The sequence below is a fragment of the Sturnira hondurensis genome, unplaced genomic scaffold (assembly GCF_014824575.4).
Source record: "Sturnira hondurensis isolate 20B ecotype Veracruz unplaced genomic scaffold, ASM1482457v3 Scaffold0006505, whole genome shotgun sequence".
Classification (NCBI taxonomy): Eukaryota; Metazoa; Chordata; class Mammalia; order Chiroptera; family Phyllostomidae; genus Sturnira; species Sturnira hondurensis.
The window spans coordinates 2,315,431-2,459,609 of NW_028079136.1; the positions used below are offsets into that span (position 1 = coordinate 2,315,431).

The 144,179-nt window shown below is 46.8% G+C and overlaps 2 protein-coding genes across 3 annotated transcripts; both read right to left on the reverse strand.

Moving 5' to 3' along the window:
• Nucleotides 1-2,380: 2,380 nt before the first annotated feature.
• INSC (INSC spindle orientation adaptor protein) lies at nucleotides 2,381-117,796 on the reverse strand. Of its 2 annotated transcripts, none has more exons than XM_037050167.1 (13): nucleotides 117,665-117,796; nucleotides 89,078-89,178; nucleotides 64,293-64,638; nucleotides 63,272-63,324; nucleotides 62,014-62,137; nucleotides 48,715-48,828; nucleotides 42,006-42,131; nucleotides 26,843-27,014; nucleotides 22,432-22,610; nucleotides 13,479-13,545; nucleotides 9,260-9,415; nucleotides 8,214-8,290; nucleotides 2,381-2,946 (listed from the first exon to the last, which is right to left on the reverse strand). In XM_037050167.1, exons 2-13 carry the CDS (start codon nucleotides 89,131-89,133, stop codon nucleotides 2,818-2,820), a joined length of 1,599 nt encoding a protein of 532 aa, XP_036906062.1. In that variant the 5' UTR covers nucleotides 89,134-89,178; nucleotides 117,665-117,796; the 3' UTR covers nucleotides 2,381-2,817. The 2 variants fall into 2 exon arrangements, with proteins under 2 accessions (XP_036906062.1, XP_036906063.1); XM_037050168.1 differs by lacking the exon at nucleotides 117,665-117,796 and adding an exon at nucleotides 117,293-117,374.
• Nucleotides 117,797-137,642: 19,846 nt separating this feature from the next.
• On the reverse strand, nucleotides 137,643-142,377 carry CALCB (calcitonin related polypeptide beta). Its single transcript, XM_037050169.1, has 5 exons — nucleotides 142,308-142,377; nucleotides 141,174-141,268; nucleotides 140,779-140,925; nucleotides 138,677-138,858; nucleotides 137,643-138,084 (listed from the first exon to the last, which is right to left on the reverse strand). Exons 2-4 carry the CDS (start codon nucleotides 141,257-141,259, stop codon nucleotides 138,699-138,701), a joined length of 393 nt encoding a protein of 130 aa, XP_036906064.1. The 5' UTR covers nucleotides 141,260-141,268; nucleotides 142,308-142,377; the 3' UTR covers nucleotides 137,643-138,084; nucleotides 138,677-138,698.
• Nucleotides 142,378-144,179: the final 1,802 nt, after the last annotated feature.

Consider the following 144,179-nt stretch of genomic DNA (forward strand, 5'->3'; position numbering starts at 1 on the left):
TACCCTCATCCCAGCCCACCCCCCATCTCTTCCCACCTCCCTCACATTTCAACCCCACCCTTGTTATCATCCATGTGTCCTTTATACTTGTTCCTACAAACCGTTCACCCTTTTCCCCTGAAATTCCCTCTCCTCTCCCCTCTGGTCACTGTCAGCATGTACAGGTTTTTGTGTGAACTTAAGTTTTCAACTCCTCCAGGTAAACACCAAGGAGCATAACTGCTGAATCATATGGTAAGAGTGTCTTTAGTTTCTTAACAAACTGCTAAACTGTCTTCCAAAGTGGTGGGTACCATTTGCATTCCCACCAGCACCGCACAAGAGTTCCTGCTGTTCCTTATCTTCACCAGCATTTGGTGTTGTCAGTGTTCTACGTTTTGGCTATTTTAATGTGTGTAGTACCTTGTTGCTTTACTATGTATTTCTCTGACAGCATATGATATGGAACATCTTTTCATATGCTTATTTACCAGCTGAGTATCTTCTTTGTTGAGGGGTCTGTTAAAGTTTTTGTTTTCTTTAATAGGATTGTTTTCTTACTGAATTTTAACAGCTCTTCGTATATTTTTGAGAACAGGTCTTTACTAAATGTATCTTTTGCAAATATTTTCCCCAGTCTATGGTTTGTCTTCTCATTCTTTTGGCATTGTCTTTTGCATACCAAAAGCTTTTAATCTTCATGAAGTCCGGCTCACCCATTATTTCTGTCAAGGGTCATGACTTAAAGAGTCATCACTATACCCAAGTCATGCATGTTTTCTACTGTGTTATCTTCCAGTAGTTTTATAATTTTGCATTTTACATTTTGGGCTGTGGTCCATGTTGAGTTAATTTTTGGAAAGGGCATAAGGTCTCTGTTTAGGTTTGTTTCTGTTTTTGTTTTTCACATGAATCCCCTGTTTTTCTAGCACCATTTGTTGAAGAGATAATCTCTGTTCCATTGTATTTTCTTGGCTCCTTTATCAAAGATCAGTAAACTATAGTTATAGGGGTCTATTTCTGGGCTCTCTATTCTGTTCCATTAATCTATTTTTCTATTCTGTAATGAGTACCACACTGTCTGGATTTTACTGTAGCTTTGTGGAGAATCCTGAAGTCAGGTAGTGTCAGCCTTCCCACTTTGTTCTTCTCCTTCAACATTGTCTTAATTATTTGGAGTATTTTGCCTCTCCATATACACTTTATAATCAGTTTGCTGACATCCCCAAAATAATGTTCTGGGGTTTCAATTGGGATTGCATTGAGTCTACAGCTCAAAATGGGAAGGACTGACATCTTGACAATATTGAGTCTTCCCACCCACGAACATGGAATAACTCTCCATTTACTCACTTCTTTGATTTAATTCATCAGAGTTTTGTAGTTTTCCTCAAATAGATTTTGTACATTTTTGTTAGATTTCCACATACGCATTTCATTTGGGGGCTGCTAATTAAACAATATTGTGTTTAATTTCAAATTCCACTTTATTGTTGGTGTGTAAAAAAATGATTGACTTCTATATATTAACCTTATATCCTGGAACCTTGCTATAGTTGCTTCTCAGTTCCAGGAGTTTTGCTGTTGATTCTTTCAGGTTTTCTACATAAACAATCATGTCATATAAGAACATGAATGGTTTTGTCTTCCTTCTTAATGTGTATACATTTTATTTCCTTTTCTTGCTTCTATTGCATTAGCTAGAATCTCAGTGTGATATGGGAAAGGAGTGATACAAAGAGACACTCTTGCTTCATACCTGATCTCTCAGGAAAGCTTCAAGAAGAAAGCTTCAAGTATGATGTTAGCTGTAGGCTTTATAGCTATTTCTTATCAAAATGAGATAAGAAATGGCTATATTTCTTATATGGAAATTACCACATCTTCCTAGTTTTCTAAGAGTTTTCTTTTTTACCGTGAATGAGTATTATATTTTGTCAAGTGTTTTTTCCGTATCTATTAATAGGACCATGTGATTTTTCTTCTTTAGCCTCTCACTGAATGTAGAATTGAGAAGGAATGCTCACAGTAGTCCCTTGAAAGCTCCAGCACACCATCACTTTCAAGTGCACTTTGGAAGAGGTGCTAGTCACTGAAGCCTCATCTGAGAAAGCTGTTTGCCATGAGGTTCCACAAAAGTGGAGAAGCCCAGGGAAACTGAGTTCTGGAACTTGGAAAATATTTTTGATTTCTCACTAACCTAGTTATGTACCTATGAAAACAACACAACTCTCCATGCAGTTTTAGCTAGCAGATGGAAATTTTTGCGGCATGAAACCTTGGGAAGCAAGAAATTAGTCCAAGACAAAATTTAGTCCAAATTAGTCTAAGACATAATGTAATCCAAGACAAATTTGGTATGAGTTCATTTATTAAAGAATAAAAGTTTCTTTCTAATATATTCTGTCCAACTATCAATTTCATTTAAAATCTTTTAGAAAGAGCAAATCCAACTTTGAAAAAACTGCTGGGCAGTTATAATACTCTGGTTCCCAAGTTGTGTTTTTTTTAAATGAGGCAAGATTACATAGTGGGAGTAGAGAAAGCAAGCTGAAGTGAAATCACTTATGACCATCTGTCATATTAGCCATTATGCATTTCAACATCTGCAACTGAAAAGTCACAGAAGTCAAAAAATAAAACAAAAAACAGTCCCAAGGAAGACAGATTGCCTGATGATGTTGCTAGAATATTTAGCCCTATGTCCATCTCATGTAAAAAATAAATTAAGTATAAATAAGGAGCTAAAGTGGCTGGTGTTTACTCAGGTGCGTTCACAGGTGTGTACTCAGAGTGGGCATGCGAATGGGGCCAAGTGCCCTTCTTCTCCCACACCTGCTACACGAAACTCTCCTCCATGTTGCTGCAGAGTAAGAAAGAGTCCACAAGCCTGGGCTGGACTAGTTGCTGGAAGTCGGAGTCCTGGAGGCCTTCAGGGCAGACCCCAGCTAATCTTCGCAGAGCAGCCTGGGGAGAGAACAGAAGAGATGGCACAGATCAGACTGGGCCCTCCTCAGGTGCATGTATTTCCTTCAACTACTCAAAGAGATGCATTTCAGGAAGCGGCTTATTTACCAGGCAATTTGAGCTGATCCTCACCTTGACACCTTAGTCATCCAGTCCTTTTGGTCACCTGACCATCATAGCAATCTCATCACTTGTTCCATTTGTACCTTGGTCACCATGGTGGATGTCATCTGAAAGTCTTCGTGATCTTAATAATGGTATTGCCATCTTGGCTTTTCAGTCATCCTAGGGAACCTAGTTGTTTTCAAGATCTGTCATTTTAAGTATCTGGTCAACTTAGTGAAATATTTGTTCATCCTAGAGACCAGAACTGCCAGAAGCATCAGTAGAATTATGTTCCCAGTTCCAAGAGAAACCTTAGAGAAACCTTAGAATGAAAAGGACTATTCATTTATTCATAAATTCAGCAAGGTTCTGAGAAGAGCGTTATGAAATAAGAAGAAAGGAAGATCATAAAGTTGAAGGAGGTGGAGATTCTGCCATCGAGATGGAGATGAACAGGGAGGAGAGCTGCAGGCAGAATGAAACCACTGCCCATGTCTGCACATACTGAGAGTTTTACTCTTTCCTGAGTATGCTATTGTATTTCACACCCATGGGACTTGCTCAGCTCTTCTCCATGACATGAAGCCCCTCCCCACTCCTTTCTAGCCAGCAGTTGCATTTATCCTGCAAGGCTTGTCCCATTGTTACATCTTCTAAGAAGCCTTCCCTGATTCCTTGGAGCAGAGACTGTTCCTCCCACCTCTGTGCACCCACAGCCCCTGCACTGACCTTGACCTTCTCAGACTCGACTGCAGTTGTCTTTGAAGTGTTTATCTCCCACACTAGGCTCTGAGCTCTACAAGGGTAGGGACTCTGGTTTGTCTGATTTTTTTTTTTTTGTCTCTACAGTAGGTTGAACAAGCCAGCACAGAGTTCAATAAATGTTTGCTGAAAAAAAGGTCAAATAAAATGCTTTAAAGTCGAGTCCACTGCTAGGGCTACCTAAAACTGCAAATGTGAACTATGTATCTATATAGACCTCTTCACCAATGAGCTGAGGCAGTGCATATTAAATGCTCAATAAATACTAATTCCTTTCCTCCTCTGGAACCTTTACACATCAGGAAACAAGGTGGGAGCTTAAGGATTTCCTTCCCCTGGGACACATGGGGGCAACATCTGAAATGGCAGAAGAAGCAAATAAGGAGAAATGCCAACACAATATTTCATTTAATACTTACAGGATCCTGCAAGGTAAGTATCATGATTTCCAATTAGAAATAAGGACACTAAGATTCAGAAAGTGAAAGTGGCCTTTCCAAGGTCACCCAATAGTTCAGCTCCAAGGTCCTCATACCACCACACACAGCAGGATGCTGCAAGCCCAGAATATTAGTTTATACTAATAAGGCAGGAATAGGACCCATTACCTAGACATGAGAAGTAACCTGTTCCTGAGAAATAGCCAAGATGGTGAAACAGAAGGTGCCTTTAGTTGGTCATTGGACTCACAGGCTCTGTCATGTCTAGTGGGTCAAGAAGGGACATGTGTCTCTGTGTTCAGGGCCAGGGTCTGAGACACTAGTGGCAAGAAGCAGACTCCAGGAGATTGTCTCATGTTAGTCTGCCCTGTTTCTCCAGGGGTATGATTTTCCCAAGAGCTAAAGAGGCTGACTCCATGTCACTTTCTGATTGCTCTTGATCCAGCTGGGAGAAATAACCCTGTGACCCTTGAGTTGTCACAGTAAAAACAAGCCAGGGATCTTCAGCAGATGAGGGTGTGAGGCTAGCACTGCATTTTATATCAACAGGGGTAAAATAAAGCAAGGGGGAGGGAGGAAGAAAGACAAAGAAATAGAAGGAAATAGACCCATAAAGAGAGAAAATAAGATAGAAGAAAGTAGCAAAAAGACAGAGAAAAGGAGAACAAAAAAATGGAACCAAAAAAGGAAATACAAAAACTGAGAGACGGAGATGAACTGCTGGAAAAAATGAGACCAAGCATGAAAGGGAGATGGAAAGAGGGAAAGGTGATGACAAAGAAAAAGAGATCACACCCCAGGGCAGGAGAATCATCGGAGAGCGGTGGGAGGAGGGGAGGAGTCAGGAAGAGGAGGAGAGAGAGGGCTGGTGCTGATAAAAAGAGAGAAAGGGGAAGGTGGGAGAGAAACCCCTAAGAGAGCAGAGAACCTCTACGAAACACAAGACAGAGAACTAGAAACAGACCTGAAAAAACACAAAGGCAGTAGACACCCAGGGTCCCCAGAAAGTCTGCAGGACATGAACCCAAACCACCTCAGAGCACCCTCTTCTCAGCACCCAGGGGCTCAAAGACCCTAACCCTCCCGAATCCTTTCTCTTGGCTGCTGCTTCCCTCAGAGGGTTAGCAGCCAGTCATCCCAGGATCTCATTCCTGGACAGTCTGAAAACACCTAAGTACTTAACAAGCCTGGCAGCCCCCTGACAGCTGCTTCAGTGAGGAAAAATCAATCCTGTTTGCAGGAGGCACTCTGAGCTACCACTTCCCCAGACATGGGAGAAGAGGATTAAAGTGTCCTCCATCTGTCTGAAAGGAGCCTTTGAAACTGAGGAGGGGCAGGAGAGGTAGCCTCCAAGTCCATCCACCAGGCCCGGCTCCCAGTGGCCCCCATCCCACCAGCCAGGGGGCAGCAAATATGGAGACCCTTCCACCAGCCGAACCACAAACACCCACCAACATGGGGGGAGACAGTCTATCAGTCCATCAGCCAAGCCAGAAATAGGCACCAAACCCAAGGAGAAACAAAGAGCTGGAAAAGAATAACAACCTTAAGAAAGGTGAAATTCAAAAAGGGTGAAATTCAAATCCTCCCACGAGCCAAGGTAACAAGACCAGGGCCGTAAGACACAGGGGAGAAAGCATGGCCGGAAACAAGATGGTTCGGTCAAACGTCATGACCTGCAGCACCAGGTAGGCCCTGCGTTTAAACTCAAGAGCCTCACTTTATGACACCTGGACCACCAGAGAACGCTACCTGCCTCCTAATGAGGAAAACGAAATCCAAGCAGGCGGGCCCAGGTGCGTACAGGTGCTCCCTGCCTCCGAGCATGGAGAACTCCCAGGAAGCTTCACGGAGAAGAGGGATTCTGATCTCAGTCTTGAAGGGGCTGCTGGCAGAGCTGCAGAAAACGTAGCTGCTGGGAACAAGGGCCAAGGGTGGCTCACCGCACTCTGCCCGAGCCAGAGGACGAGGCCTGGAGGCAATGGGAGGCCTTCAGATGCCAAGGTGTGTCAGAGCCCAACTGTGAAGGGCTGGACCACAGGGACAGTAGCCGTAGGTAACAGGGACCATGGAAGTGTCATGGTTGTGAACTGTCAAGAGGAAAATGAGCGCAGCACCCAGGTAGTGGGTGCATTAGGGAGGGAGGGGCTCTCTTTAGTGTGCAGCAACTTGTCCACAGGGAGGAATTTAATCCCTTTTCCCCTGGAAAGCCCTTTCAGAGATTGAAGACAGTGGCCACACCTTTCTGGGTGCTCTTCTTTGAACTAATAATGAAAATGAAAAACAAATTGTGACAAGCCCATATATCGGAATGGAGCTTAGTTTCCCAGCATTTTCTCAGGACTTAGTCAGGGCCCAGCAGTTGCCAGCTGCCCGAGTTGTCGAGGTAATGGTAGTTGGGGCCAACTATTATGAGTTTGCAGGGTATTACTCTCTCTCCATTTGACTCACTAGGCCAGACAAAATTAAGAAGCTCTGCGAACTTGGATTTAAAAATTATGCTTTTACATTCATTAACCTTCAGCTGAAACTTAGCCTTTCCATCAGTTGTGAATGTAGCAACAAACCATGAGGCCTCAGCAGTCCCCGTGGCTTGTTAACCAGCAGAAATCCCAGAACCTTTTGTAGCTCATGACAGTTGCAGACTGCGTCAAACGTTACTGGCGCTCATCACTAGTCAGGTTACGACGCTCATTAGACCCTCTTATTAATTAAAATGTGTATATATTGACATATCACCTGTTTAAATACTCTATACTTACTTTAATATAACTGGTTTCTTTGTTAATTCTCCATATTTTATTGTATGCCTTTAAAACATTATTCTGAGAAGGTGTCCGTAAGTTTTGCCAGATCACCAAAAGCATAAAGAAGGTTAAGGTTGCTCTGCATGTACCAGAATAAAAGCCCCATGAGAGCAGAGATGTTTGTCTTATTTTTTTCACAGCTCTATCCCCATAGCCTAGAAGAGTGCATGATACATTGACTTACTCAGTAAATATTTACTGAATAAAATGTGTAACATGCAGTGACCTACTCAATATCACATAGTTCATTAACGGCAAAACCGAGACAGGTTTGTCTGACTACAATGCCCTGCTGTTTCCACCACACAATACCCATCAGGAGCTCCCAGAAATGATGGGAACTTTGTAACAACAAGATGGGTAAGAAGAGGGCTTTACTGTGATGCAGCTTGAAGGACCTCTAAACCCATCACTTCCATCACTTCTCCCTTGCACTTGTTGAGGACCAATCAAGGCCCTGGATGTTAACCAGCCTACATATCCAATGGCTTCCCTGCTCCTCCACATTCCCAACTGGAAGCTGCTCTATTCTGAGATTCATTAGAGCGCAGCAAGGAGGAGTATAGGGACACGGCATGCATCCTCCATCAGGTGCTACTGGATGGATTAATCCGTGACCCAGACATCAAAGATAAGCTGGGTGGGGACCTCCCAGGATGCACTTGGTTGGTTCAGGGTGAAGATTCTGGGGACTGGTTGAATAATACTCTCTGTCCTGTCCTATTGCTCCGGTCCTATTCGGCAAAGGAGAGAAGGAAGCCATGAAGCTTTCCTCCAAGGAGCAAGGGAGGCTTGCTCACTATGTCCAGTGTGGACAGAAAGGAGACATTCAGACCCTAGCTCCCACATGCAACAAGCCCCAGAATGCCACTAACACCATCCAGCATTCCACCAGCCGGCCACTCTGGTCTTGATTGCTGTCAGGATTCCCTAGAACCTCAAAGGTTTGTGGTGCCCCTGTTCCCCATCTTTCACATTTATGACTTCACATCGTTTTCTTCACAATTTTTTGAATTATATGAACCAGTATTACTCTTACCACTTTAAAGAGAAAAGTTGAAGCCCAGAGAAGTTCCAGGGCTTCCCCAAACCAACCAAGGCATAGCCAGTGCTCCTGACCATGGAGAAAGCTGGGGGAAGACTGAGAACTCACCAGGCAGGCCACAAGCACAGCATCACTGCTGTTCCTCTCGGAGGGTGATCGGCAGAGCTCAATGAGGCGGGACATACCTGCGTGAAACATGCAGAGAATCTCAAGCCCAGCGTGGGGACCAGCCTGGCCAGGCCTGACCCAGGGGTACTCCACTCTCTCTCACTCAGCTCTCTGTGTGGGATTTGTGGAAGCAAGTGGCTCCCAGGACCCCTAACAGCCCTCCAGTCGACTGGGGAAAGAAAGTGAACCCAGCTAGAGGAGCTTGTGGTAGAAACCTGCTACCTCAGGTGTGAACAGACCCGTGCCAGGGCCAGGATCCTGGAGCAGCGCCCTTTCTCAGCCTTCACAGCAGAGTAACTCCTCAAACCACAGCTGGAGACTCACCTCCTTGCTAAAATATATTTTTACCCACCCAGATAAATGTGGGCTACTGGACCTGATTTGAGCATTGCTCTGTGATACTCAAATGCAAGTGTTTCTTTTCATACCTGCCACTCTATTAGGTCCCTGTGTATGGGACAATGTTATGGTCAATATTATATGCCTAGCCCTTGGAACAGAGCCTCGCACAGAGTGGGTATCTGAAAACATTTATTGGGTAAATAAGAGACTAACTGAATGAGTGATTTAATAAGTGAATTAATAAATGAGTTAATGATGAATAAATAAGTGTTCTAATGAATAAGCAAAAGGATAAACTAATGAGTGAATGAACAAATGAATAAATGAATAAGTAAATAAGTGAATGAATGAGGAAGTGAATAAGCAAATGAAAGAATAAGGTCCTATGTGACAGGAATTCTGCAGGTGAGTCACTGTTGTGGCCAACTAAGACCTCTCTAGGCCTTTCCTCTCTCTTGCTCTAGCCCCAGAGTACAAACTGGACCAGGGACTGTATCCTGGGCCTCCACCCCAGCATTTCCCAGCGCCCAGAGGGTGGGGCTCACCCCAGCCAGTCCTTGCTCTAACTCCTCTCTTGCTATCCCAAAAGCAAGGCTGTTCCCACCTCCAAGCCCCTGCCCACTTCCACAACCAGCACCACTCACAGCTCAGCCGCACGGCCTCACGTGCCACCTCTGGGTCTCGGCTGAGACGGGCCAGGGTCACCGCAGCCTTCTGCTGGACTCGCTCACAGGCTGCCACCTCAGCGGGGGTCCCAGATCTTGGCTTCTCAGACAACATGCCCATGATAAGCTGGACCCCTGGGCAAGAGGCAGTGAATAGTTGGCACCCACTCCAGTGAGGAGCCTTCCCCTTGGGGCCAGCTGGACGGATAGCTGCAAGGCTTGAGCACAGGCTGGCAGAATGAGTGAGTGGTCGCACACAGGAAGGAATTTAGACAAGGCCACCCCTTCTCCTTCTGCCTTGGGCATGTCTCTGACTGCATGTACTAAGTCAGCGTACTTGGAAAGGACCTCTGGAGGGCATCTCGTTTTACTTTTTTAATGCTATTGCTGACCGTTTTTACCACATGCTTGGCACTGTGCTAAATGCCCAGCAAGTCAATGATCCCCTAAAACCTTCCAATAGCCTCATGAACTGGTTACTAGTATAATTCACTTTGAGGTCCGGAGAGAAGTGAAGTATCTTTTCCAGAGTCATGCAGTTAGCAGTTGGGGAGCTGGTGTCAGAACTCAGATAATATGGCTCTTCTCCATCACCTCGTCACTTCTGATGCCGGCTGCATCTTAAGTCAGGTCCAGCGGTGATGGGCCCCCTGGTGGGAGGTAACCCAAACCAAGACTGACTGAGCAATAGATCAAAATATTTTAGAAGTGATTTAAACACTAGAGGAAGCTAGAGCAATTGGATTGAAAGAGTTAGGCCTGAATTTGGTTGGCTGAGAAGCCTTCCCATCCTCCCCTGAAACCAGATGTGTCTTCTGATTGTCCTACAAACCCACACCCACATGCACTGCCACCTCGTGCCTTTGCCCACCTAATTCTTTCTGCAGACAATGTCGTTTTCCCTGCCTCTCTAGCAGTTCCCATCTGCAGGTAGTGGTAAAATTCCATCTTCTGTGGGAGGCACTGCACTAGCCCTCGCTCCCCTTTCCTGTACCCAGTGGCACTTGCAACTTTGGAACTTAAAGCAGACATGGCCCACAGATGTATTTTGCTTTGTTCTGTTGCTTCACACGGTGTCTAAAATATTTATTACTTTTTTGGTAATATGAAAATTGGGAGATCTCTACCCTCTAAAATATTACTGCCTCATCTGACATCCTGGGCCCACAGTGCTTCATGACAACAATTGGTTGGAGCTTATTATAAGCTCCGTCTTTTCAATGAGACTGATCCAGTCCCTGCTGAGCCCATATCACCCATTTATATTACCTATCTGGGTGCTGTGTACACCAAAGTTTGAAGCCTTTAACTTAGACCACAGGGCTGGAACGGTCCTTTGAGCTCTATAGTCCAACCCCTTTCTCTACCCCATTTCACGGACAAGCACGAGGTCTGGGGAGGTGAAGCGATTTCCCAAATTCACACAGGAGTCAGGTTCAGTCCAGTGCCTTGGCCATGTGCATCTCCAAATCTTATTTGAACCACATACAGTTTTTAACTCTCCTGGATCCCCATGCACAGGGACTGTGAGTTACTTAGTTATAAACCTTAGGACTACTCAGTCCTGGGAAGGGGCCATTTCTCTCTCTGGGGGAGCTTTGTAAGTTTCTTCCCCCTATGGGTACAAGGGACTCTGAAGGTCCTGTCTTTCTTAGCACCAGTTATCTTTGCCACCACGTACTCTAACCTTGGGAAAGGTGCTTCTCTCTGAAACTGTCTCCATGGTCACTGATTAGAACATAACCTTCAGGTGCCTGTGCCCACATGTCCCTAAGACAAGTTCATGGTTATTAATGTCCTGTGATATGAATATTATAGCCTATGAGGACATGAACTGGGGCACCAAGTTAACAACTTTGGGAAGTTCCACAAGCTTAAGAAATTTTACTAGCGCTTTCTGGTTGAGGTTTCCATAAAGAACCCATTTTCCCATGCTCAGCTTAGCACCTGGAATAGTTTCTCACATAACCGTCAGGTAAGCTTCACGGGGCAAGGATTTTTGCCCATTTCCTGTGTGTGTATGTCCAAAGTATCCAGGTACTGGTTAGCTCAAATATTTGTGGAATGACTATCAAATAAATGAATGTGAATGCATTCATGTGAAAAGTCTTACAGGTATATAAAAACAAAGTTGTCTCTAAACATACACTTTTTAAGCGTAGAAAATGGCAAAATGCTATGAAATTGGGGCTGCCTGGGACAATCCAGAATGTGTTTCCTAAGTTCTGGCCAGGCTCAGTGGCAGAAACATTGCCTGGGAGTTGTGGGGAGTTGCAGCTTCGGAGACCAGCCCCCAGCATCATGGTACCCCCCAAAGCAGTCTCTCCAGCTCAGTCCCCAGCCCCACAGGGAGAAGCAAAACTAGCTGAAAGGGGGATATTGAGGCCAATGGATTGGCAGCCAAGAGCTTGGGCTGCCCTGGCCTGCCTCCCAGTATAAGGATGACCAGCGACCACAGTCTCCAACTTCCTGGGGCCCAGTTCATCCAGCTCCCCACCACCACCAACATACAGGATTTGCGGCAGGACAAGAGACTAAGTCACCAGAGTGCAGGGCAAGGTACATCGGACTCTTATGCATGCCAGTAAGAGGACTGCCTTCCAAAGCCCAGGCCATACAGCGGGACTGGCCCTGGCCGGCCCAGGAGGTCTGCTATCCACATCATCATCCCACAGACCAGCCCCCTTTTGTAAATAGCCTTCACCAAACTCTTCAGCTGAACCATGTGAGACAGCCACTGTTTCCTGAAAGAGCAGATACAGGTAGCACAGTGCTCATTCTGGGCCACATCCACTTCTGACAGGCTTTCTATTCATCCTCACATCATTCCTGAGAGGTCGGTATCAGTATTATTCCCATTTTGCAGATGGAAACACAGAGGTCCTACAGCTAAGTAAAAAGCAGAGCCAGTCAGTTTGTTTCCAGTTTTCATGGTGTCAGCTGCTATGCCATCCTCCCTCACCTGCACTATTTTATCATAGATGTCACACTTTTGTCACATTATCACATTTGTCTAGTTGGCCTCTCCTTCTAGACTCTGATATTCTCTGTGTTCATTTGTTTAGCACAATGTTAGGCACAAACTAGGTCTCAATAATTATTGACTGAATGAGTCCATTCATACCACTGTATAAACCACAAACCCATCCTCTACAGGTGCTAGACATTCCAATCCCAAACCCACAGGCCTCTGGTGACCCACTCTTGCCGAGCACTTGAACTTAAGCTCCAAGTGCTGAAGGAACAGGCCACAAATGACACCCCTCAGGCTCCCAGCATCAGCGGCTCAGGAAAGTTTTTCATTATTAGCTCATCACACAGAATTAACACAAAATGGTGTCTTTCAATTAGCAATAGAGCAATGGGGGGTGAGGAATGCGTATGTTAGTTAAAACAGCAGGGCCACCCGGAAAGGGGGGTTAACAAGAGCAGAGGCAACTGGCCCTGGCTCCCAGCCCCCTTGTCCTCATTAGTGTCTGGTTTCCAACCGGTTGCTAATTGCTCCCTTATTTCCCTGTCACAGGAAGCCCTCACCACTCTGCTCCCAGCTGCAAGGAGGCTGGCCTGCCCTCCAGCACAGGCTGCTTAGATCAGTTTCAGGCCAAGGAAACCTGGCTCGATTCCCGTGGACCTCAGTGACACCCCCAGCACAAGGTGGGAGTGGGGGAGAAAGTGCAAAAGAGGTGCTCTCAGGTGAGGGGTCAAGGGATCCAGCCGGCCCCGACCTGCTCCCGCCCTCCTTGGCCTCTTCAGCTTTCCACTGAGGCCAAGTCCAAGAAGATAGGAGTGATTTGAAACTGGGATGCATCCTCCTGTAGGAGTAGATTTTTACTTTTTGGATCATGAAATCTCTGTCTTCCCTCACCACCTTAGTGAAAAGAGCAACGGCCGCCCTCCCACCCTGGGTCTGCCTTCCCCTCTGCCCTGCCTTGCCTTCCACGTGGCACTGCCACCCTCGGGCCTTCTCTGTCTCCCGCTCGCTGTCCCCCACTAGAAGTGGGGCTCCTTGAGGGGAGGCGGACATTTACACACCGGTCCAGCTGCACACATAAGCACCCCCACACACACTCATGTGACTGTGCAGATCTGCACGTACAAATCTGTGTGCCTCCACCTAGGCCTTCCCGCAAGCACAAAGGTGCGCGGTTCGGGATAGGCACACAACCCACACAACCTGCCCTCTGCTCAAAATACGTACCATTCTCCTGGATGATGTCAGAGGCACACTGCTCTAGGACCGACATGTTCGCCAAGATGGTCACAATCTGGAAAAGACAATTGAGAAGCTAAGAAAATGGGCACATCTGAGCCAAAAGGTGCCCTCCACGGACAGGTGAGCCGGGGATGACAATGCTTTCCTGTAGCCTGTGATTCCTCGCTGGGCACCTGGCCCACCCTTCCAGGGTATTTTCTTTTACCCTCTGCACTCCTGCCACCCAGATGTGCTTCTCCAGGGACTTGAGGCCCATTTATCAGCACGTGGCCCTGGGATGGAACCCAGGACACCCCTGGAGAGAACAAGGTCCCCTGAGAAGACGAGCAACACTTTCTGCAGAGTCCTTCTGGTCCCAGGTCCTGACATGCAGATGGAACTGGCAGGTTCCTGGCTAGCCTCTGCCTGGATGGGGTTCCCTCCATCCTAACTTTTTGCCCTGATACTGAACCCCACCTACTTTCAACCTGAAATTAATGGAGATGAAGGTCAAGTTAGAGAACATGAGTGGGCTAGAAGGGCCTCCAATACACCAAGTATCACATATTATATAGAATCTATATAATATGACCTATATAGAGAAAGGTCATGCTCAGCTGCACTTTACAAGTCTGTGGCCTGCAAGCCTTACCTGTTGGTCATCGCTGAGGGACTCCACCTATCCTAGAGGGATGTTGACACCAAGTGGACAGTGAGCCATGGTTGGGACCTCATGGGCTGGGCAGCCAACAGCTCACCCATCCCCGCCCCCTGGCCTAGTCAAGGTTGCAGAGAGAGCTTACAGCACAAAACTGGATTAAGAAATGGACCATCAAGGGACCCATGGCAGACCCCCAAACTGTACAGGGTGCCAATTTACCCCTGGGAAATGTGGAAAACCTGCCACCTGTTACCTCAGACACCACCCACAACACTGCTCCTGACATAAACAGCAAAATGAAAACCCACGGAAACAGACAGCGCTCCCACATGACAAGTACAATAAGCAGTAAAATAAAACAACATTTTTCATTGGTGCAGGCCTATCCCTGGTGAAAGTTTCTCCAGTATAACTGAGGCCAGGTCCCACCTCTGAGGAGGCAGCTGGCAGTCTCCTGAGGACAGTTTGGGCAGCTTAAATTCTGAAACTGGCTTATTACTGGATAGCAATGTGACATTCACCAAGAAAGGGTGTTAACTGGATTTTAATTGGTTCAATATTGGCATATTACTCTGGATAACAAATAGGTTACTGGGTAAGAGACCTATTACGTAAAAGAGACCTATTACATAATAGGTCTCTTTTCAAAAGAAAGAAAAATTTGCCACATTAATAGAATATCTACCTCCCCATTCCCACTAAACAGATGTTGACAAGGGGGACGCATCCCAACTGCCGAGGCATCCGTGTGCGGCAGCCCCTTCCAGCTCAGACCTGGGCAGAGGCCTGGCTGGGTGAGCATGACCGGGGAGGGCTGCCAGGGGAGAGACGGGAGACTCCCCCAGACGCCTGACCCCACAGGCAAGTCTGCCCTACCAAAGGTGTGAGGAAGGGAGCCACGAGCTCCTGTTTGCATTTCAGAAAGATAGTGGGGCGAAAGGAGGGTTGACTCTCAAAAGCCCCACCCTGTTAAGATTATGAGTGTTTGTGGGCTGAGTGGAAGGAGTTAGAGGAAAAACATGAGTTGAAGATGTAGTTGAAAATGAAAGTTCCCCAAGAGGCACAGAGCACCCAGTCTGGGGAAGGAGACCCGAGGCCAAGTCCATGACGGATCACAGTCGATCTGGCTTTCTCTGAGCTGTCCGCAGGGGCAGGGCACACGACCTCCACTCCCACCACCCAGCAGCTACTACACTCCAACCATCACCAGCCTGGCCTCTCTGAATAGACATGCTTGCTTGGTGCTTGACATACTGATCCAAAAGGGAAGGGAGTGAGGCAGGAAAGGAGGAAATGAGGGAGGAAGGGAGGGGGAGAGGGAGGAAGGATGAAATTTAAAAAAGAAAAAGAAACCTTTGTCTGCAGCATCAAGTTCATTACATGGCAATTATTAGCTGTGTCACAGACACAGGTAGGCCTTTGTGTCAGACTAATTTAGACCCTGTTAATGAAAATTGCTTCCTCTTTACAGAACCCGTACCCCATGTGGTTTTCTGAGGTACAGATGAAGTACTCAATTAAGCACAATTTGAATAAATGCCAATTAGGCCCTTGCCTCGAGGCCCCTATTTTGAAACATCCTTACGTGCTCCGTGCACCATGATGTAGCGGGGAAGGGAGATCAAAGTTTCTTCTCACAGTCAAGCCCGGGGCTGGGACCTCAGGGACAGCAGGCTCATCTCAGACACCAGAGAGCAGTGCTGTCAGGGAGAGAGTGCAGGAGCCAGGAAGGCAGTTCTCCCCTGGCCCAGGCTGATTCGATCCTGTCTGATGGTTTTCAATTAAGTCCGATTCCTCCTGAGAGAAAAGGCACTGTTCCTTCGGCAGTTATTTGATGAACAGAGAGGACACCAGCCTCTGGAGCAGCCTAGGGGAGAGGCAAGGGAGCGTACTGGCTAAGCGCATGGGTCAGCCTAGCTCCAAACCTTGGCTCTATCCTTCGTTTTCCATGTGATCTTGGCCACGCTACTTCACCTTTTGTGCCTTGGTTAACGATGATGTATCAGATTTCTATTCCCACTTCAACAAATTACCACAAACTGAGTGGCTTAAAAGAACACAATTTTATCTTGCAGTTCTGGAGGTCAGAAGGGCTGAGTGGGTCTAACAGAGGGAAGATCAAGGGGTTGACGGAGCTGCATTCCTCAAGAGACTCTAGAGCCCACGTCCTTGCCTTTTCTAGCCTCCAGAGGCTGTTTGTGTTCCCTGGCATGTGACAGCACATCACTCTGACCTCTGCTCCCTGCATCACACCTGGGTCTCTCACTCCAGTCCTCTGGCCTCCTCCTTAGAAGAACACTGGCGGTTACACTGGGCCCACATGGACAGTCCAGGATAATATCGAGCTCCTTCACCTGATCTCATCTGCAAAATCCCTTTGGCCACGTAAGGTCGCTCATTCACAGGTGTGGGGATTAGGATGTGGACATCCTTGGGGTGGGGGTACATTATTTGGCCTAACACAGGGCATCAAAATGACATCACTGATAAGACCATTATGAGAATTAAAGTAGTTAATGTGTTGTCAAGCACCTAGAACACGTGTTAAATAAAATGAGTATCATTTGCCTGAAGGAAACAACCTGCAAGCACCCAGACCCTGAGAGACTGCGTCCAGGAGCACCAACCCGGTATCGACACATGTCCCACTGTTGTGAGATCACTGCCGAAGGGAGGCAAGCTCCCAGACCTTCCCAGCAGAGAACCCAACAAATGTTGTGCTTACTACCTTCTGTTATATCTTGAAATCATTTTCCCTTTCACCTCCCAAACTGACCTCCCACTAACTGACCACCTTAGGAAAATGGAGGTGAAGAACAAATTGAACCATAACAGCAAGGGAGCCCCCACGTCACTGGTTCAAAAAAGAAACAGCCCTGTGTGGGAAGAAGTTTGGCAAAGCTTTTTGATATTAGCATGCGCATGGAGGAAAAGATTTACTCTGTGCTGGCTCAGGGCAGGTGCCTCAGGAACAGCAGTCCGCAGCCCACCCCAAAGGTGTGGACCAGGCTTGTCTCACATCCTTACCGATGTCTGCCTGTGATCACACACCCACTCTGTCCCTGTCCCTGTGTGCTCCGTGTAAACTAACACTGAAGACAATGCCACATGAATAACAAGCGAGGATTACCCGGGACGCCCAAGTAGAGGCAGGTGCTCTATCTAATAGAACTTACAACACAGGATCGCTGACATGTATTTAATGAAAAATTATTATTGCTTTAATGCTGTCAGTAATTAGGACAAAAAGGCCAACAGTTCGTATGACTGTAATTAGAATTACTCGTTAATTGCTAGATGGAATATTTAGATTTCTGTTATCACTGTGTTTACTCTCTAAAAGCTGTATCAACTGTGCCAACTACAGCCCTGAGAGCAGCCAGCAAAATCCCTTCCAGCCTCCAGGGAAAGCCCACTGTTCCTCCCTGCCCTGCCTTCTCCCCTCCACACCACTTCCTCTACCAAGGAGCAGAAGGAACCAAGACAAGGATATTGTTCTGAAGGACAAAGGGGTCTGAGAGTAGAAGGGTGTGGTCTCTTTGAGGACACTGCGTCCACGCTTTCTAAGCAGCTTACTATCTTTACCACCCCCTCAATAACACACACACACAACCGGCATACAGGCACACACAGACTGAAACAACACACGCCACATTGCCTTGTACCACACTACACCCACCACCACACAGAGTACACTCCCTGGCCCTACCTTCCTGGCCCAAAGCTGGCATTCCCCATCTCAGACCCATCCCAGCTCCTGGTTCCGTCACACACCCCTGCCCTGCCCGTGTCTGAGCATCCACTTTGGTGCTAACCACTTGATGAGCATGATGCCATCCGATCATTATAATGACACCAAGAGAGAGAGAATATTATTACCCCCATTACCCAGATGAGGAAAGTGTGACTTAGAGAGATCAAGTGATTTGTCTAAGGTCACACAGCTAGGAAATGGCAGGGCCAGGATTGGAACTCGGGTCTGTCTCAACCCAAAGCCTGTGCTGTTTCTACTATGTCATACGTGTCTATGGTAGGACTTGGTAAACCACAGAAGTATTTTTTGATGTGAGTCAAAATTATAATCTCTAGTAACTGGAACTTCTGATAAAAAGGACTCCTGGTAATAGTTTTCACAGTGAGGTCTCAGAAATGCTACAAAATCTGGACATTCTAAAATGTCAAGCAGACAACACGTTTTGGTGGGAAGTATATACCAGCACCCCTACCTCTACCACAGCAATGAATTCCGAAGGCCACAGAAGGTCATGCCCGGGGAAGTCTGTGTTTTGGGCTAGATGGGATAGCAAGGTCTCTTTCACCCTCAGTTGTCACTGCGTGGCAGGTAGTGGGAGGGGAGGGGTGAGCCAGCGTGAGACAGCCCCTTCCCCACTGCCCACATCACACCTGTGGCTGGGTTCCCCAGGCAGCGGGACCCCCAGAGAATACCTCCTGTGGATTAAAATTTGGTTTGCTAGCAGGGAGTACTTCTGCAAGAGGAAGAATGCAGACACAGGGCTGCCCTAACCCCTGTCCACACCCCCAAGGAGGGGTACAGGATAGGCATGGCCATTAAGGCTTCTGCTGGACAAATTAAGTGGACTCAGCTTGCTGAGATGATGGAAAGGTTCTCATCTAGATGTCCAAATGGAGATGGACCAAGTATAGATCCAAGACCAAGAGGCTCCACACAACGTTGGCGTCATTAGCAGATGCATTACCGGAAACTTCACGGGCATTTAATCTCCTAAGTGTTTCAGGGGGCGGTGAGCACTTCAGAGTCTAATTCATCTTCTTTGTCTTCATTACAGAGAGCTCTCTGATCACCTTAATCCTTCCTCTGCCTCAGGAAAGAGCCATTTGTTTCTTTAATGGGAACACTCTCACTAGCTAAGTGGTTGCTCTGAGTCAGGGCAGAAGGTGAGCCATCCTAAGGATGGTGGGAGTTGTGACTGGCTCAAACTTAAAGGGTGGGGTGAAAAGGAAAGAAGAGGGATGAGAAAGGTGAGACTGGGGGGGGGGGGGCGGGGGGGCGAGGTGGTTAGGGAGTGGGGCAGAAAAACTCCTGAGTCCAGAGTCAGAGAGTTGCCCTCTACATAGAACTTTACCACATTCTCTCTCCCCCCTGAACCCCCTCCTTCCTAGGAATCAATGAGGTTTCAAGAGGGGCCAGTCATTCGTCATGATAAAACAAGGGCCTCTGCACATAGGGCATAGGGGATGTCTAGGCTGAAAGAGATCACCTCCCTTTTACAGATAAGCAAACTCTACTCCAGAGGTCCCCCACTCAGGGCAGCGTGCCACACATCCAAAGGCCAATAAGAGTAATAACATTGACATGAGCTTCCATTTATTTAATAGTTTCTTTGTGCCAGGAGTTGTACCATGAGGTTCTATTCATTCATCTATTTAATTCTCACTTCAACTTTGTGAAGTACATTTTATTCAGCCACATACACAAATGAGAAAAGTAAGGATTAGAATGAAATGTCTAAAGTTATATGATTATCACAGCAGAGGATCCTTGAACCCAGGTTCATCTGACTCCAAAATTCCTGTTCTTTTTGATGTACTGCTGGATCCTGTATGAAATGACCAGAGTTGGCCACAGAGAGGCATGTGAAGGTGAAGAGACCTCATAATGCGTTAGGAAGATGAGAGGTCCGGCAACTGGAGGTATCTTGCTGAAGAAGAGGGGAGAAGGAGCAAGGCACACCACACAGGGTGGGCCTCTAGCCACATTCCCCGCAGCCAAAGGCAGTGACTGCAGTGCACATTGGGCAGGTCCCCCTCAGAAACCGAGCAGGCCATTGGCCATCCCTCTGTACCTGTCTGTACTCCCCGTGTACCTTGTTTGTGTGGGGAGCTTGTTCACCTCTAAGAAGTGAAAGACTCGACCAGAAGGGAAGTCAGAAATCCTACTGTGGTTGGCTTGGGAGGGCAAGTTAAGGATGTTGAATAATTCATTCTTCATGCTCTTTCTGGGGGCATTAAGTTTTTAAAAACAATATTTATCATGTATTAAGGACTAAGTAGGAGCTAGGCATTGTGTCAGGTTCTTTACAAAGATTATCTCACTCACCCTCACTATAACCCTGTGAGGTGGACATTCATGTCCCAATTAACAGAAGAGAACACCAACACCCAGGAGGCTGTGACCTGCCCAAATCACCAATGAATAAATGACGAAGATCAATACTCAGTCTCTCTGACGACACAGCTACATGACCTCCACTTCATTTTCAAAGAGGACAGGAGATGACAGTCAAAGACCATCTAAGTCAGCCAAAGTCAGGCCAGGATTGAAATGCTGGCTAGCAACTTGCCAACCCTATGATTTGGGGGGCATCCTTTTGAGCCTCAAGACCATTATCTGTCAAATGGAGCAAATATTACCAGCTTCATAGAATGATTAGAAACCCCAGAGGCAAATGCTTATATACTGGAAAATTTGCCCTGAATGTGAGTTTCTATGGACAGTGATTTGTTGGTAACTGCTCTGCCTGGCTTCAGGAGTTGTAACTGCCCCCCATGGATAAGGCTGAGTGAGTGAGACCTGAGTGAGTGACCTCCGGAATGCAAGCCACTAAGGAGACAAAGCTTATCTCCCTGGCAGCAGCGCTGCTTCTGCTTTATCCCCTGCCCCCAACGCTTGGTCGGTTAGTCAGTGATGGGTAAGACCCCCTCAGAGGAGGGGCAATCTAACCCAGACATGATCACTTGGGAGGCTCTCAAGGAAGGACTCAGAGGGCTGCAACAAAGAGGGAGTGATGGACCCTCGCCCCCCGGCTATTCTGACATGGCCTGAGTCCCCATTTCCGTCTGGGAGAAGCGCTTCCTGGCTCTAATCCACTTAAGCCTAAAAACCTATGACCGGGAAGACGGTACAGCTCTTTGCTAGCTAGAGCGGGATCCAGGTTGATCGGGCATAAGAAAGAATTCACAAAGTCCTGTGAAGCCTGCTTTGCTAAGAGTGCTTTCATTCATATGATAAGGGTCTGAGCAGGAAATGAGTATGTCTCCCAAAGTTTCTGCAACCCCCTTACCTAACAGACACTGACTCAGACTAAGTCCTCAGATTTCTTTGAAATGTTATCTACTGTTTGATCCTTGCCACCTGTATCCCTGTGCATTACCACCCAAAAGTGCCGGTTCTTGGTCCTTCTCCTCTGAGAGATTGACCACCTCTCCTTCCCAAGCAGATCATGTCTTGGTAGCTTCACCGCCATCCATGGTGAACAGGGGGACTTGCTGGCAAAGCTGCCCCCACAGTGATTCTAAGGGTAAGAAAGAACGAATGAAGTGCAACCCACTTCTTCGTAACAGAGGCCTTAAGAAATCCCAGGGAAGTATAAACACGAACTATGCTCTGGGGAGGGGGAGAGAGAGAACTGACATGAAATAACTGAGAATGAATAAATATCATTAGAAAAGTCAACACTGTGTTGTGAGGTGTGGCCTGCAGAGACCCAGAGCCATCAGGGAGGGCTTTGCAAGGCTTGCTGGGTAGGAGCTGGAATGTGAAGATACGGCAGGTTTACTAGGTAATGAGGCTAACCAAACAGGCAGGGATTGGAGACTCAGAGGCAGACAAGGATGAGCTGGGTTGGGGGTTAGGGATCATCTAACTAACTTAGAGCTCAGGCACCTGGTAGAATTAACAGAGACCTGAAACCCACCTGATCCACCACCCCACCCTAGGGTAGGGAAATGAGAGGCTGAGTATGTCTGAGATGGAACAGGGCAGAATACCAGAACTGCAGAACTCAAAGCCCCTTAAAATCCCCTCACTCAATGTTTTCAGATACATTAACAGTAACATCCTTTTTTCCCAACAAAACTTTATATTTGGAGCTCAGATATACAAAAACATTAAGACAGATGCAGAGGCTATGAGGCCCAGAATCAAGGATCTACCCCAAGCCTCTGTTTTCATGGACACAGAGAAGAGACAAAACTAGCTGCAGGTCACAGTGTCAGACAGGCACTGACAAGAGTGGGACACAGACTTTTGGCATAGGTCCAGGGACCTTCCCATGATGTCCCTGCCTCCTAGAATGGACAGGTGTGAATGGAGATACAGAAAGGTCTGCAGTGGTTGGGATGGAGGGGAGGTGAATGGGCTCAAGAAGATGCTCCACGGGCAAGGAGGCACGCCGCAACATTTTCTACAGAATGAGACTAGCAGGACTGACTGAGGGCAGCAGGCCATGCTGCCCACCCCAGGACCTAAGCCCTGACCTCCTGACTTCTGTCCTCCTGGTGACAGGCCCTGTGCCTGGTCTCTCCCGAGCTTCTCACCTGGTCCCGGGTATAAGGCGTGTCCACTCTCTGCTTGTCACTGCAGGCTTCCAGCAGGACGCGGATGGCGTTCAGTTGCAAGAGCATCTCGCAGGCCATCGTGTCAAAGAAGGTGATGTTGGCAAGGGCCGCAGAGGCCAGCAGGAAGACTTCCCCAGACGACGCCTCTTGGCACAGTTCTGGTGGGCAAAGAGGCAAGAAAGAGCTTCCACTGAAAAGTGCTTTCACATTGGTTTTCTCATTGGTTCCCACCATAGCTCTGGGAGAAAATCTGGGCAAGAGTTATAACACCCACTTCCCAAATGAGGAGAGTGGTTATTCAAGAGGGAAATGTATCTGTCTGCATAAGCAGTAGAGCTGGGACTTGAATCCCAGTGCATGACTCCTATTCACTTCTCTATGCAACAAGTATCTCCTGAGTGAACACAATGTACCAGGCACTGCTGGTGTCCTGGGATGATATGGTGGGCAAAACAGATCAGGTCTTTGTCCCTGCAGAGCCCACATCCTAGTAGTAGACAGGGAAAAAATTGAGCATTTAAAAAATTAACATAAATGGTTACAAATTATAATAAATATAAGGGAGAAAATAAACAAATGTTAAAAGAGAGAATAATTAGAAGCCCAATGGGGTACATAAGGAAAGTCTCCTTGGGAATGTGACAGCTGAGTCCTTAACAGAAAAATGGGGCAATCAGGAGAATATTTGGGTGAAGAGTATGTTCCAGGTCAAAGGAACAGCATGTACAAAGGCCCTGAGGCGGGAGAGAGCTCCTGGCCCATTTACATCCCCACTAACATACACTAAACTGTTGCTGCATTTGCCTGGAGAAAAGGGCTAAAGTTAAAACATAAAGGTTCTGCCTCTCAAGCTGCCATCAGCAAAGCTTCAGTATCTCCTTTTGGTCCCAGAATAAGCCCTATACCAAGACTCTGAAGAGGTTTTTGCTCTCAGACCCTAGTGGTCACAACCCAGACTTAAGCAGATTTCCCTACTAAGACATCTGTAATAGTACTGGTAGCTATGATGGATCTCTAAGGCAGGGAGGACCACCCCCAATCCCTGCATCCCTCCACCACCTAATACATTCGCCCATGGGCTCCACTTGACCTAGAATGGATTCTTGCCTTAGGAGAAGGCATAGAAGGTCTCTGTCCATGGTGCTGCCTGCCCATCTTAATGGATCTGACTTCTGACTCTCAGCTCCAATTAGACTATCTATCAAGGTTCTTCCTGGGTCCCAGCCCTCTGCTACTGATAACACCTCTATGAAAATACAGGAAGAAAAGCCACACCTCAGGAAAATGATCCCAGAGGAGAAATGAAGTTTCCAAGACATACTGAACTATGTTTTATCCTGATCTTTAGTTCTTGCTTCCAAAGAGTCTGTACTTCTAGGTTCTGACATTGAAACCGGCACTTTTGGGCACCTTCCAGTGCTCGGTCCCTACCTACAAAGGGACACAAAATAATGTTAGTTGAGGCCCCGCAGTGTGCCTTGCACTTTGCCATTAAATTCTCAGCACCCTTACAGTAGAAAATGGTTGTCTCCCTTTACGGAGGTAGAAGCTGAGACTCGGAGAGGCCAGGAGCCGCAGCAGCTACAATTTACCCTGAGTGTTCACTCTGTGCAAGGCACTGCTGTACAGTGTTTTCCCTCATTAGGTCATTCCATCCTCACAGCCACCAATTTCTACCATGGTTTTTTACATGAAGGAACTGAGGATCCAAGTGTTAAGTGATTTCCCAACATTTTGGACTTGAGGATTGTTGGCAATTGCTGAAACCTAGAATCAAATCTAGGACTGCCTAGCTCCAAAGTCCCCACTCTTCCTGTCCTCCAGGATGCCTCCTGTCTCCAGGCCTAAGATGTATTCCCAGTGATGCTCCTGCAGATCCAGGGTTCAGTTCCACCAGCAGGGCACTGTCTGCCTCTGGGCATCCCCGCTCCCACCACCCAGGGGTGACCACTAAACAACTCAGAATCCATCTCAGCATCCATGCTAAAGACAATGGACGAGCCAAGGAATGGAGAACTCTGTTGACCCCCCTTTTCTGATGATTGCCCTGTCCTCTCATTATTAGGGGAGGGAAAACCAACCCCTTCCAGGCCACCTCCCCACATCCAGAGGTCAGGGTGAGACCATAGGACTCAGTCGCCTACTATGCTTCAGGATCTCTCCTGGGTCTGAACACCCACCCTCATTCTTATGCAGTCACCATTGCTGCCGACACAGCAATTAACACAACCATCTAAGTGCCTTTTAATTTGGGTGCACATTGATCTGGTACACATTTACAGTCTGAGTCACCTGGGATGTGTTAGGAAGATTAAATTGAGGAGTCCAGTGACTCATTTATAAATGTTTCCAGGGAATGGCAAGAAGTTGGAGGGCTATTTCCCACCAAAGAACAGAGCCCTGGCGCCCTGCCCAGCAGATAGCTCCCATCTGCTGACTCTCGGGGCAGATGCCACAATATATCTTCCTCGGAGTGAAGTAAATAGGGAGTCTCCTCTTCTCTCGGGAGAGATCCAGTCCAGGCAAAGAAGTAGGAATGGCTATAGTGAAAGTTCATTTGGACTTTATTTATATGTTACGATGTTTAAATGGTTTTTTAAATCATTTACAAATTAGGAGATTCTCGACAAAGTTTAGGATTTTTGTCTTATCTTTAAAAATAAGCCTTTTGAGTCCTGGCTGGTATGGCTCAGTGGATTGAGTGTGGGCTGAGAATCAAAGGGTCGCCAGTTCAATTCCCAGTCAGGGCACATGCCTGGGTTGCGGGCCAGGTCCCCAGTGAGGGCCATGTGAGAGGCAACCACACACTAATGTTTCTTTCCCTCTCTTTCTCCCTCCCTTCCTCTTTCTCTAAAAATAAATAAATAAAACCTTAAAAAAAGAAGCCTTCCCCCCATGGCAAAAGTCAGCTGGAGTTTATTGGTGACTGTCCCCCTTTAGTCCCTGCAGATGCCTTTCCGCTCCATAAAGGACTCAAATTTGCTTATTGCCTCCGTCCATCCAGACTTCTCAACTCATTTATGTTCCCTGCCTGGCTCTGGTGACTGACTGAATGTGACATTCCCAGCAGAGGTAAGCCCTAACACTGTTCTGTGGCCTTGAGAAAGCCCCGTGACCTCTCAGGACCTTGGTTTCTTCTCCTATAAAGTGTACATTAAAGTTTATGATCTCTTGAGTTCCCTCCAGCTGAGACTTTTAATAACTGGCTTCTGCATTTTCTTGACTTTGAATAAATGTGCATGTTGGCAAACTGATTTTTCCCCATGGGGCCTGTGGGTGCCACTGCCCCAGGGACTAGAATCAGCCGTAAAGAGCCTGCTTTGTGCAAAATAATTGTACATTCTCCAAATTCTAGAACTAGAGGACCCCTTGAGAGAAATGGGTTCCAAACCCTTGTTTTATACATTAGGAAAATTGTAAAGTGAGCTTTACAATGGGACGTGGCAGGGAGTTGGCCGCATCTCACCCAGTGCCTGCACAGGGCTGCTGGGCCGTAGCTCTTTGCAGAATGGGTGAATGAAAGGGCGAAAGTCCAAACCCAAGTGTTCTGACTCCAAGGCCCGTGTTCTGTGTTGCCCCTAGATTCGTGCTGTTCCAGATATTCCCCACCCTGGCGCTAACCTGACATTTTGTGACAAAATTAATTGGCATTCAGTTTCAATAAGATATGCATGAAGGGACAGTGAGAGAGGAGGATAGAAGCAGAAACACAGATCACCCCCACCACTTACAAAGCTAAGAATGTGAGGGTGTGGTTTGCAAAACAAATTTCCTGAGGATTGTGACCCAGATGAGTTCTAGTTTCTGCAGTTTTGCAAAGAAAGATGGAGGAAGAGGATGTTCTTGATATTGGGCTGTGATTCTCCTGCCAGGAGGACATGTGTCTGAACAGAGAAACCCAGAAGAGTGAATGCTTTCCAGGCCCCAGGACTTGAGGCCATGATGGAGTGGCAGGTAGCATTGGGGCTGAACTGGTGCTCTCCGAGAAGCTGTCAACCCCAGTCATTGCCTTCACGTCCGTGGGGCACAACAGACTGAGATTGCAGGAACAAGATCATCAGAGCCTTTCTGACCAAGTACCTGAAATTTAAACCTCAAAATTTGAGGTCCCCTCTTCTCTGGGGTTTGCCCTGGTCTCTCATTGTAAAGGCCAATTCATCCCAATCTGACCTCAATAAAGGAGCTTCCAGAAGGGTGCGTGCATCTTAACGGAAGACTTGACACCAGAGCTATTCCAAGCCTGTCTTTGACGCTTCGATGGGGCTTCAGCTGCCGCAGTCACCTGTGCCACAGACGTGTGCAGCATGGCGAGATCTTCCTGGGCCTTCCTGAAGACAACTGTGGGAAGGCTCCCTCCCTCAGCGGTTCCCACCCACCCAGCATGACTCACTGACGAGAGCTGTCACGATCTCCTCCATGCTCTCCAGGAAGCTGCTGAGGTGCTGGGTGAAAGGCAGGTGTGGGGAAGTGACCTGGGCAACCACAGCTGCAGCCTCAGCCCGAGTGGCCTCTGAGTGGCTGTCGTCGGTCAGGATGTCAGCCAAGCACAGAACGCCGTCTACCTGCAGGGGGAGAGAGAGGGCACAGCCTAGGTATCCTGGGAAAACACCACTGCCCGTGATGGTCATGAGATGGAGAATCAAAGACCCCTCATGGCCCAGCCCTGGATCCCCAGAGACTCTGGAGGCCTATCCTTTGGCTCCAGCAGAGATCAGCGAGCTCCCATGGGCTTCTTAGAGAGCAGGCATCAAGCCCAGCCTCCCAGGGGTAGGCCCTGGTCATCTCTCATAGAAGAAACAGTCACTTAGCACTCTCCCGTCCCAGAGCTCCATCCTGGCCCCTCTTGCGTGCATGGTATGATATGGCATTGCTTAGTTTTTCCGATGCTGTTCTTCTCACACACCCACAGGGTGTTGCAGGGTTGAGAAGATGAAGCAGGTAATGGCAGATCCAGAAAGCATGCTTGACAAATGTTGGCTCTCTCCTCCCTCCCTTGGGTTAGCAGCAGGCTGAGGTCAGCATCTTTCCTCTCAACGTCTCTCCTTCCCCACCTTCCTGCACCACCCTCCTCCCCAGAAAGAGGGCTGCTTCCCTGGAGGGCTATCTCTCTGCCAGCCAGAGAGGAGCAGACTTGGGCACAGTGGGGCAGGAGCGCCAGATAAAGACTTCGCTGCCCAGTTCTGCCCCACTCAGACTGGCTCTTGGCCTAATAATAGCTTCTGCTTATTGAGTGCTTAATGTGTGCCAGCTACCACTCTAAGTGCATAAGGTAGTGCCCTACCTGATCCTTGAAGTAACCCTTTCAGGCCAGTGTCAGTATCATCCCTGGATTACCAGTGAAGAAACGGAGACACAGAAAGGTTCACTGACATGTCCCAAATCACAGACTCTAAAACTAGTCAGCTTGAGATTCTAACCCAAGTGTCCCAGCCTCAAAGCCCGTGGCTGTGAACAGGACATTCGACTCGCCTCAGAGAAGTGTCTCCTGAGCTCAGGCCCTCCGCCTCCACCAAGTGTCGGTGAATGAGACCTTTGGGAGAAAGGGGGGCCGTAACTAGTCAAGGTTAGCTCAGCAGTGCTACTGCAGCCCCGGGACACCAGCCTGCCTCAGGTGCCTGCAGCCAGGAACCAAGGGGTCCTTCCCTGCAAGAAGTCGGGGAGTAGGGAGGAGGCGCTTTGGGGAAATGCTCCCCACACCTGCCTCAGGCCTGAGGCTCGACACCCTGACTTCCTGTCAATCAGCTCCTGCCGTCTCCAGAGGCCTGCGTTGTTTGACTAATTTCCACCACTGAGTTCTGAGCCTCCCTTAAATGGCTCTTGGGAACTGTAAGGTCCATTAGCTCTGAAAGCCTTTGGCAATCCCAGACTCAAAAGAGACAAATGTGGAAACAAGAGCCCAGGGAACTGTCCTCAGTGAAACTCACCTGGATGTGCTTAATGAAAGAGGACAAACAGCAGTCAGGCCACCCCTGGCGGGACCGGTTCCTGCCAGCTGTCTGACTGACAGGCCCTCGGAGAAGGGCCTCGCTCAGGCCTGGAAGTCGGAAACAGCCCTATCACTGCCAACAAAAGAAACCTCTTAGGCCTGTCTGGCCTTCATCCCTTTCCTCCTTCCAGCACCATCCGAGGCTGTAGCCAGACAGGCAGGATCTCCCACAGGGGAACGCATCAATCATCCAGTCTCCCTAATCTCAGCTTGGACGCTGATGGAGTTACATCCCCAACCCAGTTGGGAACGCTGGTCAAACCCAAACTGAGTCCCCAACCCATGCTTGGGGACAAGCTGATGGGAAAACACCAGAGAGGCCAAAGAGTTGATGGTGCCCATGGGTATGGTGCTGCCCAAGGCCTGGACACCAGGCCAGCTCCCCAGCCCAGAATGCTGCTGGGCAGACCCACCAAGCACAATTTCCCGGAGCACATACTGTGTGCTAGGCCTTGTGCTGGAGTGGAGGGGCAGGGGACAGTGGGGCAATAGCCACTGTGTGACATGACTCCCAGTGAGGGAGAGGAAGCCTCCTGCAAGCCACCCTGACTTAACACCCACAGCCCAGAAGAAGGAGGTGGCCCTCCTTGTAATTCACACCCAAGCACATCTGCTGTCATGGCAGCATTTATCACACAGACTGGCCCTGTTTCTCCAGCGGGGGATCCTGTGGACCAGGTGTGCACTGGGGTTTCTCCAAAGCACATTCCTGGGCCCCACTCAGACCTATTCAACTGGACTCTGAGGAGACCTGGAATCTGCCTTTTAACAAGGTCTGCAGTGAACTTTACGCACCTGCAGTTTGGAGAGGCCCAACCGTGATGTGATTCTCTGCTCTCTTGTCTGCCTGTCTGCCTGTCTGTCTGTCCCGTTCCCCAGGAAGCTCTGCAAGCCTGGGGACCACAGCTTGCTCACTTGTGGCTGCTCCAGGCCAGGCAAATGGCAGGCTTTTCATAAACAGGGAATAGATTCAAGAGAGTAAAACTTGACAGAGGCCTCGAGGACACCTTAGCTGAGCAAAGGCAGAGGAAGAGCGATGCAGATGGAGGGCGTGTCGTGAGCAAAGGCCACAACAGCAAAGGGCAGCTGTGGAAAAATGGCCAGCCTGGAAACGTGGGTTCCACAGGTCCGTGACCCCAGGAGAGTGCCCCCAACTCCAACCTGCAATCTCTCTTCTGCCCTTAGCTTTCCCAGAGAAGAGGATCCGGTGTCCTGTCTGCACACCCGCCTACTGTCTCACATTCCCGCTAACTTGTTTTGGATGCTTCACATCACCGTTGGTAATTTATTAATTATGAACTTTGTCATCCTTTCAAAATGGAGCATATAGATATTGCAAATTCATAAGGCCTCAAAAGAAATGCAATGCACATCTGTACTGTATGTATGTGTGGACACCTAATGTCTGGAGAATCTAATCTTAGGAATAAAATAGCAGCAGAGAACCCCTTGAACACCATTTTTGATCTCCTGCCTCTGCCTTTCTCTGCCAGGGGGCCACTCCCCTGAATTATGTGCTTGTTACTTCCTTGTTTTCTATAGAGATGGTCTGAATGTGTATACTGTTCAGTTTTACAAGGTTTTGCATTTGACATAAAGGGGATTGTATTATATACAGAAATGTGCTAGAGTTCCCCAGTCAGCATGATGTTTGGGAAACTCCTTCCTGCTGATGCCTGGGGCTGAGGTCACCGCCGTGTAGTGTCTCATTGTATAAATCAATTGCAATTGAAAAGAGAATTCATCGGTGCATTCTCCTGTCAGTGGCCATTTGAGTCATTTCCCCATTTTGCTATAATGCACAGTGCTGCCAAAAATGTTCTAAATGTCTTCTGGGGCACACCTGCCAGTTTCTCTGGCAGCCTCAGTCTAGGAGGGGGACTACCATCCCGTCGAACCTGCACACCTGTAACTTTGCTGGCATTGCCAAACCGCTTTGCAGAACAGCTACAGCAGTCTACAGCCCCACCAGCCAGGTATTAACTCGTTTAACTCCATATTCTTGCCAGCATTTGGTCGTGTCAGATTTTAAACGTTTGCCATTTGGCTGGGTGTATAAAATTGTTATTCTAATATGCATGTCTCCATTTACTACGATGATGCTGGAAGTTTTTTTCATATGTTTTTGTTTTGCTTTGGTTTGGGTTACGGTTTCTAGCACGTGGATTTCCTCTTCTATGAAGTGCTTCTTCGTGCATTTTTCTACTTGGTGAATCGTCATGTGGGTCTATCTCCCAGGCCTTTGGCGCCAATGTTATCAACCTGACACTTAGCCTGCTGCCACCAGCTGCCACCAACTCTATCTCAGCAGCTCCAATTGGTTAGCTCTAAGGGGCCCCGCAGCACTGGGTTCTGGGCTCCCTTAACCAATTCCTGTAGCTTCAGCACATGCTAGACAGTTGCACCTACCTGGGTATGATTCCTGCCCCTGTATCTTGCTAGCTAGACAATTTTCTACCTACTTTGAGCCTTTATCTACAAAATGGGGATAAAAATACCAACCTTAGAGGACATTGGAGGGTGACTGAGATAACGCATGCACAATGCCTGCCACAAGGTGGAGCCATCATCCCACCTCACTCCCATCTGGTTGCGGCAGTCAGGGCTCTAGACCAGGGGCCCTGATCCTACCTCTTTCCTGCAGGTTCCTCTGGGACTGAGACCCTGCTGAGAGCTTCAGCTCTTAGGTTGGGGCCCCCAAATTTTCCCACCTTTGGCGACAGCCTTGGATCGTGCAGCCCAGAACTGGAACTTTTAAAAGCAGAGTATGTCCTGTTTTAATTCCTGACCAGGACCAAGAAGATGAATAACGACAATCCCTCAGAAGGGAGAGAGAGAAAGTCTCATCCCTGAGTCTCTTTATAGTTCAACAAACATTAGTGGAGCACATACCTTGTGAGAGGCGCTGTCCTCAGCCCTGATACAGAGATGAGTCAGGAAGAAGTAAGAGATAAAAAACAAAGACAGACATGAAAAACAGAGAGAGAAAGAGAGACGCATCACATGCTTAAAAGAAGTTGGGAGTTTATCGGGTGTAGAGCCCAGCCTCACAGTCTAACTTGGCCCACCTCCACCTGCAAAGAACTCTCTCCATCTCAGACTTCTTGCCTTCCTGGGACTCCCTGATACCCGATTTTGGGGGCTCAGCTCCTCCCTAGCTAACTACTAATTTCCATTTTGCATCCATCTAAGGTACCTATGCCAGGGTTTGTCACCTGCCCACTTTGCCCCATCTCAGTCCACGATGCCCAAACCCTAGCAGCCTAAAGTGACTCCTCGTGATGACCCTCCCCCTCATGCTGGCCCCCCACACACACACCCGGCCCTCTATCCCTGACTTTCTTCCATTTCAGACCTGCTGCTGGATCTTTCTAACTCCAAAACCAATTTGCCTGGATAGTCCACAGGCTCCTCAAACCTCGTGCACTTACCCCTGAAGTGGTCATCTTCCATGTCTTTCCTCCTCGCTCCCCTCTCAGACCCAGGTGAGAAACCACCTCCTCCAGAGACAGGCACCGGCCTCCCCCAGACAGAAGGTCTCTGTCCTCCCCACTGCCCACCCACCTTGACCTGAACACAACCACAGCGCTGGTGGTGGACCATTATTATCAGTGGGCATGCTCATCCCTGCACTAGGTTTGAGATGCTCTGGGAAGCTTCCATTCTAAATGCTCTGTGGTCCCCAACACCTAGCTGAGGCCTGACCCATAGCAGTTCACTGGTCAAGTGCAGGCTGAATGATGAAGAAACAGAGGCCCAGAGAGGGGAAGAGCTTGCCTAAGCCACACAGCAAGTTAATGACAAGGCCAGGGCTTCCTCCCAGTCCCCTCTCCTAGCCTGTGCTCCCTATGCAGGGCCTTGGGAAGGTGAGGGAGGGCCAGCTGGCAAGAGGGCCTGGTCGGTGGAGGCTGCTCAGCTCAGCCACTGCAGAGAGCCCAGGAGTAGCCCAGCCTGAGGCCAGCTTCCCCAGACACTGGTCCCACTTCTGGATCACCTCCATCCCCAAAGCACCCACTTCCCACCCACAGACACAAACATAGTGATGCTAAGAGAACAATCTAATCAAAGTGCTTTCACATCCTAAAGAAATGGCTGCTGGGACTACTTATAGGTAATTAGCTCTTACATGGAGTGGGATGGGCCTGGGCTGTGGCCAACCTCCCTCATGGGAGGACAGGCAAGTGGTGGTGAGGCTGTCAGGGCCGGGTCAGCACCTGAGCAGCCAGACCGCTGCCCCTGGAGAATGGACACGGAGGGTGCCCAGGCCCAGGAAACACTGAGGTTCTTCCTGAGCAATGGGACAAGGGGCAGAAGAACCCCAAATATATAGTACACACCACCAAGATCTGTGAGCGGTGTGCTCCCACTGATTACTGGAAAGTCACCCACGTGGCTTCTGTGGGGATATCTAAGGGCACAGGCTGGTCTACAAAGGCCCAGCATATATCACTGGTGCTGGTCTGCTAATCTCCAGTTCCTTTTTACATGTTTAGTCTGTAGAGAAAGGCAGAGGAATCGGTCGCTGGGTTGCAATAGCCAAACAGAATCATGCAAATGCAGGGAGGGAGCATGACCTAAAGATTTTGAAACGTCCTCCTTCTTCCCATCCACTCAGACACCGACATTCTGCATAAAAAAGGAAAACAGTCGATGGGGAAGTACAAAGCAGCTGGACTCCTGCTCCTGGGACCAGGCAGGATGGACCTGTTTGCCCAGGGAAGAGCCAGAGGGGAAGTTTAATCACCATCAGAGAGGAAAACAAGGGTCACATCTGAGGGAGCAAACACAAGGGTCAGCCAAGGGGCAGAGCGAGGCTTTGCCCAGAGTAAACGAGCCCGTGGGCCGTGTACTCAGAAGCAGGATCTGAACGTGGATGGAAGCCAGACCAGAACAAGGCTCAGGACAGAGTCTGTGAGCCGCGCTTTATGCAGTGAGGTGTTCCCCGTAAGGTGGTAGAGCTAACAACTCAATAAAAGCTACAGAAAGTGAAAGAGGCCTCTATCCTCCTCCCAGACTCATGTGTCCCAGACCCCTCTCAGCCTTTTCTTACTATTTCAAACAAGAATCTTTGATTAAAAGTTAAGTGCCAAAGTGGATAAATACAAATATTAATAAGTAACAGGGAATGGAACGGTGGATGAAAGAGACGATGTTTGGCAAGCAAGTCAGTGAGGTAGAAAGAACTGAGTCTTTGAGGTGGAAAGAAATCAAGAATTAAATCACTTAATAATATAAAAAGAAAATAATTTCCCTGTCAAGCAGATGGTTTCTCTTATATATAATTTCCCTTATAGCAGATTGTCAAACAGATGCCCTGAAGGTATTGGGGGGGGGTGAGGGGGTGAGGGGACTGGAGTTTGTGAGGGGGCATCAAGAGGTCCCTAAGACCTTGTCCATTTCCCTTGGGGTTAGAATTGTTAATATTATGTCAATTGTTAATATTATGGCTCATAATTAGCCATAATTATTAGGCATGTGCTAAAGTGAAAATATCGAGTTTTCAGCAAAGCACCACTGGGTACAGCTGGGATCTGAATTGCACCAAAAGGTCTCCAGCTCACCGGTTCTCGGCCTCGTTCTCAGACGATTGGAATCACCCAGGGAAGGTTTCAAATACTAATGCCCAGGCTCCACCATGAGAAGTTCTGATGTAATGGGTGTGAGGTGGAGGAGTCTTGGCAGAGTGTTTTAAAAAATTCCTTAAGTAGCACCGGTGGGGACCCCGGGTTGAACACCATCCTTCCGGAGGGGCCTGCAGGACAGTGGACGTCCCCGGAGACGTCCAGGAGAAGAGTCTGGGTGTGTTCACAAGGCAGCCATGCTGCTTGCTGACCTGGGGACACGAGCAAGACATTTACATTCTCGGAGCCGTGGTCTTCCAGTTCCTAAAATGATAGTGATGTCACACTCCATGGTGAAAGAGGGAATCAGATGTTAAAATCGTTCCCTCCGAAATCAGTGACAAGACAGAGACACCAACTTTTGCCATTCCTAGTGGACATTTTACAGTGGCCCTCGCTGAGGCCGTGTGACAGGGAAATAAAGTAAAAAGGTGTAATGGTTGGAAAAGAGGAAGCCGACTGTTACAGTGCTCAGCTCTCAAACTGTGTACCTCTGCACACAATCCAAATCTGTACAAAATCCAAAAGCACCATTCAAATTAATTGGCACGGAAATTAGATATAATATTCAAAACTGTATTTTATGTAATTAGCCACAAACAATTACAAAATAAAAATTTTGCCCTGGCTGGTGTGGCTCAGTGGTTTGAGTGCCGGCCTGTGAGCCAAGGGGTTGCCGGTTTGATTCCCAGTCAGGGCACATGCCTGGGGTGCAGGCCAGGTTCCTAGTTGGGGGCGTGCAAGAGGCAGCCAACTGATTTTTCTCTCCTTCTCTTTCTCCCTCCCTTACGCTCTCTCTGAAAATAAATCAAAACTTTAAAATAAATAAATAAATAAAAATTTAAAAATAATTCTTTTTAAATAATAATTTAAAATAATAATAAAATCTTTAAAATAAATAAATGAATAAAAATTTAAAAATCCTACATCAGCATAAAAACATATCTGGAAATAAGTCTAAAATAGATGTGTAAGATGTCGACACTAAAAACTCAAAGTGTTGCGGAGAGAAATTACAGGCAGTCTGTGTAAGGCGGGAGGTATACTGCATTTATTGATCAGAATACCTCTTATTGTTCAAAATGCCAACTGTCCCAAAATTTCTTTATATATTTAAAGAAATTCCAATCAAAATCTCAGCAGTTGCGTTCATGACATTAACAAGCTTATTCTAAAATATACATAGAATCGCCAAGATAACCTTAGAGAAGAACAAAGTTGTAGGATTTATATTACTAAATACAAAATATTATTATTTTGTTATTCCGTTATTCAGGAACTCAACCACTGCCATATTGGCTCCCACAAAAAAAATGGCCAAAGACACTGCAGGAACAGAAAACACCCAAAGACAGACTCGCACACACATCATCACTTTCTTAGAACAGAACGACCACTGCAGTTCAGGGGCGAAAGGGCGGCCCTTTGGATCAATGGTGTTGCTTCCACTGAATATCACTTGGAAAACACTCACCCTTGAACACCACTGAAAAAATTTTCATCTGAATAGATCACACACTTCAATGTAAAAGGTACAAAAATAAACCTCCTAGAGGAAACACACTAGGAGGCTATCTTCACAATTCTGGAAAAAACAAGCATTATTTTTACATATTTTATTTTTCAATTATAGTTCACATTTAGTATTATTTTGTATTAGTTTCAGGTGCACGGCACAGCGATTAGACAATCGTGCACTTTACAAAGTGGTCCCTCCAATAAGTCTCGCGGCCCCTGCACCTGGCACCGCACACGGTTATCACAACATTGTTGTCTACATCCCCTATGCTGTGCTGTACATCTCTGTGCCTATTTCGTAACTACTGATTTGTGAGTCTTAATCCCTTCCCCTTTCACACTCGCCACCCCCAAACTCCCTCCCCAGAGAACAGACAACTGCCAGTCTGTTCACTGTACCTGTGAGTCGGTAAAAACAAACAGGTTTCAAATGTACACAAGAAGTACTAACTACAAAAGAAAATATCTATAAATTGGACTTTATGAACATTAAGAATTTCCATTCATCAGAAGACACCATTAAGAGAATGAAAAAGCAAACCACTGGCTGAAAATATATATTCTCAATACATCTATCTGACAAAGGACTCATATGTAGAATATTTTTTAAGTTTATAAAAAGAAATTCAATAAGAAAAAGACAAACAACTCCATTTTTTTAAGTGGGCAGAAGTCTCAGACCAACATTTCACAAAAGACAATAATCAAACGGTCAGTAAGAATGTGGGAAAATGCTAGAAAATCATTACTCACCAGGGAAAGAAAATGAAAATCATCATGAGAAACGACCATACACCCAAGCAAGTCGCAGCCAGGGTGCTGTTTGTGCAGCTCCCACAAAGCTGCAAACTTCTTTGTGCTTTTGATGCAGCCCAAGGATAATGAGGGGGGGGGGGGTGTTCATTATCTGTGTGTGTCCTCCTGTCTCCCCCCACCCTCATTTCTCCCTAGGTCTCTTCCTCTGTCTCGTCACCCTCTCCCCTCCCTGTCAGGGTTTATCATACCACTTACATATGATGAGATCTCACATCTCATCTGGGCTTTGGAGAGTTGCCAGGTCAAAACAGAGTGAGTAAGGGGCGAAGCTGGGCATGGCATGCAGTCCTGCTTACCCAAGAGGCAGTGTGCTGGGGGCAGCTTGCTCTTAGGGGTCCTTCAGTGGCTGAGGGGTCTGGAGTTTTCCCAGGGAGAAGTGGGAGGCTTAGGCTAAGTGTGGTGTTCCAACAAGGCATGCTGATGCCTTGATCCAACAAGGCATGCTGATGATTTGCTGATGGAAGTCAAGTTGGAGACCTATTACATTGCAAGATGTATCCACATTCTCCTTCTGGAAGAGCCTGGCTCAGTAAGAAGAATATGCTGCTGTCTTGCATTTGTAAGTCTTCCCGCCAATACACAGGACACACACCAGACACACGGACCCTGCCCTTGGTTTCTGACGAAGTTCCAGGAGCAAACAGCCCCTAAGCATCCTGGCAGGACTGCCACTGCCACTTCTGACCACCAGAGGCCGCTGTTGTACAGTGCGTGGGGACCACCAAAGAGCTTTCGTCTACTGCTACACTAAGGACTCAGGCCACCAGGTGGCCCCACGCCATCTCCAGACTCAGGTTGCACCTTGCACTTGAACTGCAGCACTTAAGACAGCTGGGCCTTCCTTCAGTCTAGACAATACTGGCTAGTAATCTCAGCATGAATGGTTGCATTACAGGCAGGGAAGGAGGGGAAGATGGGGCAGTGTGCCTAATTTTGTTCTCACTTCTTCACATCCTGGCCTTCTTCAAGTCCCCCCATCACCACCCCCAACCTCCTGCAAACAGGAAAGATGGACTAGGCAGTAGGGAAGCCCATTTGCAGGGCTGGGGAAGGTGATAGTGGCAGTCTGCACTCCAATCTGCCTAATGGCCAGTCACAGCACAGACAGCTGACCTGGCACCCTGAGGTTCTCTGCCCAGTTCTAGCCGATTCCCCAGGGCAACCGAAAGCCTGTGCCATGGGGGTGAGAGGTGAAAGAAGTGATAAGCCTACCTGAGTTAAGGCCCAAAGAGATATGTGGGATCATCTTGGATCTCCATTCAAAAGCATTCTTTTTCTCCCTCCCTCCCACCCTGAGGCAAAGGAGAGGCTGCAAGTGTTTCTTGCCTGGCATTCATAGCTCCTGGCTCCCTACCCAGCCTCACTTACATGTTAGAACCAACTCAATCAAGATGACAAAGTCGTCTTGCCTTGGGTCTGCATACTATGCCTCTTTCAGCTGGGAGGGGGGAGTTGTAGCAACCTGCACTTCTGGCAGGGAGCAAAAGCGTGCAGGTCCCATCCCAGGCTCTGCCTCTCCCAGTGTCCCTATGCCTTCCAGCCTCAACGTCCCCTTCTATAAAAAGGCCAGAACCATCTCTCCCTGCCTTCCTTGAAAATGATTGTGAGAGTCAGATAAGCAAAATGATAAGAAAACACTTGTTAACTTTATTTTTCAAATATTACCTATTTCTGCCCACCTGTAGCCCTGCAGGGAGCAGGCACTAGAACATCAGCACTCCTCGCCAACCCCCTTGCTCCCGTTCCCTCCTGCCCAGAGTCTCTGCCATTTCAGCAGCTGGGCCCAGGACTCCCAGAGGCCTTGGTCTCCCTGCTGCACCGGCTGCTTCACAGGAAAAGTGCAATGAAAGAATGAATCAGTAGCGTGATTAGATGGGGGCTGGGTAAGTGAGTGAGCAAGTCAGTGACAGAGTTGGAAGTGACTGGCCGGATGAGGCAAGGAATGAAGAAGCAGATGACTACGTGACTTGATGTGAATGCGTGGGTAACAGAATCTATGACTCCAAATGCCCCAAACCCAGCAGAGCTGACGCCGTGCAGCAGGCCCGGGAATGGATGGGATGTCTGGTGACCTGACTAGACCCACATCACTGCCGCCAACATCTGTGCATGATTTAATGAACCTCTTTAAGTTTGGGGGGTGGTGAGCAGCGAGCTGTATGACGGAGATGAATTTCACCAAATTCAGCACAATTTCTCACTGCCAATTAATTAATCGAGCTTCATTGAGGAGGCCAAGCCAGTAAATCACAGGAAGGCTGGAACTTTGAAAGGAGCTCATTAGGGCACAAACTGCCTGGTGGGTGGGGAGCTGGCAAGAGCCCCTGGGCACCCCGACCCTCTACCCTGCCTTCACCCCCCTGTCCTGCTGGGCTTTCTACCATCCGGCCTGTCCCTGGACTTTACCTTTCACCCTAAGTACTGACAATAGCCACCTTCACTGGAACCTCTGAGGCTAGCACTCAGCCACCCAGGTCCCAGAGGGGGACAGGTATTAGCAGGTCTCTGGGAGGAGACAGAGGCAGAGGACAGGGGAAACCCAGGCTTTTCCCGGGTGTCTCTAGAACTTCACGGTTTTGGAAAGCAGTGTGATGCAGGGGAAAGAGTGTGGACACTGGCTTTACAATATTGGATCTGAGTCTTACCCACACAGTGGGTCACGGCCCAGGATGGCTCTGGCTCAGCAGAGCTGGAATTCAATTACTGCCTGGCCATTATCAGCTGTATGATCTTCAGCAAGCTGCTTGGTTGTCTGAGTTTCCTTCCTCTCATAGCACCAATGGATCAACAATTAAATGACACAGTGGAAGGAGGGGCCCAGCAAAGTGCTTGCCCAAAGCAAGCATTCCATGTAAGCCGGTTATTGTTCTTTTTATTACTGTCATGTTACCTATTACCTGATAAAACAGGGGACAACAAACATTCCCTATACAGTGCCAGACAGCAGTGTTTTTCTGTTTTTGTTTTTTTTTAACCTTGCAGGCCACATGGCCCGTTGTGATCACTCAGTTCTGTCGTGGTGTGAATGCCGACATAGACAGCACCCAGAGACCTGGTCATGGCTGTGTTCCAATAAAACTTTATGGCTCCAAAATTTAAATTTCACATAATTTTCATGTGACATAAAACCTTGCTTCTGATTTTTTAACTATATAAAGATGAAAACATAGAAATTTTCAGCTCATAGGCCACATGTTCCCGAAAAGGCAGCAGGTTGCCTTGGGCCCACATCCATCAATTGCCATGCTCTACACTAGAATGTAAGGTCTATGAGGACAAGGAGTTTTGTCAGCTCTGTTCACTGCCATACTCCCAGCAGTGAACAGTACCTGGCAAAAAGCAGATAGTCGATAAATAGTTGCTGAAAGAACAAATTACAAGCTGTGCAATTTTGTGCAACAAGTCAGTGAACCCCTCTAGGCCTTGGTTTCTTCATTGGTGCCATGGGGATGTTTGCACGCTGAGGAAAACATCAAATGAAAGGAGAATGCCTGTGGAACCACTTTAGCTCTGCAGGTGCAGTACGGTGTAGTTGCTGTTTCTGACCACACGGGGGCTCTCCTCAGGCAACTCTCGCTTCCGGACACTCCTGAAATGAAACGTTCCTCTCTGCCAGGTCTGGTGTGGGAATGAGAGTTGCCTGTGTATGGAAAGAAATCTGCCCCGGAGAGGGGCATGCCCAGATAGGAATATCTTCTCCTGTGCCAGTTGGGGGTGGAATGGGGGGCTAGGACATTGGCCAGGAGCATCAAAGTAGTCCAGAGTTTTATCACAGATGCTCTGAGAATATCAGACCAATGAGGCTGTGAGGTAGACTGGGCATTAGACTCAGGCTGACCAGGTCCCAACTCTCCAAAACTTACTGTGTGATTTTAGGCAAGTCAGTTAGGCTGACTGAGACTCAGTTTCACCTCTTGCTCTGCAGAGCAGGGTCTGACTCCCAAGCCAGGTGGCCCATCTGGCCTGGTAAAGACACATTCTGGCTTTGGAACAGCATCAGGGAGTTAGTACAAATAAAAAAAAAAAAAAACCTGCCTCTAGCTTCCAGCCTTCTCGTACAGGTTTTCAGCTCTAAACACAGACCCCTGCTGTTTTTGTTTTTTTTTTTTCACCAAATTGAAAATTTACTGCTGCTTCGCAAATGTTTACAGCTGAGATGCACTGCTTTTGGAGGACAATTGAGTCTAGTCACTTTTATTTGCTCCTCTCATCCAGCCAACCAGCATGAAAAAAGATGAGATACAAACCCCATTTGGTCATTTTTCTACTGCCCAAGGTAGGACCTTAAAACAGAAGAGAGGAATATGCAGCATGTGAAGCTGGGGATTCCTGATGCACTTTCCCCGTGGACTCCATCTGCCTCTCTCACCAAGGCCCTGGCTCCATTTGGCTCTCTAAGCAGCACACACATTCAAAGGCTTCTGACCCCACGGGGAGGGGCGCTCTGTCCAGAGGGCTGGCACTCTCTCCTCCCCACCTTGCTATGTGACCTCAGACAAATTACATCCCCATCCTGAGCCACAGCCTTCTCATCTATAAACTGAGCAATTCCCCATCCATCCTCCATCCTCCGCTAAGAGCATCTCTTGAGTCCACGATCCTGTGACCCTGTCCCATAATCTTGAGTACATTTGGAAAAAGCAGAATGATCTATGAGTCCAGACCAAAATGTAGAAGCTGGAGGACAGTGGGGGTTTTCTGGACAGCCTGAACCAAACAGTGGGACATGAGGCAGAGAAAGGGGAGCGGTTTGCTTGCCCCACCCCCATTTAGACCAGTCACAGGAACAGACTCAAGGCACCTACCCCCAACCCCACAAGCTCCACAACTGTCACCAGGACATACCAGGACTTTCTACCTCTCTTCCATACAAATTTTAGCATCTTTCCTTGAAACTTGCCCCAAATGCTGGCCCTAGCCTCCCCGACGCCCCTGGCTACAGTCCCTCATGACCCACTTCAGGCTCAGCCCCACTCAGGTCCTGGTGGAGGCACAGCTTCCATCCTACTAACTGAGGTGAGTGCAATGGCTGGAATTGGTCCCGAAGCCTTAGGTTGGTCTGGAGCTGAGGCACCTGGACCAATCAAATCACAACCTTCACCCTAAACGCGCTCAACCCTGTGCCACGTTGACCCAGCATGTGTTCGGACATCAGCTTCACTTTCTCTTACCCAAGCTGTCTAGTCTCTAGACTTGGTGGAGCCCCCCTGCTTCCCAAGGCACCCAGTGCCCACCCTGCTCTTGCCCAGTCTGTTCCCTAAGGAGCTGGATCCTCCTTCTGCTGCTGGAGTGAGTGAAGGAGAATCAACCCCCCTGAACCTAGACATCATGTCCCACTCGCCTGCCTGCCTTCAGTCCTGTTCCACCCACTGGATGCTGTTGGCCACTCCACCCAGGAAGTGCTGAGTGCCCTTTTGTACCCTCCCCAGTCCCTATGCCCTCCACAACTTCATCAACTCCCACAGTCAAAATCCCAGCAGCCCCATCAGAAAAGGAAGGACTCAGGTGACTCGCTCTGTGAAGATGCCCAAATGGCCACCAAGAGGTCTTTTCTGCCATCTACGCACCTGGCTCAGGGACCTCAGGCCCCCCACAGCCAGGTACCTGCTTACCTTCTCCAGCTGGTGGACACCCTCTTCTACGCAGCAGATGGAGGCCAGTGTGCGGAGCGCCTGGGGGTACACACACCGGAAACTGTCCTGCCTGCAGACCTTGAAGAGTGCGACGACCCCACCCTCCTGCCAAGAAAAATGAAATATCACGTGACCTCACTGTGAGACCTCTCCTCAGGCCAGTTCAAAAATAATTGACATCCCTCACTCAGCAGATGCACTTCCGAGTCTGTCGGGTGGCAGAATACGGCACACCGAGCTATGCCACTTGGACATAAGAATGATGTTGAACTGAAGGCAACTGGGAAGAAGCAAATACAAGAGAAGATTCCCGCCATCCTCCTACTTGCCTGAAAGCAGAACACAAATGTACAAAGTTGTCCCCCTCTCCCCTCTACTGGGAAGGACGAGGTTAATCACCAGAAACTACCTCAGACCCTTATCAGCCTGGAGATGGCATCACAGGAACTTACATGACAAACTTCACCACCAGCCTTTAGCTCCTATTCGTTTCCCATAGATTCACCTTCCTACAGTTTGCTGCCCCAGAGATTCAAGATTGGAGGTCCGTTTTCTCTGTCTTGTGACTGCTCCAAAAATCTGTTATTCCTCCACTAAGCTTCCATACATGCCGAGGTTCTAACCAACTCCCTGAATTACTCATCTCTGAGTGCTCCCACACATCCATGCTAATAAACTTGTTTGTTTTTCTCTTGTTAATCTGTCTTTTGTCAGTCCAGTTTGCAGCCAGAGAGCCTGGGAAGGTAGTAGATAACAGAGTTTTTCCTCCCCTACACATACACATGCACACACACACACATACACTCCCATGTGCACATACATGCTGCAGTTAAATGCTACCTCCAGAAATAATGTCACCCTTGACAGTCCAAGCTGGAGGTGAGAGTCCCCAGAGGCTCAGGGGCGGAAGTGCCAGGGCCAGGGCAGGCCTGGGCGCCAGGGCCAGGCTCAGCCCCATGCAGTACACACCCGGTGACTCCCTCTGAGAAGCCCCTACAGAGCAAGCCCCTGGGCACCTGAAATAGGCTCCAGAAATAAGGCTGACGCAGGTGAAGGGAGCTGAAGCCTAGATGCCCCGTGCTGGTTCTTGCTCTGCCAGCAAGCACCCGTTACTTCTCAGACCCTCCCAGCTACGCGGGCAGAAAAGGAGTTTTACTTATATTGATACTATATTCTATTCCCATCCTGTAATGGAAAAAAGTGAAATCTAGATGGGTGATGCACCCCCAGTCCACATTGTCCCTGTTTTACCACCTTCACTCCTGTTTGCAAAAGGCAAAAAGCAACACCCTTCAGGGCCAACCAGCCCCACTCTTGAGGCTGAGTTTGTACTTTTCCTTTTGTGAGAGCTGGTCAGGAAAGCACCTTGAACTTCAGAGACTGCCCACAGTCTCACTGAAATTGAGCCGTCCCTTGTCATCCCTTGCCTGGCACCCCACAAAGACAGGCTCAGAGGCCCTTTTTCAGAGCTTCTGGCTCACCACCGCAGGGACTAGATGAGACTGTCCAACTCCGGGGGCGTTCATAATTTTGACACTTTATAATCAGTTGAGAATGATCCTTAACCTTTACGTTCCTACTTCCTTCTGAGCTAGTTCATTTGGTGGGAAAGGGGCATATCTTGGGACTGGTGAATTCATTCAGGCAGCCCAAGATATTAATGGTTTGTTATGTGCCAGACGCTGCGCTGGGCACTGAGCAGAGCGGCCCCAGTCCCCGCCTGCACCGAGCTCACGTCTGACGGACAAGGAGTGGTGGGAAGGCCGGTAACTTTTACAGCAAGAAGAAATTTGGGCAAAGATGCAGTGAATTGGGGGGTGGGGGGGACAGGGTTAAAGGCACACAGAGCGGGCACTCCTGACATAATCCGTGGGGGGCAGTGGAAAGGTCAAAGGGAGGCACTCCAATTTCGGATGCACACGATCTCTCCAATAAAAATCTGCTCTGGTGTGGGACGAGACACCTCCTCTCTGATTTCCTTGCGCCACAAGGAAAATCACCCCTGCCTTCCTGTTTTGCCACCATTCCCAGGACATCTAATGATGGTTTCACATAAAGACCTTACTCGGAGAGTAACTGGAATAAAATCAAGTTGCTACCCAAAGTGAGAAGAAAGAAACACCCAGCTGCTGGTCATTAGTGACCTCTCTCCAGATGTAAATATCCATATATGTATGTTTACATAGTTTGTTTATCTATATATGTCTGTATTTATATTGAATCATCTATATTATGCAAATATTATGTTTGTCTGTATATGATACATAGAGATACATGATAGATATTACAGGTAAATTATAGACAGATAGATCAAGATATAGATACAGATAATTTACATCTGTAACAGCCCATGAAGAAACGGTGCCAAGGACGCAGGCTGAAAGCCAGGATCAATGTGGCAGAGCCTTCCTTTGGCTCAGGAAGCACTGAGCCCAGCAGAACTATATTTAAGCCTCTGTACCCATTTGCATTGGAGTCTCATCATATCCTTTCCCTGGCCTGTGAAAAAAAAAAATGGCCTTCTTAGCATTTTTAGTTCCCAGGACAGGAAGGGGGAAAATTCTGAACTCAAACTGAGGAGATCCTGCTTCAAATCCTGGCTCTGCTACTGGTTAACTTTGTGCCCCAAATGGGGTCACAACAGCCACATGACTGAGCCTTTGGGGGAGTAACTGAGCTCATGCATATGCAAGCTCTGGACAGCTGGGCAACCAGCTCTAGACAGCTGGGCAACGGCCAGGCTCTGGGAGGCTCCCTGGTTGGAAGTGTCTCATACCCTCATACCATGAAAGGTGTCTCAAGCATTGGAATACGTGGGTGGTGAGGAGAATGAGCCAGTGAGGAAGGGAGATGGATTCGTGGCATGGACCACCCTGAAGTCCCCACCCAGGACCCAGGAGCAGCACTCATCCTAGCATAGAGCCAGGAATCGCCTGAGCTAGCAGAATCACGCTGTTGGCTGAAGCTTATTTAATTTTATAGAAAGCTCCGGGCTGGGAGCCCAGCTGTATATGATATTCATTATTCAGACAGACGTGAGATAAGCTATCAAAGCTGTGAAGGGTGGTGGGAAGAATCATAGAGGAGCAGAGTTGCAGGGTAATTTTGACAGAGCACAGGGGAGTTTTCTGTGCTTTGTAGTCAGAAAGGGAGGGGGGTCTTGCTCCCATCGCCCTAAGGAAGACTGGGTTTGCCCTTTGGCTTACAGAGGAGCCCCAAAAGCTGAGATGATGGACCTCAGACAAGCTGTCAGATCATCTCCCAGAGGCAGCTCAGATGCATGTAAGACCCAAAGACAGGTCACCCTGGGCTCCAGCGAGGTGGACACTAGGCAAAGTGGCCCACATGTGTTGCAAGGTTGGATGCGTTTCCTGAGCATGGACAGAGAGAATGCTGTGCAGGGTGTGCCAGGGACTTCTGACCCCTCCATCACTGTCAGGACTGGAAACCCAAACCCACTGATTCTGCTGGAGAAACAGTCTCACCGTGTTCTGGACCAGAAGGATGGGAGTCACCCCTCAATCTTCTCTCTGTTCCTGATTTCTGTCTACTCTTTCCCAAGGACTGGACATGTGAGAAGTTTGAAATTAAGTTTCTGGTGTCAGCAGATCTGGTTAAAATCCAAGGTCTGCACTAAATATGTGTGACTTTCTTTCTGGGCCTCTGGTTCCTCATCTCGAGAATAGGAATTATAATTATAATACATTACAAGACTATTAGTATAATGAATGGAGTGCTTCACACAGACAAAAAGGACTCAGTAAATAATGAAGGATGTACCAGGTGGGAAGCTGGCAAAGGGAGGAAAAGGATGCAAGGGAAAGGAAGGGGGGCTGCTGCTAAGAGGGCGTGGAGAATAGCAACCAAGAGCACGGCCTTCGACCTTCGCTGCCCAGCGGCGAGGCTCAAATTCCAGCGCAGTCACTTGCTAGCTCTGTGACCTCCTCGCTGTCTCAGCTCCCCAGCCTTTATGATGCAAGGAGATAGCACCCATCACAGAGGACTGGGACGAGGTTCAGATAGGTTGTTGTGCAGAAAGTTCTCGGAACACGGTCTGTTCCATATGGCACACAGGAAGTGCTCTACAAATGTTTATTTTTCATTTCTGCTCCAACAGCCACCACCACCATCATCATAAAAGTTGACCCCTTGTAGCTTTAGAAAGCTCAGGTTCTGCCACATCTTCCCCACTCTTGCCAGCCTTCACCAGCCTCAGGCCTGGAGTGGCCAGGGCACAGCAGGAGCAGGGAAGGAAGAAATCCTGTTGAAGAGGGAGACAGACTTGTAGAAGCAGGAGCTTTGCCTGGAAAGAGAGGTACTCTAAGTTTCTCCGCTAATTGAGCTGGTAAAAAAAAAAAAAAAAAAACCAACTTGACTCCAGAGCTGGACAAATACGGTTTCAAGTGTCAATTGCTCCAGGTATTCAATCACTGTGAGGCCTGGTGTCTTTTTTTATAAAACAGGGGCACTGATACACATCTCAGAGGGACGCATGTAGGCAAGAGATAACTTGTAGGTAGCACCCAGCACAGGGCCTGGTACATCGAAAGCAACCAATCAATAGTCATTCTTCTTCTTCTTGTTAATATTCAGTGAGACTCATGTATTCCCTTAAGCAGGCTCTGGCATGGTGTGGCTCATGTCCACACTCAAAGGACCATCCAAATCTTTAAACAACTATTGGTCATAGTTCTTGAGAGCCCAGGGCTGGTGTTGGGGTTGGGGGTAGTTAAATAGCTGAGGAGTGGGTCCCAGACCAGGCCTTTCTCTCCTGCTTTCTTCAGACTGGAAATGTTGGGGATCAATATTTGACCAGTGAGAAGTCCTGGTCCCTAAAGGAGACTAAAGCCGTAATCAGCTTAGATCCCTCTCTGCTTTTCTGAAGTGTAGACAGGCAGTAGGAGCCGTCTACAGCACGTCAGGACAGAGCTCAGGGTGCCCAGGCCCCAAACAGAATAAAAGCTTTAGTGAACTTTTCTTCCCAGAAAATTTTTAAGGCCTGCTCTCTCCGAAGCAAAGAATCATTTCAGGCCCCACAGTGCCCTTCAGAAGTTTCCCCTGCTCCTTCCACACCTCAGATCCATACCTGGATTCCAAACCCAGGCAATATTTTCAACTCAGTTTGAAAGGAGAAAACAGTCCTCATTCCAAATGAAATGAGCAGCAGCTCATTTCTGTTTGAAGTTAATGATTGAACTGACGTTGAATCAGTTCCAGCCCCAGTCTGGAGGTCTCTGCAGAGTCAATGCTCTCTCTCGACAGGGCCGAATGACTGAGTCACCAAATACTTGGAGAGGACAAATCTGATGCTACTCTCTCTGTCCCCTCTGCCCTAACAACACCTCAAACTTGCCAAGTAAAATCATACCTAAATCACTAAGAAACAGTGGTTCTCAACCCAAGAAGCACATTAGATTCATGCCGAATGCTAGAATCTCAACCCCCAAGTCTATTCCACACCAATTAAATCTGAATCAGAACATTCTTAAAGCTCCCCAGTGACTCTAATGTGTAGAGTTCAGAACTTCCGAGTCACGCTTTGGTGTAAGAACCTGAAAGGCCTCAGATCAAACCAGAAGTCACCACTTGAGTGGGCTTTAGGACTATGAACTCTAAATCAAAGAAACTTCATCTCTAATTCTGACTCCACTCTTTACCTGTTGTGGGACCCTAAGCAAGTTCCTTAAACCATTTCTTCAACTACAGATAGAAACAACATGATACCTACTTCATAGGATGGTCTCATGATTAAACAGAAACACTGTATGCAAGGCATTCAGTACAGTGGACACTGAGGTCAGTATCCACCTCAGTATCCACAGCAATACTCAGAGGTCAGCTATGGCTGTTATATGGAATTTATTCTCCCCTGACCGGGGAGAATACCTACTGCAGTTACCTACTCTTCTAGAATTCCTTAAGGGCTCAGATCAGTGATTCTGAGAGTCTGGACGTGCCTCAGAACCACCTGTGGAGCTTGTGAAAGCGCAGATTCCCAGTCCGACCATAGACCTCAGTAAGGTAGGGGTGGGGCAGAAGGATCTGTGTTTTCCAAGCGGAGTCAGGACTGGGAACCACTGGGCTAGAGCATCTTCCTGTGACTGGAACCTTAAGTTTATTGAAGGCCATTACTTTGCTTTCAGTTAGACCACTGATTCTGTTCCCAGTGGGATGTCGTTTCTCAAGTAAAAGAGTGAAAATGAAACAGACCCTAATGAGGTTCTAAGGTTACCAATTGCCTATATTTGCCCTAAATGTTTGGCTCTCAAGTACACAGGCAGGATTAGTCATGAAGCTAATGAGTTATAACTTCCACTGTAATTGCTGAAAACCACCACTCTCCTATTGTGTCTCCCCCTTATGTAGGAATGGCTGCAGAGATTTGGGGGTCCGGCCAATCAGTTTGGGTTTGGTAGGATACGTGCAGATGAAGGAAAAGGCCTGATATTTATAACAAGACATCTTCCATGAAGGAAGATGGTAGAGGGTCTGAGACATCAAGTAGGGAGGGAATCAGAGGGGCAAGCCCCCATTAAAGATACAGACACCAAGGCCCAGCGAGGGGAGGTGACTCTTCCAAGGTCACACAACAAGCAAATGCTACAGCCAAGACAACTCCCTGAGCCAAACCAGCTTCCTCACACCCTCCGCGGGCCTGCCACTTTTGGCCCCAAACCGTGAAGCTCACCTTGGCTATTATGCGGCACAAGGGAGCCCCCTCCTGGGTCAGGCTAAACAGGTTTCCCGTGGTGGACTCCGTGGTGTAGATATTGTCTGAGGCGTCGATTTTTCTCACTAGTGCCTAAGAAAAGAGCAAAGTTTGGTGGTTACTCACCCCCACATACCTTCTGTTCAACTCCCTTAACACCTATCAATGGGTCTCATAAGAGTCCCCTAGAATCTATAATCCTGTCCCATCCACCATCCTACTATGGGGTGATGAGGTTCTAACTCTGGGAAAGACTGAGTCAGCATGGAGTCGGAGCTGCGTTTCAAGAATATGGGATCGTTTCAAACCCCTGCGGCACAGATGACAAATATGTCCAGCGCCAGTGGGTTAGAAAACCGGCTCTCAGCATTGACAGTCTCAGCAAGTACCATTTTGCTGTGCTCCTGACTCCTCAGAGAACAGAAACCATCAGTTAAATAAGCCAGCCATCAAGTTGAAAACACAGCTTCCAGCTGTGACCAGAGAAGTTTCTGAATTTGGGTGGTATTAGCCAACAGGGAACTCCAGCTGAGTAATGGGCTAAGGGATCAAGTCAAAGTTACTCTACGTAGCTTATTGCCTGGGGTCACTTGGGTTACTGGCCAGGCCAAACTAGCAACCCTGGGGTCCTGTCAAAAAGTGGGTAAACTCAGTGAGTATCAACACGAGGGGATCCAAGGCGAGTGGTGAGAGGGCGGGGAATACTTCCCAGGGAGGCCTGGGAAAAACAGCACGTGAAACATTTATCAAGAAGGTAAGAACATTATTCCTAGAAGAATTTAGCTTATTTCTGAGAAAAGCTTTTTACTTCATAATCCGCCATTTGCTTTGAAACATGTTATTCATTGATTATAATTAATTTCTTCCTGCCTCTTGAGTTATTTCTGAGAGGCATGGAGAAGGAGATCAGGGACAGTGGCCTGTGGGGGCCTCATGCAAGAGAGTAAGATCTTGACCTGACCAGTGTGTCTCAGTTGGTTGGGCAACGTCCCACAAAGCAATACGTCATCAGTTCAACTCCCAGTCAGGGAACTTGGGTAGGCTGTGGGTGCAGTTCCCAGTCTTGGTCAGGGTGTGTTTGAAAGGAGACGGTGATGGGCAACAGGTCGACGTTTCTCTCTCACACTGATTTTTCTCTCCCTCTCTTTCTCCTTCCCTTCCCCTCTTTCTAAAAATAAGTCAATAAAACTTTTTTTTTAAAAAAGTAAGATCTTCAGAGATGGGTGCTCTGAGCAACCACCTTTGTACTCTCAGTTGCGATATTTATTTTGAAATATTAAATGAATTAATTTTTAATTAACTCTGGTATTATTTAAAAGATACTTAAATAAAAATGTGGAGATCTGAGTTCTAGTCCAGGCTTGTCTTTTTTTAAAACAGTGTGTTGATGAGGAAATGTCATTTATGGTAAAAGCATGGACTTCAGAGCCAAACCGCCTGGGTTCCAATCCTGATTCTGCTACTTCTACCTGTGTGCCCTGGAGTGAGTAACTTAGCCCTGTATGCCTCAGTTTCCTCATTTGTAAAATGGTGGAAATAAGTGTGTGTCTCTTACGGTGGTTGTACCCATCTGCTAATTTCATCAACACATATAAAGGACATTTTTTAAAGATTTTATTTATTTATCTTTTATAGGGGAAGGGAAGGAGAGAGGGAGAGAAATATCAGTGTATGGTTGCCTCTTGTGCACCCCGCGCTGGGAACTGGCCTGAAACCCAGGCATGTTCCCTGACTGGGAATCGAACCTTGATCCTTTGGTTCACAGGCCCGCGCTCAATCCACTGAGCTACACCAGCCAGGGCTATAAAGGATTTTTAAAGGTACATAGCACTGAGAAGAAAAATAAAATTGCTAGCAGTCATTATTTGTGATTTTGAGCAATCGAGATAAATTCCTTAGGCCTCAGTTTTCCCATTTGTAAAATGATGAAAATTAAGGGGGTCTGAGGCTCCAGATAAATGACTCTCCCTTTTTTCTTCTTTATTCAAACTCACAGGATTTTTCACAGTAAGATTAAGTGTGTGTTTAATCAAATTAAATTAAATATAAAAATTATCCCCTAGGGTTTGATAGATGCCTCTTGTAAGATATTCAACAAAAGGTAAAATTAATAATCAAGATTTGTCACCACAAATCTCTATAATGAGCGTATTTCTTAGAATCCTTCCCCGTCGTTACGGTAAGCAGTTAAATAAGTGATACTAATGCTCATATGAAAATGCAGATTTCATATATTGGGGTCCTGTACCTAAATGATAATTACCTAATGTTCCTGATTAGTGTTTGCACTTGAAGCAAATTAGCATTACATTAAACAATTCAAACCCAGTGTCTTTTGCAATCAACTGCTACTATTAGACAATTTATTTCTGAGAATAATTTATTTTAATATCTATATGCATATTACAGTAATTACTCCCCAGACATGTCTCACTGAATCAGCTCTCTGACAATGAAGACTGGTTAGCATCCTTTTCACAGGTATGAATTTGGAAAAGACAAGCTCAGAGACTCCTCTGAAATCATCAAGGCCCTAAGTAGCATCAGATGTCAGAGCTGGAAGGGCCCTCAAAAGCACTGTCCAAACTTCATTACAAATTGAGGAAACTGAGACACAGAAATCTGGCAAGTAGTACCTCATGAGGTTGGACCTTAACCCTATGAGTCCAAATTCCTGTTTTTAAAAGTTAGTGAATTCTTCGCCTTCAAAGTAGATGGAACCTCAGGTGAACNCACAAATCTCTATAATGAGCGTATTTCTTAGAATCCTTCCCCGTCGTTACGGTAAGCAGTTAAATAAGTGATACTAATGCTCATATGAAAATGCAGATTTCATATATTGGGGTCCTGTACCTAAATGATAATTACCTAATGTTCCTGATTAGTGTTTGCACTTGAAGCAAATTAGCATTACATTAAACAATTCAAACCCAGTGTCTTTTGCAATCAACTGCTACTATTAGACAATTTATTTCTGAGAATAATTTATTTTAATATCTATATGCATATTACAGTAATTACTCCCCAGACATGTCTCACTGAATCAGCTCTCTGACAATGAAGACTGGTTAGCATCCTTTTCACAGGTATGAATTTGGAAAAGACAAGCTCAGAGACTCCTCTGAAATCATCAAGGCCCTAAGTAGCATCAGATGTCAGAGCTGGAAGGGCCCTCAAAAGCACTGTCCAAACTTCATTCCAAATTGAGGAAACTGAGACACAGAAATCTGGCAAGTAGTACCTCATGAGGTTGGACCTTAACCCTATGAGTCCAACTTCCTGTTTTTAAAAGTGAATTCTTCGCCTTCAAAGTGGATGGAACCTCAGGTGAACCAGTAGAGATGCAAGTATCAGGGCAGAGTTTGTCCAGCCCCATTAGCAGCTTTCACCGAATTGGAGAGTGGCTCCCCATTCTGCCTTCTGTAAGCATCTACAATGCTCTGCCCTCTGGTGGCCAGGGCTACTGCTGCAGGGGGCAGAGTTGACGGAGTCCCAGCTGCTGGGTTCTTGGCCAAGTCCATACTTCCCCTGTGCTACCCCCAGCTGTGCCTGACCACAGCACGGGCCCTTCACTGTGGGATGGAGGACTTCTCTAGTGGGTGACTTTGACTTGAAAATGCCGAGTCTCTTTCTATTCAATTTTTCCTTGCTCCTTTTCTTTCTCGGCTGTCAGACCTGCGATGTAGTTTTCTACCCCTGCTCCTGCCCTTTCTCCTTCATGGGCATTTCTTATCACATTCTATCTTGGTGTTAGCTCTAAACTCACAGTCTCTAAAGTCAAGCTTTTTCAGGAAATCAGTGAGGAACTGGGTAAGTTTCAAAAATGTGCTCCATCCTATATCATGAAAAGACCATTGAAAGAATGGAAACAAATAAAGGACAATGAACTGGTTAGGCTGAACGATCACATGTTTTCTTAAAAGGTAGACTATGCAGATGAGAAACCCAACAATGAGATATCAAAAAGCAGGAGAAAGGGATGAGAAACAGTTAAAGAGATGCACATAATGTAATGGATCTAAATAAGAAATTAGAAAAAGCAGATAAATTGCTTTTAAAAAAGCAATATCTAATTGCTTTTCACTCAGAAAGAATGACTGCTACCCAGTGGTATTTCTCAAGAGGTAAACCCATGCACAGCAGCCTGGAATGAGTTTCTCAGAAGGAGCCAGAAAAAAAACGTTATGATACCTCTTCCTGAAGCTTCAGGTAAAGAACCCATAGTTAGACAGAGTTGGGGCAGCCCAGCTACGCAAGAGGATTGCACAAATGTGGGCCCATTGGACACGGTGCAATATGTTCAAGATGGTTGGAAATGCTTTGCTACTCTCCCACAGCCATGGGTTCCACTTTTCCTCCTTTGAATCTGGAATGGCCTTGGTGACCAACAGAAGCCAGCACTTGGCAGAAGTGATGTTCTAGGGGATCCAAGACTAGGTTATAAGAAAACCTGAAGCTCATGAAGACTTCTTGGGATATTCTTTTCGGAGTCCTGTGTTACCATGTACAAAGTCTGATACCCTGAGACTCTCGAGCTGGGGAAGCCAGGTGTAGGGCCCCTGATCGATGCTCTCGGCTGAGGCCAGCTTTCCTGCCACCCCCGCCAGGATACCAGACACCAGATAACGCCTTCTAAGACTCTCCCAACCATCTGCCAGCCAAACACCACCACGGCTGCCCCATGGAACACGAGACTCGCTCAGCCTGCCCAAACCCTGAAAATTAAGAGAAAGAGTAAAAATGGTTGTTGTTGGAGTTGTTTATTATGCATTAATAGAGTTTCAGAACACAGGAAAAAAACAGAGATCATTAAGAAACATTAAAGGGATTACTAGACAAATTTCCAGGTGAAATGTTTTGAAAGTGTGGATCTACTATTACCTCTGTCCTAATAGGGGTGTCCAACCTGCGGCCATGGGCCACATGTGGCCCACCCAGGATAGCAATGAATGCAGCCAACACACAGTCACGCACTTACTTAAAACAGTATGAGATTTTGGGGTGATTATGTGTCACAATGTATTTAGTGTGAAGACCAAGACAACTCTTCTTCTTCCAGTGTGGCCCAGAGACACCAAAAGCTTGGCCATCCCTGCTAGGAGAAATGCATGAATTAGGACTCTGAGGAAAGATGCAGAAAGACTGGACCTTCTCAGAAGGAGACAGACAAAATAATAATTCAATCTAGGCTTGGCTTAGCTGTTGGTTTGATGGGAAAATGTCTTCTGGGTGGGAATATCCAATTTAGGGAGGCAAATGTGGATTCGACCTCTTAAAACTAGAGGTTTGGGCAGGCCTGGACCTTAATTAATTTCATGTCTCTCAATAAGGCAAATTCCCAAATCTAGAAAAGTTGTTTTTTGTTTTGTTTTGCAAAATAAAAGAATGTGCCAGAAAAGAAAGAGAAGTCAAAGTGTGAAAGCCCATCTGATCCAGCAACAAGTGCTCATCCTATGAATTAGAGAAAAAAAAACCCCACATGGGGTGTGGGGTAAACTTGGACATTCCGCCGAGTCTCCCCAAAAAGAATAAGTGGGTTACAGGAGGCAAGAGGCCACTGGAGGCAGAATTTATTACTGGGGGGGAAAGAAAAGATGTAGCAGAAATAAATGCTGCTCAAGGCTAAAATATTCAAGAAAAGATGGAAAGAAGGTGTTCTGAGAAGCACAGGACAAAGGGACTCATGTGGTCCCTAAGGGACCAGGCTTCAGGGGTACCCCTGAAAAAGCCTCCCTGGAGGCCTAAGCGACTCTCCAGCCAGGGGCAGGGACGACAGCCATCCTGACAAGGGACCAGAGTGCCTGTGTATCCCAGTCAAGTGTATTTGGGATAAATAAAGTTTTTGAGGGCTTTACTTCTCATCAAGCCCTAAATGAATTTTTTTAAATATATGACCCCTTGCACATTTTTAATTTGACAGGTAGAAATTTTAATCATACATTTTAAAAACAAAGTCGGGAAGGATGTAATTTTCAGCAGATTGTAAATATCGACATAAAATATAACCAGTGCATCACTCTTGCAGATGAGTTCCATGAAGCTAAATGCAATCTAAATATCAGAACAACTTGATACCATCATCACTTACTTAAAAATGCATGAATTATCTCTTTAATGTTTGAACAATTTGCATTTTTTCTTTTCATCGTTATATTTATATTCCCACCCCAATTCTCCCTAGGAATTTTGTCTTAATGTTATACATTTAAGTTTTAAAGTGTTTTAATGATCATCCTTATTATTTAACATTGAAATTTGGGAAATTGTATTTTATTTTCTCTGATTGTAAAAATAATCTGTTTTCTGTTGTGTTACCATTACAATCATAATCAGTACAAATGGTCAAAATAATATAGATTACAAGTTTAATAAATAATCATGAATCATAAAAATTAAAATAGTGCAAATAGATCTCTTAATGAGATGAAGTTTTTATTATTTTAAGACTTTCTAATTCATCTACATATCCATGATTGACTATTGACTTAGTGCTGTATCTTTGAATGTAAATCCTGAAAAATCTTGTCCCCATAAATCTGTAGAGAGGAATGGGGGATACACAGCCAACTTGTATGGCCAAGTCAGTCAATCCTTCGAGCCCATTCTTAGTTATGTAATCACACAGGGATCTATCATCACGCGCTATTTTTAATGACCTACCAGCTGATAACTCTTCTAGATTGGTCCTCCTTTACAGTGGTAAAAGCAAAGAACTGGACACCATTTGACTTGCAAAAGCATTTGTTACCCAATCATTGAAGTCATTTATTCACGGTCTTGATTTCTGGGGAGAATTCCTAAAGTACTTTACCGAGGCTTATCAAGTAATAATTAACTATACCCACTACCCTTTCATTTAGATGACTTTGGGGTTATCCAAATTATTCAGAAAGAATTGGGAAAGTCAAAATATTATTAATTTTATTGCCAACACAACTTTAAAATCAGATATTGTTGTGCATTCCAGATATGTTTTACCAAACCCTGGAAGCTGTAGCTTTTTCTTATTTGATTTGTGGGAAACACCCACCCCACACACTAGTTGGCAAAGGCAGTTCTTTCAGTCAGCCAATTAGCGAAATCAACTTAACTTTCTCTCAATAAAGACTTGACTTCATCTTTAATTTAAAAAATGTTTTGATATGTATTTCATTCAAAAAATGCTTAAACAAACCCATTGATAATAGTTCATGGAAATCATCCTCTAAGAGAAAATGCTAAAAACTGCCAATATGAAAATAATGTAGACTTAAAATAAAGTTTGATTTATTTGTATGTGTTATAAAGCTAGAATAAAACCATTTACTAAAATTTTAATAATGCAAAGTAGCATGTAGCTAACATTGTAAATTAATTATAAATCTAGAAATATAATTTAAAAAGTGCTGTATTCCTTCAGTAAATAGGTGTGTATACGTATTAAACTCTGGTGTTCATTTTACAGAACAATTGAACAAGACCTGAGAAGAAAAAAATCAAAAGTATCCAATTAAATTAAATTCAATTATATTTAGTAGCTCTCACGATCAAACTCTATGTATTTAAAGAAGGCAAAAAAGCATTTACTGATTAAATTAATTAGTCTAGCTGCTAGCAATTAATTTTATCTTTTGCTGACCAGAAGTAGAAATTATCATAAATATTTCATAAAATGTTTTGATAAAATAGGCTTTAACTTCTTTCCTAAAGCGTGTGTACCAATTTTGAAAAAAATTATGTAAAACTTGTCTTTCTGGGTTTTAACCATATATCTTGAAAACTTTGATGGTTCTCAAAAATATCCCAGTCACATTTAAAGAAGTCTGTCTCATTAGCCTCATTAGAGTCTTTGGCTTTTTCAAGATAATTCACTTCACAGCTAGCAAACAGGACTGACTATGAAATATACCTGAGAAAACTGCTTGCACTCAATTTTGTGCCCCCAAAAACCATTTTTAGGGTTTCATGTGTCCTACCAGTGCTTCGTTTAAGGGAAGCCTCAGGAGCCATGCAAAATTTGAGATGAATGGAGGTGGGAGGGATAAGATAAACTGGAAACTTTTATAACGTCCCCTCCAACACACACACACACACACACACACACACACAGCCATATATCTGAATTCAGAAAATCCCCACACTGGGCAAACGGCACAATTTCAAGTGCCTCTGTCAACAGCATGTTGTAAAACAATTTACGGAGGCCGAAGGGTCTTATGNTGTTCTACCAGTGCTTCGTTTAAGGGAAGCCTCAGGAGCCATGCAAAATTTGAGATGAATGGAGGTGGGAGGGATAAGATAAACTGGAAACTTTTATAACGTCCCCTCCAACACACACACACACACACACACACACACACAGCCATATATCTGAATTCAGAAAATCCCCACACTGGGCAAACAGCACAATTTCAAGTGCCTCTGTCAATAGCATGTTGTAAAACAATTTACGGAGGCCGAAGGGTCTTATGGTTTGTGCACGGAGGTTCTCCTCTATTTGATCCCCCCACTCACACCCCAAGGTTTCAGCACAGCCAGGCAATGCACTGTAAGATCTGGGATGAGTGATGAGGATGCCATTCTTTTGGAAAGTAATAGAAGGAATATTTAAAAACTCGGTGTAGTATTGGGAAGATCATTTTGGGGGGGAAACAAGTGAAAATTGAAGACCTGGAAATTAATTTCCTTAAAACTATATGAACTTGCATTTCTCCCAGGAAATCTTTGGCAACCTGGAGAACAGTGCATTTGGAGTGGTTTGAAGACCCTGGCCTGAGTCATTTCAAGGAGTTCAAATGAACGCATCCTGGGCTGGGAGAAACACAAGGTTTACAGGGGAGCTAGACATGAAGAACTGGTGAAAATGCTGGGTGGGGCAGAGTGCCACTCAGTAGGTCCTTGTGAAGGAGTTGGAAGTGCCTGACTTTGCAGGAAGATGAAAACTTGCCAAATGCTCTAGAAGAGAAAGGAGACATTTTTCTCCCATATATGGTAAACATTGTACCACAATTAACCTATGATGGATGCTTTTCCCCAGGGAACGCATGTTCGTAAATCCTTGTGGACTAGGGACAAGTGAAACACACTGACAACCTGCCACAGCTGCGCCTAAGACGGCATTGCCCCGCCTCGCTCTCCCAGGTGCAGATGAGTGTCTGTGGGGACTTGGGCTGCAAGGATGGGACATGTTGCCTGGAGTCCCTGCCCTTGAAACTGAGGACGAGCCTCTGTGAGGAGGGATAGTGCTGTGCTAAGGCCGTGTATCTAACGCACTTACTCTTGGGCCCTTTCAGGGAAGGTGGGGAAAGACAAAATGAGCAGCCCTGAAGGACTCCCCACACCACGGCCGGAGAGACAGCCTGGACTGCGCTGGCCCGGGAAACACGAATAGCCACACACACCAGGATGAGCCGCTCCTGGCTGAGACGAGCAGAAATAAGGAAATTGAAGAGAATTGTATTAACTGAAGAATTTGGGACTTTGAATTATTCCTGAGGGTAAAGGGATTCCATTTTTTTCTTTTACTTCATTTTCTCCAAGGGAACTTTAAAATGAGATTGGAGACTATATTAAATTTTTGGACATCTTTATATTTCTCATCTGGCAATTATGTTTGGATTATCTTTGTGTTGCCATTTAATCACATCGCAGCCTCTAATTACTTATTTCAGACAACAGAGCTGAGCAAAATCTGAGAGCGGGGGAATAAAACAGGAAAGCAATTTGGAGCTTTAGTTCCAAAGCCTCCTTACAGTCAATTTAATGAACATAACATTGGGAGTCATTCCCAGGCCTGCTGGGAGCAAGGTCGAAATTGCCCACTGTGGTTCCAAAAGAATGTACAAGGGGGTGGGAGTTGCTTTTCGGGGCAACAGCTTCATAAAGGTGGAAAAGGATTGCCCGCAGGCAGCCAACCTCCTCCTCCAAGGGACCCAGCCACACTCCTGCCTCAGCACAGCCTAATGGGTAAAGCCAATGAGATAATGGAACAAGAATTGTTAACTACCAGGGAGCAGCACACGATCCCCACTTCTGCGGTTCCCCAGCTTGGGATTTCAGCAGCCCCACCTCTACCAGCATTACTCCCCGGCCCTCCATGCCACCACGCTGAGAGGGTAGGGATGGGCTAGTGAGTGTGAGACAAAGACCCGAGTAGGTTCTGCTTGGTGCCTGCCCCTCTTTTTTTTAGAAAGTGTCCATCTCTGGTTTGACCTTCATCACGGGGTAGGTGCTTGTCCCTCAGGTGGGGCCTGACGTTGTCCAGCTCTACCTGGGCCATGAAGGGGAAGTTTAACTGTGAGACAAAGTTTTAACAAGCTCTCTTAGCCACAGGGCCAAGAATACAGTCCCCAGTCAGTTTTATTAGCATAAAGATGTGACTTTAAAAGAAAAATGGATTGATGGAATAAATGCATGAATGAATGAATATAACCTCTGTCCACATGAAGCTGAGTCAGGGGTTCAATGGAGAGTTCCCTAGAAATCATTTTCAAGTAAATCAGTTTTTATACGTCAGGTCTTCTCCCCTTTACCTACCAGGTAATCCTTTACCTCCTCCCTAATCCTTTATTCCCAGATAGACTAATTACCAATGCTTATTAATTTCCCGTTGGTGACTTCTAACATTCAAGCCTTAAATTTTTCCATATGCACCAAGTAGTTAAATTATCTTAATAAATAATTTATTAGGTGATTACGAGTTCTTTTACCAAACCTTGTGAATTACTCAGCGACACACTCAGAAGACACATACACTAAACATGTATGTGTTGTCCATTTACAACCCACCACAGAGATGAGGAACTGAAGATGAGAGAAACTGAATAACTTGTCCAAGTTTGCATGTCCAGTAAGCAGCATGGCCAGGACTCGCAGCATGGCCAGGACTTGAACCCTGGTGTGCCTGCACACTCTGTGCTCGGTGCACAGCCCCACAGCGCCCACACTCACAGGCCAAGTACTACCAGGATTGGAAGACCTCTTGCTGGTCACTCAGTCCAACCTCCATCCACTGCCAGGTCCTCCAGGCATGACTTGCCCGTCTCAGGGACAGAGATTCCCTAAGGTGGCCCTTCTATTGTGGGCAGTCCTATGGCTTCACAAACTCCTTTTCACAGGGAATGCCTTGCAAAGTTACCCCATTGGCTGAGGTCCTTCATCCTTTTCAGGTCCCAAACACAGAACTTTGGAGGTAGCAGAGTGTCCACCCTTAGAGTGAACATCCCCTGCTCCCCCACCTATTCCCCACGCATACTGACCATCAGCCCTCCCACCCTTCTAGGAGCCCCTGGGCACCATCATTACTGATGACACCTCTAGGGTCTGGAACTGGACATAACGTTCCAGGATGGACCAGGCCAGGGCAGGGTACTGCTCGGGGATCACTGCCCTCATTAGAAGCACCACTCTACCAGGTAGTTGGGGGAGGGATGGAAGCGGGGGTGTGGGAAGAGCATTGCTCTGTTCAGGACCCTATGTGGTTCCCGGGCACAATTAATAGTATTTCCCATGTTGCATTTCCTAGAACACCAGCACCCAGAATAAGGACATAACTGCTTTTTAAGAATAAAAAAACTCTGTGACTATGTAACTTTGGAATATACTGCTTAATATTTACTCATTAGTAAATCTTTATTGTCTACTGTATGCCAGGTGTTATTCTAGTCACCAGGTATATATCCATAAACAACACACACCAAAATCCATGTCTATGGAAGCTATAGTTCAGAGAAGAAATACTACTAATGTGTGGAGAAGACCTTTGGAAGGAGTTAGGCATTAGGCACGTAGTCCAAAAAGCCCAAGTAGGCATTTTGCAGCCTGGGGAGTTTTCTCGGGATTCTGTGACCTAAAGCACCAAAAAGATACCCCACCCCTTTGCCCCTGGTAAAAGAGATGATACTTCCAAACCCAGGTGCCTTCTGTTTACAATCCAACACCACTCTGCCATTTCAGCCCTTTTCATTGAACCTGTCACTTCCAGGCAACAGAACCCCAAAATGGCATAGAGTCAGCAGTGCCTATGCCCCTGCTCAAAAATTCCTCCAGTCTCCTGTCCTCCCCTCCACTAGCCAAGATTTTCACTCATCGCTCCCCTGATTTCTTCACCCATTTCGGCCTCTATGTTCCCCTAGGTCCTTCTGGGTTCCATGTGGAACACTGACCCCAGCTTGAACCTCTGTCTGCCCCTACATGTGACTGTCAGCATTGGCTCATCAGCTCTAAATGCCAGCCCCAGCACCCAAGCCCCAGCCCTTCCTTCCCCTTGTCCCAGACTCTCAAGACAGGGAGAGTGGCTTTTACAGACCCTTTTGGGTGGGGAGGGTGAGAATGCATGGGACCAGCTGCACTGACCAGCAGCTGAGCCGGGCCCGAAGGGTCTGTGCCCATGCAAAGGGAGCCAAACACAGGAAAGAGAGAAAGCAAAGCCTGGCCTTGGTAGAGACTTTGGAGAAAGGCCGATATGCAAAGGGATGTGTTATTTGTGGAAGGCTTTTATTTGGCGGTGGGAAAAGAATGGCAAGTATGTAACACAATATTTCTGCAACTATAAATAACATGTAAATACCTTTCATAATGAAAACCTTATGGAATCTGCTCTACTGGAAGTATTTTAAAACAGAAAAAGGCAGGAGAGAAATAACATGTATTTAACCCATACTATGTGCTAAGCACTTTCCATATGTTGTTTGCTTAGTCCTTTCACTTTCCTCCCGGGCAAGTGTTACACTTTATAAACGAGGAAAACGAGGCTAAGAGACTGAGGAACTAGACCGTGGTCCAGCAGTGGACCCCAGCCTGAAAACACATCTGTCAGGCTCCGAAACCCTCACTCTTTCTGGAGCCAAGCTTGAGGTGCCCAGAGGCTGGGGCTAGGCTATGTTATCTTTCTAGATTTTCTCCATTGCCATGCTTTCCAGCACCAGCTTATTTTCCTCAGGCTTCCCAGGTGATAAAAATCCCGTGTGTACACTGTGACCTGTAACTCAATGGAGATTTAGGGTGAGGGGAGCAAATCTGAACGTGCAACTGAACGACGTCAGACTCTGCCACTGCCTTGCTGGGGGGCCTTGGGTAAGCCTCTTCTGTCTCTGGGCTATAGTTTTTACCTCTGGAAAATGCAGGTGCAAGCTAACTGCTTGAGAAGCCTCTGCTCGGCCCTGACAAGGCTGTCTCTCATGCACTAGATTGGGTGCCCTAAGGAGGATGTCTCCCAAGAAAAACCACTTTGGAGTTCCCCCGGCCTGGCCCACTTTCTTTGCCCACCTTTTTCCCCTCTGCAGCCCAGCCTTCACTGACCTGTACCTCCCGGGTCAGGGCCAGCTCCAGCAGCTGACCGAAGTGCTGGCCCAGCGTGCTTAGGGTCTCACTCACGCAGGCCTTCATTGACTTCAGGACATGGTCGTTCTCCACCTGGAGGCACCTGGGGAAAGTAAAACATGGGGTGGGCCACTGGAAGGGGCAGGCGGCCAGACCAGAGCATTGCACGGTCCAGACGTGGGCCTGCTGCAGACCTGGTGGTGGAACAAGTGGCCTGGAGAGCACACATCAAAACCTGGGGAGCCAAGACGAAACATTCCATAGATGGTTCACCCCTTGGCCTCCTAGTGTTTGGATAAGTGCTGGCCTGAGATGGGAGTTAACAGTCCCTGTCACCAAGAAGAAAGGCCACCAGCAGCCAGATCCTAGCCCTGGGCTTCTCCCTGGGAGAATCTGCCATCGTGGCAGCGAGGGTCCAGGGATGGGGGCCGGGGCTGCAGAGGAGGCTGCTGGAGTGCTGGCCATGCAGGTGATCACTCCGAAGGTGGATCTTTACGGAATGGCTCCCTACAGTGTGCAGAAAGGGGCCTTAGGGTTTTCACCCCAGACAGCAAAAACCTCTGGGGATTAGGCCCCAATATACGTCTGTGCTCTGAGAATGTTCCACACTGAAAGACCAAAGGCCTCGTGGGGGCCCAGGGGATGCCCATTCCAGATTTTTCTTCCAGGGCATGGGGGCTAGAAGGAGTGAGAGAGAGTGTCGACATATAACTGGGTGTGTGTACATGTGAGGTTGAGTGTGTGTATGTATCTGAGTGTAAACAATGTATGTGTATATGTGATATACAGAGAAGAGGGCAGGACTGTATTTCTGTGATCACATGAGTGTGTGTTTATATGCTTGCGTATGAGCAAGTGGGTGTCTGTGAAGCCCTTGTCCATGTGTATGTGAGTATAAGGTGTGAGCATCTGCTTTCACCTTGCCTTGACTTTGGAGGTCAGGGGGTCTTCCCAAAGCCCTGGGAAACCTACTGCTTATTGTCAACCCTTAAGAGCCCCTTCTTCCAGAGCCCAAGCCTCTACTCTGCCTTTTACATTCTCCCAAGGGCCTGAAAATGGGGCAGAAAACCCCAAGGAGGTCTCTCAATAGTGCCGACAGGAGTCAGCAGGAGGAAACTCCTAGACCACCAGCAGGCCCTCCACTCCACTCTCCCTCCGAGAGACGAGACCAGCCCCTCCCACTGCCTGAGGACAGGTCAGCAGACCCTGTCCAGATTTACCCAGCCTCTGGATTTACCTCTCGGTGATGGCTGAGAGCTCTGAGCACTTCTCCATTAGCAGCTTCTCAATCTGCAGAAAAACAGATCAGTGTTATTCAACAAGCATTGGTTGACAACCGACTGCTGCACTGGGCCCTCTGGGGCCTAAAGATGGGGTATTAAATCATCTGATTTGGGAAACAGGTGTGTATACTATGCCAAGGGAGATATGGCAAAAGGGATCGTCGTCAGCTGCTTGGAACACTCAGAAAAGGAAAACTGAGCAACTAGTTACGCCTGGGAATCTGGGAAGCTTCTGAGAGGAAGGGGCACTCGAGCTGGGCTTCAAAGCAGGAATAGAAGGGTCTTATCTGCAAAGTGAGGCAAGGAAAGATGCTGAGGTAGAAAGTAAATGCCAAAGGGAAGAGAAGTAAGGGGGGCAAGGAGGGTTTTCAATGGTTCACTTCGGGGTTGGAGAAGAAGATTCAAAGTCATGGGCTTTGGAATCAGAAAAACTCAGGTTGAGTCCTGCCTACACCATTTACTGCATAACCTTGGGCAAGTTACTTAGGCTGTCCAAGTTTCTCCTTCCTCATCTAGTAAGGCAGGACAATAATACGAGCTAATAATTTTAATCAATGGTTTTTAATGTTCTACATGTAATAAATCAGTCTTCCCAACAGTTCTATGACATAAACACTATCGTCATACTCACTGGGGTGATAGAACACGAAGTTAAGTGACTTGCCAAGGTCACACAGCAAAGCTGGCGTTTGAACCCAGGCAGTCTGGCATGAAGGTGGGAACACGTGACCACTGCACTGCCCCCTGTAGCGGCTCCAACTGCTTCAGAGACTGTGTGGGTTCAATGAAATGTGTGTAAAAAGGCCTCGCACAATTCCTGGCACAGAGTGTGCACTCAGTAAAGGTCCCCCTGCCTTCCCTGCTTTACTGGAAGAGGAAGGAGGACCCTGGGGCAGGAAGAGTTCAAACACCACGCAGTTTAGACCCTTTCTTCTGGGAGGCATGCCCACCCACACCCAACCCAGGGCGACTGACCTGGCCCATCTCCTGTGAGGAGCTCCTGCTGACCGCACTGTACTCGCTGACCATGGAGCGGGCGTGGCAGGTCAGGCGCACGCTCATGCTGTGCACTCGTGCCCAGCGGTCCTGGGCCAGCTTCTGCCCGATCCTGCGCAGCTCGGTGCTGATGACCCAGCCCCGCTTGAGCAACAGCTGCAGGGGGTCTCCAGGGCCGGGGCCGCCCGCCAGGAGGAGGTCACCTTGTGCGTCCTCCTCCAGGCTGATGGGCTTGGCCTGCAGGATACACATGCACTCGCACTCGGTCATGAGCTTCAGGTCCTCCATCCAGCGCTGGACTGAGTCCACCTGCATCAGGTGCAGCCTGCAGCCGGGGAACAGCACCGAGGTGGCGATCAACACTCCTCAACTTCCCAAGGCTTCAATTCCAAGCCACCTGATGTTCACTGAACACCGACGTGCTCATCACTGTTTCTTGCACTCATCTACCTTAATCCTCTTTTTCTCATTATGTCCATCTTACAGATAATAAGACTGAGACACAGAAGGTCTGGGGGCAGATGACCAGACAAACCACAGGCAATAAGTCTTCAGAGTAGCACATAACCTTTGCAATAAGAGGAAACTGGGAATAGTGTAAATACCTTAGTTATGTCAGGAAAGCTATGGTAAAGTTACTTGGTAATTTAGTGTGCACTTATTTGAAGTAATGCTTTCCAAAGTTTGTAACAAAGAAAAGTGTGTCCACTAATAAAGGGGAGGGAAGCAGTATGCATGACTCTAAATACACAATTATTGTAATTATGTTAAAGAGCCATCTGGGAACACATTTAAAGGAAAGATTAAAATTCTAGTGGTTCTTTGTGGGCGATGGAACTAAGGCTTTTTTTATTTTTTCAACTTTCCCTAATTTCTAAATGTTCTCTCATGAGCGTGTGTATTAGTTTTGTCATGGAACAAAATTAACTCTAGTTAGTACAACAGCATGAGAATATAGATTAGACCCCAAGAATATAATTTACTCTGAAATCCACTTAGTCAAATTAAGTTCAGTAATAACATCATTAATGAAGTACAGAACATTTGTCGAGTGCCTCACATTTACTATCACGTAAATGCCAGGCACTGTGGAAAAAAGTGGATACGAACGCGCCAAGCCTCTACTCTCATGGAGCTTTGGAACTGCTGAAAGAATCAAGACAAAGCAGGGAGAAATTGAAAAATGACAGATTTCAACATCATTTGAAGATGATGACAGAGGACGTGCAGTTAATCATTAAGGCTAAGCTCAATCCCATTGTCTTTGTCTTACAACAGTTCTCTAACTAGTATTCCTGTCACTGACCTTGCCTGCCGCAAGCCATTCTCCACCTGTTGCCTTCTTCCACTCCTAAAATGCGTACCTGGTGCCAAGTACTGTTCTACGCCCTGGGCTATGACAGCAAACGAGTAGATAAAAAGCACTCCCCTTGAGTAGGTTCTATTCAGAGGAGATGACAGTCGACTTTCAAAGTAATTTTCAAAATAAACAAGCAATGCATGTAATGTGTTGGAGGCAGTCAGTGCCATGAAGGAAAGGAGAACAGGAAAGAAGGCTGGAGAGTGCTGGGAGTGGACACGCCGTAGGCTTAGCTGTTTGAAATAAGTGGATCAGACAAGGCTCACTGAGAAAGGGGCTTTTGAGCCAAGACTTGAAGGACCTGAGGGAGTAAGCTAGGTGGATAGCTAATTGGGGGCAAATTGTTTCAGGGAGCCAGGATGGCAAGTGCAAAGGCCCTGGGGCATGAGTGACCTTGACATGTGTGGGGAATGGCAAGGACGCATAGTCAGTCAGGCAGAGTAGGACGAAGGACGTGAGGACGTGAGGTGAGAGAGGTAGAAGGTGAGGGGGGAGGGAGGAGGCGGCCCCCGTAAAGCTGTGTAGGACAAGATGAGGACGTGGATTTTATTCTGAGTCGGGTGGCACACCAATGGCACTGATGAGGCCAGCTATGTATCCAGCAGAACTGAAATCATAAAGGCATGCTCCAATGAGCATGTTAAAATCATGCCTTTGTATCTTCTGTCATTTACTGAGAACAAGCAGGACTTTCTGAATGATGAAACTGTTTGACTGTTAGACTCTTAAATGTAATTTTTAACCACAAAGCATATAATGTTTCACCAGGGAAATTGCACACATTGTTTCTTGTACCAAATTGACTTTTAAATTGTTAAAAACAAAAACTCACCAGTGACCTTTCTTTTTTTCACTCCCTTCATAAAAAAAAGCTATTATGTTTTGTAAATAAATATAATGACAGAGAGAGTTGCCTCAAATCACGGTGCCCTGATGCTCATTCTATCCTTATGAACCCATATTTAATGTTACAGAAGTGGGAGTGTGTGTGTGTGTGTGTGAGTGTGTGAGTGTGTGTGTAGTTACTCCCTGTGTGCCCCCCACCTTTGTGCCCTGCCCGCATCAAACTTCCTGAGGCTTGGACAAGGGGCTTCCAAGACCTGGCCCCAGCCTCCCTTCCCCCAACCCCCTCTTTTCCTTACCCCCCCCCAACTCTTAGCACCCTTGCCAAAAACACACACTACATTCCAGGCACACTCAACTTCCCTATTTCCCAACCCTACCACTTTCTTTTACACACTCCTGTGGCCTTGCACAGATGGTTCTTCTTTCCAAATGGAATCCTCTTTCTTTCTTCTCTGCCTGGCAAGCTCCTACTCACCCCGCAAGACCCAGCTGTAACGTGCTTTCTTTGAAAGGCCTCAGCCAGAGCTCATCAGCTGCTCCCTGGGGCCCCCATACCCTTCAGGCATCCTCCATCGGGGCACTAATAACGTTCTAGAGTAATTATCGTGTTTGTCTGAAACCCTCCTAGTCCTGTGAGGGACAGTCCCTCATATCTAGTTGACTGCCAGTGCCCAACATACACCAGCCACTCAGTAAGTGTTCGCCAGCGAATGAGTGGCAGAGTGGCAGGCATTCACTGCCACCCCCTGCCGAAGATGCCCTATGCCCCCGCCACCCAGGCTACCCAGAGAGGGCCCCAGGACCTCAGGACTGGAGAGGGGATATAGAACATGGAAGAGCATACGACCATCCTGTTCTACACACAGGAGACAAACTGATCTTGGGGTTTTAAAAGGCAACAAATAATCTAGTCACTCACTCACTCACTCATTCACTCCATAACATTTCAAAGTGGACATCTGTTGTTTTTGGCTTCCCAGCACCCTTCCCCCTTCTTCTGTCAATAGCAAAGACAAATTATAATTAACTGCCTCCTGGGGTGCCGACCTGGCCTTCAGCCTCCCCCTCTCTTTGGGAAAAGCTTCTCCTTCCAAACATAGGAATGGTCTCCCAGGGGTCATGCCTGTGCTGTGGAAATGTCCCCAGCCACAGTTCCTGCTGATCCATGGGTGGGCCCTGAACCGAGCTGCACACAACCAGTTCCATTTCCCCAAAGTGTGAAACTTTAAAGCCAAGAGTTACAGGGGCTAGAGTTGTTGAATAAGAGTCACATTCATGACAGCAACTTCAATTAGGGCCTGAAGAATATGCCCAAGAGTTCATTTCTATTGCCTGTACTGAAAAGAACTTTATCTAAACACAAGTATGCAAATAACGGAGCAGAGTTGAGTTAGTGTCATCCCTTAGAGAAAAGGTTTTGTGGAAATTCAAAAATGGGGGCTGTCCCTACCAGTTAGAGGACAGGGTAAGGTGCTTGGAGAAGGTGGCTTCAGAGCTGTAGGATTTGGACACAGGAAGACAGTGGGAGCATTTTCCAGGCCAGAGCAGACAACGGGACAATGAGTAGGTCAGTTAGGCTGAGTTTTACATTCTGGAAAAGAGCGAGCTGTGAGAGGAAAAGCAGGAGAGGTGGCCCTGGCCCCTGGTCTTGAGAAGATTTGAATGCCAGAGTCGGGGTTTACGCTGAGAGTTCTGAGATGCTATTGAAGGGTGATAGGGAAGGGCAACAGAGGTGAGACTGGCAGGGGTGAAAGACGGCCAAGTCACAGCACCCGGCCCAGAGGAAACCCGTGGTACCTGGACAGGTTCACAGCATGTCCCCCTGTGGGAGCAGGGGGCGGGCTCTCGGATTCTCGGGCAGGAGACATCCACACTCGTCCCTCCTGGCCCCCAGAGCAAAGGGCCACAGAAGATCCAGGAAGGGCGAGAAAGGGAGGAAGAGCTAACTGAGGCCTGATTAGATCCCAAACTCACAGTTTTTGTCACTGTCCCCACCCCACACACACACTCCCAACTCAACACGGAGGCCTGCTTGGTCCTTGCTCTTCAAGATTTTTAAAAATTAGAAAGTAGGATTTCAGATGCTGTGCTGATTAAAATCCTAATTGATTTATCACGCTGCTGATAAGAGAAATGGGCTGACAAAACTATTGATTTCTCCAGCATCTGTGTATTTGTCCCTGTGCATGTCTGTTTGTGGATATGAACTCATTTTGGTGTCTGTTTATGTGAACTGCGTGCCTGAGTCTGGGAGTCTGGCTGTGAGTTTCTGTTTCTCTCTACCTGCGCATGTCCTGTGGTGAGTGTGTGCTCACAGGTCTTGCATCAGATAAACTCGATTCAAAACAGATGTGATGGGGCTGGAGTGACTGTACTTAGTGACTCGGTTCCAAAGAAAAGAGTTTAGAAAGTGAAGGAAAAGGTAACTTTGCAGTAGAAAAACCTGGCAAACACCACCTTAACCAAGTGACCCAAGTAAAGCTCACCGATCAATGAGCTGTGTTGACAGCGTGTACACCTAATGTGGTGTGTTGAGAAGAAGACTGCACCTCTATGACATTCTTCCCCCAAATACAAAGCCTCAGTCTCATCATGGAAAAGATATAAGGGACCCAAACTGAGGGACATTCTATAAAACACCTGACAAGCACTCCTCAAGGTCACTGGGGTAGTCCAAACCAAGGCAAGAATCAGACCCTGTCACAGAGCAGAGGAGATGACTGAGTGTAACAGGAGATCTGGAATGGAACCCTGAAAGAGGAAAGGACATTCGTGGGAAACTACTGGAATCTGAACAAAACCTGGGAATTAGTTCATGACAAGGGACCAGCGCTGGTTCTCAAGTTGTGACAAAGGCCCCTTGCTCACATAAGATGTGAACAGTCAGGGGAACTGAGTGGAGGGGAACACTTGGTGCCACATTTGCAACTTCCTGCAAATCTAAAATTATTTTAAAATTTAGAAAAATTTCATTTTAAAAAGACAGGGTTTGGGGAAGGAGGTAGAATCTAGATGATAGGCCTGAGGATTTTTTTTTTACCCCATTACCCCAGAAAGAATTTCACTTCTCTTGCTTCTTCCCCAGCCAGAAGGGCAGGCTACGAGACAGGCTCTCTCTGGCTTCGTGCTGCAGGCCCCGTGAAAGGCAGACCTACAGGAGCCAAGCACCCGTGGATGGGCAGGAGCACCTGCCTAGGGAGCCAGGAGTGGGAGCCTTCTCAAAGTGGAACCTGAAAGTGGAAGAAAAGGAATCCCCAGGTAGGCTGAGGGATGGAAGTTGTTCTCTCAGGGGGAAGAAACACGGCAAGCCTACCTGGCTTCATCTTCCCGTCAGCCCCATTATCTGCCCTAGAGCCCACCAAGGGCTGAGCCCCAGGCAAACCTCTCAGACCGGCGCCTTCTGTGCTAACCCACCTCGGGGCGGCCTTCCTCTGTCAGAGTCAGGCCCTCAGACCGGCTCATACTGATCCTGCTCCCTCCTTAATTGCCTGAGCAGGCCTTGAACCAGAGCTTCCTTGGGAGGGAACAGCCTGTGGTGTAAGGGTGTTGAGCATATGTGGAGCTTCGGGGTGCCAAGGCTCCCCGTCAGCATGCGGGGGTAGAAATTGCTGGCTATGCTCCCCATAATCTGTGTGACCAAAGGCAGCCTGCTGCTGCTATTTATTTTTTCCTGTTTCTGAAATTGTTATTGAAATAACATATGCACATAAAAGCGAACACATCATAATATCGAGTTGCAGCTCGAAGAATTTTCATAAGGTCAATGTGCCCATGTATCCAGGAGCCAGATAAAGAAACAGAGTGGTACCGGCATCCCAGAAGCCCCCCCAGGACCCCTTCTGGTCACTCCCCAATCAGGACAACAAGCATCCTGATGCTTGACAACATATATTAGTCTTTTGAATAAGTTTTTTAACCTCTCTGAGCCTCAATTTATCCATCTGTAAAAGAGATAATAACAGAACTTCCCACACCAGGCTGTTGGAAGAATGACATTAAATGGTGGATGTGAATGGCCTAGGACATTGCCTGGTTCAAAGGAGATGCTCAAAAATGTGAGTTCTCTTTGCTGCCCTTGCCCACATGTAACCCTTTAGCACTGAGAAAAATAACTAAACAGTGGCTAGCATTTATTAACCACACTTCATACGCTGAGCACTGTGCCAAGTGCATCATGTGAATTATTTAATTCACTTTCTCAGGACAAACGTTTGAGTTAGGTCCCATTGTCACCCCCATTTTTACAGATGAAAAAGCTGAGATGCAGAGAAAAATCACCAGGTAGAAAGTAGTAGCGCTGAGATTGACACCCTGGTCTCTCTGACAGCAGTCTGCTCTTCGCCTCTAAGCTTTACTGCTTCTCACTCTGCCCACCTCTCAATAAATAAATAAATCGAGGGGCAGAGATCACCGTGAGGCTACTGAACACAGGGAGACAGAAGGGACCATTTCCAAGTAAGCTCTTCTGAGCACCTTATAAACAAAGAAGACGAAGGGGAGCTGTGAGCCCCTGACTCTGCCTCAAAGTCTGGCGTGGCCAGCAGACCAGGATTCCAGCCCCAGAGACGTGATTACTGCCTTTAGGCCACACCCACTCCTGGCTGTTCAGTGGCAGGAGCCCCTCCAGCAGGACAGCCTCAGACACAAGGACAGACAGTGGGCGCCTGTGGGGAAAGAAGAATCTGGTTTTCTTTAAGAATGAGCTTAAAATAACTTCTGTTTTGATGCCTCCTCCTTCTCTCCAAGTAGCAACCAAACACACAGAGAATAAACACACGGAGAAGTAAAGCCGTGGATCCCTACCTCCTCTTAACCTCACTAAGTGGCTAGTCCCCCGCTCCTACCCGGCAGGCACATCCCACGTAGGTCCTAGGCCAACTCTGACTGAGACAAGGGAGGACATTAGGGGCTTCTGGCCCACCAGAAGGTGAAGGGCAAAGTGGATTGGCTGTTCAGGGCATCTCCACACCTCCCACCCAGCCTGACGGCTCCCAGCACGTTCTGCACCCAAATGGCTCAAGTTACAAGTAAACAATTCAGATAATAACACAGTTGTGTGTAGTGTCCCAAAGGCTGTGCATTTATGGTGCATTATTTTACTCTCACAATAACCTAATGTAGTGCACACTGCTATCGTCTTCACTTTACAGACGAAAATGTACGGATACAGAAGACGTACGTGACTGAAGAGAGCTAGAACTCCATGCAAGCTGCCCGATTCCAAAGACTGTGTACCTACTGACTACACGGGACAGTTTCTCTAGGTGTCTCGCTCCTCCGGCAGTCTTTGAGGTATCTTCAATCGCCCTGCCCAATTTATCTCAGCATCACCGGCACTGACACACAGTAGGTATCCATAAATATTTAATTGAATCAAGCAAACCAGAGACTGCCTGGGAAACATTGTTGTAAGCCTTGCTACGCCCACTGAAAATACCTTTGGGACTTGCAGGGGGTTACTCAAGACGAGCAGGAGGCCCTGGCGCGGCACATAGGACCCCCTGAACTTACTCCTTCCTCTGTGCTCCAGTACATGCCAGGATTTGCAGGTTCTGTGTTTGGCTGGGTTCTCAGGCAACATATAGTAAGCTGCCTGCACTGTGGTAAAAGTTGGAGAGTTGAACAAGTAACTACATCCCACAAAAGACAATAATAAAAATGTTTATTTTTAGTAGAAATACTTGAAGCAGGTATTGATAGAAGCAGAGATTTTGCAAGCATTCCTATATTCCACTAAAGCCATGCTCTGGCTGGGTAGAGCTTGCATCCTTAGCCACCATTGTCCCACTTCCCAGAACTTAAAGATAAATGGCTTTCGGGTGAGGGGTGGGTAGATCTACTTTAGTCCCGGGGAGGTGGCTGAAGGGGGATCTGAGCTCCTCAGGGAAAGGTCTCTCCCCACGCAATACCAGTAATACGCATAAGATACTCACAACCAGTTTGGTAAGTTTTAAAACACAAAGAAGTGTCTCCCAGTCAATCCCTGACCAGCCTGATGTAATGAAACATGTTGGGGACTCTTCATGTGCCAGGCCTGGTGCTGGGGGTCACTGCCTGCGCTTAGAACGCTCACACTTTAGAGCCAGATGTCAACAAATGCAACCCAACCTCCTTCTTATCCCAAAGTGATGTGCCGTGAGTCTCAAGTGTTTCCACGAGTCCCCAGAGTTCGTCTCATGTACATCCACCCCCACCTCCCAGAAAAGACTAGTGCAGTCAACCACAAGGTGGCAATGGATGAGTCTCTCACCTTCCCTCCTTTAGCACCCTTGCAGCGGGCATTACTCTAGATGCCAGGTCCTGCCGGGTCCACCAGGCGTAACCGCCTTGCCTTCTGGGTAGTTGCATGCAGTCTGGGCCCCCCTAGATACCTCAGGCAGACACAGACACCATCCCTCTTACATACACACCTGCTGAGAATAATCATCTCTGACGAGCCGTATTATGTGTTAGTGACTATTCAAGCAGCCTTAATTTAAAAAGCTGTACCATCAGAACTTAGTTACTTACACAAGGAATAAGAAAAATGTTCACAAGACAGCAGTGGTGGCAGCATAGTTTTTTAATCTCTCCAAATTCCCACACAAAAACTGACAGAGCAATTAAACAACAAAACCAAAACACCATAGATGGTCTTTACAACAAAACTACGTGGGAAAACATTCCCACAAACCTCAAAATACAGGCAGGTGAGGACAAGCCACCTATAGCTCCAAGACCTGCTTGGTGTCATCTGTAGGAGAGGAAGAAGGAAGCAGTAAGGGGGCATCTGGCGAAAATGAGAAAGGAGACACCCCCCAAAGCAGCCACAGGGCATTTACTGGGAAGCCCAGTAGGACCCTGTGAGAAGAGTAACGGAAACAAGGAGAAGGTTTGTCCGTCCAAGGTCCAGGTGAGTGCAAGGCATCAGCTATGAACTCTCAAAGCTGATCCGGCAGGGATCTCTTCTACCACAAAGCACCACACTGGGAAGGAGTTTCAGGGAGTAGAACCAGAATGGAGCAGGGCAAGGACCACAGAGACGAAGGGTGTCAGATCATGGGTGGGAGGAGCGATAACCGAGCTAGCAACACTCAGAGAGCAGGGCACCATATTTTTGAATCCTACGCAAAAGCCAAAGATAATGAAGCGCTATGTACCTAGAGCATCTTTCCTGAGCCCTGCCTCCCTCTAAATGTGTATGGTGCTTGCACTGACGTTAGAGAATAATTATTCCAGAATAATTTAAAAAATGAAATCAACAGGACTCGGATGCTGATTCATATAGATGATGAATGACCAAATACAATCAAAGATGTGATGCAGTTTCTTGAATTGAGGAGCTGAATGAACAGGAGAAACAAGTTAAGAAAATGGAAAGATGGATTCTGCCTGAGACACGTTAACTCCAACAAGCCTACTGTGCCTTTCTCTGAAGATGTCCAGGCCCTCTCACAGACTGGACCGCCCAAAAACTGCATTCCAAAAACCTCCAGGCACTCTCAGCTTCCCTACAGAATGTGCAGCCTACATGTTCTCACAAGTCTCACCCTGTATATTCATTCATTCATTCATTCAGTAAATATTTCCTTAGTGCCTACTATGCGCCAGAAACTCTTCTAGCTGCTTGGGATACAGTAGTGAACAACCACCCACCAACAACAAATTTCTGCTCCTGTGAAGGGTACATTATAACAAGGGAAAACAGACAACAATAATGATAAATACAATACATTTAGAAGTATATGGTATGTTAAAAGCCAATGATTTCTATTCAAAAGTAGGGTCAGAAGAAGTGGGGACAAGATTGTTCGTGTAGGAGACAGGGAGGCAGTTGCCACTTTAAATAAGTGGTCAGGGTAGGGCTCTTTGGGAACATAAGACTCGAGCCAACACTTCAAGGAGGACAGAGAATCAACTAAGCTGGAATATAGGCACCGGGCACCCCAGGAAGAGGGAACAGACCGTGCAAGGGCCCTTGGTGAGAGTAGGCCTGGCTTGCTGGGGAGAGTACAGACACAAGTGGGCTAGAGCACAGAGAGCAAGGCAAGGATACGTAGGAAGTGCACTCAGAGAAGGGCTCCGGGCTCCAGGGAGGACCTCGGAAGCCACTGCAAGCCCTCTGGGCTTCACACACATAAACAAGAGAATTCCTTCCAAGTGTGCCCAGGAATCTCGTCACCAGATGTCAGCTGGGTCCACCTTGCCCATCCACCTCTCTACAACCCAACCGGGAAGGCTCTCTCACTAAGGGCTTTATACAAACAACACGTACATGAGTTTAGAGTGCCTTAGCCTCTGCTATGCAGTGAATTATAAACTATTTACTAAACAGTTCATTTAAGCATAATTATTTATGCAACAAGCTATAAATAATTTACAGATTAAGGTTATTAGGGTTAACTTCCAGCCCCTCCTCACTAAAGCAGTGGTGAAGGCCCAGCCAGTTGTGACTGAAGAAAAGGTTGCTTCTCTGATCTTGTTCAAATCTTCCAAAGTTTTTCTGACCTTGCTTCCGGTCCACTTCTGAATCTCATGCTGAGATGCTCCGGCAGAGGGCTTTCTGTGCATCGGGGCTTTTGTATGAAGAGTAGACAGTTCTCCGTCTCTGACTCCAACCTCACACTTTAAGTATGGAGCCTTCACAGGGTGTGGTGTTGGACGGCTCACAGCAGCCCCGTCTCTAACTTGCAGCTGACCCATCTGTGCAATGCCGGAGCTAGGAAGGAGGCTTTGTCTCCTTCACTGGATTCTGCAAAATGCCTCCTGTACCCACCTAGTACCCTGGGGTTGGCCTCTTTCCCTCTGTGATCCTGTGTTCTCTGCCATCTCCTGCACTGCTCCAAGCCTCAGCACTGGAAAGAGCTTTCAGATTGTTACCCAGAAGTCCCCAGTCTAGCATGGTGGGAAAGTCAATCCTACATTTCAGATAGCGACAAGAATGCTGGGAAGGGGGCAACGGAGCCTACCACACTCCTCGGAGCTAATGACCAGGAGTAGCTTATGAAAGGGTGAGGATAATGTCACTTTGCTCCATCCATTTCTCCTGGCTGCAGCCTTCCATCAATTTATAGAAGTGTTTGAAGGTAGGGAAGAGGTTTGACCACTCTAAAAATTCAATTTAAAAAAACTAGCCTATTTCCAAACATGGTATAAAGAAAACTTCATTGAGTACTTTCTGTGTGCTGGCACACATTAAGGACTTTCATACATAATATCTCTCTTGCATTCAGAGCAAGCCTATTTGTCATCCCCATTCCACAGAGGAGGAAAAACTGCGGCTCAGAGAGGTGCCGACTGCTACTCAAGGACAGAACCCAGACTTCAGTCCAGGTCTGCCCAACTCCAAAGACCTTGCCACCTCCCCAGTCTGTCCAGCGCCCTGATAGAGCGGGGTGTTGTTTGCCTCAGAAAGCCAAGGAACATGAATTTGGCTCCAGGTAACTGTTTCCAGTCCAATGAGCCAGTGCGTACATTTGACAACTGCCTCCTTTTGATGACTCAGAGCTCATCATCTTAACTGGCACTTTTAGATGCCCTCGGAGAGAGCAGGGGCACTTCCAACATTTCCTGGCCTTTATTAGCTCAGGAACGACTCATTTCAAACCTCTAATGAGGGCACACATCAGCATATGCTTCCCCAGCACACATGTGACAGCCAGCAAGGACACCTGATGGGAACAGCACCATCTGTGTCCTCCTCCCCCTTCTACCCCTTACTGTCTGTGTGTTCTTGAACATGCTACCTGCCCTGTCAGAGCCTCGGTCCCTGATCTGCCTTCTCACTCATTTCCAACCACCGCCCCAGCCCCACTCCCGGCCCCTCTGCTATTACTTCCAGCCTCCCAGGCCTTACACATACTGATCCCACTCTCCCATCTCCTCTTCACTTTGCTGGTGCCTGTGCCTCCTCGAACCTCAGCCTCAGTGACTCTTTACAAGGAGGTTTCTCTGACCCCTGCACGACCTTATGTCCCATGTGTCCCTCCTGTCTGCAACACCCTGTCTTTCCCCCATCGAGACACCAGTCTCAAATGTTGAACTCTTTGATTAATATCTGCTTTGTCCTAGACTCTCAGCACAGGAGGGCTTGTGTCTGCCATGTCCCCCCCACACGCCATGCCTAGCACTGTACCAGATACACTGAGGATGCTCAGTGTCTATTTACAAAACTGAATTAAGTATCAAATGGAAATGACAATCATCTTTGCTGTTGTACGATCTATCTCATTGGGTTGTTGTGAGGGTCAAGGGAGATAAAAATTCATAATCATTATTGCTAACATTTATTGAGACTGGGCCCTGTGCCAGCTGTCATGCAGCCGGCTCCACATGGATCATCTCATTTAGTGTTCACAGCGACCCTGGGAGGAGGGTCCTTGTACCATCTCACATTTGCAGATGAGGAAACTGAAGCTTGGAGATCACCCAGCTTGTAAGTGGCAAAATTTGGCTCTGAACCCAGCCCATCAGACTCCGGACCCCATGTTCTTAATGCTACTCCAAATTGCTTTATAAAAGACTGTGCTCTGTCCAAACAGCATGTTAGTACTGCCAGGTAACATTATAAATGCACCATCACATGCATTAACTCAGCCTCAGCTTGCTTTCAACCTTCATGGCTGAACACAGGACCTGACAAGTAAACTAAAAAAGGTTTGGCTTTGTCTTTCCCGTTCTGTTCTCCTCCTTTCTCTAAGGAGAGATTTTCATTTGCTGAAGTGAACTGTTTAGGAGAATTCACAGATCTAATATGTCAGTTGCAAAATTGGTACCTCCCTGTGCTTCTGGAAAATGCAGGTGAGAGTACAGTAGTCACCACTAGAGGGATGCCAAGAGCTGGTGGACCCACTATGTAGGGCTGCACCAACTCCTCAGTCAGCCTCCAGGCTCCACCACTTGGACCCCTCTCCTCCAGCATACCCTTGCCTTATTTCCAAGGGTTCTCTATCACCAATTGTGAGCAGACTGCAGGGACAAAAGATCCTTCCTGCTGGGCTGTACTGGCAGGGCTGCCCTCCTTAAGGACCCCCACAGGCAGAAGTTATGTGTCCCACCAGGTCCCACAGACAGTGCCTGGGGCCAGGTCTGGAGCCCTGATGTCCCTACATTCTCCCCACCGCCCTGTGAGAAAGGCTTTATGACTCCGTTTACAGACCAGGAGAGGTCAGTCACGTGGTGAACAGGTGCCGGAGCCACCACTCAAACTCAGTGTCTAGAGCCCAGGTCTCTGCTCTTTTCCACTGAAAGGCACACTGCCATCAAAGAGCTGTGAGCAGGAGTCTAGGATCTCAGGAGACAGGGGGCCTGACTTCGCCTGGGAATATGTACACAAAGGAAGTGACATCTGCCTCGGTTCTTAGAGGAGGGCAGTTGGATGGTGTGACAAGGGCAAAAGGACTTGTACATAAATGTGAGAAAGCCTTGAGGTCTAAAAATAGCAACATGACAAGAAGTTTCACTGGGCTCAAGTAAGCACCAGGGGCCTATGAAGAAGTGGCCAGAAAGGGGCCTAAAAAGAGAGACAGGGACAAGTTGATCAAAGACCTTGACAGGATTAGGAATTTAAATCTAATCCTGAAGGCAGTTTGGAGCCACTGAAAACATCTTAGAGCAGGACATGACTGTGCAGAGAGTCAGTAGAAAATGAACCACAGCAGGGTTAGATGGCCTGACGGGAGATGGTGGCTATAAAACAGAGGGGACAGAAGCCTGAACAAGGGCCATGACATGGGATGGGAGGAAGTGGGTGACCTGGGAGGGAGATGAGAAAATGTGAGGGTGAAGCAGAATAAAAGGGCAAGGCTGACTCCTGGGTTTCCAGTCTGAGTGAAGGTCCTACCCTGGCTGAGATAGGAAACCCATCCAGGGAGGAGCTGGGGTTTTACTTTTGCTTGGGTTCAGGGTGAGTCATTATGACAAGTGGGGTATACAAGGCCACAGCAGGAGGGCCCAGGTCCTGCAGAAAGGTCCATCAAAGAGGTCCCAAACTTTGCCAGGGAGGGCGCCAGGCCTGGTGAACCCCACACGGCCCCACCACCCGCCAGTCCGCTCCCAGACTCCGTCACTGTGCCGCCACATAATGAGCTGCTCTTCTCAATTTTGGAGTCTAGGGACTGCAGCTCATTAAGGTTTGGCCTGGGTTAGGGCAGAGCATCCCATAATTGCAGAGCTCGCCTGACTCTCTGTCATTAGCTTTCTGATCCTCTAGGTTCCACCTCTCCTATTGGACTTGCTGATTAACCCTAGTGTACCAAGTCTGCTTCAACTAGGCAGCCCTCACTGTGCAGCAGGAGCTGCTTGCTGTTCCTGCACCTCACAATTCCCAGGGGTTCAATTGTCCTCAGCCATGAACTGCAAGCTGCCATCTCACTGTGCATGAAATCTTTCCTTTACAAGTAGAGACGACTGCTCTGATTACTCACACAGAGGAAGGAAATTGAACATTGAGGTCAAAACAGATGGACTGGCAATGAATCGCATTCCCTTCGTGGAGCCGGTAGGGTCTCCAGCCAAGGAGCTGGAGAAGCCAGGGGCCTGGATAGGGCTTGGATTTCCTCTGTCTCCACAGTGAACTAGAATCTGAGCCTGATGCTGTAAACACAGCCCCCACACCGGGGAACAAGGAGGGCATCCCAGACAGTGAATGGGGCTCACGGGAGCCCTGCCCAGTTCTCAGCAGATGCCTGCTCACCGAGTCACCCCACTCCTTCCTCTCTGATGGCAGCTTTCCTGGAACATCTGAAAGGAGGTGACTGAGCCACAAAATCTGGGCTTTCTGGATCCTGGCAGATTCTAAACACAAAGCCAGATGTAACCACAATCATCTCCACATCCCAGGGTACTGGTTGGATGACTTTTTTAAAAAACTGGAATTATCCAGGGTGGAGTTGGTGTAGGAGATGGGAGTAGCATAATATCAGACCAAGAAATTACAGTAGGAAACAGTGGGCTCCCTATAAAACATTTCTAAAGTCAGAGGGAATTAACCATCTGCACAGCTAGCAGGGAGAACTATCAACAACAGAGCCCCTCTATGTACCAAGTACTCTAAGTGGGCAAGCGTCAGCTCCCTTACAGCAATTTGATGATTGCAGATTGCCATCCCATTTTACAGATGTAGAAACTGAGGCTTAGAGGGATTACATAAGGTGCCCAAAACTTCACTGCTAATAGTGATAGTACAGCTAAAATGACTTACTAATTACATTCTAGGCACTGTATTAAGCATTTTATTCCATCTTAAATGCTCATTTAACCTCCAAAACAATTCCATGAGACTCACGTAACTGAGATTTAGCAGGTTAAGTGACGTGACCAAGATCACTCAGTGGATAAGTAGAAATAAGAACCTAGGCAGTCTTGACTCTTATACCAGGCCCTTTGAGGTCTTAGCAATTTAGCTGATATTCAAACCCTCAAATCCACAACCAGGGCTCTTTCTACTGGGCTGCCCTTCTGTGACATATAAATGCCCTTTTATAGCTTGTGATTAATTAGACTATGATATAGCTAGTCATTTGGTTATACGTCATTTAAAGTCAGGACAGCTCTGCTGGCCCTGTGGCCCCACGGTCACAGCTGTCTGATGAGTTTGCACCACAAGTGCTTCCAGAGCAGGAAAGCCAGGGGGACCATGCGCACAGGGAGGGAAGTTACCCTCTGAGGACTCCAGCTGCAAAGAGCTCTCTCCCCACCCCCTCACTGGCCTTGCCCTGCCTCTGCCCCTAGACAGCCCCCTTTGTTCACGAAAACACATCACTGGGGGAAGGTAACAGTGTCTCACCCTTCAGATGCCAAAAGGAACAATATTTCCCAGCTCAGCAGGTGCATAGGCTCCCAGCTGCTGGTACCAGCTCCTCATCCCCAGCTAAACCTGCTGGCCTGGCCTCCAGTGTTCCCCAAATGTTGGGGGCCAATCATTTATGGAAATCTATGCCTGCACTCTTGTTGGTTCATTTTAATCTTTTTCACTAAGAATAGACCTCAATTGTTCCCTCAAAGTCTAGAGTTTAGACATCTCTGCCTTACTCTACTCCACCTGTTGTGTGACGTGGTGAATTCTCTGTAAAGGAATGCTTTACGAAGCTGAGAACACTTGCTAATGGCCCCCAAACTTCAGTGGGTACCCCAGTGTGTCAGATCCTGGGCTAAACTGCTGGGATTACAGAGGGCACACGATGAGAGCACAACCTCTGAGAGGACCTTCCGCTGCACAGTGGCACACTTCCTCCACCTAGCACAGCATCTGGTACATCATAGGCACCCCGTAAACATCTACTGAATGAACAAATAAATGACTGCAAATAAGCAGTTACAGCTCACAGAGTGTTAAATGGCATGTAGAGGTAAGCTTAAAGAATTTTGGAAGCCCAGTGAAGAAAGGCTTAGCCCAAGCTAGACTCTGAGAAAGCTCCCCAGGCCCACACTGGAAGGATGCCTGAAAGTTCTCCAGGAGAAGCAGAGGGTGACAGAGAGAAGAAACAGCCTGTGCAAAGGAGTGGAGGCATCAGACCACATGTTGAGACAATGGCAAGTTGCTAAGTGTAGTCAGAGGGGTGAAGGTGAAGTCAAAAGCAAAGGCTTCAAATCAGGATGCATGGGGAGTGCTCGGAGGCATGGATTCAGCTGTATTGTGTCCCATATGCTCCTCTATTCCCCCACTCCTCCATGCCACACTTGCGAATATAACAAAGGCTTTTGTAAAGCCCGAACAGGGCACAGCCTCAGAAACTGGAAGGGGCTCCCAAGCCAGAATGTCTTACAATTTCCATCCCAGCTGCAAGGCAAACACTAGACCTCTGTGCATTTCACAGGGAGGAAATGAGAAGACCTTGTTTGGGTCAATGGGATCTCTTTCTCAACCCTGAGGCTCTAGAGTGGGATATTTTTATCCAGAAAAGGGAACAGACTCTCCAGAACAGAGTCCTAGAAGAGCAGAGCTGGAGCATCCCTGGGCGCATTTCCTTACCTCCTCATCCTCACATGAAGGAACTAAAGTACAGCGGTGTGTGTGTTTGCTGGGGGATTGCTCAGTGACACACACAGGTTAGTGAAAGGCAGTGTTGGGAAGAAAGAAAGAAGAAGGAAGGGAGGGAGGGAGGGAGGGAGGGAGGGAGGGAGGGGAGACCAGCCTTTGGCTCCTGGTCCATGCTCCTCACTGCAATCTCTTTTCCTGCAAGAGATTTCATAAAAAAAAAAAACTGCAGTTTTTTTCCCAATGAATTTAAAACCAAATACTAAAAGTATTTCCAAATTACTATGCTTTAGAAGAAAAAGTGTCTCCCCAGCTCTCTGACTCCATCAACCAATTAAACATTTGGCTTTCACTCAGAAAGAGTATTTAAATTAATGGAGATAAAACTCTAGCTTACTCTTTTCCTCTAAGCAGCAATTTTCTACCAAAAAGAATGAGAATAGCTTGCTGGAAACAGGTGTATTTTGGAGAAAGAAGAAAAATCCAAGCTACTTAATTTCTTACAGTCACCTGAGACTCCTCATCCATTTGTCATTCATTCATCAAACACTTGTTAAATACCGACAACCACTTATTGAGCTCCTACTGTCTACATTGTAATCATAGGAGCTCAGATATGAATCAGAAAAAAATTTAGCCCTCGGGACTCTCACTACTAAGAAAGATGGTATTTACATAAACCATCGTTGTACTACCCAGGACCTAGCCCAAAGTAAGTTCTTAGTCCACAGTAAATCTCATTCAAATGAATGAGTGAATGAACAAAATGATGTCTATGACAGATCATTACTGATGAGAATTACACTGCAGCTCGAACACCGAGCTTCTAGGACTTACTGGAGGCTGGGTGGGAAAATGAGCTTAAAAAGAAACACAGGCCAGGGAAGGCAGGACACCCCACTGTGCGGGCTGTATGTAGCCTGAAGGGCATTTTGACAGCTCCAGTCCCTTCTCTGGGCTCCAGTTTCCCCTTCTTGTCATGGAGGAATGACTCAGATGAGCTCGGAGAAGTCATCCAGCAACAACATGCCTTGCTTCTCTGATCCCAGTTCCTAGCGCTGTATGGAAATTTAAATCTTACCTCTCTTCTTAAAAATAACTGTGCCTCTGCCTTCACGAGGTCAGGCCCTTTGTTTCTGTGGATTTTCCTTGGGAAATGTTGAGAAGGGAGATAATTTGATTCTAACTTTGAATGGCCTTCCTTCTGGTTTAAACAACAGAAAAATATCCAATTATCCCTTTGACAATTACAGTCTACACATTGCACCGCAGGGAGAGAAATCGGCCCAGCAGCAGAAAAACACCCACAAACCAGGGGCACACACATGCAAGCCATTATCTGCTTGGAGACAGGCTGGCCTGCGATGGTCCCCACTGGCTCAGGAAGGCTGACGGCTCCTTGCCAGCGGGCCCAGGGAGACCCAGGAGGCTTCAGGCCACTACCTAGAGTCTCACTCAGCCCCAGTGCATCTCAGACTCCAGGCTGAACAGAAACCATGTGAGAAAGTGATTCACTCACAGTCAGAGATCCCGAAGGAAACACCCAAGCTATATGCTCCTTACAGATCCAGGCCTGATCAGGTCAAGAGGTAAGTCAGTGAGCTCCAGGAGGGAATGGCCCATGAGTTCCTGCTCGGTTACCAATACAGCAATGTACAAGGCATGTGATCTGCATGTAACACATATTTGTAGAAGTGTTTTGTTGAAAGCTAATGAAAAAACAAGTGAACAGTTTGTTTGTGTGATGCCCCCAAGAACACTGTGGAGAAGACGGGCTGGACAGAGTGCAGACCAGCACTCAGGCTTGGGCACCACCTGGGAGCAGGTATCCAGCACAGCCCCTTACCAGTTCTGTCCTCGACGGGTCCCTTAACCTTCTCCAGCCTCAGTTTCCTCGTGGATGAATGCTGTATGTGCCGCTCAGATTCCCGTTTAAGGGAGGACGTGCCTCCAGCTGCTGGGAGTATCATTGGCAAACAACCTTCAGCAGTCGGGCCCTCCTGATATTGTCTCAGAGCTACCTCACCTGAGGTCGCACCTTGCCTAAAGATGCTCACTCCATTGACAGGTCAAGGTGGAATATGAAGGCCCTGGCCACTTTGGCCCATGAGCAAGAACTCTGACTCCAAAGCTCCCCACAAGGGCAGCTGAGGTTGTCATTCAGCCTGCGTTGCAGCTCACCTTCTCCCTCTGCCTGGTCCTGCTTCCATCCTCTCCCTTCCACAGGTGTTAATCCCTAAGGCATTTCCTAATAACCATCCTGAACTCTAAACTCCATCTGCAAGGCTGCTTCCCAGAGAACCCACCCTGTGACCCCACATCTGCAAAATATGGATAGTAAGTACATATATGGGCCATGCTAAGGACTAAATTCGTGGCTGTGTGTAAAAGCACCCAGCTATACAGCAAGTGCTGAGTAAAAGTGAACCAACTTTGTTTCGGAGGTTAGCGAAGGCCAGCCCTTCAATCCGTATCCCCATCCTCGGTGGCAGAAACCCAGAGAGAAAATGTCAAGGTGTCCCAATGTGATCTGTGGTCAAAAGAAGTAGAGGAGGGAAGGGAGGAAGGCAGGAAGGCAGGAAGGCAGGAAGGTAGGCAGGAAGGAAGGAAGGAAGGAAGGAAGGAAAGGGAGAGAAGGAGGGGAAGCCTGAACTCAGCTCTGTGTGTCCTCAGACTCACAGAGTCTCCATATCCACCTCTATCTCCATAGAGATAGTTAACGAAAGAATCGTGCCATCAGAATCCCTGCAGAAAACAAGAGCCCTGTGTAATGACAGAGGGAGTGTGCAGATAGGTGCCAACAAGTTGACCACCGTGGCTGACCATCAAGCCTAGGTTCCAGCAGCCCCACCCCCCATGCCCAGAGGCCAGAGAGGGAAACAAAGATAGCTAGGGACCTGGCAGCCATAGTCTCCTGCTCTCCAGAGAGCTGATCTCCTGCCCTCTTCACTCCACCAATAAATCCTTTAACCTCCAGGGAGGTATCTGGACCTTAGCTTGCAAGTGTTTCTACTACTGAGGGATAGAAGGAAGGCTGGTTGCTGTCACCAAGATGGCCTGGTGAAGTGTGGGTCACACACTGCCAAGGACCCTGGGCCCTAGAGAGACCTTCCCTCCTGACCCCCAGCACTTACACAAGCAATGATCACTGTCATCCTGTTAGAGAAGATAAAATTGCTGCTTAGACAGGTTGAGGGCCAGCCAAGGGCACACGGCTGGTAGGAAGTATAGCTGGGATTCAAGCCCAATTCCAATTCCAAGGCCTTATAAACTTTCACCATGTAGGCCCACATTCAAGTTTCCAAGAGTAGGGTTTTGTACTTTGGCTTGCTTATTTTATTACTATTTTTAAACATGAGACCTTCCCAGAAGATTCCGATGCAAGTCAGAGTTGCAAACCCTGTTGCATCCGCTCCTAAGGTCCAGGCCAGTTCAGCATGGGAGCCGAACTCCTGGCCTGGGAGGCTGCTGCTCCCTGCCCTCTACTCTCATCCGGGAGACTGCACTTAAAAAAGCCCTTTTGAGGCTATTTACTCACAAGGGTCTCAAACTCCATACACCTAACCCATATGCTTCACCCAGGCTGCTGGATGAACCCATGCAACTTGACAGCATTTATTTATTTTGTACATTGAGACAAACAATGGCACTACAGAGTGAAATTGAATTCCAGTGGCACACAACAGAAATAAGACAATTATCTAACGTTAATTATTTATCTGGGGACAATAACCATGGTGTTACTCCCCATGAGAGAGGCCTCTGCAGCTTGGAATGAGAGGAAAGAAGAGGTGGCTGCTATTATCTACCCATAATACAGCCTCAGAGTGGCTACATCAACCCCTCCGACATCCTGTAAATACACATGCATCTTCCCTGCAAAGGCGGCACGTGTACACACCCCCAGAACACACATGATTGGCAGGTTAGGAGGCACGGAGATTACATTCCCTCCATGTTCTGGGAGAGCCTGCCAACGCCAGGCCATGCATATACTGAAGGAAGCATCACCTCTTTGCAGCCCACCCTGTGAGGATGAAGACATTCTAAACAAACATTTTCTCAAGTTGCAACATTTGTGGCCTCCAAGCTAGAATTCTTGGAGTCCTGTTAGTCTGGGATTTTTCTGTCAAGGTATTTGCTGTACAACATCAACTAGAAACCCTATTCTGCCACCAAAAGAGTCAAGTACCCCCCCTTATCTGTGGGGGCTACGTTCCCAAGGCCCCCAGTGGATGTCTGAAACCACCAATAGCACCAAACTTTAGGCATACTGTTGTTTTCCTATACATACACACTATGAGAATTTAATTCATAAGTTAGGCACAGTAAATGATCAACAACAAAATAGAAGTACAACAATATAATAACGTAAGTTACACGAATGTGGTCTCTCAAAATATCTTCTTGCATCGTTCCCACCCTTCTTTTTGTGATGTGAGATGATAAAATGCCTATGTGATGGGGCAAATGAATGACGTAGGCATTGGCATTGCATGAGGCTAATATTAATCCCCTAACGATACATTAGCATGCACTTTACAGCTTCTCTTTAGCATATTGAAATTGCCTGCATCACTGCTCTTGAGCTTTGGGGCTGTCATTAAATAGAATAAAAGTTTCTCGCTCACAAGCGCCATAACAGTCAATCTGATGATAACTGAGACAGCTACCAAGTGACTAAGAGGCAGGTAGTGTCTGCAGCGGGAGATGCTGAACGAAGGATGACTCATGCCCCAGGCGAGACAGAGGAAGACAGCACAAGATTTCATCATGATACGCAGAGCAGCACACAATTTAAAACTTATGAATTGTTTATTTCTGGAATTTTCCATTTAATATTTTCAGACCTTGGATGACCACCGGTAAATAAAATCTAATTTCTACATCATTTTTGTATGATTTAATTTCCTTTTATCCTCACCACTTCTGAGGAGGTTGGAAGTCGGAGAGAGGGATGTCGGTGGTTCCCAGAGGCTTGAAACAGGGCCAGGATCTGATGCGCCTTGGCCCCACGCGCTCTACTCCGGGGACCTAGTCTTCATCTGAAGAAGTTAATATTGATGGGGCAGTTCCTAGGTGCAGACAGGTGCTTTATACACATGATCTTAAATTCTCATAACACCCAATGACATAAGTAAAAAATCTCCATTCCATAGTTGGAGAAACTGAAGCCCAAGGTTATAGCTAATAAGTAATAGAATCCAGAATCATGTCAAGGCAGTACCAACTCCCAACCACTGTCCTCAACTGCCCTGTGATGACAGCTTTCCACCCCCAACACAGGCTCTACTCTGGCCATCCCTGGACCCAGGAGGCTCTGTGCAAGTGTCCCAGAGTCCTACTGTCAGAGCTGCTCCTGCCCATCCGACCACATAGGTATGGACCTGCTGCCTGGCTGGGACAGGAGCTGGGAAGACTAACATCCCACTTCTTCTAGATCAGTTCCACTTTTTCCTGGTTTAAAACATTAAGCTGCTGAGAGTGTCTGTCTGTGAGTTCTTATTTTCTTAGTCAGGTCACTAGCTAAGAGGGCTCACAGGAGGGATACCTGGAAGAATTCCCCAATATCACCTACATGAAGAGCCACACAGTGTTCCTGGCACACAGTAGGCACTCAATAAACACAACCTCCCCCCTGTGTAGCTCTCTCTGCATGACAGGCACTTGACACACATTAACTCATTTACTCTGCACATCAGCCCTATGAAGCAGGTACATGAGGGAACCAAGGAGTTGATGGGGTTAAGAAACTTGCACAAGGCTGCACAGCTAGTGAGAGGAAAATTCTAGCTTTAAAGCCAGCCAGTCACATGTTTAAAGCTGATGCCGCTCATCTCCTAAAAGGCCATCAGCCATTCCAAGCCCAGTTCCCATCTCTGAAAACACACATGCATTCCAACAGGTCTGTATCTCACGATCTCTGACCTCTATCTTAGTCACACTGCAAGGAAAGATATCTGGGCCCTGATGGCATCCCTCATTCTCAGCCTCAGGCTGCACAGGAAATTCTTAACTACATTTCTAACAGTGTTCCCAGTCCTTAGTAACATGCATGAGCTGCATTTTGTAGACTCAAACCTCTTTATAATGATGGCTTTGGGGAGGCAGGCTGACGCTTTTAGAGAAGTGAACCCAGTTACAGTAGACTTTTCACAAATATTTAATAATTTCCTACGATTTCTAAAGGAACACATTTTTAAAAATATAAACTCAAAAACAAAGCACAATATACACATGAATGACATAAGAAGCTGCAACCCCCCGTGATTCAGATGGGAGGTTAGAAACAGAGTAAAGGTAGGATGTCAGTGACACATGCAATATGGAAAACAAAACAAAACAATGACTTCACAGTCATGCCAGGGTTACTTGGATTGCATCCCCCCATGCAAATGTCTCAGAGAAAGAAGGAAGGAAGGAAGGAAGGAGGGAAGGAGGGAAGGAGGGAAGGAGGGAAGGAGGGAAGGAGGGAAGGAGGGAAGGAGGGAAGGAGGGAAGGAAGGAAGGAAGGAAGGAAGGAAGGAAGGAAGGAAGGAAGGAAGAAAGGAAGGGCGATAGGGAGGGAGGAGAGGAGCCCTGGCTGGTGTGGCTCAGTGGATTGAGTGCCGGCCTGTGAACCAAAAGGCTGCTGATTCAATTCCCAGTCAGGGCACATGCCTGGGATGTGGGCTAGGTCCCTGGTTGGGGGCCTGCAAGAGGCAGCCAATTGATGTTTTTCTCTCACATCGATGTTTCTCTCCATTTCTTTCTCCTTCCCTTCCCCTCTCTCTAAAAATAAATAAATATTTTTTTTAAATAAAGAAATAAAGAACCAAGGCAGAAGCCCTGAGCACTCTGGTTGCAAAGTTCCCTTGTGACCAAACCTACATTAGTGTGACCAGCCTTCCCAGTTTGCCCAGGACGGAGGAGTTTCCAAGGACACAGACTTTCTTTGGCAAAATCAGGACAGTCCTGGACAAATCAGAACCGTTGGTCACCAGAGACTTGCTGCCCTGGTCCTTTGATCTTTGGTTCTGGTCCTGGTCTCCCACTTTTCAGCTGTGTGAAGGCACCTCCACGCCCCTGAGTCCTTTTCCCACCTTCATCATCTAGGCTTTGTCTGTTCAGTGTATTCCTCCCTCACCCTCCTGGTGCCCCTACTGCCCAACTCAAGGTAACAAGTACTTCCCAAAGATCAGCTCTGAGCTCAGTTTTCTCCCTGGTGCTCTGTGGGAAAGAGAAGACACCTCAGGGTAGGCTGACCATTCCAAGAGGCTCAGCGAGGATCTTCACTAACCCCGAGGGCCCCGAGTGACTCCAGTCTCCTGGCCTAGGTAGGATCACCTAGCCTCCTCTGGGGTCTTCTGTCTTAGCAGCATTCCCCCCCCTCAATTCTTTGCTTCATTGCCTGCCTGGATCTTAGACTGCAGCTCCTTAGAAGATAGGACACGCCTGACTCCTCCATTTCCCAGGCTCCAGTTCCATGCGTATTCGCCGAGTGAACCTGGCATCCCCAAGACCTTGCTCTAAGGTTCCTCCCCAGGACAGTGAATGGAGAGAAGCGGCCACCTGCAGCCCTGGGGTCCGGGTCTGTCCCTGAGAGACAGCTGCGGGACTTACGGCTGGCCTGGCCGGGAGACGGAGTCCACATGGCGTCCTCCAGGCAGTGCCATCATGTTGATCCCAATCTGCAGCAGGGCCTGCCCACAGCGGTCGGGGCCCTGGAAAGAGAGGGTAGGATGGAGACAGGGTAAATGAGGGCCCCGAGTGAGGAGGTACAACCACTTTCTCTCCCAGATGCTGGCTGCGGCAGATATGGAGGAAAAGCACCCTAGTCCTCCTCTGCCTTTTGAATCAGTTTACACTCTGCTGTCCTCACATAAGTGAGACATAATGCAAGACTCAGACTTGAACTTGGTTCTAAGTCCCTAGCCCACTGTGAACTCCTACTATCCTTTATGTCGCATCATCAAATATTTGCCTGACCCACTGGGCTTTGTACCAAATACTGGAACTCAGGGACCAGCAAACATAGCATGGGAAAAACTTATACTTATGGCTATGGTTTATCTGAAATTCCCGTTTAACTGAGCATCCTATATTATTTGCTAAATCTGGAGACTCTACATGCTAATTCCCTAACTGTATACCATCACAGCATGGGGTTATTCACTGTGATTATGCCTGGAAAATGTGACTTTGTAATTGGACTTGGTGGTTGCTTCCCCAAATCCATTCCTTCTGATGATGTAATTGCACCCAAACTGCCAGGAATGGGCATGTGACTCAATTCAGACCCATGAGCCAATACAGGGTGCTTCTAGGAAAAATTGTCTCCTAACTGCAAGCCACAAAGGTGAGACCGTGTCTCTCCCATTGAACCTGAATGAGGAAGAATGTCATTTCATTGCTGCTAGAAACCATCTTGCAATCAAGAGAGGACCTAGTTGGGAAAGAAGGCAGCTCTGGGTCCTTGATCACTGAACCACTGAATCCACTGAGCCTGGAGTGGGGCCCACCCCTAGGCTTCCTGTAATGTAAGATAATGAAGTTCCTATTGTTTAAGTGGGGATTGGGGTTCTCTACAGACACAAGCAGGCTAAATGATAAAGGTGAGCCGGGTTCCAGGGGCTCTAGTCCCAGCACCAAGGATCCACTTGCCTTGCCTCTGCTTCACAGGTTGGATCAAGACAATGGTGTTCTTCTTCCTCCATAAAACAAGCTGCCCACCAGTTTGTCCCCTCCTGCCTTGCCTTGCCCCCTTCCCATTTCTCCCTCAGTGCCAACTCCTTTTCCAAGCCAGTAAAGAAGCCTTCCCTGTGGAAAATAGAGATTCTGTCACTGTTGCCTAGGTGATGTGTTAAAAGAGAGGGTCCAGTATCAGCTGACATGCCCCAAACTTGAGGACAGCAGATTTCAAGACATTTAGGGGAAACACAAGTAGGAACTTGTGGAAAGATTCAGTGGAGGTGGGAAAGATAAGCCCAAAAGAATCAAACTCTTACTCCGTGATTACAAGTGACCCTTATGAAAAAGAACGGAGGAGGACTTTAATTAATAGTGATGTGGCTGGATAGAAAGAGCCCCTTCTGATGCTTGGAACAAAAAAAAATTGAATGCATCAGTCTAAAAAGTATGAGGAGGCAGGAGCCCAGAATACAATAGGGCTTTAAATAATTCCACAGACTCACTGTCACTATGGGCCTCACTAGACTGTGAGTTCCTTAAGGGCAAGAACCACTTGTGGTCTTAACACAGCCAAAAGCCAGACACTTAGCAAGCATCCTATGTGTCCACTGAATGAGTGAAGATGGTACCTTCACTCATTTTTTAATAAAATGTGATTTTTATTACCTTTATACTGAGCCCTAATTCTTCATCTGTAACTGAGACTACCTATTTTACAGAACTTTATCACAATGACATGAGATAAGGAATAGAGATGAGAGCTAAGTAAATAGAAGCTGTTATTATTATTATGGTGTCCTGCAAGTCTGCCGTGCGCTCAGCCCCACGATCAGATAGTGGAGATGCAGAGAATGAGATAAAGCCATCAAGCATCCAGTACAATGACAGTGTGCGTCACTGGGATCAGCACTGTTATTTCTATCATTATCATCATTACTGAGAAAATATATTTTGGGAACCCAGTGAGTCACTGGTTTGAAAAGTATGACACAAAAGAAAAAAGCTAGAAATAACAAAATGAGGTATCTGTTCCCTTTTTGATATGTCTGACTAAAGAACCAAAAAAGGTAAAAGTTATGCTCCAAGTAAAAGTTATGCTCCAAGTAAAAGTTATGCTGTCCTCTTTTCTTCCCCACGATGAAGATGGTGGTAGAATAAGGCCTGCTTGTTCACACTCTCTGAGCACATCATAACTTTCACTTGGGGAAACTGATATTACTTTTTTGGTTCTTCAGTCAGACATATCAAAAAGGGAACAGAGGAAAATGGTTAAAGAAGGAATTAAAGCTTTAAACAGGTGAGAAGACAGAGACAATAAGGAAGTTTAAGGTCCTTTCAAGTGTGAGCCAGTCAGGATTCTGTGACGAGGTGAAGCGCACCCTAGAATATCGGGGGAACCTCTGGGTCTGGACTCAGAGGGAGAGCTGTCATGAGCAGAAGCCTGGATGCAAGCAGATGTTCTGAATTTCTAGGAGGTTGATTCCAGAAACATGAAATTCTAGGTTTCTAGCACAACCTGCTTTGAGCAGCCCTCAGGGAAGCTGTTGTGGCCTGCTGCCCTGGCAACTACCCCACCCCACCTGCCACCCACTGCCCTAAGCCAAACTCATTCTGCTGAGCAGGGACTCAACAGAATCCCTCCAAAGCTACACAGCATGTCAGGGAGCCAAGAATGGATTCAAGGTATCCTCTTTGCCCCATACTCTGTCCTTACTGGTATTGCAAAATAAAATTGAATTTGGGAATCTGACAGGTCTGTATTCAAATCCTGACTCTGTGCCTCACCAGGACATGGCATTGGGAAAACCACCAACCTCCATGAAGGCATTTTCTTCAATTACATCTGCCTCCCAGGAGCTTCATGAGTTTTAAATGAGATCACTCCCAAAAGTCCCTAATAGATAATATTACTATGTTATACCACATCATGTGTTCGGCACACAGTAGCCTCAAAGAGGGACTGTTCTTCCTCATGGGAACAGAAGTTGAGACGTATGTCTCAGGGCGCAGATGCTACCTTCCCTGTGAAAGAGGTGGGAAGGACATGTGTAGGAGTAAGCAGGAAAACAAGCAAACAAACAAACAAAACCCCGTCAACCTTTCCCCCACCCCAAAGACCTCTCTAGTTCATCGGAAATCCCACCCTGGCAGTGGCAACCTTGGTTCTGTAGGGCTCTTGGCTGAGCTTCCTTCACCAGGAGGGGCTGGTTTACGAAAAAGACTTGAAGCCTTAAGGTTCTCTGATTGAATTCAATGCCTGCTGGGACAACAGCTCATTTGGACAGCTCATTTCTTTCCTGCATCCCATTAGAGGCAGCCCTTGCTCACCTCCATTTGGCTAACAAGCCAGCCTGGGCTCTGGAGGAAAGGGAGGCTATGTACAGTAAATTATTCAATTAAAACCAGGAGCAAGGGCAGGCTTCCGCCGTTGTCTAATGGCCCAATCCAAGTACAGCTCAAGGCAGGGCTAGGATTGTTTAATCTGCAGAATCCATTAAGGCTGTCAGCAGGGACAGGACAGTAAATATTGTGAACAGTAGTTAAGCTCCAGCCTAGTGCTAGGTAGGAGGAGGCAGCCCAGGTGAGCAGGGGTTAAAACAGGAATGAGACCTAGGGATTCAGTCAAGTCCCTCATTATATGACCCCATCACCACAGAATGTATAACAATTGTAATCAAACAATTCAATGTTAGCTTACATTGAAGAATGTCTCACACTGGAGAATGTCTTCCTCCAGTGAGGGTCCCAAGGGCAGGGACTAGTAGTCTCTCCTGCTCACTGCTGCATCCCCAGTTTCCCCTTCCTGGCGCAGTGCCTCCCGCAGTCATAGCGGTCAGATCAGTAAACACTTGGTGACTGCCTGGGTGGGTTCTCACTGAAAGAACCTCAGCTTCCTTACTGGTAACAGATGAAGGTACCTAACTCACATGTTGAGAGTACTCGGGGAGAGGATTGTGGGAGGGCCTCTTGTGACTACAGATGCTGCTTGGAAAGGGATCTGCATCCTAATATTCATTGAGACAAAGCCCCTGTCCCTCCTGAGCTCTTGTAGTTTACACTGTCTGGTCATACCCAGCTGGGCAGCCTCCCTCCTCACCCCAAGTCTGTGCTCATCATGTTCTTCAGACAGACAGACAGATGGTCCCAATGCTTCATGAAAACTAGTCACAGGTAAGCAAGAGGATGCTAAGGGAGGTCCAGAAGTACTAATGAGAATGAAGATGGGAGAGGAAGTCAGGGAGAGTTTCTCAGGACATGACCCCAAAGCTGACACTGGAAAGAATAAAGGGAGGAGAAGGGGCTGGAAGGAAGAGCATGCAGGCAGAAGGGAGAACAGTGAAAGCACAGGCATGTGAGCATGGAAGTGCCTCTAGAAGGCCTGAACATACGGGGCTGGTGGTGGAGATTAGAGGAAACTATCCCAGTGGCACAGGAATGCAGAAAAAGGAGTGGTCACTTTCAGCTAGAGGAGTAGGGCAGACTTGTTAGAGGAGATGACCCCTCGGCTTTAAATGCCAGGTGGGATTTTGCCAGGACAAGGACATTCAGTGCCAGGAGAGCAGTGTGAGCCAAGGCAAGGAGACCAGAAAATGTAGCAGGTATTCAGGGACACAGGTATCTCCCAGGGGCTGGAAAGAAGGTGCCTCTGTCGCCCTGCATGTGAAAAAAAATTGGTTCTTTGGGCTCGGTGCTGTGGGTGGTAGGGAGCCTTGAAGGTGTTTGAGAAGGGCAGTGGAATGATCAGAGTGGAATTTCAGCTCCTATGATGACCAGCGGTATGGATGGGCTCCAGGAAGTAAGACCAGCAGCAGGGGTTTGTTTAAGAGAAAGATACAAGCTCCCAGGGGGACCACAAAAGTCTGGGGCTAGAGAGATGGGGGCATAGAGGAGAAAGAAGGGCTGTAATGAGCTCCGGCAAATAACGACAACAAACCTTCCTCCTCGCCCCCACTTCGGGCCTCTGTTTGACCTGTAGGAGGGTAGCAATCGTCATCAAAGATATTTCAGTATTGCAAGCAGTGGTGGCCAGCATCCTGCAGCAATCAGATACTTGAAGAACCCTCATTCCCAGGGGAGGCGCAAGCTGTCACCCAGCCCTGCTGAATGGACTGAGCCTCATGAAATATAGAGAGTTCTGTCTCCCTGGAGGAAGCCCCAGTAGCCCCTCACAGCTGCCAGGCAACAGAGCCCCACAAGGTAGGCAGAGCCGACCACAGAGAGCCAGGCCTTGTCTCCTAAGGCACTGAAAACTCTGGGTGGACAGCCCAGAAGGACCTGTGCGTCAGGTCATGGGGCCCACCCAGACTTCAGCCCTACTCAGGTTCAAGAAAATGTTTGAAGAACTGAGAAATGATAAAAGGGAAGTAGCAGTTCCTTCCTCGTGGCATGCTGTGCAGATCAGTGAGATGACGCATGCGACGTACCTGGCACACAGGGGTGCTCGAGAGAAGGACTGGGTCGATTTCTCTTCTGGTGCGGACAGTGCCTAGCAATAGGGAGAGAGCCAGAAAGAGGCTCTTCTGAACTATGTTCAGCTAGTCAACTGCTCTTTACTCTTTAACTTTTTAATGATCCTGTTTTACTTTCTAACTTTTCCTGATGTGAATGTTAGCCAACTGCCCAAATGTTGATTTGCAAAAGTGAGAGCCCTCTCTTACTGGGCCCAGGTCCCAGGGTGCTAAAATTAACAATAAGTATACTTTAAGCTAATGACTTACTGGTTGTGACTGCCACGAATAGACATAATTCTCAGATAAGAGCCATTAGAGAAAATTGAATAGCTCCAATGTGGTGAAAATTTGGATATATCCTGTTTCATAAATCACAATCAGAGGTCATACTGGGCAAGCTACTTTGCTCTCTGAGTCATGATGAGGACCCAGGTTGAGGAGGTCTACACACCCTTGGGAAAATGAACACAGGAGAGAGAACTGTACAATGTTTTATGGTTTCACAAATATAATTTTCTCTTATTTCTAAAGCCACGAGCAGATCATAGTGCTATAACAACCATAATAATCCAATTTTCTTCTCCAATTTTTATTTCCTTCTCAATCCTCCAAACTGCAGTTTGTTCAATAACATTTGGGAAGTCCCAGGAGGAGACTGTGGAAATCCAAAGTTCAGGAGTGAGATTCCCATCCCAGTTCTATCTCTTACTAGGCCTCTCTTACCTTCCTCTAGTCTCTTAATCTGTAAAATGGGAACAGGACCTGTTGTCAGGGTTGTTGTTAGAACCAGTAAGATCATGTATCCTGCATGACACTTACAAGAGCAAGTAAAATAATCATAAAATTAACTACTTTGACCCAGGAGGTTGGTTAATGGGGCTACACCATTAACTATCTCCTACCTAGACCTCAGACCCCAAAAGCAGCTTCTTACTAGGGTATTAAAAAGCAAAATATATTAACTACATTGGGAAGAAGAAAGCTTTCCATAGGAGAGACTTGATAAAGACCTAGTACATAAAAACTACACTTTGAATAATTACAAACAATAACACTAAAACACTTTCTGTGATTGCAACATTGGCCCTGAAGAAGTCGCTGACACCCTTCTCCTACACTCTGTGAACCAAGTGGTATGCAGCATTCAACAGCACATCCAGACAGAGCTAGAACCTTGGCTCAGCCACAAATTCTCACCCGCTCATTGATAAAAGGAACCAAAGACAGAGACCAGAGCCTACTCTAGAGTCACTGTATATAAACAGAACACTCTATGATGCAAGCACAGTGCAACCAACCTCAACAAGTCCTGTTGTCACTGTCACAGCATCCTTGGGTAAAGAATCCTTTATGTTGGAGCATGCTGTCAGGTACCCGAACCACAAAGTCCACATACAACCATTTGAGTTAATCCACTGGGGCACAGTTGGATGAATCAAACAGGAGAAACCGCCTTTTCATGGTGTTATCTTGTCAAGGCTCATTTATGTCTAGTATGCCACTTGTGACACTGGCATCCACACAGTGCATTTATGGTGTCCAACACAAAGTAAGAGCTCACTAAAGGTTCATCATTTCCTAACAGAGTATTCCATGGTTCTCCAAAAACAGCTCGCTCTTCCATAATTCTGAACATTGGTCTTGGCACCCCAGCACCTCCAGACTGAAATCTACCCCCTTCTCTTTTTCTATCTCCAGGTAATACCAATGTTTCAGGATTCAGCTCTAATCTTATCTCATTTGGGAGGCATTCTCAAATCACCTGAACTTATAGTACTTTCTCCCTCCAAAAAGTTACCTAGGAATAAATAAAACTGTAAGGTCTTGAAAAATCTTAAATTACATTCTAAGAGAAAGTATGTTTTCTCTCTCTTCCCCTGTCTGCCAACTGAGCGATGCCAGAGCAGCTGGAGAAGCACAATGTGGCCAGCCCAAAGGATGGAAGAAGATGAGTCCTGAATCACAGTTTTGAGTAGAGCCACCCAACCCACAACAGCCTGTGGGGTACGCAAGTAACGAGCATGATGTGCCAAGCCAGTAGTACTTGGGAGGTTGTTTGTTACAGCAACTAATCTTCATTAACCTGACTAATTTAAAGAATCAAAATAAGGGCTATGTTTAAGGCACCCAAATTAAGACAGTGTCCTCTTAATAAATATAAGAGGGTGAAATATTGTGTTTGTCTCCCTAGAATTACTTCCTAGACATTGTCCAGTCTACAGGACACTAACTCTAGTTCATGCGCAATACAGCTGAGGTCCAGGAGTTGATGAGGGGAGGGTGGGATGAAATAAACCTACAAACATTTAAAGTTCTATCACTTCTGAGACTAAGATTCTGTTTCCCCACTGGTGCCTTCTCTGCTGCTAGGCATCCATTCATAATAACAGCTAATTCACCACAGCCAGGTAGTTCCAAGATGCATTTTTTTCATATTTTAACATCTGAAACTGGGATGTATGTTTCAGTCGATGACATCTTGGCACTGTGTCACAGTTTAATTGGAAGCATATTTTCTTTTTTATGAAGTAACAGGGCAGCTTACAATCTATGGCATCTTAAATTCAATGAAATATGGTATTGGGCACTATGTACCAAGCATTCTTCTAAGTGCTTCATATAAATAAATTCATTTATTTCTAGAAAAATCCAAAATAATTAATACTACTATTACTCCATTTTAAAGACATTAAAATAAATGCACAGAGATTCAATAACTTGGTCAGGTACACAGCTAGTGAGCTGAGTAAGGAGAAAGACTATACCCTTTTTTAAAGAAACTCCATACCATGACAATATTTTTTAGCACCTGATTTTTCTTGACAATTGATTCTGCTTTTTATAAAGAAAGCTCACACAAATTCTATGTGCAGCAATATGGTAGACCATTATTCTAAAATGCTTCTTCATAAGGAGAATTTTTAAAAATTGTTAGAGATGGTCTTAATTTTTTTGAGTATCACTGAGCTGGTGGAAATAAAATCTGGAGAGGCTGAAAGGAAAGCAAAAGCAGGAACCAGGGATAATAAACAAGAGTTGACGGGAGTTTTTACCCGGAGATCATCTGCTGAAAGTTGTATTTCCTAAGCTTCTGTTTCGTATGTATGGGAGGCAGGATAGACTAGGGACAAAGACTAGGGACTAGGAAAAGAATCAAATAGGAGTACAGAAGGCCAGAACCTCAATGTAAAAGTAAATTAGAAATAAATTTTCCATCTAGAAGGTGCAAACAACAGAAGTTTTTGGTCGCAACTTGGGTGCTGGGTAAAGGTAAGTAAAATCTATCTTAAGAATGAATGATCACAACATAACCTTCATACAGGTCTGTGGCCTTAGCACACATTATTCCTGAGGGGGAATTATAACTCCATCAAGGACTTTACTTTAAAGAAATAAAGGAGAATCTTGGAAATATTTTCAAGGAACAAAGACTATGAAATACAGCCGAGAAGATATGAGAAAGAACCAATTAAATTCAATAAATTAAAAATATAATAATTAAAATAAAAAACTCATTGGACAGATTGATTACAGCTAAAGAATGGATTGGTATGTTAAAAAGTAGAACAAAAAAATTACCCAAGCAGCCCAGAGAGATGAAGAGAGAGAAAATATGTAAGAACTAAAACTAAGGAATAGATAGTAAAGTAGTCTAACAGGTAATTAATCAGATTTCCAAAGGGACGTGAGAGATAGAATATGGGAAAATGTGGTACTCAAAGAAATAGTGGCAACTTTTTTTCATAATTGTTAAAAGATAAAATAACTTTTAAATATAGAATCAAAACGAGTCCCAAGCAGGACAAATAGAAAATGTATTCACGCCTTAGACAACTCACAAGAGTAAAGAACACCAAAGTGATGAGAGTCAACAGGCAACAAGAAAGTAACTTCATTATTGAAACAACTGTCCTAAAATTCTACACTGAGAGGATAAATGTCTCTTCAAACCAGTACAAGTCCTACACTAAAGGGAATTCTAAAGGATTCATATCAGGCAAAAGAATGTAATGCCAGCTAGAAAGTTTCAGATATACGAGAGGGTGATGAGCAAACTTACATGTAAGTAAATGAGTAAATTTACTTATGTGAGTAAATTCAAAGATGTCTTAACTGTAAAAACAATTATAATACCTCATTTGTGGGATAAGGAAAAAAGATAAATTCAGAAAGGATGACTAAAGTTAAAGTGTTCTAAGTTTCTTTTCTTTTGGGAGGAGGAAAATGGAGATGTAATAGCCTTCTTAGGTTATTGTTAAGGTGATAATATCTAGGGTAACCAACTAAAGGAGTGTACATAGAGAAAGAAATAGATATCACCTTTCAAATATGTACGGGCAGTGGAGGGGGGAAATAAATGAATAATAAAGAAAAAACAGAAGAAGAAAGAAAAATGTGTGAAGGAGGGTGTATCAATGTATACTAGTAATGATAGTGAGGGAAGATGAGCTAACTGAACCACTAGTAAGCAAAGACTGCAACACATGCGAGAGAGAGAAGAGAAAAAGTGTGCTATGAAAAATATCTGTAAAATAAAAAGACATGAAACAAAGCAGCTTGAAGTTAAAGGTTAGAAAAGATATACCAGAGAAATACTTACCTAAAGCATTCTGGTGCCAATGAATTCACAAAAGACAAGACAATCTTTAAGACAGTAAGTGTTATAGAGATAAAGAAATTCACTAGATAAAAATAAAAAGTTCAGACTTCCGGCCAAGATGGAGGCATAGGTGGAAACACTGTGCCCCCTCCCACAACTAACTTTAAAGACAGCTAAGTTTTAGAAGCAAAAACGCAGCCAAAACAGTGAAAATTGAACTGTATGGAAGTCTGACAACAACAAACCACTCAGCCAGACCGGTAAGAGGCGCGGAGTCAGCGGTGGAGCAGGGTCAGGCTGGAAAGAATGTTCGGTCAGACCCACCCAGGAGTGACCCACCCAGGAGCAGAGGCGGAGGTGGTTGGTGGATCCGAAGCGTGAGGCAGTGACGGGCGGACCCAGTGAGGGCGCAGGGCAGCTGGCTGACTGTGGGTTACACATTCGCGCACAGATAAACCAAGCGGAGGAGCTAACAGTGAGACAGACGGCTCAGGCTAGGGCCTCAGCGACAGGAATTAGAGCCTGAAAGCACCAACTGGAAAGACTTTCTTGGGGTCAAGGGGCCAGGAAAGGCTACCAGTCTCACAGAGAGTTTGTTGGAGAGACCCACAGGGCCCTGGAGAGTACACAGGCCCACACACCAGGGAACTGGCACCAGAGGGGCCCAATTTGCTTGTGGGAAGCTACAGAGGAGACAGAAATCTGAGAGAGAGCGGAGCAGAGCAAAGCGCCATTTTTTCCCCTCTCTGACCCCACCCCCAGATACAACGTCACAATCCAGTGACTGGGTCTCCCGGTGCTGGCCAACAATTAAGGCTCCGCCCCTCAAACATAACAGGTGCAAACAGACCAAACATTATGACCCAACAACAGCTCAAAGCCCCTGAACCTATAATTCTAAGTGACCAAGAAATAGCCAACCTTTCAGGTGCACAATTCAAAATACTGGTGATCAGGATGCTCACAGAATTGATTGATTTTAGCCACAAATTAGAGGAACATATGGAGGCTAAACTGATTGAAATGAAAGGAAATGCACTGGAAATCAATAGTGATGGAAAGGAAACTGGGACTCAAATCAAGGGAGTGGACCAGAAGGAAGAAAAAAATGACCAAACAGAAAAGAATGAAGAAACAAGAATTCAAAAAATTGAGGAGAGGCTTAGGAACTTCCAGGACATCTTTAAACACTCCAACATCTGAATTATAGGGGTACCAGAAGGGGAAAAGAAATAGCCACAAGTGGAAAACTTATTTGAACAAATAATAAAGAAGAACTTCCCCAGTCTGGCAAAGAAAATAGACTTCCAGGAAATCCAGGAAGCTCAGAGAGTCCCAAAGAAATTGGACCCAAGAAGGAACACACCAAGGCACATCATAATTACATTAACCAAGATTAAAATGAAGGAGAGAATTCTAGAAGCAGCAAGAGATAAGGGGATAGTCACCTACAAAGGAGTTCCCATCAGACTGTCAGCGGATTTCTCAGAAGAGACCTTATAGGCAAGAAGGGGCTAGAAAGAAGTATTCCAAGTCATGAAATCCAAAGACCTACAACCAAGGTTGCTCTATCCAGCAAAGCTTTCATTTAGAATGGAAGGGCAGATAGAGTGCTTCTCAGATAAGATCAAATTCAAGGAGTTCATCATCACCAAGCCCTTATTCTATGAAATGTTAAAGGGACTTATCTAAGAAAAAGAAGATAAAAAATATGAACAGTGAAAGGACAGCAAACTCACAGTTATTAACAACCACACCTAAAACAAAAGCAAATTAAGAGGACAGCTAGATCGGGAGCAGAAACATAGAAATGGAGATCACATGGAGGGTTAGCAACAGGGGAGTGGGAAGAGGAGAAGTGGGGAGAAGGTACAGAGAATAAGTAGCATAGATGATAGGTAGAAAATAGATAGGGGGGAGGGCAGGAATACTATAGGAAATACAGAATCTAAAGAACTTATGACACATGGACATGAACGAAAGGGGGAGATGGTGGGAGAGGGGTGTGCAGGGTGGAGGGGAGTGAAGGGGGGGAATGGGACAACTTTAATGGCATAATCAATAAAATATATTTTAAATAAATAAATAAATAAATAAAATAAAAAGTTCAGCCCATCAAGATGATATAATAATGAGGATATACCTAAAAACAATAATATGTTCTTAAGCTATACAAAGTAAAAGCTGATAAAACTTCAAAAAGAAATGAACAAATCCAGAATCACATATGGATATTCCAACACATTCTGTTGTTAATTAATAGGTCAAGTAGAAAAATTATCAGTAAGAGTTTAGGAGATATGACTGGCATGATTAAGTCAGATGAAGTTCTATTCATCAATAGAACACTGCATTCAATTTATCAGGAATCCATATTCTTTTGAAAGATCAATGAATCACTTTTTAATGACTAGTTTCTAGATCTTAAAACAAGTTTCAGCAAATTTCAACGATCGGTTCTCTTCAGATTGCAATTTCTACCCCAATATAAATACCCTCATACATTTGGATATTTTAAACATAAAAATAATTGGTCAAAGAAGAAATTATAACAGAAATTATAAAAAACCTGAATAATTATGATAACATAAAAATCATATAGTATACAGATGAGTAGAACTGAGAGCAAAAATTACAGCCTTAAATTAGAAAACCTGAAAACTAAAAGAATGTCAAACTTCTAACAACATAAGAAATTTTAAAAGGAAGAGAATAATTCTGTAGAAAAGAGCAAGACAAATTCTAAAACAGGAGCAAACATTAAGCAAAACACAACAAAAACACAAAGCAAACATAAACACAAAACTAAATGTAAACACAAATGAAATGATCGATAGAGTTAAATTTAGTTTTTGAAAATATAAATAAAGCAAATTTCTTCTAAGATCAGGAAAAAAGGAAAGTAAACACAAATAATCAATTTTAACAATAAAAGAAAGTTAATTATTACAGATGCAGCAAAGATAAAAGAATATTTGCATAAATAGCTATATTTGCAAAAAATACAATTTGCCAAAGTTGACTCAAGAAGAAATAGATCTATAAATTAATCAGTAGTTAAAAATCTTTCCATAAGGAAAATACCAGGAACAAAGAAGTTCACAGGTAAATTTATATCATTCAAAGAAAGCTAAACTTATCTGAACTCTTCCAGAGAATAAGAAAAAAGAAAAAAAAACACTTCAATTCATTTTATGAAACTGATATAATTTGATACTAAAACTGAAGAAGAACACAAGAAGGGAAATTTATAGGCCAATCTCATGAGTGAACATAGATGAAAACATATTAAAATATTAGTAAACAGAATTCAGGTACATATGTAACCAATTATATAGCATGGCCAAGTTGGGTTTAGCCCAAAAATACATGGCTATTTTAGATTAGAAAATAGATTAATGAAATTTACTATGTTAATTGGCTAAAGAGCAAACTATTTATGATCATCTCAAGAGATAAAGAAAAATAATTTTATAAAATCCAACAGTCATTCATAACAAAACCTTTTTAGCAAACTAGGAATAAGAGACTTTCTTTAAACTGATTAAAGAGCATTTACAAAATAAAAAGAAAGGACAAGAACAACATACATGATGATGACATGTTGAAAGCATTTTCTGTGAGATCAAAATAAAATAAAAATTCCCAGCTCCCAATTTCTATTCATTATTGTGTTACAGATCTTAGCTAGTATAGAAGGCAATGAAATGCACAGGAAGGGAAAGAAACAAAACTGTCATTATTTGCAGTCGATATGATTTTCCACTGGGTGACCACATCTGCCTGCACACAACAGCACACAACCAAGGAAGTGAGCAGAGGCTGTGCCCACACCCAGCCACAGGCCCTACCCAGGGCTGTGCCCACTGGACACAAACCTGTAGTCCACTGGCCAAGCCAAGTCTCCATGGGTCCATGTCTTCCCTGACATGGTTTCTGTCCCCAACTCTCATGAAAAAATGTAGCATGAAGTAGCTAGTCACCCTCATTGTCAATGTAGAAAACCCAAAAGTATCTTAAAATAAATTATGTTAATCTATAAAAGGGCTTAGAAAGTTGGCTAGAAATGAATACACAAAAGCCAAGTACTGTATAGTCCTAGACACCAGCACAAACATAAAGTGAAATTCAGGAGAGGACTGAACAAGAGCAAGAATTATATATAATGTATATACAAAAGAATCTTAAAATGGGCAAGTCCCTCACTGAGAAAACTATAAAATGTTATTAATGGATATTGAAGAAGGCCAAAGTAAATGAGGAAGTATTTCATGAATTTAGACAGGAAAATGTTAATTCACCATAAATTCATTTGTTGATTCAATACAATCCCAATCAAAGCCCCACAGGGGTTTTTCCTACAACCTGATGAGTTGACTCTGAAATGAATAAACAAATATTCATCAAAAGGAAAAAGAAGTTAGAGGGACTTTTCTACTAGATAATGACTTATTTTCAAAGAGCAAATACTATGTGGTATCAACCCTGGAATAAACCGAGAGAATTAAATAGTGAGTCTCAAAATAGACCAAAGGAAATGGGAACACCTGATTGATTGCAGAGGAGGGGGAAAGAGAGGGAGACCGGGTCAGAGCACACATGCTCATCTCAGACCAGAAACAGGAGCTGAACTGGGTGAGGGAAGGTAACACAACTCTTGCTCCTGCCTGGCATTGAGGCGGGAGCTCCTTCTTGCTCGCAGACTCCTGCTCCCAAGCCTCCCTCTTGTCCCAGAGCAAAGATCTAGCTGGTCCAAGCTAGAGAGAAACAGCTAAGAGGGTTGCACTGCAAGCCCTCCTCTGCAGACAGAAAAGTCCAGCCCGTCTCCAGGACAACCTTGAGAAATGGAAGGTTAATTAAGAAGACCAGACATATAGTCCTCTTAACGTGTTCCTTTGAATTCAGTTTGAATGATCAAGTGGAATGTGTCCCTGTGATGCAAGGATGGTTCACAGGCAAACTGGAGTGACACACCTTTGATCACCTGGCACAGCTGTAGTAAACACTGAAATATAAGCATTAAGATGGCACTGCTTTGTATTCCTACATGAGGTCATAAAAATAAGAAGGATTTTGTTAGGCAACATGGTCCATGGAAATAAGAGTTTCTGAAAAGACCCAAAGAAATGAATCTCTAAAAGTGGGATTTCAGACAAAGTGAAAAATGAGCCCTTAGCCAAGATAGAATTCTGGAAGTAAGGTCCTAACCAAAATTCCTTTTAGTAATAATGCAGGCAAGAAACATGGGATATTATAGGAGGACAGAGGACAGATCCTCAGAAATTTCTTTTTCTATGGTTTATGACAAAGTAAACTAAGACCCAGAAAGGACAGAGGATTTGCCCAAGTCACAAAGTAAATTTGTGGCTGAACCCAGACTAGAACCCAAGTTCTTTCTTCCCTCTCTCTCAGGTTCTGCCCCAAACCTGGCCTGGTCCATAACGCTACCTTGGATGATACCACTGTCTTCCACAGGACATTCACTGCTGGATGCTGAGCTTGAGGCACTTACTTCACTGTGTCTACAAGTTCAGTTTGCCCATGAGTATAACTCGCCCTCCTCACTGTGGAAATCCCTTTGCCAACTCCAAAGCCCAAGACAAACAGAACCTGTTGACAAAGAGCTTAAGACGCAATTACCCATCCAGCACCAACACAGACCCAGGGGCCTGGGCTGGGCTGGAAGGGAGCTACAGCCCAACTCCCTCTGACTTTTCTGTAAAATGTCTCCAGCTAAGCCCTCCCCACTAGGATCCTGAATGCAAGGGGAGAAGCATGACAGAGGACAATTCCATGTGAAATCCTACTGTCAAGTCATAGACCACAGCATGCCATGGGAAGAGAACAGGGCATGTTCTTCAAGGAGCAGCCTTCAGCTCCTTGGGCAGCAGGCAAGCAAATAGGTGGGTCTGGTGAAATCCCTGGGGTCCCAGCCTCAGGCCAGATCAAGCACTAGACTTCAGCCCAAAACAAGCACCCCAGGTACTCACCTGGAGGCTGTAAACCGCTGTGGGCTGCTCTTCTCTCTCAAGCTGGTCAGGGACTTTCTCTCCTGTAGTGGCCTCAGATACAAGATATGCCAGCTCTCATCCACACCTGTGTCCTCTCCCTCTCAGCAGGCATCTTTGTGGGAGAAGCCCCCTTTATCACGCATATTTATGGCCCCAAGTGAGCCTCTGCCAAGGGCTCCCCATGTAATCGAGGTAGAAATGGTCATGGTTCTGGCATGAGGGATCAGGATCCAGGCACTACCCGCATCCACAGGCGGGTCTTTCTGATCCCACATGTGGCCCACTCTGAGGCCAGTCTGCCACCAGCCTCAATCTGGGTCATCAGGGCATCTGTTCCATATCAGGCCACAGCTAAATGACAGAGAACGAGGTAAATAAAGCCATTTTCTTCTTCAAATTTCCTCTTCCGTTGAAATAGAGATGTAATGCATAATTAAACAAATCAGTGATTTCCCCAACTCGAGTGCAAAAGAGATGCTTAACCTTTCTCTACCACAAGTGCTCTATATTGCCTTGGACAATTTAGACCCTTTTCCTGGGCTCCCCATTTCCCCTCTGTAAGAGGAGAAGGCCGGATTAGATGAGCTCCACCTCTAACCCTAATGCTACTACGATCCAATGACCCCCTCCCCAGAAGCTTCCAAAAGAGCCATTCATGGCCAGAGGCCAGCTCCAACCCCTTTCTGCCCTGCCCAGAACCCAGGCTGCTGTGTGTTCTTTGCTCAAAGACAGCTTCAGGAGCTCTCTGGTTTTGTCCCAAGGACAGCCACACGAATCACCTGCTGCACGTTTAGCTAGAGGCCCCTACATCACTGCAGCCCTCCCCAGTATGCATCTGGGGGGCCACCCCAACAGTCCCCTCAACCTTAGGGCCCCTGCTGGCCATAAGGCCAAGAGAACTTTATGTTAACTTGCCCTTTGTAAGGCAACTGTCTTCTCACCAGCCTCCCAGCTCCCAGCCTGTCCTTTCTTGGGCTAATATTAATTTCCACCTCTTAAAACACAGCTCTCACTACGACATCTTGAAAACCTATTATGTCTCCCCAGTCTCTCTCAACTCAGGTCTGAACTCCTTAGCTTGGTACTAAAACCCTGTTTCCAGTCCACCCCACCCCTTCTAGCTAGTTCCATTCTATAGTCACCTACATGTCCCTTCTACTCAAGCTTCAAAGTAAGTCTCCTGCCATTCTTCAGGACTGACTTGCTGTCCCCACCCACCAAGATTCATCCTAAATATGATCTCTTCCTGGAAGCTCACTCTGATCCCCAGACCATCATGCACCTAGACTACTGAAGGGTGTTGGTGAATGGTGTCAACACCATTCACCTTCTACTTTCCAGGGCCTGTTTGGTTTTCTAACTGACTGGTGATCTCCTACGGGTGCATCTTATCTCCCGTGCTAGGGCCAAAGTTCCAGAAGAATATGCCCGTATCAACCAGCATCTGACATAATGCTCTACATGTAGCAGGTAAAGACTTGCTTATTCAAAAGCAATAAAGACAGCTGGAAAGATCACTGAGGACAGAAGGAATGAACATGGAGTCGTGATGCAGGGTGTCATACATGGGCAGCATTGCACAGACATGGGTAGACTAAAAAGTGAAGTGGATGGATAAATGAATGAATGAATACATGAGCTTTGGTCCCAGCCACCACCACCTCTCACCTACATTACTGTAACAGGCTCCTGACATATCTTTCTTCCCTTCCCCTCGATAATCTATTATCTTCAAAGCAGCCAGTACATTTTTTATGAAAACAAGTTGTATTATATCAAGTAATAAATGCATACAAAGATGTAGACAGTTTTAGTTATTTTCTTCCAGATGTCTGGATCAACTTACAGGAATAGAAGAACTGAAATCTACATAGTCTTAGGGAAAATTTCAGGGGTCTTTGTTAGGTTAGGTTTGGTAAGTTGCTCTTCCCTTCTGTTTTTATAATGTGTACATTTTTAAAATTGATTTCAAAGCACTAATACTGATGTAAATGCTTAAACAAAAAAGCTACGTTAAACAAAAGCTTCTGAAGTCCACCCATATTACTCAAATTAAAAACTGAAGTTCTCCAAATAACCTACAAGGGTCCTCATCACCTAGCCCCCAACTTTGCATTGACTCTGATTTCACTCCAGTCGTATTGACCCTCAGGCGCTTCCTCAAACCCTTCCTCAAACCTTCCTTGTGACTGTTGCCTTTACTCTTCTGCGTGATTGCTCTTCCCCCAAATATCCACACAGATGTCCCTTCCACTTCCTCCTGTTCTCTCTTTTAACATCTGCACATCAGAGAGAACCTCCTTATCCTGGATAAATGTACAACCCCCTTCCAACCCTTAGCATTCCGTTACCGTTCTTTATATTCCTCTTTTGTAAAAGATTTTATTTATTTATTTTTAGACAGGGAAGGGAAGGGGGGAAGAGAGGGAAACATCACTGTGTGGTTGCCTCTTGAGCACCCCATCCTAGAGACCTGGCCCAGAACCCAGGCATGTGCCCTGACTGGGAATCAAACCAGTGACCCTTTGGTTCACAGGCCAGCACTCAGTCCACTGAGCCAGGCCAGCCAGGGGTCTTTATATTTCTCTATAGCACTCAGCACCATACTGTATATCAACCTGATTACTGTCTGTCTTCTCCCACCAGAGAGAAAATTCTACAAGAGCACATGTTTTGCTTACTGCTGTATCCCCAGTGCCTAGAACAATGCATGCCATGGAGTAGGTGCTAAGTAGATTGTTGCTGAATGAACGAGGGAAGGAGGGAGGGAATGAGTGAATGAGTCTGTAACTTAGATCCTGAGCAACTTTGGGCATTTTTCCAAGATGCTCTTATCTGATGTGGATGCCATTGTTCCCGTGCCTGCTCAGTTCCAGCCTGTTCAATGTCATAGCAGATGGGCAACACACATTCTGGGGGGCTTTTCGTAAATGACAAACCTTCTGGAGGGGTGGGGCCAGGATTCGTCTACTGCCTGGTTTCTAAATGCCACATTTTAAAATCCTGTTCTCCCACCCTCTCCACAACCTCTCTGCATATCCCATAGGGTTAAAAGTATAATCCTAGTGGAACATTAATAAAAGAAAAGCATCCTCTTTTCCGTGGCAGGGTGCGTAGGGAGCTGCGTTTGTCTCTGATCTTGGGGCCCGAGTCCCAAGCCCCTCCCCAGAGCCCAGCTACCACCTTTTATCTTTCTGATCAAGGAGCCTAATTCCTAAGCTCTCATCACCACTAAAAGAGGGAAATAGGAGGCTAGAAAAGCAGACATCAAAGATAAGAAGAGCAATAAGAGTGGCAGCTTCCAGTCTCCCTCTCTTCCTGTTGGCACCCTACAATTGCACCCAATCAGCACAGTGACATCTATCCCCCTCAGCAGTCTCCCCACCTGGGTTCCGAGCCAGGAGGACCATATGAAAGAGGGATGAGAGAGAGCAATGTGAGGGTGACTCGGCCTTGAATCCTGCTGTAAATCCACATAAATTCCTGTTTGTGGATGAAGAGGTGGCTGCTGAATTGGTAGATAGATAAGAGACTGAGTGAAGGCAAATAGGTAATTGAATGAGTGAATGAGAAATGCCAAGAGTGAGTGAGCCAGAGTGACCAAATAGATTTCTATCCTCCTGCTAAAAGCATCTCCGCAAGGAAGGCTCGCTGGGCTTAGTAAGACCTCTCTGAATTCCCTTTTAGGCCAATGTCAGTGATAAAGGTAGGGTCAGATAGAGTAGGGGTGGGAAGGAAGTTGGCAACTCCTGACTGGTGTGAATTACACAAGTAACTTTCAAGCTCCAAGGAGCCTTCATCAGGGTTTGTAAAGACCCTTCATATAAGCAGCCAAGGAGCTAATTCAAAATCACCGCAGGCCGCTCAGATTTCCTGCATCCTCTACAAATCAGGCAGGGGCATAGATGAAGAAGCCTCAGCTTAGGGATGCCGTGTGACTTAACTACCCCCTCCTCCAAGCGAACTCCTTAGAATTGTCCACAAATTACATGTCACCTATCACCAGTCCCCCCAGAGCTCCCGGATGACCGTCTAATTTGTTTGCCCAGAAGATGGCAAACACTTTGGAGGTCAGACATGTGACTGACAGGTACCTCAAATGCAACACATCCTAAAATGAGTTCTCTTCCTACCCAAATCTAGCACTCCCTTAGAATTTTTATTCTACTTCATGGCATCGCCATCTGTCTGGTCGCTTGGCTGATAAAACTTCAATCATTCTCATTCACGCATCCAACAAATACCTGTGGCATGTGTCAGTAATGTCCTATTGGCTAGGACAAAGCAATGAGCAAAACCAGATCGGGTCTCAGACCTCATGGAGTTTGTTATCAAAGAGGAAAAATGAGCATTAATTATCACATAATAATTGTAAACAGATGGAAAGCCTTGAAAGAGGCATGTGGTGTCTAAAGCCTTATAAAATAGGATTTGACCTAATTATGGAGGTCATGGAAGTGACAACTGAGCTGTGATCTGAGAGACAGGTAGGAATTCAGCGGGCAGAGACATAAAGGAAGTGTGGTAGGCAGAGGAACAGCAAATGCAAAAGCCTACGGTGGGGGTGGGGGCCACTGCAAGCCCAAGGGACTGAGATAAGACCAGTGTGAAAGAAAAGAGAGCAAGGGGAGACCTGGGCAGGAGGACATAGGGATCAGACACATTTGCAGGACCTACTAAAGAGTTGATATTTTTCCCAAGATCAATAGGAAACAACTGAAGCATTTTTAAGGAGAAAAATGACATGATCAAGTGTGTCTTGAAATGCACTCTGGCTGCAGAGAGGAGAACAAAATATAAGTGGACTAGTTAGGAGGCTCTTGTGGTACCCCAGAAAGATGCAGATGGTGCCTTGACTAGAGTGACGCTGATGGGGATGGAGGACTGATGGATTTGAGAAGACCTAGGAGAACATCAACAAGTACTAGACTTATGGGCAGAATCACTTCATAAATTATATAAATATCCAACCCCTATGCTGAATACCTGAAACTTATATAAAATCATATCAATTAATTGAAAAATAAAAAAGAATACCATCCAGAGTTTGTGATAAATTGAATATGGGCTTTTGAGGGAGAGAGGTGTCGAGGATGGTTGCCATCTCTCTCTGACTTGTGCAGCTGCATAAACGAAGGAGCCACTCAGGGAGAAATGAAATATCTGCAGAGGACCGCACATGAACAGGATAGTGCGGAGGCGACATGCAGACATTCCATTTGGACACGCTGAGTTTGAGAGGGCTTTGAACCGTCAATCTGGGAGTCCTTCTGATTCCATTGGCTCCCTACTCTCTCCACTCAGTTAGTCACCTGGTTCTAACTGCTTTGCATCTTGTCTTAATTCAGGTCCTTATAATTATCTGCTGGATAATTAAAACAATCTCCAGACTAGGCTCTTTCTCCTTCCAATCCATCCATTCCACACTGTAGGTCTTCCTAAATGTTGCCTCCTCAAAGAGGCTCTTCCTGATGACCCAACCTAAAGTACCCCTACCCTGGTACTCTCTAACTCAGTCACTTGGGGGGTTTACTTTCTAAAGACATATAATATTGTGTCGTACTTTTATTATAGAAATACATGGACATATACATACATGTCAAGTTCCATTTGTTAAGAGGGTATAGAAGCAATGACACACATGTAGCCCCAGAGCTTGGTTTCTAAATACCATTCTCCACTTAAAAGATCCAGGGCTCCTTGGAGATATGGCTAATTCCAGGGCTGGAGCAAGGAAAGAATAAAACTATCCTGGAACATCCTGCTACAGCAGAGAGCAAGCAAGAGCTCAGAGAACCATGGGGACTAGGCAAAAGAAACAAGGACCAGTTTGCAGTGCCTCCCACTATCCAATCAGGGGTGGTACGAATATCAAAATAAAATATATTAATTGATTATAATGCACTGAATAAATAAATTAATAATACATGAGTTCATAAGAAGAAAGAAAGGAAAAAAGAGAAAGGAGGAAAGAGAGAAAGAAAGAAAGGGAGAGAGAGAGAGAGAAAGAGGAGGGAGAGAGCTTTCTTATAGTAGAATGCAAACTACCAGTAATCAATAAAAAAGAAATTATGGATCCAAAAGTATCAATGATGATCAAATTAGTGAGTACAAGTTTGATGAGGAACAGGATGTTTCCATAATCTCAAAGTATCCCTCCACAAATTATGTATTAAATACAAAGAGGAAAATAGTAATTACACGGTAGAGAAACCGGTGAACATCACCGTAAGCAAGTAATGAAGGCTTCTATCACCAGCTTCGGGATGAAACTCGCACCCTGTGCTTGCTGATATGATAACCTCGCTTCAGTAGTACTCCTGCCCAAAACACAGAGCTTGAATCTAACCATGTAGAGCCATCACATAAACCCAAACTGAGGGATACTCCACATAATTGCCCTGAACGATTCAAAAACAAAAGGCATAAAATCTAAAGCAGAGGAATTGCTCTGGATTAAAGGAGACTGAAGAGACATGACGATTAAGTGCAATCTGTGGGTTGGGCCCTGAACGGGGCAGGGGCGAGGGGAGAGTTATGAAGACATTACCAGGACAGACGGGTACCGGGGTAAGAATGTACGCTTCTCAAGCATCATGTGTCTAATCTACTCTTCAGTTAATCAGATATATGAGTATTTTATATCAAATATGGACACACATAAATAAGACAATAAATATAATAATATGTGATCAATAAAATATACATTATATAGATAATTAAAATATACATAAATAATAAAGAGAATGTTTTTATATTATCAGAGAGAAAGGCAGTGAAAGCCATAAAGTAAATGAAGCATTCTGTAAGGAATTAAAAAGGAATTTCTTTAGCCAGTCTTGCAAAGTTTCATTAATTTGATATAATATTCAAGTTAAAAGAAACATAAAAATAGTTTGTTTTTCTGTTTGCTGAATGAATGATGGAGCTCATATCCAATTGTAACCCTCCTCTGCTTCAAACACCTTCGTGGCCGCTCATAGGCGTCAGGAGAAAAACCCAAACACCTCAGCGCAGCCTTCAAAGCCCGACATCCACCGAGAGCCCTTTGTGATATCTCCCATCTCATTTCTCCTCACTGGGGGCCACGCACACTGCGTGCTCCTGTCATGGTAACTGCTAAAAGTCCCCCGGTTTACCATCCTAGGTAACACTTCCGTGCCTTAGCATGTGCTGGTCTCTTGGACTAGAATGACCTTCTCTTACCTTCCAGACAACTTCCTATTAGATTTCAAGATCCAGACCAAGAGTTTTCGCCTCTGGGAAGGCCTCTCTGATTACCCCAGTAGGAGACGACACAGTCTCTCCTGACACATGCACACCTCCCCTGCCTGCCGTGATCATGTCCCACAGACAGGCCAGCCACGCCCAGTTTACAAGCCTGCCTTGTCACAGGGTCTGATCGCTGCCTGAGGACAGATTCCCACTCACCTGTACACTCAGTGCTTTGCACAGGTCCTGGCACATCACGGGATCTCAATTAACCTTTGTGGCATGAATAATAGTGGCTGAACCTTCCGCATCTTCCTAGAGAGGCCCTGACTTCAGTCTCTCTCATAATTCTCAAAAAACATGGGAGACTGAGAGAAATTCATTCTTCCCCTATTTACACACAAGGAAAGTAAGGTCTGGAAAGGATAAGACAACAGTGCATGCAGAGCTGAGCTACAGCTGGAAGAGATCTCTCGCCAATCAGCCCAGTGTTTTTCTCCAGAAGGTAGGTGGGTGGGACAAGAAGGAAGGATATGCCAATGTGGTTTGCCTAGTCTGTGTTAGACTCTATGCTTGGAATAAACCTTACTGGTTCTAGGATCATGATTGCATTATAAGAAACCCCATTTTATAGACACAGAAACCAAGACTCCAAGTCATATCCGTCTGACTACAAAGCCCATGCTCTTTTCTCTGCGTGTCGCCAGGTGTAGCCCCTGACCCTCCATCAGAGGACAGGAGAAACCTGAGTCAATCATTGTTTCCCTCACCAGTGTCTTTGAAACCAGCACCACACACAGCCCTACAACGCAGCCCACACTCCCAGACCACAAGCTTCATTTCACATGGTTTCCAAACCCAGGATATTTGGGTTGTAAGACAAAACCTCCATTTCTCCAACAGAAAGTGAACACTATACACAATTATCCAGCCAAACTGCTGACACTCACAGACGCTGCATCACACCACACGGGGTCTGGTCTGCCCAGAGACATCTTCTGAGGACCCAGGACTGCCCCAGGGCTTGGCACTGAGGGGCCTTGGAGCTGGGGGAGGGGAGGTCTGCTGGCTGGATCACAGAGTCTAGGCAAAGGCTCCATTCCCAGGACAGAGATTGCTCCAGGAGAGAAGTGAAGCCTCAGAAGCCCCGTGCTGCCCACCCCAAGGGGGTGGAGAATCCCCACCAGCCCAGGAGGCCTTCTCCATCATACCCCTGCTTCCCACAGAGCAGCAGTCTCTGCCTCTGGCTGGAAAGGCCAATGGTGCTGATGACATTCAGGTCCCGGGACAGAGAAGCCAGGCCCTTCGACCTTCTCCAGGTGGATTCTCCTGCTTTCAAGGCCTCCGAACTGGGGGAGTGAGCAGTGGACACTCCAACCTGGGATGGAATCCATGCTGGCTCTAAGCTGAGCAAGTCACTTAACCCCATGTGCTTCAGTTTCCCGATTTTTTTAAAGTAGCACCTGCCTCACAGGGCTGGTCCTGAGGTTTCATTAAACAAAATGTTTAAACGTCCGAACAAAATGGTTGGCCTTCGTAGATACTAAGTAAGTGTGAGTGACCGTGAGTGAGCCTCCCCTGACAGAAGTCTGACGGTCCCACCCAATATACTCTTACTGGATTTTAAAACTGCTTCCACTTGATTATGATTAAAGTCAAGGGAACCACAAGACTCCTCAGCAGAGATGCAATCAAGTCTTGGTCTTACCTTTTTGAGACGATGTTTACCTAGGAAGGAGCAAACACCTCATCTCCCTCCTTGCCCCCCAACCCACCAGCACATCACCCACAGCCTCAGGCCAATGAGTCCTCCTTCCCACTTTGTAACCAACTGCTTTCGGAAGGATTAATCTTGACCGTGGGCAACAGCCGCCAGTGTGGAGTGACCTACTGCATACTGAGAAGCAGAATCCCAGCACAACACCTACGCCCACCGTCAGAGTCCTCCCAAGCATTATTATGTGCTAAGCATTGCCCTCCACTGCTCCCCTTTGCAAACATTAATTGCCTTGGGCAGGGTAAAATAATCGGTCTTACAGTGAATTAGTTAGAAGCTTCATGAACTTTGCAGTGTGGTTAGAGCCCTGAATTGCATTCAGATGCCCCTGGTAACCCACATCCCTTGCAAGTGAGGTGTGATAAATGACTCCCTAGTTGCTCGGCAGACTCAAGACACCCTTGTGAGGAAGAAGGAAGGGGTGAGCACTAGCCTATGGCCTCACAGATCCAGGGGAGGGGGCAGAATAACTCCCTCAAGTGTCCCTCCACATTTCAAAGCCCACACTCCTTGTCCAGAAGGGCCATCCCTGATCAGACACCACGTGGCCTGGGGGGAGGCAGAGCTGAAGTTCAAGAGATACAGACCTCCCAGTGGAGCCCAGGCCCTAAGCAAGGTCACACAGAAAGGGGTGGCCATGGGGACAGGGCCAGGCTTAAGGCAGGGGTCAAACTCCTTCAGGCACCCAGACACTCATGCTTTTGAGACAGGGAAGAGCTGGCAGCTGAAGCACTCAGAGTAGGAGCCATCTATCAATGGCCCAATTCATTCTCAACAATGCCCATTGTCTGAGCCAGCACAGAGATGGGCATTATCTCCCAGAGCTGGAGGAAGAAAAGCTCCAAGACATGGTTTCGAATCAGAGCCCAAAGATACAGAAGCCAAAACTGAGACATACGCTTTGAAAACCAGATAAAGTATTTGAAATTGGAGATGTTCCAAGAAAACCTATGCAATATGGCTCTCATCCTCAGAGACCAAGAGGACGCCCAATTGCTTGTCGCTCATTTACTTATTCTATTCTAATCTTTCTCTACAAGGAATGTGGGAGTTTACAGTTAAAGATGCATATACTATAAAGTTGTTTAAGCAAAAATTAGAAGTCAAAGCTAAGGTTCCAACTAACATAGTTACTAGAATGGAGCTATATGATAGACTAAGAGCTTCCCAGCAGCCAGAGTAAGAAGGAAAACACACAAATTACGTCAACAACCTGGGAGTTACATAAGCCTGTAGAAATCCCTTGAACTTTCTAAGCCTTAATTTCATTGTCAGAAAAAAAAGGGGGGGGTGCATGGAGGGTGGAGGAGACAACTGACCTAACACAGTTGTTGTGAAAAGTAATAAAATAAGGCATATATTAGATTCAACAAATGGTGGTTGTTGAACTGTCTCTTCTTGAAACTGAAATTATGTGAATGTAGTGGGGCTGCCCATGATGCTCTGTAGTCCCTTGTTCGGGTCTGACATTCTCATCGGCAGATATATTATTTGATTCACAGAGAATGGGGAAGCAGCCTGAGACTGAGGCACTGTGATTCCCCCAGTCTTCCAGAGACTCTCTGGTGTTCTGTAGTTGTTAGGGACCCCCACAAAGGAGAAGGCTGGGGCATTCCTCCCCCCTTCCCTCCCCACCTTTTCTCTGCAAGAATGCTGCCAGGCTGACCGCAGCCTACCCGTATTTAACCATCGCCAAGGGTCAGCCTGGGGACCGGGCCAGGGGAAGGTAGAGTCCAGCACCCTCTCAGGAAACGGCTGAAGCCCGTCTGCTCCCCTGCACTAGAGGAGTTGATGGAATGAGAGCTCAGGCACTTCTCCAACCAACCTGCAAACACTAAGGAAGAGAAGGCTAATGTCATCTGTCCAAGATCCCAACTGAAGGAGCATGGTTAGTCTGGGCACCTCACTAAGCCTGTCCAGAGGAGAATGATCAGAACGGGAGAGGTCTAGAAGCAATAATAATAACAACCAGAACAAGCTGATATTTGAGGGCACCTACTCTTCCGAGCACTGTTTAGCGTGTCCCCAGTAGTCCCCAGGGGAAGGAGGGCAGGGAGAACAATATTCCACCAAGGAAAAAGAGGGAGAGGGTAGAAGATCAGAGGAAAAGCCAGCTCTTTCAGCCTCACCTGTAGATGGGAGACTCAACATAGTGTTGATTAAAACTGAAGAAGAGACGGAATCAGCCCAGCTCAACCCACCACGTACGTGGCTGCTCGGGCCCCAGTCCACACACAGGAGGACCACACTTTTCTGCTCCAGGGAAACCCAGAGTATAAACTAGAGCCTGGAGCAAATTACAGGTGTGAGCTCCACCTCAGTCCTACAAGACTGGCCTTTTCACTTGTAAGGGGGGCCAAAGCTGCTTCTGAGGCCCAGAGCCTGAGGCCACAGGCTCCACAGGCAGCTTCAGTTCCAGATCCAACAGGACACCCCAATGGTGCTGTGTCCCCCATCTGCCCTGACCCCCAGCCAAAGCCCCTGACTTCAGATATTCCCTACCAAGGCCGGTTTCTTGAACCCATTGTCCAAGGTGCCATATGTAGGCTAAAGGGGAACTGAAGAGGGGCCTGGAGGCTGCAACTGGGTCAAACCAGACTGTGTGTTTGCACATACGCATATTTTACACACATGTGGGTGCCCACTGCATATGTCATTGCCCGCAGTTACACACACTGGAAGTGTGTGAGTGTTTGCATGGATGTCCTGAGAGGAAGTGCATGAATGGTGTGTGGGCAGGAGTGTGTACACATGGGCAGCTGTGAGTATGTGGGTGTGGGTGTTCTGTAGTGTTTGTGGGCAGGCACAGCTGTGGTCTGCTTGCCCCTCTCATCTTCCTCCTATCTCTTCTGGTGTGGCAGTGGGGTCCCCCCAAGCTGTCTCCCCACTCTAGCTGGCCAGTTGGGGTCATTCTGTGTTGGGTGAAGGCTCTGAGCTCTTGCCCAGCTTAGTCCTGAGAAACCAAAGCCACATGACCCACAGAGGAGATACCCCAGCTGGGGACAAGTCAGGTCACCCTAGAAAGTCTGAGTTCAGATATCACACCTTACTCCAAAGCTTCTGCCGCCATCAGCTTGCTCACACACATCTATCCACCTGCGCATGCGCTCACTCAGCGCACCCGGAGCCTTCCCAGCAACATGTGAATGTATTTCCAGGGGAGCAGATATGGTCCTCACAGGGCTGCCCGGGCCACAGACACACACGCCACCTGTGGGCACACACCAGACCCATCTACATGTAAGTCCCCATACACACCGACAGCTCTCCCACCCACACTCAACCATGAGGCATATGCTAGAAAGTTCCACATACTAACACATCGGCCCAGACACACTCCCACCCGCTGGCACTCACACTGACACGCGGAGACCTACTATCTAAATAGTCGCAAACATGTTCTGTCCCCAACTAGGCTGGCAGGTCCAGCACCAGCCCTTGAATCCAGCCAGCAGTGTGTCTACTTACTCTGAAGAAGCTGGCGGGCTAGAGCCGGTGCCTGCGGCAGCCAGCGGTGGCAGGGCGCAGCTGGGGCTCCAGAGGCCGCGCTCAAGTGGCTGCGCGCAAGTGGCTGCGCTGGCCCAGCCCTGCCGGAGCAGCCTCCCGCTGCCCCGCGCCTCCGCCCCGCGCTGCCCCCGCTGGCGCCCTGGGCCGTGGCGAGACCTTCTACAACAGCGTGCTCCCAGCCAAGCTTCTGTCCCGTCCCGCGTCAGCCTCCGCTGCCTGGAGTCTCAGCCCCGCTGCAAGGCTATTTTGGTGCCCCCCGGCAATGGAAACGTCGCGCTCTGTGGGGAGCGTTGGAATGGGGACGCAGTCAAGTCTAATTAGAGACCTGGCTCACCCCGTGCTGGGCGGGAGTCACCGCAGGCAAGCACCCGGGAGCCTCAGAGCCGGTCAGGCGAGGGTGGCCCACATGCACCCCTCATGCCAGCATCTGGAGAGGAGAAGGGAATGCGCCGCGATCTGTTCCCTTGGAGCTGTAACAAAATAAGGAGGGGTTTGGGTGCGGTTCACACGCTCTGCGGAGGGAGCCGCCAGGCTTTGAGCAGCCCCCAAATGCCTGGAATGCGACTCGGTTTATTCACCACAGGTGCTTCCCTTTGGAACCGAAACCCCTCATAAGATCATGGACCTCCAGAGTACCAACCTACCAAAAAATGGCAGAGACGCCTTCTAACTTGGGGCACATCACACTTCCACTCTGGGTTTCTTTGTGTCCCTTGGGTAAGGCTAGAGAAAAGGCTGATTTCTACCCAAAAGCTCAGGAATGTCGCATTCTTGAACTGGAGGGAAGCTTCAAGGTCATTCTATCCAACTCCTTCCACCCTGCCAAGAATGAACGGGGGACACTGGAGGGCCTCGACTCTCTTTTAAGGATCACGGAGGAAAGGCAGCCCCTAGCCTCCTGTGGGCCTTTTCACCAAATTTGAATCCCCTCATTGGCAGGAAGTTCTCCTTGGCGTCTAACCCGAGTCCCTCGTGTGCAAACTATGTCAATGTGCCTACACCAGGTGTTGAGGGAGAGGGAGGCCAGCTGCATCTCCTCGCACAAGGACCACTCCAAGGTCCCATCTCAGCCATCTCTTCCCTGCTCCCTTTGTTAGGCCCTAGCTGAAAATGGCCATTGCTCTCTGGTTCCGGACACATTGCAGCTCCTAACATTAACAGCCTCAGCTCTCTGGGGAGCCCAGTCTCAGTGGGTGTTCAAGTCATTTCCCCCAGACAGGCCAGCTGTCGACTCTAGCCTCCATCCATCCAGGGACAGCCTCATTCTATCCCCCAGCCCCTTGAGTGTAGCTTCAGTTTCTCTCTCAACAAAGGCTGTCTCAGAGCCTGGGGGCAGAGTTTGGGCCCCAGCCACCCACATGGAGTTACACTGGAGTTGGCAGAAGGTTTTCTCTGAGTACATTTCCGGTAGGTCAGGGAGTGTAATAAAAGTAGTCTGGACCTTGTCCTTAAAGAGACCCGACTTTGCCTGCTGTCTTTACTGCTTTCTAGCTGTGTATCCTTGAACAAGTCACTATCCTTGAAACTCAGTGTTCCCATATTTACATTGGCAATCATGTGCTGTTGAAAGTATGAGATGAGATCGGGAATGTAAAAGTACCTAGAAAGCAAAAATATGTTTTAATGTGCTAGAAATGGAATGAGGACAAATATTAGCAAAAAAGTCTAAGAGGTCTTTTATTTCCAGGACCAAATTCAATGTCTAGGTTTCAGGGCAAGAGAGAAACAGATTTCGTTTGCTAAAGGTTCCCTTAGGACACTTAGTATGAATATTCCCCGCCTGCACACCCCAACGGTGTGCACCCACACTGGTGAACACACGCGTGCACACACACATCCACACGTCCACTTTCGCAGATACCTACTGCACAGCCCAGCCTCCTCGGCTCCTGTCGGCCCCAAAGGCCCCCGCCGCCTATACCATCGCTGGCTGCCTCTCCATTCTCGGGAGGCCGCCTCATGGCTCCAGTCGTGGCTGCAGTGACTCCAGGTTTCCCTACTGAGGCCCATGGGGGCAACTCCTCTCTGCTTGCCCATCCTTCTGGGCCATGGCCCCGGCAAGGCCTGAAACTCAAGGCAAAGATGGCAGAGGCGTTCTGAACGTTCTCAGACAGTCCAGAACTGAGGCCACTCGAGGGAGATCACAGTTGGAGCATCGTCCTCCTCGACCCCCCCCCCCCCCCCTTGGCCTGCCTGGCTTCCCAGTGCTGTCCTGCTTAATTCTTAATGGAAATTCCATCCCCGGCGCCAGCCCTGGCGGCTTCACAGAGTCCAGGCTTGGGCCAACAGCAAACTCCACCCAGAGACAGGAGGCTGCCTGGTCATATAAACACAGATACACACATATACACATGCGCACATACACAGATGAGCAGAGGCATTCACAACACAGAGATTCTCACCCAGACACATACAGACACAGAAAGATAATAAGCATTATAATTACTAATATTTATTGCACAGTACTAAGTACAAATATCAACTCCCCTAACCCTCACGGCACTGGGTTCTGATATTATCCTCAACTTACACATGAGGAAACCGATGTACAAGGAGGCGAAGTTAACTGGCATAAGGGGTCTAGTAATAACAGCCTCCACAGGAGCGCTGGGAGCCGTGCTGAGGGGCCTACGTGCATTGTTCCATTTCACCACCGCAGTCGCTGTGTGTAGAAGTTATTCCCATTGTACAGACAAGGAAAAGGGAGGTTGAATGGTTTCAATTGCCTGCCTGTGGAGTCACAGCTCGTGAGAGGAAGGGAGACTGCACGCGTATTTGCGTGGGAACCCTCATGAACAAACAGGGAGGTGCACAAGCAGAGACACAGGCACACACACCCTCAGAGGCACTGCTAAAGGTTCCCTTAGGACACTTAGTATGAATATTCCCCGCCTGCACACCCCAACGGTGTGCACCCACACTGGCGAACACACGCGTGCACACACACATCCACACGTCCACTTTCGCAGATACCTACTGCACAGCCCAGCCTCCTCGGCTCCTGTCGGCCCCAAAGGCCCCCGCCGCCTATACCATCGCTGGCTGCCTCTCCATTCTCGGGAGGCCGCCTCATGGCTCCAGTCGTGGCTGCAGTGACTCCAGGTTTCCCTACTGAGGCCCATGGGGGCAACTCCTCTCTGCTTGCCCATCCTTCTGGGCCATGGCCCCGGCAAGGCCTGAAACTCAAGGCAAAGATGGCAGAGGCGTTCTGAACGTTCTCAGTCCAGAACTGAGGCCACTCGAGGGAGATCACAGTTGGAGCATCGTCCTCCTCGACCCCCCCCCCCCTCCCCTTGGCCTGCCTGGCTTCCCAGTGCTGTCCTGCTTAATTCTTAATGGAAATTCCATCCCCGGCGCCAGCCCTGGCGGCTTCACAGAGTCCAGGCTTGGGCCAACAGCAAACTCCACCCAGAGACAGGAGGCTGCCTGGTCATATAAACACAGATACACACATATACACATGCGCACATACACAGATGAGCAGAGGCATTCACAGCACAGAGATTCTCACCCAGACACATACAGACACAGAAAGATAATAAGCATTATAATTACTAATATTTATTGCACAGTACTAAGTACAAATATCAACTCCCCTAACCCTCACGGCACTGGGTTCTGATATTATCCTCAACTTACACATGAGGAAACCGATGTACAAGGAGGCGAAGTTAACTGGCATAAGGGGTCTAGTAATAACAGCCTCCACAGGAGCGCTGGGAGCCGTGCTGAGGGGCCTACGTGCATTGTTCCATTTCACCACCGCAGTCGCTGTGTGTAGAAGTTATTCCCATTGTACAGACAAGGAAAAGGGAGGTTGAATGGTTTCAATTGCCTGCCTGTGGAGTCACAGCTCGTGAGAGGAAGGGAGACTGCACGCGTATTTGCGTGGGAACCCTCATGAACAAACAGGGAGGTGCACAAGCAGAGACACAGGCACACACACCCTCAGAGGCACAACCACAGACAGCGGCTTCTACCCACGGAGACAGCTCGGGAACCGTGCAGAGCTACACCAGGAAACCATGCAGCCCGACTCCACGTTCTTCTGCCCTCCCAACAGCTGACCCCAGCTCCACCAGCTTCCCAAGTCACTTCAGGAAGGACAAGTTCAGAGGTAAAGGAAGGGAAGATTTCAGGTTTACAGTTCAGCCAGCTAGGTCAATAGTCAACCCCTGGCCTCAGCTCCAAAGCCAGTTGGCCCAGCGGACCCTACATGGTCTATAGGAGAAGGAGCACATATACTCTTCAGAAGGGATCGTGTAGGGGGCTCCTCGGAGACTCCGGGCACCGTCCAGGGGGTAGCCAAGGAGGGTTCTGGCCTCCAAGATCAGATGAGGCTGGACAGAGCCCACAGAACAAGGCAGGGCATGAAAGCTGAAGCCTCGGGCAGTGTAGAGCATGGGCTGGAACCATACTTCAGAGAAGGCAAGACTCTGATGGGAGGCAGAGTGGAGGAGAACATAGGACAGGGCCATGATGGGGGGCAGGTAGCAGAATCCAGAGCCAGGAAAGTTAAGAGAACTGCAGAAGACGAGAGGAGAAGAGTTTCCCAGGCCACGAACTTCTCTACTGCCTGAAGTGTCCACACTAAGCCGGACATCTCCAACAGGCCGCCCCACTAGAGAGCACCCAGAAAGGCCTGTCCTACCCAGAGCACTGTCTTTCGTCTCTTGTGGTTTCCCACCCGCTCCCCATCCCAGAATCCCCGGTCATTTCTGCTGTCACAGCCCATCTACTCTGTGGTCGAAGGACAGCTCAGCCTGGCAGCCCTGTGGGTATTTGAACCGAAAAGGGGTTCCTTGAGAGAGGACTGCTTAACCCCCTCAAATGAACCTGGCATCCTGTTGTCAGGCAATGGCTCCAAGAGGGGGGAGCTTTCTGAGTCTGAGAATTTGCATTTCTGTAAAGGTCTCAGGTGATGCAGAAGCTACTGGTGGGGGAGGGGGGGCGGGTGGGGAGGGTACACGTTGAGAACCACCACTTTAGAGAAGAAGAGGGAGTCAGAGATCACTCCAGCTCAAAACTAAACCTGCACCCTAACTTCACAGTGCAGATGGTTTCTTCTGAAAAGTCTCTAAAATGGAACTTACCTTTCCATCAGTAGTTTGACTTTTCCCTCCCCAGCCACCACCTTCCCAGCTTCTGCTCCAGCCCTGCTGTCTGTTGGGGGGCCTCCCCTGGGCTCTGAGGTGGTTCTCTCTGCCTCAGCACATCTCCAGTAAGGGATGGTGTCCTCCACTCTGTCCTCCACCTGCTCAGAGAAGGTTATCAAGGTGAGACCCTGCACAAAAATAGCTGAACACTGGGTAGGCTCTCTGTTCTGGAGATGGAGGTATCAGATCAGAAGTTCGTGTTGATAGCAGCTGAAAGGTCAGCCCACCCAGAGAGATAAGAGATGGGCCAGGATCCCAGTGTCCACAGCCATGACCTCATGTCCTTCAGTCCCCCCCCCCCCCACTGCATCCCTGAGACGTGCACACTGAGATGCTGCTGCCCTGCCTCCAGGAGCAATGGCGGGACGGGGCACTCGCAGGGGACAGGCAGAGGTGCCCCTGGCCCCGGGGTGCCACACAGGCTGGTGTGGATGCAGTGTGGACTCAGCTGGGCCCATCAATCTCTACAGGCCTCCCTGTACATTATTCTCATATGAGAAAATTTTCCCTGACTCCCAGGGCCACTGTGAGAACTAACAATATATTTAGACTGGCCAGGCCCTCAGAGAGCTCTAGGGATGGGGATCCAAAAATTTTATCATCCACCAGAATCACCTGTGAGAGGTAAATGCAGGTTCCCAGGCCTCAGAGGTTCTGAACCGGCAGCCTGGTGGTGGTCTGGAGCCCAGAGCACCTCTCTTCCCAGCTCCTTACACACTAACTTCACTTTACTAGCTTGAAATCGGCCAGAGTAGGGTATTTATTTACAGCCCGGAAACTGGGCAAACACCACAAATCAGGGCACTTCGTTTTGTTTTACTTGGCCTTGTTTCGGGACACCTGCTGCAGGCCACTCAGCAGCACACCGTGGAGCACATGGGCCTCTTTTTTCAAGCACCCCAGCGGCTCTGATGCTGGCCCATTCTGAGAAAGAGACACTGATCCAGTCATGAGGTTCTGACCCCAAACCCTCATCCCACAGAGACACCGAGGCCCAGGGAGGGGAAGAATCGTAGTCGTGGTCGCATTTATAGGCTTTCTGTGGGATCATAGCTGCTCACTCCAAGGTGAGAAGGGCTGGGGTGGCCCTGCCTGTATTCTGGCTGCTCTGCTGCATCCACTCCACCGCCCACTTGATGGGACTTACTGGCTAAGTAAGAGCCCCTTGTGGGCCAATCAGATTACCTCTCATCAGCATTTAAATTTGAATAGGGTGGACTAGAGGCAAGTGGTGGCCAGATTACCTGACTGGAGAGTGCCCTGGATAGCAGACGTGTGAGTTTCAGGTGCTGAGGGGTCCAGGGTGCCCTGCCCTCCCCAAGCCCCAAATGTCTGACTCTCCACTGAATTCAGAGAGATTCCCAAACCCCACCAAATTCCCCGGCTTACTTAAAGTAACAAGCTATTTTCCATTACAACCAAAACCACGTTTAGAAATGCAGCCACGGAGCAAGTTCATAGAAATAAGGACTCAGAGTCCTGCCCTTCGGTCTTGCCCCTACCTCCAGCCCTCAGACAGGAAGAAAAACAGTGAGTGTGCAAACATCCAGTTTCCCAGGGTAGAGGGTTTCTAGAGTGATCCTAGACTAGCAGCAAGCCCTGGGATCGTATAGGAAACACGCCTTCTCAGGCCTCCCCCCAGAACTGCTGAACCAAAACTCTCGGGCGAGGGTCCAGCAAGCTGTGGTTTAACAAGCCTTTCCAGGTGATTCTGACGCCTGCGAACCTTGCAGGCCGCTGCTCTGGTAGGAGGAGCTACCACTTCTGCCTCCCTCACGGTTGAATCCAAGACCATTGACTCAGGAGGAAGGGCCATCTGGCGTACCAGGCCAGCACCAGCTGTGCGGCCCATCACACTCCTTCCTGGCCAGTCTCCTTAGCCCGCAGTCCTGCAGAATCTGGGGCATCTGAGCAGTGGCCATGCCCCCTGAGCTAAGACAGAGGCCCCCTTTCCAAAATCTGAGGGGCAACACCTTTCCAAAAACAGCAGGACGACCACAGCAGAGACCTGCCAGGGAAATGCCACTTCTGTGACTGTCTTGGTGCTTAATTGAGGGGGCGACTCGGTGGACATTCCCCAGCCATTTGGATCCTCGGGGCCTTTCTCTGGCTGGCCTAGAGATGGCCTCAGGTGCCCTTCTGGAAGAAAGCCTGATGAGGGCCTGGCTCTAGAAGCCATGTGACCTGTTCAACGTGAATCTGTTGTTTTCTCTGCTTCTCATGCTCCCAGGTTCAGGGAGGAAGATGAAGTTTGAGGGTAATGGAAAAGGTGAGGTTTGGGGGAGAGGCACAAAATAATAATAAAAGTGACCATTGCTACACTAACAGGCATGTTAGTACCTTTTGTACTGTGTACATTTGTCCTGTTGTACTATGCACTTTCTGTTCCCTTCCTTGGCTCCTCAAGGCCCCGTCTCCCCCACAAGTCACATGGCCTCCAGCTTTAGCACAGGACCCCTCTATCTCTCCTCCCCCATCCCATCTAAGCCAGTACCCGGCCTCTCAGCAGCAGGTGCATGTCCTCCTTACCCAGGTGAACATCTGCATCGGTATTCGTGCACACCTGTGAAACTCATGCAGCTAGAGTCAGACTTGGGTTTGACTCTCTGACCTTCCACTCACTGGCTGTGTGATCTTGGGAGAGCCACTTAAACCTCCCAGCCCCCCTTTTCTTCCCTCTAAAGCAGGGGTAGTAATAATTGCATCATTAGATTGTGGTGAGACATACACAAGGTAAACCATGGAAAGTACGCCCTCCTCGTATCTCCTCTGTACAGACAGTGGCAAGAGAAGGCCCAGCAGTTGACTGGAAGAGCACAGCACAGAGGATAAGAATCTGAGGCTTATCTCTTACCTGACCCTGTCTCTCCTTCTCTGAGTTGCAGAATCTATAGCCCCTGAAAGCTAGTCCAAGAGTCCTCTCAGGTGTATCTGACAAAGCCTCTGAGCCCATAAAGAGAAGAGTCATCTTCAGGCACAATGCATATTCTGCACCATTTCATATCCCAGGCAGGTCCCAGCAGGAAAAGAAGTCCACTCCGAGGGGGTGTGGAAGCCAATTTGATGAAGGGGGACTTGTGGTCAATATTAAGAGAGTAACAACTGGTTTCAGGTCCCCAGGAATAGAAAACTGGGAAGCTGTGACCACCTCTAAGTCTAGAGGGAAAAGGGGGGAAATGGCTCGCCAGTGTCCTGGTAGAAGCGTGGAAGAGGTCATCTCAAAGCCATGCCACCGAAGCAGGGAAGTTCTCCACTTCTCCCTCCGATCTCCCGCCCATGCCTGCATTGGCAGAACCCGACCCGAGAGCCCAGGTGATGCGATCTGAAGCCCGGCTCCTTCTACTCAGGACACAGAGTAGAAGCAAAGAGGGGTGGAAAAGCTATGGGTGAGGGTGGCCAGTATAAATGGGAAATAACCAGAACCCAGAAAAGAGCCAAGACCTACAAACTCTCCACAGCCTCCCACTTATTTGAATCTCTCTACAGACGCGCTGGACTCTCCAGAAAGCGGCTGAGTTGCCATATTGGTTCCCGGATTTACCACCTCTGGCTAAGGGCTTGTCAAAGACAAAGGCAGGAGCTTTAGCTATGCTATCAAGCACACACAAGAGCTGCCATAGGAGCTTCCAGAAAAGTTTTACCAGGAGTTGAAAGCTCTGACAATTTGAATAACTGAAAGCCTTAATGCCAATGCCCAGATACATTGTTGAGGATGGATAGATAATTAGCCAGAAAGGAGCCTTCCAATAGAAACTATTCACAGCCCTAGACTTTGTGGGAAAGAAAAAAATTGATCTACTTTAAATTCTCTGCCATAAACACCCACCGACAGTTTAAAAGTTCTGGCCTCCCCACACACCCCTTCTCCACAGATGGAACTTCTCCAGAACCCATCCATGCCCATGCCGCATTAAGAAAGCTGGTGGCGGCAGGGGGAGGGGGGGTCGTGGCGTGGTCCTGGCTGGTATGGCTCAGTGGATTGAGCATCAGCCTACGAACCAAAATGTTGCTGGTTCAGTCCTGGTCAGGACACATGCCTGTGTCACGGGGCCAGGTCCCCAGTGGGGACCATGGAAGAGGTAACCAGTCAGTGTTTCTCCCACACATCAATGTTTCTCTCCCTCTCTTTCTCCCTCCCTCCCCACTCTCTAAAAATAAATAAATAAAATCTTTACAAAATAAAAAGCTGGAGTGGGATAAATTTTCATCCAGAAAAGTAAGACTTTCTAACAGTAAAAGCATTCCCAAATAAAGAACGTGCTGCTTCAGAAGACAGTGACCTCTCTATTGCTGGAGGAAGTTTAGTCCAGAAAACAATGATTGAAGGCCAGCCCAAGCCTGGCACTGTGCCCATCGCTTGGGACACAGCCATGATCAAGGGAGCCTTTGACCCTGGGATACTCATAGTCTCGTAGTGGAGAGAGATGTAAGTAGACCATTTCCATTCCAGGAAATTAGAGAGGTCTGTCGAAATGTCTCATTATAATCATGTATTTATTCTTTATGGGTTTTGAGGGTGTATTATCAGGTGCATATATATTTAGAATTCTTATATCTTGTCAGCAAATTTTAATTTTTTATTATAAGATGGCCATTAATATCTCTCTGATCCATTTTGTCTTAAAGTCATTTTTATTCAAAGTTAACATAGCACTCTCATCATTTTGGTTACTGCTTGCATAGTAAATTGTTTGTTCTTTTACTTTTTCCTTTTGTGCATTCTTATGTTTTAGATGCCTCCTGTTAAAAGCCTATAGTGTGTGTGTTTGTTTCTGAATCCAGTCCCTGTAAAATGGAGGTCCGGGAGCTGTGTGCCGTGCAAATGGTTATCTGTGAGAAGAGCTTTCCAAGAAAAGAAAACAAAGGCTCCAAGGCAGGAGCAATGAGACTAGGGAGGTGGTGGAGGGAATGAGGCCAGACCCAGATAGACAATAGCTGGAGCAATGCCCGTGAGTGCTGGAACGGGGATGGGATCCTGTGCACAAATGAAAGAAATGGCTTTCACCAAGGCATGGAAGGTCCATCTATGGCTACTAGGGGGAGAGGCTACCTGGGAGCAAATACCAGCTGGGGCAGAGGGTTTTGGGTGGAGACTTTCTTCAGTTTGATGTCATTTTATCAGCAAAGTAGGAAGCAAGGTCTGGAACTGAGAATAAGGAGGGTGGAGGAGTGTGGGGGTTTTAAGGAGAAGGTGTGAATAATGATCTACAAGTAAATGAGAGAGTGGATGGACTAAGGACATATGATATCCTGGCAGCCAGAAAGGCCTAATTAAGGTTCATGGTCTTAATTCATAAATTTCAAATGAGGCAATCAATCAGTATGGTTGTGCGTTGTTCTGCAGGCCTCAACAGTCCCTGGTCCAGATGCAAAGTTGCTAACACTGTCTGTACTGCACTCTGTTGAAGGGGTGTCTGGCCAGTCCTTGAGCAACCCCAGTGACGGGAAGCCCCGCACGTTCTCCGAAGCCCAGGCTATCGTCAGACAGCTCTGGCTGTCAGAAAGTGTCCCCTCACATTGAGCTGGAACTTCTCTTCCTATTCATTGCCCCATATTGGAACCTCTGGGCTGTCATGTTGCTCATGTTGATTTTTCTCTCCCCATGTCTGGTCAGCCAGAAACTGGACAGTATATTCAGTAGGCGAAGCTGACAGTAACAAGAACTCCTACACGTGGTTTATGAGAATGGAAAATGCTGTAGTGCCTCTATCTAGCAAAATTATACATGCATTTACTCTTTGACTCTTACAGTCCCACTCTTAGAAAGAAGAAAAATGGTATCACATTAGACTAAAATTAAATTAAGGTGGTCCTGGATTGTATCCATGCACAAGGAAACAAATATAAATCTTTTGCAAAATTTAGCCACAAAGATGATTATTACAGCATTTTTATAACAATAAAAATCTGGAAACAATTTACATATATAGAAGGGATTGATTAAATAAACTGACACACTTATTCAAGAGGATGTGAAATGGACATAAATTATGCAATGGAAGAACATGATGACATAGAAAATGTACACTGAAAAAAAGGCAGTTTCAAAGTAGTTTTATATTTTTATAAATATGTTTATAAGATATAAAAGAAAGATCATGCACCAAAATATTACTGGTAGATTTCTCTGGATGGTGAAACAACTAAGAAACACACTTCCGCCTTGTGGGGGGTGGAGGTGGGTGATGGTCCTTTCCTGTATTTTCTTTAGTGTTTTATTTTATAATTAGAAAAAGAAGTTATTTAACTTTTTTAATTAAAAAAAACCTACCAGCCATTTGACACTTCATTGAAGGCTAATTCCTCCATAAAACTTCCCAATTTTGTCTCTTTCACCTACCCCCCAATTCCAACAGAGAGATCTCTAAGCCTCCTCTGAACTCAGACAGCAGTTTTGAAATAGTAAATCTTAGTGAGGAAAAACAGATTCAGTGTCAAAATGTGAGCTCCCGGCTCGTGCCTTTAGTGCCTTCCCACTCCCACCATCCCTCCATCTCTGTCCCACCCTTTGTCCTTTGAAGGAAGAAATCAGGGAGACGGAGTGAGTCTCACTGGGGTTGCACTTTTCTAAGTCTGGAGCTGTCTCAGTTAAGGCCCCTCAGGCAAGAAGTTTCCAGCCTCCCTTTCGCCTAAGGGCGACCATCTGCCCCCAGAATCCGAAGTGCCTTTGGTGGGACATTGGTTTATGTCTGTAAAGGAGGAGTCACTACCCCAAATTTACAAGCCAGCAAACCAAAGCTCAGGGACCGGGAACAGAGGTGAATCCTGGGCTGGGACCAACTGGGAGGAGAGAATTCAGGCAAAGCAAGTTTAAGAGCCTGCTTGGTGCGCCCTCTGGTGGACAAGAAGCTACTTTGCACCAAACGGGAGGGACTGGAGGGGGTATTTTAAAATGCCGCTGGGCCCCTACCTTTATTTTTCACATCCTTACCCCACATCATAGTAAAAAGTACCCGTGTTCCACATTAGATATAATTTATATACAACTACATAAGGTAGTTGTATATTTAAATATCTACATGTAGATATTTAAATAAACATTTTTTAATCTGTTTTACCATTTTCGTATTTTGAAGTCAGTAACATACTTCAGGAACTCAAATATTTTCATGGGCCTTTGAAAAGCTTTTAGGTCCTTAGACTATCGTTCTTGGAGCTAAGAAATAAGAACGAAAATTCATCTGTAAATCCAACAGGTCTGTGTTGTCACTGTGATCAGATTTTACAAAAACTGATTCAATATATTACAGTTATATGTCATGTAAGTTATTCAAGATTCCCCTTCCTACTCAAGTGAGTTTTAATAGAGCTTATATTCACTAGGAAGTTTTCCATTTTATCTAAATCATAAAAATTATTGGCATAAGACTAGCTGTAATGTTCTTTACTATCATTTCATCTCTGCTTTATATATGAGATATGTTCTCTTTTTCCTTTATATTATTTGCATCTGCTCTTTTTTTTTCTGCTAAACCTCACTAGAGAGTTGCAATTTTATTAGTCTTTTCAAAAAAATAAAATTTTGGCTTTGTTGATCCTCCTTGATATAGTCAGTTGATCAAAAATTTCACACTTCATTTTTTCCATATGATGGCTCTAATAGCACTTAGTTGTCTCTAACTTCATTCGAAACGGTTGCATTGAGTAGTATTGTGACAGATGTCAGGTGTGCATTTTTTAAAAATGTATCAAAGTTGGTGGATTTTTGTGCAGCCATTTTAATATTGAAGATGGAAGAAAATACACAACGTTTTTAGCACATTATGCTCTATTATTTCAAGAAAGGTAAAAATGCAACCGAAACACACACACAAAAAATGTGTGCAAAGTGTGGAGAAGGTGCTGTGACTGATCAAACATATCAAAAGTTGTGAAGTTTCGGGCTGGAGATTCCTCACTGCTTGATGCTACAGGTTTGGGTAGGACCAGCTGAAGTGGATAGCGATCAAATCGAGGTACTAATTGGGAACCATCAACATTATACCATGTGGGAGACAGCCAACATACTCAAAATACCTAAATCAAGAAAGTTATTGGTGAACATGAAAAATGTGTCTTTTATTTTATGAAAAAAAAAACCCATACCAACATTTTGGCCAACCTAATAGCTGCATCTTATAGTTCATTTCTGTTTTTAATCTTTATTATCTCATTTCAGATTCTGCGAGTTTTCCACATTTTTCTTTTCTAATTTGTCAAATTAAACACCTTAATTTTTAGTTTAAATTTTAGCCATTTTTCCTTTTTTCTATATATAATGGTAATATAGGGTTATATAATTTTCTCTATATAATGTTAATACAAAGCTATATAATTTCCTAAAATTATCACTTATACCATACCTCCAAATTCTGTCATGAGGTATTTTTATTATCATTTAATTGTAGATATTTTAAATTTTCTATTATGATTTTTCTCTAAATCCAAGTTTGTTTAAAATCTTACATAATTTCAAGTGTAAAAATTAGCATAGTTATTTCCTATCTTAATTGTATTATGGTCAATAAGTATGCCGACCAAGGTGAAGAAAGCCCACTAACTACAATTTGTCTTCACACTGATTTCACCTAAAACCTTCAGACAAAATACAAAAAGGATCTTAAAAGTATGCAGCAGCAAGTATACCAGGGGAGGCGGAAAATAATTAAAATGCCAGTAAATTTCCTGGGTATTTTTTCTTTTGTCTTCTACATTTAACCCAAAGGTAGTCTCTCTCCATCATGGAACTGTGCAGTGGCCGCAGATAACAAAAACCCTGAAAAATCACCCTCTCTCTGCCCAGAAGAACAAAGAGAGGAGGCACTTGAAGCCAGAATCGCCATTGTTTATTTTCCTTCTTTTTGTCTTGGTTTTGTTCCACTGCTGCCCAGGGTCACGGGGCACTGTCACAGTGATGGCAGCAGTGTGGGCAACTAAGACCTGTCTCTCTGACAAAAGGCACTGTCTAAGGAGGCTCTTTGGGTGCCAAAGAGTGTGAGGAATGTCTTTTCTCACGCTCATCTTTTGATGCTCCATCCAAGGGTAACTTAAATTTCTCAAACCCAGCCCTGGCTGGTGTAGCTCAGTGGATTGAGCACGGGCCTGCAAACCAGACGTTCACGGTTCAATTCCCAGTCAGGGCTCATACCTGGGTTGTAGGCCAGTTCCCGGCAGGGGCCAATTCCCAGCAGGGGATGCACGAGAAGCAACCATATATTGATATTTCTCTTCCTCTCTCCTTCCCTTCCCCTCTAAAGATAAATAAATAAATATATTTTTTAAAAAATTTAAAAACCCATGAACAGCATATTCTATGAGGTAACGGTGAACAGTCTTTTAATCTCTAGAGAGGGAGCATTTGATAACAGAGAAATAAGAGCTATAAAAAAAAACAAAAGAGAAACTTTAAAATTGAAAAATATAATATCCAATACAAAAAATTTCACTGAGTAGGATCAATAAAAGAATGTCACTGACAGAAAAGAGTCATTGAACTTAAAGATGAATCAATTAAAATTATATAATCTGAAGAACAGTGAAACAAAACTTTAAAACTGAACATAATAAAATTATCAGACAATATTAAAAGGCCTAACATTTCTCACTGGAGACCCAGAAGGAAAGTATCATATTGGCACACAAAAATTAAAAACTTCTCAAAGTTAACAGAAAACATAAATTTACAGATTCCATTTCAGAGACTCTAAATCAGAAGAAAAGAATTACAAGAAAATTATGCCCAGAGAAAAACAATGCATTACATATAGAGGAACAAAGTCTCAAATGAATGTAGATTTCTACCAAGAAATCACAGAGAGCAGAAGAGAACAAAACAGCATCTTAAAATGCTAAAAGAACAAACTGTCAACCTATAATTTTATATCCAGCGAAAATATCCTTCGTGAATGAATGCAAAAGGAGTTATTTCAGTGAAAATAGTGGAGTAAGGATCATCAGAAATTTTCTTCTCTATAAAAGCAGTGAAAGGAGTAACAAAATTTGTCAAAATTTGCTTTTTCAAAACTCTAGCAGCTAATGAAAGGCTGTCAGCAATTAAAGACACAATCAATCAACAGATGGGTGAATTGCAGAAATAACAGAGAGCTGTGTGGTCTTCTCACATGCCTAGTCCCATGCCCTGCTCTCCCACCCTGTGGTAGCTCTGAACACTGGCAGCCCTGCTTCATGGGAAAACCCATCGATCTAGCAAATCAGGGTGGCCCTCCTTCAAAGCCTCCTTCCTTTGGAAAACACCACTCACACGCTGTCTTTCTCTGCTCTGACATGGAGCTTGACCAGTGCAAAAAGCCTTTTGTTTGGCAGCATTTGTTGAAAACGGCAATGGGCACTTACATAAAAGTTCACAAATGCCTGAACTAATGAATAATACTTACAGTAAATAATAGACTCACCAAAAATATTTAAAGGACAATCTGGGGAATGTGATGTCTATAAGAAGTTTGAAAAGCTCTAACATATTTATGGGAATATAAAAGAGCATGTTTATGCATGGAGCTGCATGCATGCTCAGGAAAAATCTGACCTGGAGGCTGTCTGCAAGCAGGAAGTTGAAAGTATAGCAGAATTATGAACTACTTGGTTGAGTGTCAAAAGTGCGTCCCAATGTGCATGCAGATACCTTTGGTAAAGACAGAGACTTGAAGCTTCCGTCCAAGATGGAGGCGTAGGTAGACACACCATGCCTCCTCGCACAAGCAAAATAAGGACAACAATTTAAAAAGAAAAAAACAACCAGTACTGACAGAAAAGTGAATTGTATGGAAGTCTGACAACCAAAGAGTTAAAGCAGACACATTCAGCCAGACTGGTTGGAGGGGTGGAGTCAGGGAGCAAGGATGGAGACGGCTCACGGCAGGGTGGCTGGCGGATCCCAGGCACACAAAGTGGCAACTGGTGGACCCAGCAAGGCAGCAGATTGCAGAGGGATGCCGCATGTCCAGTCCCACATTCACATGCAGATAAACCAGGCGAAACTGGGGAGCGAGTCAGACCACGCAACCCAGGGCCCCAACACAGGGAAATGAAGTCTCAAAACACCAATTGAAAACACCTGTGGAGTTGAGGCGTCAGGAGAAACTCCCAGTCTCACAGGAGAGTTCAATGGAGGACCCACAGAGTCCTAGAACGTATACAAACCTCCCACACAGAAATCAGCACCAGAAAGGTCCAATTTGCTTTCAGGAAGCAGGGGAAGTGACTTAAACCTGGCAGAGAGCAGAGCAAGCGCCATTGTTCCCATAGGACCCCTCCCCACATACAGCATCACCAATCAGCAACAAGGCTATCCCACCCAAGTGAACTCCTAAAGCTCCAACCCTCATAGGTAACAAGCGCACTGAGACAAAAATAAATAAATAAATAAAGGGCCCAAATGAAAGAACATATCAAAGCTCCAGAAAAAAACACAACTAAGCAATGAGGAGATGGACAACCTATCGAGTGCACAATTCAAAACACTGGTGATCAGGATGCTCACAGAATTGACTGCATTTGGTCGCATTAGATGAAAAGAATGAAGGCTACACTAAGTGAAATGAAGGAAAATGTACAGGGAACCAATAGTGATGGGATGAAAACTGGGACTCAAATCAACAGTGTGGACCAGAAGGAAGAAAGAAACATCTAATCAGAAAAGAATGAAGAAACAAGAATTCAAAAAATTAGGAGAGGCTTAGGAACCTCCAGCACATCTTTAAACGTTCCAACATCTGAATTATAGGGGTACCAGAAGGGGAAGAGGAAGAGCAACAAGTGGAAAGGTTATTCGAACAAATAATAAAGAAGAAATTCCCCATTCTGGCTAAGGAAATAGACTTCCAGGAAATCCAGGGAGCTCAAAGAGTCCCAAAGAAGTTGGACCCAAGAAGGAACACACCAAGGCACATCATAATTACATTAGCCAAGATTAAAATGAAGGAGAGAATCCTACAAACAACAAGAGAGAAGGAGACAGTGACCTACAAAGGAGTTCCCATCAGACTGTCAGCTGATTTCTCAAAAGAGACCTTACAGGCAAGAAGGGGCTGGAAAGAAGTATTCCAAGTCATGAAAGGCAAGGACCTACATCCAAGATTACTCTACCCAGCAAAGCTTTCATTTAGAATGGAAGGACAGATAAAGCGCTTCCTAGATGAGGTCAAATTAAAGGAGTTCATGATCACCCAGCCCTTATTATATGAAATGTTAAAGGGACTTATCTAGGAAAAATAAGACAAAAACTCGTACAATAAAATGACAGCAAACTCAGAATAATTAACAACCACACCTAAAACAAAAACAAAAACAAACTAAGCAAACAACTAGAACAGTAACAGAACCACAGAAATGGAGACCACATGGAGGGGTGTCGACAAGGGAGTGGGAGGAGCAGAGAGAATAAGTAGTATAGATGGTAGGTAGAAAATAGACACGGGGAGAGTAAGAATGGTATGGGAAATGTAGAAGCCAAGAGCTTATAAGTATGACACATGGTCATAAACTAAAAGTGGGGAATGTGGGTGGGAAAAGGTGTGCAGGGCGGTGGGGAGTAAAGAGGGGGAAATTGGACAACTGTAATAGCATAATCAATAAAATACATTTAAAAAAACACTGAGAGACTCATTGATTCTACATAGTAAAGAAATATTTGTTCAGTCATTAACTGACCACTAAGTTAACCAAACAGAGACTTCAGTGGATACACGACAAAGACTTTAAAAATTTAGCTCAGAGAAGTCACTAAGCAAACGAGCAACAACTACAACAATAAACAACAATTATTTATCCTTGAGTTGGTGGTAGGAAGCAAATACAATTTCCAAATTTTCCATATTATATTTTAAAATGTCCAGTTTTTTAAAAAAATTGAGACAAGCAAAGAAACAAGAAAGAATAGTCTATACACACAAGAGAGGCAGTTAATAGAAGTTGTTCTTCAGGAAGCACAGACATTGAACTTATTAGACAAAAAAATTCTAAATCAGCTATTTTATATATATTCAAATACCTCAAGCAAACAATATCTAAAGAAGCAAAGCACAAGGATGCTGTCACACTGAGTATAGAATATCAGTGAGATAGAAAGCCAGTCTTCCCTTCACCCTACAAAGTTCTCCATGTTCAGTCCTCCATTACCACCTGTCTGAACTCCTCCCCCACTTCACTTTCCCCTCTCTCACTAGAGATCTGACCCACAAGAAAAAACAGAAGATAAGGGAACACGTTATACTCTTCACCACAGGGATGTAGCCATCAAAATTCAGAACGTGAGAAAATCTGTTGGGCAAACACCCTAGTTTCTCCAACAGATAAATTGCAGGAGGGGGCAAAAAAGATGGAGGGAGAGCCTCTAGATTATAGGAGACTTAAAATGTATCAACCAGCAGCAATGTGAAGACCAAATTTGACCTCTGATTTTATACACATATGTATATATAGGTATATTTTATATAGGATATATGCATAATACACATGCATATATAATTGAGGAATTGGAAACATAAATAGATGTGAGACATTAAACAACTGAGAAATTACTATTAATTTATTTTAGTTGTTACATGGGATTATGTTTATTTTTTAAAGATTTTTATTTATTTTATTTTTAGACAGAGGGGAAAGGAGAAAGAGAGGGAGAGAAACATCAGTGTGTGGTTGACTCTTATGTGCCCCCTACTGGGGTCATGGCCCATAATCCAGTCATGTGCCCCGACTGGTAATCGAACCAGGGAGCCTGTGGTTCACAGGCCGGAGCTCAATCCACTGAGCCACACTAACAAGAAAGATTATGGTTATGTTTAAAGAGTATTGTCCATTTAGGATACATGGGGAAATAGGTATGGATATATTGATGTAATAATACAGGGGTCAAGGGGAATAGATGGTGCATACATGTAATATCATTGACCATAAGCTGATCACTGAAGCCAAGTCAGTGTCTTAGTCCATTTGAGCTGCTATAACAAAATACCACAAGCTGGATAGCCTATAAACAACAAATATTTATTTCTCACAGTTCTGGAGGCTGGGAAGTCCAAGATCAAGGCACCAGTGGATTCAGTGTCTGGTGCAGAACCGTTTTCTCATTCATAGCAGCCTTCTCCCCACAGCCTTGCACAGCAGTGGAAGAAGCAAACAAATTCTCTCTGGCCTCATTTTTAAGGACACTAATCCCATTGGCGAGGGGACTGCCCTCACAACCTCCCCAAATCCCCCCCATGTCCTCCCCACCCTCGTACCATCACTTTGGTATTAGGTTTCAACATCTAAATTTTGGTGAGGGGTGGAGGGACACAAACATTCACCCCGTAGCATAAAGTAATGGGTAGAAGGGAACCATTTTATTAGATAAAGATTAGGTTGTTTATATGTGTAAATTTTTCCATTTGTCTTCAAAATCTGATGGTCTACCACGTGAGGAAGCCAGGTCAAAGAACGGCTCACAGTTCCCTGGAAAAAAACGTCACGAGCCATCGCTGAGGCCTGTGGCGCAGCCATTTCAACAGGAAGCCCTGGAAACCAGCACCTGAGTCTGTGTGTCCTTGGACTTCACTTTTCTGTGCCTCTGTTCCCTTAGATGTGAAGTGGAAATAATCATGGAATCTACTCTATAAAGTTGTCATGAAGATTAAACAAAGTTATAGGTGTAGTGTGCTATCTTAGAACATTGTCTTGTCTATATAGTAAGCACTCAAAAATGTGAACTATTATTATTATTACATGGGAAAAGAAGTTGGAATAAATCACCAGGATCTTGAAACACATGTATCCAAAATATGTTTTTAATCTTGATGAGGTTCACAAATGGCACGATATTGACATTTCCTTAAACAAACCGTACAGTCAGGTTCTCAGACAACAAGGCATAGCATCACTGTTACAACAGAGCATAGCATCACCACAGAGGCCACAGGAGGCGGAGATTTCACGCGCCCTGCAGTTCGGCAAAGCTGCCGTGGTCAGCAGGACCGCTCCCTCCAAGGACCAGTTTGCTGCCGGATGAGCTGATGAGAGACGCCGTCACGTGTACTGCACATGGAATCAAATATAAAAAGGATGCACAACAAATATGGAAATAGCTTGTTTTGCATTCGATTTCATTCCTTTTGACTGACAAGGTGGTTTTTTCTGTTTGTTTGGTTTTTGTTATCTATTAGGATGCAAACATGTATATCTTCCATGGGGCCTTCTCACCAAGTTGTTGTCAACAGAAATTAATAGAAGTGGTGAGTTCAGCTTCATGGTAACCTGAGACGGAGAAAAAATTTTAAAAAAAGAAGAAGAAGAAAGAGAAGAATGAGAACTAGGAGAATAAGAAGGGAATAAACAGAATTATTACTGAAAAGAACATGAACATACAGAAGTACTTCTTTAACGGAACAGCATTTTACAAATTATGAGTGTAAAGTGTTGGAAGCAGGCTTTTAGAACAAATGAAAATTAAAACAATCCAATAGTCACCATGAACATTAGCAGTAGCATTATGATTACAGTCCTCTGGACTGAAACTGTAGACATGGATCAAGAGTTGAGGGCTTTCTGAACCTGAGTTCATTAATGAGGAGTAGCCCTGGCTAAGGTTTGCAGGGTCCTCCTTTTCTGAATTCAGCAAACATTTTTTTTGTTTACTTCTCTTCTCAGAAAGATGAGATTGCATCTCCGCAGCCTGACCTTGTGCTCTCACTTCAAGCTGAGTTGTAGAAGGAACTCACTACCTCAGGAGGAAGAATGCAATTGGAGAGGAGGATCTGAAGGACCTACCAGGTTCAGTGGATTTCAAAGTGTGGATGTTAACCTCCAAGTCCCTTCCCCTCCCATCCAACGGTATAAGGGCAGTCACCTTCCTGGAGTCGGTTAGCAGCTCAGGCCTGAAGGTCTCTACGGCGACGACCAAAGGCATCGGAGCCCACGTTGGTGGGCACGAAGTCGCTCTTCACCACGCCCCCAGATCTGCTCAGCAAGTCTGCCAGCCGATGGGTTACACAGGTGGAAGTGTTGCAGGCTCTCTTCTGGGCAGTGACACTGATTTGCAGGATGGAGAAAGGAGAAAAAGCCTGCTAGTGAGAGGCTAGAATCAGGAACCTACCCCATGGGACCTCCTCTAAAAGAATTTTAGTTCTTCAACATACCACTTAAGTATTTCTCCTAAATGCAATTATCAAAGCTGTTAGAGGAAATGGCCTGACAGCCTTTGCTAGCAGCCCTTCATAAAAATGAAAAAGAAACAGAAAAAAAAACAGTGCCTAACTACAGGACATATGCTAAAACCTTGCCCTTATCAACATGTACATCCAATGCTCTTGGGCTAGGGAAGGAGCACTCAGCAGAGGCCTGGCCCCACCCCAGGACACAAAATAAGCACACAGAAGCAGTAGCCCAGCCAGGGGCACCAACAAAACCACTTTCCACGGGAACATAAAAATTCCCTGAAGTCTTACCTGGAAGCTCAGAGAACAGGGCTTGCAGGATCCTTTCCCAGATGTGATTACCTACTCCACAGCACACCTGTTCTTAATGCTGGAGCTGGTTCCCAGGGACCACTCACCAGGCCCTGTATCCAGCTACCCTGAGGCTAATGTTACTCTTAATCATAGGCCCTGGGCACTCTCAAGCCTTGAAGAGGGCCCAGAGTAATGACCACCAACTGTAAATCCTTTTAGAACAAAGCTTTATTCATCAAGGATGAAGCATGAGGGATAAAGCAGGAATTGCAGGGCTCTGCTGTGATCTTCCCTCGCTCTCTCTTAGCTCTAACCTGGTCTATGGGTCCTGCTCTCTTAGCTTCCATCCTGAGGTCCCCAACATTTTCTGTCACAAGCAAAGCTACCAGTACCAGCTTGAAGAGCAGCCAGATTGAAATCTGCATGCATTAAGTTCAATGGGAGCAAGAAAGGAAATCAGGAGGGAGTGTAAGGATTTCACTTGAAATCCTGTGGCAACTCAGAGTTGGGGTGGCTACTTGTCTCCAGGCTGCTGGCTCTATCCCTTTTCTTGCTGGGTGTTTCACCCCAAAGTTGATGCCAGAGAACATATGAAAATTGTTTGGGTACTTCAAGTATGTGCCCAGCACATAGGTACTCAGATTGCTGCACCACTTAGCTCTGGAGCTGTCCAAGCTGCTGGGGAAAAACATGCCAAACAATACCATGCACTGGGTTGGCCCCTGGGAGCAGTCATGCAGGTTAGACTAGGAAGGAGTCATTTAGAGTCACTTCCAGAGGCAGAAGGGGCAGGCAGGAGGACAGCTCATACATTCTCCACTAGAACTCAGATGGTTGCTGAGCCAGGGCTGCGTGGGGAAGGGGTGACCTTTCCTGGCCTTCCTCATGCCTTCATGCTCTGCAGAGAGGTTCTCAGAGCAGATGCAGGTGCAACCGTGCCTCTGCCCTGGCAGTGCCAGGGCCAGAGCAGGGGCTGGTGTGTGCTCCAAGCTCAGGGTCACAGGCAGGTGTGGCTGGGGAAGAGTGCTCTCCCCAACCCAGCAACAGCGTGCACATCTCCACAGATCCTACCTCAGACACTGCTGTACCTGACCCCACCCTCTGCAAGGCCTTTGGCAACACCTTGCCGTGTACAACAAAGCCTCCTTGCAGGTGCGAGAGACCAACACACACCTGTTAAATTTCTAACACATCCTGAGGTATACTGGGTCTGCCTGCTGGCTTCAAACTTACCAGTCTTAATTCATCTGATGCTGGGTCATCTCCTCAGTGGGGCAAGACCAATGCCCAGAGAAAGCGATGCCACACCTCCTCATTTCATTTCCTAACAGCTTTCACAAATGGGTCTTTTAAATATGTCTAACCCAAATCCCCCCAGCTGCCCCTGGACCTCTGTCTCCCCTGGAGCATGAGAGTGGCTGGACTCCTGGCCAGAGGTTGTTTTCCCTACCTGCCTAGGGTATGTCCTCCTGGATATGCCAAGGTGGGTGGGGAGCCTTACCTGGAGTCCTCTGTCTCCTGCTCCTCTTGCTCCAGTTCGTTGGTCTTCCTGTCTACATAGGCCTTCAGGAGTGCAGCCAGTAGGAGGCGCCCTTCCTTCTCACTAAGTGCAGCGGGATCGAGGTCTGGAAGGCTCTCCAAGGCGGACCTAGGGAGGGGCAATCCCAATACGAGCTCTAAGTCCCAGTCTGGCCCCTCCCCAAGATAAGCAGCCAGTCCTCTTGCTCGCTGTGACTTGCCCTGAAAATGTACCCTTCTCTCCCCACTCCCAGCCACAGGGCTTGGGGCCACTGTCCCGCTGAAGGCGTTGACTCACTAGGAGCCTCTGTTGTAACTTCAGAGGCACAGAACTGCCCAGTCCCAGGGTCAGTGGCTGGTAGCTTCAGGCTGTCTCACCTGAGTGGTGCTGCCTGGAGGCCGCCTGCCTGGCACAGGACCAAGATGCTGAAAGCCAAGAAGGGGGAGGACTTCCCGAAGCCCATGATGCCTCTCTGTAAAAGGAGAATAACATCACCGTGGCCCCCAGAGCAAGCGGTGGCCTGGAGCCTACAGACCTAGGCTCCGGCCCTGCCTCTGCCACACCTGCCTTGTGTCCTCAGGCAGGTTACCTCACCTCTTCACGCCTTGGTTCTGTTCATTTGCCAGACGGGCTGCTGTGAACCCCCAAAGAGGCATTTTAGTAAATGTCATGGTACAGCAGAAACAAGTGTCCTGGGGTGAGAATGGGAGACTTCTGCGGGAAGCCAGAGAGAAGCCACAAACGTCCGTATGCACACACACCCACACCTTTTGCCCTACACAGAAACCAGGACCCACCCTGCTATACACTTAATCTCCTGTCTTCGCCGGACGGAGACATCTAGGAGCACCTTCCCCTAGGCTGAACTTCCTGCTAAATCGAGGGAGAGGAAAGCGGGAAGCATGAATTGGAAGAGTGCTGTGGGGTTGAATTTGGGGAAAATTTAACATGCCCGTTACCAGTGACTCCAGGCTGCACTGGGGCACAGTTTGGCTGCGGCTCTTAGGCGCCCCCACCGCGAGTTGAGCCCACTGTTCTGGTTCGCTAACTGCACTGCCTCAGGTCCATGCCACTGCCCCAGGGACACTGGCGGGCTGGAGGCGCCTCAGAGGAAGACTCAGGGCTCCACAGACCCAGGAACCAAATGGGGTCCCTGCAGACACAGGGCGCACAGCGCACTGCCGACCCGCCAGACTCCGGAAGGATCCTGCACACCGACGGCACCAACGCAAGGGCCGCACACTCTCCTCTCTGCACTCGCGGAGCTTCCAGCCCCCAGGCGAAACCCTGGGGGTGCTTGGGGTTCCACGGATGTCACTTAGAAGATGTACCGATGGCCCCAACCACCCGCCTTCTCTCAAGAGGGACAGAGAGCTAGAAGCACCTGTCAGTAGCTGGGCCGAGATGGTCGTGAGAGACAAAGGAAAGGCAAGCAGGCAGGCAAGCGGAGCAAACTAGATGAACTGATCCAGAGGCAGGTCACTAAAGTGGAGTGGGAAGAAGTTCCTCACCTGGAGGCTTGAGATGCGGGAGCGTGCAAGCGGCCGGTCCGCCTGGATGGACACAACGCCTGCTGTGGGCGTCTTCCCCGCGGAGCTCTTGGCTCTTATTCCAGTGATAGTGGGAGGGGGGTCCCCACGAGCCCGCGCGGCCAATCCAAAGTGGCCAGGACCGACCAGCTCCGATTGCGTCACTGCTCCCGCTCCCGGCACCGGTCCACCAGGGAGGAGAGCCATCCGCTCCGACTGTCTTTTGCAATGAGGTCATCGCTTGGAGAGCTTGAGGGCTGGGTGAGGGTGGGGAGCCTTCGACGCCCAGAAAGTGAGGGCAAATCGGGGAATTTGGAGTCCCCAAAAGTGAGCAGCCAGAGCCACTCACTTTTCTTGGCGCCTGAACCCGGCCTCGTGCTCCACTCCTACCACCGCAGCGCAGCCCCCAGCTGGACCCGCAGGGGGCTGAACAGTAGTCATGGGTCTAAAGGTACCTCAGCAGAAACAGCCCACGCTGGAGGCGGGTGGTGAGATAGAAGGGCCTTGACAGATCGCTGTCTTTGGACCACCCGGGGTGCTCCTCTGACACCCTCTGTTTCATTCCCTCCCTCCCCCCGCCCGCCTAGGGCACCCCACCCCTCTCTCCTTGGCTCCCTGCCACCCCCGCAAAGTAGTTGAATTTCCAGTCTGGCAGCCAAGCCTCTTTAGCCTCACTCCTCTGGGACGGGGAGAAGTGCAGGAAAGAACTGGGGAAGGGGCTAAACGGGCGCTGTGTAAGCATCCCTTTCTAGCTGCCTAATCCTGGAACAGGAGTTGAGCATCCCGGACCCTCCACTACAGCGTGGGTGTTGATTTACACAGCTGCCCGGGGCCTCGGGCGTTTTTGCTGAGCTGCTGGGTGGGACAGCCTGTGCCTGGGTCTCTACCTGTCTCGCCCCACACTCCTTTTTCCTGAAGCGCTCGATGGTTAAGCAGGCCGGCGGAGCGCCGACCCACCCAGGAGAGTGAGTGCCACAAGCCCAAAAGGAGCCCTTTGGCCTTTCACACCCAGTTACGGATGGGCCGGGGACGGGGGCGCGCCCTCACGCTTCCCGCAGGGCTCAAGTCCCGCACGTACATACCTGGACCCCAGCCACACGCCCTGCCTGTCGCATTCACTCACGGACACCTCCCCCCACCAGTCTCTGCAGATAAGCCAGCCTTCGCCGAAACGTAAGCGCCCGCACCAGCTGTTCGCAAATGAGCGCTCGCACCCACCCAAACCAACTTCCCCGGGACCAGAAAGCAACCCCGAGAGTTTCTGCTTTGGGAAACAGACACGTTTTATACGCACAGGGGTACACACTGTCCCCCCAGCACACCCACAGACCCACGCACATCCAAGCGCACGGAGCCAGCCTCTCCCTTTCCTCTCCCAAGGAAAGCCTGATTTCTCCGGTCCACACCATCGGCGCTCGAGGCACCCTGGTGTGGAGAGAAGACTCCAGCTCAGTCCATAGATTGGACTGGGAGATCCAGGCAATTCGGAAGAAGTGAGGGAGCGCCACACACCACCAGGCTAACCCTCAGGCTAGCCCTGCTCTGCGTCATAGCTGCGGACCCAAATGCTCCCGCCTGTCCCTGCTCAGCTCCTAAGGCCTTGCCCGAGGGTGCGGGGCAGGAGGGCGTAGCCAGAGACTCGTGGGATCCCCAGGGCTTGTGCAGGTCAGAAAGGGGCCTAGAAGATCTGTCTAGGCCTCTGGGCCTCATTTTCTGTGGCCCGTACGGTGCTCAGAGGCTGCCAGGGCCGGAGTTGCTCCTCCCCACTGGAACGCTGTTAGACACCTAGAGCGTGGCTGGGGGCCGTAGCGGAAGGGAAGCAGAGCAGGAGGACTCCCAGGACCTGCGTGACCG

Excerpts from the sequence above, each read along its gene's own strand:
- INSC (XM_037050167.1), bottom strand. The coding sequence starts at position 89,133 with ATGATGGCACTGCCTGGAGGACGCCATGTGGACTCCGTCTCCCGGCCA. Across the intron at positions 63,325-64,292 it reads CCTCACAGGAGATGGGCCAG|ATTGAGAAGCTGCTAATGGA; the intron begins GTCAGTCGCCCT and ends GTTTTTCTGCAG. Across the intron at positions 9,416-13,478 it reads TGACATCATCCAGGAGAATG|GGGTCCAGCTTATCATGGGC; the intron begins GTACGTATTTTG and ends CCTCTTGCCCAG.
- CALCB (XM_037050169.1), bottom strand. The coding sequence starts at position 141,259 with ATGGGCTTCGGGAAGTCCTCCCCCTTCTTGGCTTTCAGCATCTTGGTC. Across the intron at positions 140,926-141,173 it reads CTCCAGGCAGCACCACTCAG|GTCCGCCTTGGAGAGCCTTC; the intron begins GTGAGACAGCCT and ends GCCCCTCCCTAG. Across the intron at positions 138,859-140,778 it reads CAGGAGACAGAGGACTCCAG|TGTCACTGCCCAGAAGAGAG; the intron begins GTAAGGCTCCCC and ends CCTGCAAATCAG.